At 49.1% G+C, this 142,047-nt stretch overlaps 4 protein-coding genes across 4 annotated transcripts in view; 3 read left to right on the plus strand and 1 right to left on the minus strand.

Moving 5' to 3' along the window:
• The window catches only part of LOC150041717 (extracellular matrix protein 2-like), an 8,751-nt gene extending 7,557 nt beyond the window's left edge, over positions 1-1,194 (plus strand). The window contains exons 8-9 of the mRNA XM_090327193.1: positions 234-560; positions 1,017-1,194. Coding sequence (XP_090183319.1) covers positions 234-560; positions 1,017-1,194 — 505 coding nt within the window. The remainder of the gene's footprint in view (positions 1-233; positions 561-1,016) is intronic.
• Positions 1,195-8,715: 7,521 nt separating this feature from the next.
• Positions 8,716-21,300, plus strand: Bgn (biglycan). Its single transcript, XM_090326021.1, has 8 exons — positions 8,716-8,852; positions 16,532-16,783; positions 17,240-17,352; positions 17,932-18,145; positions 18,737-18,847; positions 19,016-19,109; positions 19,221-19,359; positions 20,554-21,300. Exons 2-8 carry the CDS (start codon positions 16,543-16,545, stop codon positions 20,749-20,751), a joined length of 1,110 nt encoding a protein of 369 aa, XP_090182147.1. The 5' UTR covers positions 8,716-8,852; positions 16,532-16,542; the 3' UTR covers positions 20,752-21,300.
• Positions 21,301-28,851: 7,551 nt separating this feature from the next.
• Atp2b3 (ATPase plasma membrane Ca2+ transporting 3) lies at positions 28,852-103,456 on the plus strand. The gene is made up of 22 exons (XM_090326405.1): positions 28,852-29,054; positions 49,926-50,234; positions 55,755-55,952; positions 56,063-56,320; positions 56,705-56,830; positions 57,419-57,544; positions 60,836-60,877; positions 62,819-62,983; positions 64,199-64,413; positions 65,312-65,554; positions 66,054-66,295; positions 69,197-69,431; positions 73,387-73,566; positions 73,683-73,770; positions 74,303-74,409; positions 76,219-76,410; positions 78,284-78,497; positions 79,084-79,295; positions 80,680-80,787; positions 82,761-82,943; positions 88,439-88,525; positions 100,384-103,456. Exons 2-22 carry the CDS (start codon positions 50,027-50,029, stop codon positions 100,702-100,704), a joined length of 3,750 nt encoding a protein of 1,249 aa, XP_090182531.1. The 5' UTR covers positions 28,852-29,054; positions 49,926-50,026; the 3' UTR covers positions 100,705-103,456.
• A 2,527-nt stretch (positions 103,457-105,983) lies between these two features.
• On the minus strand, positions 105,984-118,735 carry Ccnq (cyclin Q). Its single transcript, XM_090326110.1, has 6 exons — positions 118,659-118,735; positions 118,513-118,598; positions 115,149-115,332; positions 113,678-113,810; positions 110,277-110,504; positions 105,984-106,426 (listed from the first exon to the last, which is right to left on the minus strand). The coding sequence occupies exons 1-6, from the start codon at positions 118,700-118,702 to the stop codon at positions 106,337-106,339; spliced, it is 765 nt and encodes a 254-aa protein (XP_090182236.1). The 5' UTR covers positions 118,703-118,735; the 3' UTR covers positions 105,984-106,336.
• Between the last annotated feature and the right edge of the window lie 23,312 nt (positions 118,736-142,047).

Here is a 142,047-nt window from a genome sequence, read left to right on the forward strand (position 1 = left end):
AAAGACAGCTAGGAAAGCTTCATCCAGTTCCCCAATTCCAGGCCAGAGGGGAACACAGAAGCCACCCAGGGTACAGCCTGACTCAGGAGTACTATGAGTCCCTGCTATCTGGGGTGAAGTGGAGATGGGCCCATCACCCCAATTCCGAGTTCTAGCCTCTGGAGTTCCATTCAAGTCAGGAGTGAGGTTCTCAGCCACCAGTTCCCTTCATACCTGTGTCCTCCACCCCACAGGAAGCTGAAGACCCTCGACCTATCTCATAACCAGCTGGTACATGTGCCTTCCTTCCTGCCACGAGGCCTGAGACACCTGATTCTGCATCACAACCTCATCGAACGCATCCCTGGCTATGTATTTGCACACATGAAGCCAGGTCTGGAGTTCTTACACCTGTCCCACAACAGGCTGCGCAGTGATGGCATCCACAGAGTGTCGTTCTTGGGCCTGCGTGCCTCCCTGGCAGAGCTGCTGCTGGATCACAACGAGCTGCAGGCAATCCCACGAGGCCTCCTGGAGCTTAAAAATCTGGAGGTGCTGCACCTGAGCCACAATAAGATCAGGTAAGGCCACTTATCTGCTCTTGTGTTCAACCCCAGCCATAACCCGGCCAGGGCAGAATTCTCACCCACAGGCCACAGAAGTCTGAGCCATGACAGAGGGGGACTGGGAAGATTGTTTCCCTTTCCCCCAACCCATGCGTGCATTTATCTTGCTTGTCATGATCAGAGGCTGTGCTGTGTAAATGGCTGGCAGGCCCACACAGCTGAGATAGGGGACTTTGGACAGATTGGTGCGTCCAGGGTATACACAAAGGGAAAGCAAGGCTCTGGTCCAGACCAGCAAGGCCTGGGGCTGGGGGCCTTGTGTTGAGTGCTCAACTGACAGTAGACCCGGATTCCACCGGCTCCTCCTCCCAACTTCTGATCTCTGGGACTCCATGTTTAGTCTCCCTCTCATCATGGGGTTCTATTTTTGTATGATGTTTGCCTCTGGGCCCTTCAATCTTCTTGTGACAGACAGGTGCCTCTGAATTCCATCTGTGACACACGTGTGACCCAGGACTCCAAACTTATTGCCACACACCTGGAGAACAACCTCATTGATCGGCGCAGCATCCCACCCACTGCCTTCTCATGCATCCGAGACTATCACAGTGTGGTTATTCAGCCCCAGCAGAGAGAAAAGGCCTCCTAGCTCGATCCCACCCCCCTTCCCAGACACTGTTCACTGGAGGGCAGCACCCTACACCAAGCTCCAGTTGATCTTGCACTGGATAAAGATTTAGAAGCTCTTATTGCTTTGTTTATACCCACTTTCTATGGCTGATGGAGACTCTTTCACTTAGCAGCAAATAACCCAACAGAGGGCATGGGGGTGAAGACGGCATTGGCTGAATTAAACGCATGTTCTTCAATTCTGTGTTGGGACTCTCTCCTTCCTTCCCTACTTAATTCAGCATGTGTACTGGATCTTCTTGTCCATGAATTTCTGGGGCCTAACCTGCTTCACCAAAGGCCTGATTCCCATAGCTCCTTGGAGCGCCTCCCCACATCCTGCCTTCCCCAGGATCCTTTGCTTCAGGAACCATCTGCAGCTGAGCTCTCACATGCAGGAAATGCCTGTGTCCTAGACCTGGACCCACAAATGTAGGTTTAGCTGTCTGGTGTAGGCTGGTTATGGAGGCAATATGTAACACCTACCTTTTGCCCTAAAACTACAGGAGCGAATGACTGCCACACAATAGCACCTCTGGGAGAGCATCTTTGCTTCTCACCTCAATCTATGTTCCAGCAGTCTCATCGTGGTACTTCCTAATCTACACCCACCCCTGGAAAGCTTTCTATGTCCCTAGGGCCTCACTCACAGCTCACAGGTGGAAGACTAAGGTGTAGGCAGGTAAATGAATTTGTCCAGACATAGCACTTACTATGGAATCAGGTTATGGCCCTATGCAACCTGGGGCTGCAGGAAGGGCAATAGCATCTCGTAGTCTGTGCAAAGCCAGGCCTGGCACTGGCAGATACCCTGCCTTTGAGGGGACACAGGGTAAAGGACAGAGTACCTGAGTCAGCCCCACAGCTCACAGTGCTATAGTACCAGATAACAGGGAGACAGCGTTGTAACTGGAGAGGGGCAGGCGTGCTGCTTTCATGGATGTGGAAGGAGGAAGGACCCAAAGATGACAACACAGACCTCGTACTACCACCAATTCCGGCTGGGCTCTGAGCCTGGGAACTCCATCTTGTCTTGGTCCCATTCTTCAGCGGAACCCTCCTCCCCCCTCCACCCACCCCCACATTCTCAGTAGAAAAAGGGCCAGAGTTGGAAGGGTGTGGGAAGAGGCCTGGGAAGCTAGGCTGGTGGAGTGTTTGCTTTGGATTCATCCCCGCATTCCTTCTCCTCCAGGGTCTGGGCCCACAGATATGGTACTTCCTGTTTGGGCTGGGTCAGAGGTCATCAGCCCTGAAGGCGCTGGCCCTACTTTTTCAGCTCTGAGAACCCCCCTCCCAAGCCTGGCCACCCCAGTTCCTGCTCTTCCGGCTCTGGCCTCTTAGTTGTCCAGCCCCCACCCGTTTTGCTGTGTGAATTCAAGCCTGGAAGTCTTGGCGGCTCCAACATTCTTTTCTCGTCATTCTTACCTCTGCAGAGCAAATGACCCAAGGAGGCCCATAGTCCCAGACTCTCCCTAGAGCTAGGGGAAGGAGAGGAGGGGTGGTCCTCATGAAGATGGAAGTGGGGAAAGGGCTGACACTCCGTAGGTGATTTCTAGGTTCACTTCACTTCTCAAGCAGGAAGCAGCTATGGCTGCCATAGAGCAGGAGTCTCTCTCTATGATCTTCCTTACTCTGAAGAAAGAAACTAGCTCTGGGAATTTGATCGGGTGTTTGAGTTCACCATCTGGACACGAGAGAAGCAGAAATTAGTCAGAAATCAGTGTGGTCCTTAGTTGGGCCAAAGGGACCAGGCCTTCATGTGTGGAGGCCATCCTGAACTAGAGCTGCAAGCATACTGGCACGGTTGAGGTGGGGACCCATACCCTCTGTAGCGCTGGCTCTTTTTCAATGCCACAAGAGAGCCAGAGCTGAGCACTGGGGGTGGGTGCAACATTTGGGATCCAGAAGTGTCAGTGATGTGGACGTGATGATGTGAAAGGGCTAGAGTTTGCCCAGCCTGGAGAGCAAATTCAAAACAGGGGAGCCACCAGGCACTCACGCCTGTCATCCTAGCTACTCAGGAGGCTGAGATCTGAGGATCAAGGTTCAAAGCCAGCCCAGGCACAAAATGACCCGAGACTCATCTCCAGTTAACCTCTAGAAAATGAGAAGTGGAGCTTGGCTCAAGGGTAGGGTGGTAGACTTGAGATGAAGAGCTTAGGCACAGTGCCCAAGCCAAGTTCAAGCCCCATGACCACCCCCCAACACACACACAAAACAAAACGGGAGCCTGGCAGCAGGACCAAATCACCTACTACCCACACTCACACTCCTAATGTCTATCACTTCCTTATACCCACGCATGGCATCCCCAGGGCAGGTGGCTAGTGCCGTCCTCGTTGGGCAGGTACTGGATCTGTGTGTAGCCCAATTAGTTGCTCTAGGGTATTAATCCTCTGAGGAGACATGGTAGTACTCAGAGGTCGTGGGACAAGAATGCTCAATACGCCCCAGATTGAGGTTGGAGCACAGAGATAAAGGCAGGGGCCTAATGGTAAGGACAGTGGAGACAGTGGGGATAAGGAGGGTGACATGTAAAGCCAATAAGGGTAAGTGGAAAATGGGGATGAGGAACCATGTACTTGTTGGGGCTAAGCCTGTGTTTCCTGCCAGAAACCTCATCAGTGGGAGCTTGCAAATCTGCTCCACTATTCAGCCCCAGTCCCGTCAGCCTCCGAATTCTTCTCCAATCTGCCAGCTTCCCTGCCTAGCTTGTCTACATCCTGTTCCAAGCCTCCCACCCCAGTGCTGGGCAAGGCTTTGTCAAGACTCCTCCTCCAAAAGCAGATTCTGGAAGGAGTATTTAAGGTGCTTTCCCAGCCTCCACTGCCACAGCCACTGTCATCAAACTGAGCACACAAGGACGACCTGAAGACGCTGACATCTACAGTCCTCAGGCCAGGTGCTGGGCTTTGCCAGGCACCTAAGCCAAAGATTGCTTCAGGTTGGAGTCTTACCACAAGGAAAGCCCCTGGCCAGGCCCTTCCTTGGCCCCATTTATAGCCTCCCAGTTCTACAGGCTACAGACAGAGCCAGGCAGCAGGCTTGAGTCCTAGGGGGCTTCGTAGCCTTGCTTTTAGCTCCTCTGCTTCCCAGCTCATCCACAGGGGTCACAGCACAGCCACATTCACTTTTCCTTCTCTGGCCACACCTCAGGCCATGTCTCTAAAGATAGCTAGACATAGGCTGAGCCTTCAAGGAGCCCCCTTTGGGCCCTGAAATTACAGCCCTGGTGGCCTAGAGGGGGGAGATGCTATGTGATTATATCCTCAGGGGAAGGTCAAAAAAAGCTCTTTGGCATGCACAGTGCCAACTTTCACCAGCCACGCCTCTGCCATCAGCACTGGGAAGCTTCCAGACAGTGGAGGCTTGGCTTAGTAGTACCATCTCAGATGCTACCTCTTGAGCAAGTTGGCCCAAAGCATGGCCCAAATTGTCCCAGTCCCTACACCCAAAGGGTTCCCAGGAGCATCCATTTTATGCCACTTTATACCACAAGGGCTGCTCTAGTGGCAGTGGTGGTGATGGGAAGCTTCCCTTTGAGTCTGTGGGTCTGGTGCTGATCTGCCCCTGCTCAGCTTCTGAGAGTAGGGGCATTAACAGGCTGGAGGGGCCAAGGAGGTGATAGCAAGGGTGGGCATTTGGGGAACAATTCTGAGCAGGCTTTCTTGCTCAACAAGTGCCCCTGATATATGTGTGATGTGTTCCTATCTAGGTATCCTCCTCTGCAAGTTCTCCCACCCACCCCACCTCCACTCCCTAGGTCACCTTCTCGCTTCTTCACGCGTGTCCTTCCTCATGGTCCAACAGCGTGGGCCCTCCCCAGGGACGGATGTCCTACCTGCTTCACTTCCTCCAAGTAGCTGTCCACTGCCTCCCAGGTCTCTCCTCTGCTTCTCTGGCAGGAAGACTGGCATTGGTCTTTCCTTTCACACTAGCAGGACAGCAGATGGATGGACTAGAGCTCCAGAGGGGCAGCTTTCTCAGCAGCTGCCACCCTGTGGAGGGTTTTCTACATACAGAGCATCTGCCAGTCCCTCAGCTCTGCTCTCCAGGCACTCACACTAAATGTCAATGTCTCATGCCCAAACGGGACCAGAGGCCTGCCCTCTGAGTGCCCCTACTTCTTTCCTGGGCCTCTCCTTCCTGCTGTGAAGCTAGCTAAGGCACAAACAGCTGCAAGCCAGCTGTGAGGGGGATGTGCTGCAGCTGATGCCAGCTTCTTCTGACACAGGCCTAGGGGGTAGAGGCTGGCTGAGAGTCTCTTGCTCAGAGGGAAGCAGCCTCCCCTCCCCTCTGCCCCCTTCCTCTTTGGCCCTGTCCCTCCTTCCCTCTTTCTTCCTTCTTCTCTCCCCTTGCTGTCCCCTTCCCTCAAGCATGGGCTCTTCTGCATGTCCTATACCCTGCACTCCATCGACATGTGCGAAGGGACTGTCTGATGAGGGCTGGGAGAGGGTACAGCTTGGGATGACCCATACAAGACCGCTTTCCCCAGCAGCATGGCTGGCTGCCCCCCCCTCCATGAGTCTGAGGAGCTAGACATCTCAAGTGAAGAGGCTGAAAGGCAGGTGAGGCAAGTAGTCTGATGGCAGCAGGATGGTCCTATCTCTCTCTAGCCCTCTGGGGAGATATACAAACTAGGGCTTTGGGCGCCTGTCCGGTGATGGTGTGGTCACACATGAGCTGTGCTTAGCACTCAGTCTGTCGCTGGTCCCTGGGGCACTAAGACAGCTGTGCATTTGAGTCCTCCTCAGGAATCCTTGGGGCCTCAGGAAATTCCTACTCTTCCTTCCTGCCTAACCCCCACGTGCCCGCTTCTGCACTCCCCACCTCCTTCCAGCTGCAGGCGGACAGAGGCCAGCAGGCTGCCTGCTCCCGCTCCGCTGTCTGGGAAGGATGGCTTGTGCCCAGGCATGCTTCTGCTATGATCCAAGTTATCCCTGTGCTCTAGAGATCTGGGACCTGGGAAAGCGAGAGAAAGGAGACAGGAAGAAGGGCAGGCCCAGTGACTGCGGTGCTGCCTGACTTCTCTGGGAGTGATCCCCAAATTAGAGAGCCAGGGTGAGTGACTCAGTGGGCCCTGGGCTGGACATGCAGTTCTAGCTTATTGCAGACTACAAACCACAGACACCAGAACCTTCCAGGCATAAAAACCATATTTATACAAAATACTGGCCCTGATGTATCCCCAACTTGAAAGAAGACCTACAAAATGCTCCATGGGCTCCCGCCACCCCCGTGCTGGATCTTGCTACACCAGGAACACACAAAACCAAGACCTGAGGGAGGATCTGTAGGAGAGAAGGCCTGGCTCCCACTTAGCTGCAGGATGTCTTCATGTCGCTCCTCCCCAGTGTGCTTCAGGGCAATCGCCCACTTGCCTATTGGTCTGTTCATGCCACCTCCAGGAAGTGTTCCCGAGCCTCTGGTGCTGTGTGTGTGGCCATAGGGAGGCCAGAAACAAGAGAACCATTGTCTTCCCATGGCATTCAGTCTCTAGCCCTGAGCAGATCATGAATGATAGTTCCTTCCTGGGACTCCACTCTACCCCTATCACTGTCCTCAGAGCGGTTTCTCCCTGCTAGGGGTCCTAGAGGCCTAGAATCTGTGCAACAGCTTGTGTGTGAGGGACTTGGGGGGCCCATACCTTCAGCTGTCACTCTTCCATTCTGTCCCATCTGCTTTCTGTCTCTAGAGTTGGGTCCATGCTAGGTGGCCTTTTGTTACTGGGTGCTGCCACTAAGCAGAATGTTCAAGTATGTGCTTTAGACCCTTTTCAGCTTTTGCTGCTTCTGCCCTACTCTCTGACAGGTTTACCATGAGTGAATAGATACTAGGGTCCAAATTCAATGGGGGACTGGGACAGACATTGGACAGGGGGGCAGAGTTCAGGTACTTTGAGGCTCCTTGAGGCTGTATAGCATTGTTATGTTATTCTTGCACCCACCATGTATGTTTGAGAATGTATACAGTGAAAAGTAAAAGCTATATCTCGGGGTGTAGCTCAGTGCTAGAACACTGGCCTAGAATACAGGATGCCCCACGTTCATCCTCGGCACTGTAAGGGAGGGAGGGAATGAGGGCGGAAGAAGAAAAGAAAAAAAAATGTGAAAGGAACGAGCTCTGTTCTGCATAGCCTACTATGTCGTCCAATCTCCTCATCCTGACTGTGAAAACAAGTGAACTCAGGGTTCCCACTCTGGACTCTCCTTTCATTTCTCTCTTCTCTGCAGCCAGGCTCTACAGCTGGGCCCTGAGCTGATGTTGGATCCAGGTAACATCTTCTTGGGAGCCTCTTTCCTGAGTTTAGAAGTTCCATTCCAGCCCCTGACTGAGTGACAGGATTCTCATCCCTCACTCCTCCAGTGACCTTCCCTCCAGCAGTACCCATGACAGCTTGTCCTTTCTCAAGCAATTGTCTTGTTTGTACTTCCCCACTCTTGCTCCCCAGGGTCACGTCTTGCATCTGGAGCTTCACCTCTGTGTGGTAGGGGCAGGGAAGTGGACATCACAGGACTGATAGGAGGTATCTTGCTAGAGATGTGGACTCAATCTGGCCCGCAGGAAGTGGCTGGCTGAGATTTGGAAAGCTGACCAACTTAGTCACTGAAAGTGACCAGAGGAAATGCTCCTCATGCAGAGAGTGGTTATCATGTCCTAGGGGGCCTGCTAGGATTGAGCAAGGAGAATGACTGTCTGGCTTCCTTTTCTCTGAATCAGCTCTCCAAGTATAGCTTCTCCTGCTTTTCAGCTTCTCCAAAGCCTCTGAGCAGGCAAGCCAGGGAGCCCCCCCCCCCCCCAGCCCAATCTGCTACTCCCTCCTGTCAGCCCCAAGCTGGTTCCCTTCCTGCTGTCACCCAGACAGGACCATTGCGTCTTGTTAAAGGACTAAAGACTGGAGTGGAAGGAGGGCTTTCGGGGAGCCTGGGAGCCTAGATCAAGCCCTTCCAGAACTTCTCTAATCCCAGAGAAACCACCTCCTTGTTTCAGCCAGGCAGAAGGAAAATTTCTGGGTGGAATTAAAACAGATTTCAGGAGCCACTCACTGGCCTAGTAATGTGAGGCAATATCCCCCTCATCTCCCATTTCTGCCCTCTCGCTTTCTTTTGCCTAGTGAGTGCCAGCAAGCGCCTCAGTGTCCCCATCTGGGCAGTGGAAAGTTTGACTATGAAGCAGTGCCTGTCCAAAGAAGCCAAGGGTCCGTGTGTGTGTGTGTGTGTGTGTGTGTGTGTGTGTGTGTGTGTGTGTGTCCTCTTGAAATCTGCCTGGGGGGGTGGGGTGAGGGGTGCAAGGAGGAGGGGTAAATCTAGCCCAGCCAGCTACAAGAAAATTGCTCCCTTTGAAGCTGCCAGGGGGGACGGAAAGCCTGCCCCCTCCTTCTTACCCGCCCTCCCTCCCCACTCTACCAGCCCCCTCCCTTTTGCCTCCCTCCCCGCCCCCTCCCTGGCGTCCCCTCCCTGTCGGCCCGCCCGCCCAGCCTTTAGCCTCCCTCCCACCGCCTCTGTCTCCCTCTCTCCACCAACTGCCCAGGAGTGAGCTGCTGCTCTCGGTCAACCCGGCCTGATACAGACACTTGGACAGCCTGACATCTTAGCCTACCAGCAAAGCAGCCTGCACCTGGCTGCTTCCACACCCCAGGTAGGCTCCCACCCCCACCAGCCTCACATGTGCCCACCATCCCTGCACTGGCCTCCGTCTGTCCTCACCGTCCCACTCCTGGATCTTCTGTCCTGTCCCCAACCCTGCTGCCTCTGCTGGCCTGACCTGTGGCTCTCTTCTACCCAGCGTCCATGGCTCTGTTGCCTCTTGCTACCTTCCCAGTCTCTGTGCACCCCCAGAGGCTACTGGTCTATGCCCCTTCACCGCCACCCTGTGGTCCCCTTGGTCCTTGTCCCATGTCTGTCTCTTCTCCCTGCCTTCTTCCAGGTACCTTGTTATGGTCCTTCCCTTCCCTCACTCCTCTGACCCTGCTCAAGTACCAGGCTCTATCTACCTCTTGCTCTCTGCCTCGGGATATGTGTGTGGTGGCAGGGCTGAGGTTTGGGGTTCCTCACTGCCCACTGTGTGCCTCTTGCTCTCTGCCTCAGTGTGCACACCCTGACACCTACCTAGCTGGGTGGCTGGCACCCTGGCTCTATCAACTGCTCTGTCCACTCATCACAAGCCCCAAACAGACCCTCCACTTGCAGCCAGCATCACTCTAGGGATTTTTGCCTGGCTGAGTCTCTGAGGCCCTGGGGCATCCACCCAGCTAAGCACCCAAACGGTACCCTGCTGCCTGAACTAGTCCCTGGCACCAGCTGAGAGCCTTGGTTTCCCAGGCACCCTGCCCAGATATTCCTTGCTTACCACAGGACAATGAACTTCCTCTGCTTTCTTCTGGGTGAGGTGTGGGTCCACAGTGCCCCAGCTACAGGGGTCCTAGGTGGGACTGCCTGGGTGGGTGCCTTAGTCCTGTTCCTCTGGAATTAAGACTCAGAATGGGCAGTGGACAAGTGGGAGGAGAGGAAATCAGGATACTGTGCCATGTTCTCGGAGACAGTCCTGGCTTGGGGCCCTAGAGGGGCCTGCCAAGAGACCCAGAAGAGGGAACAAGAGAGAACAGAACCATCTGGGTGTCCACCAAATGCCCAGGAAGTTTGCAAGAATGAGAGCACCCTCTTACTGCTCCATGGGTGGGGTCAGGTGCCCATTTACCCAGAGCAGGAGGATCTGGGTCTGCAGGACAGAGCCACAGGTGAGGCAAGCAGGGAAAATCTCATTGAGGACAGGGACATTATTCTCCAACAGTCTTCACAGGTAGCTTGCTCTCCTGACCACCCACCAGACAGTTCAAGTCCTGTCCTTGTGGCTCCTGCGTCTGTGCCTTGTCCCTCCCTGGCCTGCCAGCTCTCTGACCTGTAGTGACTAATTTAGATTGACACAAGCAAAGAAAGATCCTTAAGCACCAGGTAGAGTCCCAGGAACCTGCAACCAAAGGACACAAGTAAACATCTCTGGGTGACATATACTGAACTGTGTCACCAACAGCCTGGGGTGCCTTTGTGTAGAACATGCCTGTATATGGAAGCTGTGGGCCATTGGTAAGCCTTTGAGGAAGACATGGGAGCTGCCTTTAAGATACTACGACTGAGCAGCAAGGGCTGGCTCTGAGTCTGCAAGCAGAGAGGGCTCCGTGGCCAGTTGGCCAGCTGGGTGTGGCAACTGGCCTTTGTGGCCCATATGCACACTGGTACAGGGACCCAACTTGCAGGAGACATTAACTCTGCCATTGCTTCTGCACTATATGCAGAGCAGGGGCAAAGGCCTGTTTTGTGTCTAGGCTAGTCCTCGGGGTACTGAGGCGAGAAATGGCAGCCGTGAGCAGCCTGTCTATGTGGACTAACTTGCCAGCACTACTCTAAACCAGTCCCTCAAGCAGTGCTAGGCTGTGGAATCACTAATGGGGAAGGGCAGGGGGAGTGGGGATATTTCCTTTAGCTACATTTTTGAAGTCACTCACAAGGCCAATAAGTGTCTCTTCCAGTGACAGTACCAAGTCTCAAGAAGAGGGAATTGGAGTGAGGCCACACACTGCAATTTGCCCTTCTGGAGACTTCCCTAAGGACATCTGGTTTCTTGGAACCATGTGTGGGGGTGTGGTGGGGATGGGATTCCACTCATCTTCTGGCTTCCTGGTCCCACGCAGCCTATACAGGCAATGTACTGTAAGTCTGTCCCAGGAATCATGTGTTCTCTGTCTTGTGGGATTGTCAGTCTATCCTCTCCATACGGCACCTGAGGTACCTGCTGGAGACTCACGTCTTCTAACACCACCACTGATTATTTCAAGGCCTTCCCATGCCCACTACAACCCCCACTGCTTCTCCTCTTTAGTTATTCCCAGGCCAGAGAACTTGGTCCCTTCTCCACATTGCCCTGTCCACCTTCCAGTCTGGTCACTTCCCCCACAGCCCTGGCAGCGGGCTCTCCCTGACAGTCAAGGCTCACAGCATGGATGGGAGGGTGCAGCAGTGCAGGGACCTCACTCGCTACCAAGGGGTACAACGTGGCACAGCTGCCCCCCCAGCCATGGGCTAAAAAAGGGCGCAGGATGGGCTCAGCCCCGCTGTAGACACAACAACCTATAGTCCTGCAGGCTCTGGTTCTTCCCCTCCCTGGTCCGCTGGAGTCTGCTTTATCCCCCTACACAGGACCCTCCTCTCTCCTTGGCCTCAGACATTGTGCCAGGGAAGACCGGAGCTGTAGTTTAAGTTGCCACTTATAGAACTTCAGGGAGTAAGCAGAGGGGTAAGTGAGAACCACAGTGAGTAAGAGAGGAGTGTGGCTCAGACCTGCTCCATGTTTAGGCCCTTCTCTAGTCTTCCTGAAATTACTAGCTTCCTAAGATTCTCAGGGGAAGGCTATGACTTGCCGGGGTATTTCTTCTGGGAAGCAGGAATTTGGAGCTGACAATCTCCTTGTATATTTCTGTGACTACAAGGACAACATCAGTTTTCCACCATTTGCTTTCTTTCCCCATCCCTTCTTGCTCTGTGTCAGGACAGCCCCAGAAGTGGCCTTCCATGGACTTTAGGAGGGACTCTGACTACAAGGAGTCTCCACACTCCTTGGGAAGTCTAAAAATAGTCAGATCCCTAGCCTGCCTGGCTGGCTAAACAGGGCTAGATCCCACCTCAGCCAGAGGAGCAGGAGATGCTCCTGAGGAGATGCTGTGGGGACCCCCATACCTAGGAAGAAAGCGGGGGGGGGCTCTGGTCTTGGGACCCAGTTACCTGGCTGTTCTCCTTCTCTGGCAGTGAGACTTGACTCGGGGAGGTGAGTGGTTAGCTAGAATCCCTGCTGTACCATTTTCTCACTTTGTGGTCTTGGGTGAGAGTTTGGGGAAAACTCTCTAAGCTTTGTTTATCCTTCCAGCATGTGTTAAAAACATAACTTCCTTCTTATGGTCAACAAGGGGAGGGTGGCTAGGTAAAGAAATCTGTCTGGGACGGGGAGTTTGGTCTAGTGGTAGAGTGCTTGCCTAGCATACACAACGTTTTCGGTTCGATTCCTCACACCCACATACACTGATAAAAGCTAAAAGTGATGCTGAGGCTCAAGTGGTAGAGCTCTAGCCTTGAAAAAGCGCAAGAACAGTGCTCAGGCCCTGAGTTCAAGGCCAGGACAGACAAAAAAAAAGAAATCTGTCAAATCACCTGCCCTGCCATTGGGTATACTGCTTCTCTGAAGAGTCTAATACATGGTAAGTAGAAGCCTCGATTTGTTCCGTGACCAGGAAGAGGGGAGAGGGCTCTGGCTTAGCTGAATGGAGACCAGAAAGCCTAGGACCTCCAGCCAATGAGGATCATCTTCTTCCTTTGCAGAAGTTTTTGGTAGCTTAGGGCAGGGTATACAATGCTTTCCTTTGATGTACCTAGCTATCTTGACACCTCCCTTGTGCCACCCCTTGAAGCCTCCTAACACCTACTAGATTCATGTATAGCCCACTCCCAGGATTGACTGTCCAGCCACCGTAGCAGCACCAGGACCACACTTAGGGATCTGTCCCATAAGTGCCACGTGGGACAATGACCATGGGTTCTGTGTGCTGCCCAGATGCAGATGTGATGGGGCTCAGGGTCACTCCTCCAATCCCCACTACCACATGCACATTTATGTGGCCATGCATGCATGCACACACATACTTAGCCTTCAGCAGGCCCTTGGGGAATGCTTATTCCTTTGCTCAAGCAGAGGCTGGAGCCTAAGGTGGGATAGGAAGGTCCCAGAGACCACACCAGGTGTCAGTCTCTGGTTGAAGCTGTATTCAGACAGCTTCGGTGTTCAGAGAGGCAGGAAGAAGGACACCCAGGCTTTCTCCCTGTTACCCTTTCCCACTCATAAAGTTCCAGAGGCTCAACAGGGCTGTGCAGAGTGTGGCACATTTATCAGAGATGCCCCAGCTTTAGCTGCACAGTGTGAGCCCAGTGTCTACTCCTTGGCAGCTGCCAGCCACACATCTGCAGGCGAGCTCCTAAGGCCTGCCAGACCTCCAGTTTTGCTCCTGCCGCCCTTGGCCTTGCCTGAATGCCTGGCACAGCCCTTTCATGTTCTCAGAGGCTGCCAGCGTGTCTTGTTTAGCTGTGACTTGGAGCAATCCTGCATAGAGAACTGCGCTGGCTTTCAGAGGGGCAGACAAGGAGGGCCCTATTGAGATGGTGGCCAAGGCTCCAGGAAGCCCAGCCTCTTCCCTTGCTAACATCTGCGGTTGCCAAGCTGAGGCTCACCACGATGACCACTTCTTTCCTTTGCTCTGAGGAGGTGGCATCCAGCAGACTTAGCTGACTTTGATGGAGCTTAAGGAAACCTCCATGGACACCAATGAAGGGAAACTGAGGCCCAGAGGTGGCCCCATGGGTGGTGGGGAGAGGGGTCTGGGATGATCTGCAACAGCCTGACTTTTAGTATCACCAGACCTAGGAGGTTCTTGCTCTGGGCTGTCCGCATTACCCAGTTGTGACCCCAGATTCCCCCTCTAGTCAGCCCTACCTACAACCTTTAAGGTAGCTGAACGAGCCCAGTGACTTGGGGTGATTGGGGAGAAATCAGTTTTTCTCTCTAAGCCTCTATTTTCTCATCTATTAAGTGAGGCTTCTGATAGTGTCAGTGTCAGGAAAAATTCCTTCTGGGGTCCCAGCTATGTGAGATTCCCTTGCCACTTCCTGTAAGCTTTATGTCTCTGAGAGGATGAGAGGGCTGTGCAAAGAAGCTCACTTAGCCCCCAGCAGTGGAATCATGAATCCTGGAACATCTGCCAAAGCTTGTCCTACTTACGGCATGGGGCCCTGGTGCATGGGCCCCCCAGCCCCTCAGTCTCCCACCCCTCAGGATGAACCCAAGTTGCAATCAACAGGCAGAAGGCTAGACTCTTGTGTTTGTCCCTCTGTAAGCCCCTTGGTAACCCCTCCACTTCCTATGACAGGAGGCAAAGCTGTTCTGAGCTGGTGAACCTTCTGTAGGGACCCATTGTCCCAAGACTGTTCCATGAAGCCACCTGGGGACCAGAGCCTGTATGTCCCCTCAACTGGAGGAGAGAGTCCTTGCCCAAGCAGGATGCTCAGTTTTCTGGAAGTGCTTGTGCAGGAAGTTCGTCTCTCACATGTCTGGAAAGCCATGTGGGGCCTCTGAGGAGATTGCTTGCTGGGGACAAGTGTCTCATGGAAACCTTAGTCTCCAGATCTGGATGGAGGCTTCAGGTTGGCTACAGGTAGATGGTCCTCCGACCCTACCTTCCCCACTGCACTGGCCTCTGTTGCATCCCTACCCCATCCTCAGCTGTGCAGGTAGACTGTGGGTCCCAGGCCCCGCCTAGTAGGTGGGCAGTTAGACAGCTGTTTCAGTCCTGACTCATCCTCCCGCTTGAGCTTCCATTTCAGCAAGGGCTCCCATTCCATTTCCTCTGTTGCCTTCAGCGTCATCTTTCTGCTCTCCCACTGCTCCCGCTTCTCTTCTAAGTCCTAGTGTGCACACCTACACCTGGACAAGAACGCTACCTGCGGAAGCAGGCACAGGAGGCTCTTCCCAACCTGGCTCTGCCCTGAGGCTGTAAAGCAACGAGAAGGGGTAACACACCACTTAGGTAGGCAAGCTTGGGTCTTTTTATCCACTCTGGGGCCAAGATGTCAGGGGGTGGGTCACGTGGGCCCTGCTGGGTCACTGATGTCATCATATACAGCATCACAAGGGTCTTTTCCAAGCACTGAAGGACTGAGAGAAGAGGAACACACCTCAGTACGGGGCTTTGTCTGACCTCGGAGTCTGCAGAAGGCCCATATGTGCATGGGAGAGGGAAGATGAGCTAAGTCTGGGGCTCTGTCACTTTGCTTAGTGCTCAGGGAAGCTACTTCTTGGATGCAGCTGCCACTGTGATCTGCACACACACTCTTACAGCCAGGGCATTGGTGGGAGCCAGGTCAGGCCCTGTGAGCCACTTGGGGTGGGGCATACGTGTGTGAATACTTCCTGGAGTGCTCAGGCAACAGCACAGGCCAGTTTTCTCCCAGGATGGACAGCAACTGGTGGTACAGTGTTTGTGTCCAGATTCAACCAAGCCTGGAGGTGGCTTACTGGCTGCAGGTGTTAAGGATTCCAAAGCAGCAGCCCACTGGGCTGCCCAGCAAGGCCACTCCCTAGAACCTCCTGTACCTTTGGTTTCAAGACTAAGACTCCAGGAGGCTTACCTAGCTCACGTGGACCCCCAAACTCTGCCTACCAACATGGGGCACAAATAAAGGGTTCTTTGCACTGGGGCTACTTGGACTCTCTGAGGAGGTCCTTAGTGTCCAGTTGGTTCCATGTCCACAGATGTCCACAGGCTACCCCAGACATCCACGGCCGAGGGGCAAGCTGGACTGACATGGTTTTATCCATTTCACAGATGGGGAAAATGAGGCCAGAACAAAATGTGAACCTTTGCCAGGGGTTGAGGATGGAGTTCTGGCCCTGCCTGATATGTTGTAGGCTTCTGTGCAGACTAAGCCCTGGACAGGGGGCAGTGTCTGCTGGAGAAGAAAGAAGCAGGCAGATGTGGGTGCCAGGGGCAGGCTCAGGCAAAGCACCCCCCATCCCTCCCCAGATACCTCAGTCTGGGGGAGCTTCCAAACAAGCCTGACCCTGCCTTGCCACCCTGGCGGCAGCCTATTCTCCTGGGGAGCTTCTCCAGGATGCCAGGGTCATGGGCCCAAAGGAAGGTCCTAGAGCCAAGAGTTCTGTGAGCTGAGGACCTGGGGAACAAAGGGAGGGAGGGCAGAGTGCTGTCCCGTGGCTTGTGTTCGTCATCCTCATAGGATGCCTCTCTTTCCCCAGCAGTCCTTCTGTGCCTTGACCTCTAGACCTTCTCAAAGAAATGTGGATCTGGGGGAGGGGGCTCAGCCAAGGAAGGAAATGACTCATGGTCACCTAATTAAACTAATTGCATCACAATTACTCTGAGCCTGAAACTCTGGAGGGATAAACTGGGTGGCCTGAAGGGGCTAATGGCTGGATTTCCCCTCTCCTCCCTGCACTTGGCCCTGCTGACCCCACCACCCACCCTGAAACAGACGCTAGTTAACTCAGTGGCAGGGAGCACGTTTCACTGCCCAGTGAAATCAAGTCCTGCTTCTTGTCCATGCCTCTTTCCCCTGCTACCTTGCACCCTGGTGTGACTGACCCTGGTTAGGAATGGGGGACACAGTGCCAACATACATATATAAAAGTGTGCCACTGAGGATGGAGACTGGCAGAAAAGGAGTGCTCTTGCTGACGGATGACTCGTCTTCACCCTTGGCTTCCAGGTACAAGCACCATGCTGCCCCTGTGGCTCCTCGTGCCTCTGCTGGCCCTGAGCCAGGCTCTACCCTTTGAGCAGAAGGGGTTCTGGGACTTCACCCTGGATGATGCGCTGCCTGTGATGAATGATGAGGAGGCTTCAGGTGCCGACACGACCTCTGGTGTTCCTGACCTGGACTCTGTCACACCCACCTTCACCGCCATCTGTCCTTTCGGCTGCCACTGTCACCTGCGGGTTGTTCAGTGTTCTGACTTGGGTCAGTCCCTGGGCAGGTGGGGTGGGAATGTAGCAGGAGGCTCAGGCTCAGTCTGAGAGCTCCAAGTAAAGGAGACGGATGCTCATCCTGTGGGAAGGAGGGCAGGGACAAGATGGATGTGTGTGTGTGTGTGTGTGTGTGTGTGTGTGTGTGTGTGAGAGAGAGAGAGAGAGAGAGAGAGAGAGAGAGAGAGAGAGAGAGACAGACAGACAGACAGACAGACAGACAGACAGAAAGAGTCCATGTGTTTGGACACAAGCAGGGCTTGCAAGCTCTAGAGCTTGTTCCAATTAGCAGCATAGTCCCTATGTTTGTGCCAAAAACCTTCTGTGTGTGTGTGTGTGTGTGTGTGTGTGTGTGTGTGTGTGTGTGTGTGTGTCCATGTGCTCCTATGTCCCTGATGTCTCCACACCAGCCTGGGTGAACCCATGTTAATATTGTGGTACTGGCTATCAGGTCTGAAGACTGTCCCAAGGGAAATCTCACCTGACACCACGCTATTGGACCTGCAGAACAATGACATCTCAGAGCTCCGCAAAGATGATTTCAAAGGCCTCCAGCACCTCTATGTAAGCCTTCCTTCCCTCCTCACCCTAACTGAGGAGCTGGGAGCTGTGTAGTTTGGGGTTTGGGTCTGGACGGGTATGTGTGCACATGTGTGTGGACACATATGAGGGTTCCAGTGCCCCATGGAGTCCTCAGAGGAGTCCAGAGCTGACTGTAGGGGAAGCTGACAAGACTAGCTCCTGTGTATGCATATAAGTCAATATGGAGAACTTAGGACAATTCTTTGTTTGGCTGAAAACGTTTTTTTAATTTTTTTGAAAACTTTACTCTTATTGGTTCCTCCTAGCAACGGGTGAAGGGGAGATTTCATTGTGACTAACAAACATGTGGGGAAACTGAGTGCAATGAGTGATAGGCTGGGCCGCAGTGACATAGCTAGGGCTTGGAGCTTGGCCTGGTTTGTAGCTTCTTGTTCGGCACTCTACCTCCAAGCACACACTGATCTTGAGGTTGTACCATGCTCCAACATCTCTCCAGTGCCATCAACAAGGAGCTCAGGAGTGAGAGGAGGAAGGGAGAGAAGGGCGGGGGGGGGGGGACTAGGAAGATGAGACATTCACCTGTCACCTGCCTTGCCTCAGGCCCTTGTCCTGGTGAACAATAAGATCTCCAAGATCCACGAGAAGGCCTTCAGTCCCCTTCGGAAGCTGCAGAAACTCTACATTTCCAAGAACCACCTGGTGGAGATCCCTCCCAATCTGCCCAGCTCTCTGGTGGAGCTGCGCATACATGACAACCGCATCCGAAAAGTGCCCAAGGCTGTGTTCAGTGGGCTCCGGAACATGAACTGCATTGGTGAGTGCAGCCCCAGCAGTGACAGTCCTTATTCCAGCCAGGAAAGCAGGGGTATGCGCAGCCTCAGAGGAGCCCAGCGCACCTCACACAATGCTCCACATGTTTGTTTCAGCATAGCGTAAAGGGACTCCTTTAAAGGGCTTTAAAGGAGTGTGTCAAAAGCAGTCTCATAAAAAGTACAGTGTGATTGTGGACCTTTCCCCAACTGCAATGGAAGGGGAGTGTGGAGCAGAACGAAGGGAGAAGAGCCCACACAGTGGACAGTCAAGTCCAGCTAGAGGGACCTGGTGGCTTTAGGACAGCCTCACTTTCATTTGTGGTTCCTCTCACTTTCCTCATGCTTTTCTGTCCCCTGAGGCAGAAACCAGGACCAGGGCTCCTGGGGCTACCAGTCTTGAACAGCTGGGGTTGGTGATGTACTGAGTCATTTTGGGGAACTGCTTTCAGGAGGAGGCAGGGGGGGTGGGGGGAGGGAGCCGGCAAGGTGTAGCACCCTTCAGGGAAGCCGGGGCCCAAGGCCAGAAACTGACAGACGCTGGCAGACTGCAGGGTGGCTCTGGCTGGCTCCAATGTTAATGACCTCTCTCCTAGAAATGGGTGGGAATCCCCTGGAGAACAGTGGTTTTGAACCTGGAGCCTTTGATGGTCTCAAGCTCAACTACCTGCGCATTTCCGAGGCCAAGCTCACTGGCATCCCCAAAGGTAGGTGGCCCTGCTTTCCTCCCTGCCTCACCCTCAGGAACACAATGAGGGTACCTACCTCTTGTATTTGGGGAAATAGTCAACAGGACCCTCTCTCACCTGGGACAGAGAGAGGGCTCTGCTTCCCTCCCTGTCCCCAATACCTGTATTTACCTCTCTTCTGGGCAGATCTCCCGGAGACCCTGAATGAACTCCATCTGGACCACAACAAAATTCAGGCTATTGAGCTAGAAGACCTGCTCCGCTACTCAAAGCTGTACAGGTGGGAACAGCCCAAGGGAGCTCAGGGCCTCCATCACCCAGAGTCTGCCCAGTACCCATCCCACAGTCCTCTCCTGTAGCCTCTAAGTATCTCATATTCACCCATCTGCAGATTGGGTTTGGGCCACAACCAGATCCGGATGATAGAGAATGGGAGCCTCAGTTTCCTGCCCACCCTGAGGGAGCTGCACCTAGACAATAACAAGCTATCCAGGGTGCCTGCCGGGCTCCCAGACCTCAAGCTCCTCCAGGTGAGTGGAGACATAGAGCAGGACAGAGCCCAGCATGCAGCTGGCCAGTCACTTCTTATCTCTGGGCCTCATCTCATGTTGCAAGGAGCACTGCTCACTCTCCCTCCCTTTGTGGCAGTGCTCAGTCTACAAAGACATGCCATTCTCTATGGTATTCTTTTTTTTTCTTTTTCTGCCGGTCCTGGGGCTTGAACTCAGGGCCTAGGTAGAACAGTTAGACACTTTTTGTTCAAGTCTAATGCAATGCCACTTGAGCCACAGCACCACTTCGGGCTTTTTCTGTGTATGTGGTACTGAGGAATCTAACGCAGGGCTTTGTGCATGCTAGGCAAGCACTCTACCACTAGACTATGCTTCCCCGGCCCCTCTATGGTATTCTTACAAGGGCCTCCATCCCTGCCTTGGCTTCTAGATGTGTGGGTGAATTTGCTCTTGATCAACCTTGCTCTGGGCCTAAAATGTCTTTCTTAGTCCATTTCACAGTAGTAAGAACACTGCTATCCTCACTGCGATCAATGCTGGCCGGCTCAGATACTACAGCAGCAAGGCCCACGCCAGGTTGAGTACGCCCTCTAGTGGCCAGAGACCTCTTACTGCCAGTGAACTAATCCGAGGACACTCCTTGGCCTCCAGGAAGTAGGGGGAGGTGCTGCTAGAATATGAGTGTTCCTGAGGACTGGGTGAAAAATGAGAACACCTTGAATGAAAGCCCTTTCTCCTCTCATGACCTATGGGTTTCCATAACGAGAGCATGCTCGTATGGGAGCAGGCCTGGAGTTCAGGGAATGTAGAAAAGGGACCAGGCACCTTCTGGGAGCCAAGGCATTTGCTTTCTACATAGATGTCAGGTCATGATCAACAATTGCTTCCAATAATCTCACTCCACCAAACAGAGTCCTCGTGACATCCCCAGCACAGCCTTCACCTACACCATACCCGCCCCTCCTATCCTGCTCCCTGGTCATACAGCAGTGCACAAATTATGGCCAACGCCTACCTACATGCCAGCACCTCAGTTTTCCTCCTCCCCCAACCACGTAGAGAATCCTGAACTGGCCCTCACAGGGTGGTGCTGCATCTGCCCTCCATTTTGCCTGTGACCCACAATAGTAACCCAGGTTGAAACAGACTGGGGAGGTGATCAGGGACAACTACATCGCATAGCAAGCCTTGACTGCATGCCTCTATCCCTAGGTGGTCTATCTGCACTCCAACAATATCACCAAGGTGGGCGTCAACGACTTCTGCCCGATAGGCTTCGGAGTCAAGCGGGCCTACTACAATGGCATCAGCCTCTTCAACAACCCTGTGCCCTACTGGGAAGTGCAGCCAGCCACCTTCCGTTGTGTCACCGACCGCCTAGCCATCCAGTTTGGCAACTATAAGAAGTAAAGGCAGTGGTGGCCACTCTGGTGGCCCTAGGGGGGGGCGGTTACTGTGGAACACAGTCACATGTTCCAGAGAGGAAGGCAAAGCTATTAAGAACAGCCCCCTCCTTTGGTCCCTGACCCCCAACGTTTGCCCCATCATAGCCTCTTCCTGGCACCCAAGCACGCAGGTGGACACAAGACCTGGCCCCCATCACCTGCTCCCCTCAGCTTCAGAGATGCATCACTCACCCACTGGGGCCACTCAGAGAGACACCCCATGAAGCTTTCTTCTTATTCATCCTGAGGCTTCAGCCTTAGGAAAAGATGGTCCATGGGTCTGCAGGGCAGAAGGGGTTAGTACCGCTAGACACAGTGGATTCCACCATGGCCATCATTTCCTGCTCCTTCTCTGATTCTCCTGGGCCCTGCTTGCTGCCTTGGGCTGGGCTGCTGAGGCTTCTACTTCAACAAATTCACCACCTGTCCATCTTAGCCATGTTGATCTACAACCAGCCTACCAGCCCCTGCACGGGGCGCTCTCTCTCTCTCTCTCTCTCTCTCTCTCTCTCTCCCTCTCCTCCCTCCCTCCCTCCCTTCCTCCCTCTACACACTCTCTCTCTCTCTCTTTCTCTCTCTCTCTCTCTCTCTCTCTCTCTCTCTCTCTCTCTCTTCACACACACACACACACACACACACACACACACACACACACACACACACTATCTGCCCTGGGCCTGGCTCTGTTTTACATCTCAGCCCAAATCAGCCTGGGGACAACTGTGTCCCTGGCCACTCTTCTGGGATCTTGTCTGCAATCCTGGAAGGGGCTGAAAATTGAAGACCCAGATCCTTCCATAGATTACCCAGGGAGTTGTCAAGAGGGAATGGTAAGCTTTGAACCTACCTGGAGGGTCCAGCATGTCACCAGTTTCCTGAGCACCGGTTTTCCTTGCCCCCCGACCCTCTCCCTAAGATGGCCAGGTCTTGCTTCCTCTTCCTGATCCCTGCCACACCCAACTTGAAGGGCTGCTTCTGAGGTTGGCTGATTTTTCAATTAAAGAAAAACTGTGCAATATGGCTCTGTGCCACTGGTTCTGGGCTGTTACTGAGGACTGAAAAGAAAGCAGAAGCACAGGAGCCCACCTCTTCTACCACCTAGGCTTTGCTTCTCTGTGCCTTCTCCACGTGCCTGTGCTTCATCTTTGTTGCTGTGTCTGCCCTTAGAAGAGAGTTCTCCTTACCCTCAGGTCCACGGCTAGAAAAGGTTCCAAGTGACCAGGCCCAAGGCCCAGGATCTGACCACATCCCCATCCTTTCTAGTCATTAAGCTGGTCTTCAGAAACAGACCAGGCCTGAGGAGGCATCTATCTCCCAGTTACAGTACAGTGTTTGTGTGGCACCTGGCAGCTACGGGGCACCAGGCTGGACCCCCTCCCATCAGGAAAAGAGCTGCAATGTAGTACAACCCGGTATGCTCGCCTCATGGAACTGGAGGACTCAGAATAATACTAGACTACAGTCATGGCTGTGGGCAGTCCCCATGGTAACGCTTGAGAAAGGGCACAGGGAATGAACCTATAGAATAAGAGCACCGTACTGAGGTACTCACCTATGCCAGCCTGGCTTCGCTTCCTCTGCCCCCTAAGTACCTCCACAGTGCCCCACTGGGTGCTAGGTTACATACTGGCCCTGCATTCAATACAAACCATCCATTCACATCCAGGGAAACCTCGTCACTTAGGCTTGCTTAGAAAGGGACAGTCCCTAGAGCAATGCCCTTTTGGAGGCAAGCCCAGTGGGCTAGGGTGGCCCCTGGTTAGACCTGTAGTTCTCTCTGTCTTATATGAGGGGCCTCCTGGTCAGCTGGGAGCTGGGGCTCCCCTGAGCGGCTGTGAGCAAGCAGCAAAAATAGAGCAGACAGGGCCTGAATGGGCAGCAGCCCAGAGGGGGTGGAGCCCAGGGGTGGCTCCTCACACACAGCCCTTATGTCTGGCCTAACACCCAGGGCACCCATCGTCCCTAGGTTTTCCCTTTTGGGGATGGCAGGCGTCGCTCCATGTGGTGGCCCAGCGATAGAATGTCACTCGGCAGCATCATAGCACTATTCTGGGGCATGTGTTCCACAGCCTGGCAATCTCTGCTGAGCTGGGCAGGCGCAGGGCAAGGGCACTGGCCAGGGGCCAGGATTCAGGGCCCCAGTCAAGTCCCCTTACTGCTGTGAGGGAGGAGTGGCCAGAAGCTTCAGTGTGTTTTTCTGTGGGTGCTTCTGGGATGCTGGCTCATATTCTGCAGCTCCAGTACAAGCCCACTGGATGTCTGTCTTCTCCTCATACCTCCGTCCTAGTCTGCCTGCCCTTCCCTTCCTCTGTTTCCCTCTCACTTCATGAAGCTCCCTGAAGCTCTAAGCTCATGCTGTGCATATACCAACTTAGGGACACAGTGGGTAGTGGTAGTATGACAAACTCAGGGGACAGGTTCTATGGACTATACAGGCAGAGGAAGACTCCATACGCAGTGTCCACATGGCCCAAACTAGAGGTCATGAGCCACCCAGGCAGAAGCCCACAGGCTTGTGGGTAATGGTAAAGGGTGGGCTCTGTTCTCAGAGCACTTGGTCTTCAATGGGGTAAAGATGAACTCCTTAGCCTTATTCTTCTCAAATTTGCTGAGCATTATTATTAACAGTTCATAATAATAATGACTTGTAAATCTCCACTGTGGCATCCACGTGACCCCTGTGGGTCCTGTGTTCACTTTCAGGTGGGCTGAAAAAGGACGTTTACTCAGAGACCTGGCCTCCGTCAGGCTGCAGGACATAGAGATTCTGTGCTCTGAGCCATGGAGATGTGAAAGATGGAGCCCAGGGAACAAAAGTTTCAGCCCAATATTTCCTTAGGTCAGCACCCCTAGGCTTTGGGACAGAGTGGATATGGAATGAAGGAAAGAGTAGGCAGGACGTGTGTGTAGGATTATGGCATCCTGGTGGCCTGATGTGCCAAGTAGGCACAAGGTAAGAAGGGGAAGAGGGCTGTGAGAAACTCCCTAAGGCAGCGAGCACCTAATTTTTTGAAGACAGGGGGCAGATAGAGGCTCAGCCAAAGCTGGGGCAGCTGTCAGAGCACAAGTTGACAATCACAAGTGCACAACACATGGTAAGGAGTGTCACAGGAAAGCCCCCCCCCCAGCTAGAGCTGTTCCATGAATGTGCTAGCTGCCAGGGAATGACCTTTGACAGCATGGAGGTGGGATAAGAAATATTTCTGAGCACTTACTGCCGATCAGGTGCCTTCTGGATATGGTGGGTCCCAGCTGGAGCCTAAGCCAAATCCATTGCTTGGGTTTAGACAAGTCAGGGCTTGTAGGTAGGGCAGCCAGCCAGGAATCTCTGGGGAGATAATCTCTCTCCTTGAAGGATCGAAGGAGGAGGAGGGTGGGGGAACCTGGAAGCCAAGGGAGTGGGGCTCTGATGACGTGAGGGTGGTGTTCCTCTGTTGCAGAATCCCTTCCCCTTGCTTTGGTCTCCCGGCTCTACCCCAGTGAACAAGGCCACTCATCTCAGAAAGACAAGGGCCAGAGGAAGAGGCAAAGATCCTGGTGTTCTGGATGTCAGGGTCAGGACACAATCACCGAGGCAGAGTTCTTTCTTCCTCTTCTAAGAAGAGTACAGAGATCTCGGGGCCCTAAAAAACCTAGGACATTTTGGGTACTAAAGGGCTGTGATGCCTGCTGCACAGGGGGTTAGCCAGACAAGGAAAGAGAGCTCTAGAAACTGAGCTGTTTTCTAATGCTGGTGCAAGGAGAAGTGACATTAAAAAACGAAACAACAACAACGAAACAACCATGGTGCACCAGGTGGTGGTGGCTCTCACCTATATGGAGGCTAAAATCTGAGGGTCCTGGTTGAAAGCTAGCCCAGACTTATGAAGTTTATGAGACTCAAAAAAAAAGCTGCAAGTGTAGCTGTGTCTCAAGTGACAGAGTGTTAGCCTTGAGCAAGAAAAAGTCAGGAACAGTGCCCAGGCCTTGAGTTCAAGCCTCAGGACAACACACACACAAAGTCATTGCATATGCATGCACACGTGTACACACACACACACACACACACACACACACACATCATACATGACCTGAGTTTTCCAGAAATGCCAGGTATACAGTCTATTGAGGCTAAGTAGGCTGAGAGACCTAAGGTGTGCAGTGGACAAGACTTTTTCCAAGGTGAAGCATCTCAACAACCCCACTTGAGGCTGGTGTGAAAGTTGTGGCGGCATTGTGACAAATGGCCACTGATGTGGTAGTATAAAAGAACAGATATATATATATATATACATATATATTCTCATATATATTCTTTTGTGGGACTTTTTGGAGGGGGAGGAAAGGCAAAATCCCCAAGTCAAGGTGTTATGCGTACTGTGCTCCCCCCATCTTCAGAGGGAAGGATGTGCTTTGTGTTTTTCAGCTTCTGGTAACTACAGGTTCCTTGGCTTATGGCTGCATCACTGAACCTTTGTTGTCATGTGATTTCTTTCTGTGTGTGAGTGCAAAATATGTGTGTGCCTCTCTCTCATAAGGAATTTGTCAATATAATATATACAAGGCTTACCTGGCTAATCCTGGATAATCTCCCCATCTCTAGATCCTTAATTTAATTACAAATGCAAAGACCCTACTTTCAAATAAGGCCACATTCCGATCTGAGAATGGGTGTCATTGTGGACATTTTCAGCCTAGTACAAAGATGCAAGGGTCCATTGATCTTGTGGCACCAAAAACTTGGGGATAGGGCTGTGATATCATCCAGAGGTAGTGATGGGGAGGAGAGGGAGCTGGGGCCAGCCAGAGGGGCCTCAACTTCTGGGCCAGGTCAAAGAATTGCTGTCCCAGAGGAGGCTGTGATAGCCACACCAAAAATGAAAGGAGGAAAATTTGGCAAGGAGAACATACATAGTAGAGGCCCATGGCGAAGAGGTTCTGATGGCGGATTGATGGGTGAGGTGTGAGTAGTGAGCATTGAAGATGTCCAGGGAAAATGCTTGCCAAATGAGTGGAGTGAGTGCAAGAAAGCGATAGGGAAATCTGGGTGTGGGGCTAGGCTGGAGGGCAGGGCAAAAATAGGGTTCTCCTTGCTTTAGTTTCTTAGGTGAGACAGACGTGGACGTTGGCCTTTCCAAGGAGGAACAATGGAGGCACAGAAGGCTACCATGATGGTCCCTGAAGACAAGATACATTGTCCTGAGCTCCAGGGCACAGTGGGACTAAGGGACAATCAAGAGGAAAGGAACACAGTATGGAGGGCGTAAAGGAATCAAGGAGATCTTGGTCCATTGGCCAGTCCTGAACCTCTCCATGATGAGCTCCCTAAGTATTTCCATGAACATAGTTCTGTGTAAGAAAGAACTTTCTAGAAAAGCTCTCCCCACCCTTCTTTACAGATAAAGAAACCAAGAGAGCGAACAAGGGCCTGAAAACCAATCTACTGGAACCCTTAATGCAAGTAGGCCATCCCTTTTCCTCATCATTAGCTATTTGGGGACCACAATTTGGTAAGAACTGGCATTTGGATGACACTGTTATTCCTGGCTACCTGATCTTAGCCTTGAGACTCATCATGAATTTGTGTGGCGTAGCAGCTCTTGTCATGATTATTTGCACTACCTGGGCCAGTCATAGATAGGTAGTGCAAATAATCCTTGCTTGCATGTCCAGCTCCCTTCCCACAGCTTTCTTCCCTGGTAAGAGACTGGGCTTATGGTACAAAACCATGAATGACTTCACCTAAGTAGAAGCTCATGGTGATGTCAATTTCTGACATGGGACAGCAGCCATCAGATAAATGAACAGTCCTCCAGGGATGTTCAATATGTTCCTCTGTCTCTGAGAGAAGGCAGTGACACAGTCCCCTAGGGGAGTCTTTTTACTCTTACAGCTATTTCCCCAGTTAATGCCCCTTTCTCTTCACCGGGTCCCTTTCTGGGTGTCTTCACCCATTTTTCTCTTCCTAAATCTGCCAACACATTTGCTAAGACGCTTGTCAGTAACGGAGGTGTTTACCTACAGGATGCTCCCACAAGCCTGATTGAGGGCTCACTTGAGTAACATGTACCTCCCAAGGATGGAACCACAATGAACCAGGCAGCCTGGGCTACTAGGAGATGCCACGGACCACTGGGAGATGTCCCTGAGTTCATAGTTCTCATGTGGGGAATGAGGCTAAGCTAGCACCGATTTCATAAGCAGGGGGGAAAATCCAATGTCAGTATGGCTTCTAACTACTGCACTTGTACCGTAATGCCCAGCTGGGAGCATGGCTGCAGCCATGCTGGCTAGATAGCCAGCTCACTGGGTCCCAAAAGAGCCAATGCCCAAGAAAAGCTGCTTCTGTGTTAGAAGTTGATGTTGAAGCAGGGGATGGGCAAATGGCTGTGCGGAGAGGGGGGCATAACTAGGTATGTAAATGTATAATTCCAAATGGATGGGCATGTGTGAGTGAGGCCGACTGTGGGTGGAGAGTGGGCAGGTGAGTATACATACGAAACTGTGTGTGTTTCCATGTGTGAATAACTGGGCATGTAAAGAACTTTCATATGGTGGGTACTGCTTCCTTGAGATCCTAGCTAATCAGGAGGCGGATATCTGAGGATACAGGTTCAAAGCCAGCCTAGGCAGGTAAGTCTGTGAGACTCTCATCTCCAATGAATTACCAAGTAACCTAGAAGGGGATCTGTGGCTCAAGTGATAAAATGCTAGCCTTAAGCAAAAAAGCTGAAGGCCAGTATCTAGGCCCTGAGTTCAAGCCTCAGGACTGGAGTGTGTGTGTGTGTGTGTGTGTGTGTGTGTGTGTATATGTGTGTGTTTGTGTGTGTGTGTGTGTGTGTGTGTGTGTGTGTAGGCATGCACAAACACACAAACACAGAAACTCTCAATATGCGTGGGAATGTGAGAACATGAGACTGATTCACCAAATGCATATAAGTGAGTATATGTGTGCCAGGTAGAGTATGGGAATGTGTGTACATTGATCTGTGAGTACATTAGTGAGCATGTAAATGTGTGTGGTCAATGAGTGTATGCAACTGAGTGGAGAGAGGAGTGTCCTGCTCCAGTGGGCTATGCACACTCAGGGAGTTTCTCTTTCTTATTCGCATAGGCTTAGGTCCTGGGGTCTCCACCAGTGGCTCAAAGATAGTAGCGAAGGACTGATTTGAGCTCTGGAGTAAGGAAGCTTAGGGGCTCTGAAGACTAATGGCAGGGCCCAAGGGCACACATTTGGGTATGTTGTCCAGATTGGTGAATTGATGGGTGTCTGTATCAGGAGTTCTCTGTGTATCTGTCTTCACTTGTGTTGTCAGATGTGTGGCTCTTCCGCCGTGTAGTTGTGTGAGACTGTCCACCAGTGTGTGATTTTCCCATGTTCTGCATAACTGTTTGCTTGATAACCTTTAGGGGTCACCGACTTTGAAAATCTGTTTTAAGTTCCAGCTTCCCTCCAGGAAAATATGTTTAGATGTCAAATTCCCAACAGTTAGAGACAGTTTTCAGATAACGGACAACGCCCCAGAAGTCCACCAGGCGTCTCAGGACCACCATGCTCTGAATTAGCCACCCAGTTCCACACCCCACAAGGCAAGGGATCTCCTGTGTCCTAGTCTCATGCTCGGGTGCTTTCTGTGCACTAGCAGGTGTCAAAGGCCCCCAGTTTCCAATCATGCCCACCTCTCCTCTGCCAGTGACCTTGGGGGACAATGCCAGGGTAGGAAGAGCTGGCATTCCCGGGAGTCCTGGGGACAGAAGGGCATGTACCAAGAGCAGCACTCCAGAGCATGCTGTCCTCTGTGTGGTGTGCCGATGCACCGCCCCCCACCCCGTTCCTCCTCCTCCTCCTCTTCCTTGCTCTCCTCCTCCTCCTTTCCACCCCTCCCCTCCCCTCTCCTCCCCTCCCCTTCTCCTCCCCCTCCCCCTCCTTGTCCTCCCCCTCCCCCTCCTCCCCCTCCTCCTCCTCCTCCTCCTCCTCCTCCTCCTCCTCCTCCTCCTCTTCCACCAGCAGCAGCTCTCTCCTTCCCCCTCCCTCCCTCCCTCCGCGCTCAGAGCTGCGGCTGGAGTGGAGCGCACCGCGTCGCTGCTGCCGCCGCGGGTGCGGAGTGTGGGGAGCCCTCGGCCACAGCCCTCGCCCGCCGCGGAGGGTCCTGCTCCGCGCCGCTGGCCAGGCCGCCCCGTGCCCGGGCCTTTCCGTCCTTGGAGCAGATCTTTGCCCGCCGGGTGCCTTCCCGCAGCGACGGCGACAGCCGGAGCTGAGGTCGCTGTGGTGGCTGTGTCTGTGCCCGGGTAAGTGGTGCCCGGGGCGCAGGGGGGCAGGAGAGGGTGGGCGCAGGAGCGGGTGGGCGGGGGCGGGAGGGCGAGCAGCCCAGCAGGTGGCGCGGCGGCAGGTGGAGGGATCTCTGGTCCCCGCCCAAGGCACCTGCGCCCCACCGCCAGGCCTTCGTGTCCTTGTGGCAACACAGCCGGCCGCGCGTCAACCTCGGGGGCCCGGAGGGCCCATGAGCAGCGCCCCTCACCCCGCACCCTGCGCCCCGCATTCCGCGCGCACGCGCATCTGTGTCTGGGGAACAAGGCCGCTGGGGGCTGCGGGCCAGGGCGCGGAGCTGGCACGGCCAGGGGCGCGGGGCCTGGACTGGGGAGTCCGGCTGGTGCGCACGCAACATCTAGGAGCCTCAAGGCACCCCTTTCCCTCCCTTCCCCCTATGCCCTCACACTGTGTCATCTTCCTTCTCCTCACACATTCCCACACTGTTCCCTGCATGCCCACATAGCTGCCCAGCTGACCCTGCCCCTGGCATGGTCAATGCCACCAGCAAGCGGGCCCAGCCATGCTGGGCCACTCCTTCTCCATCTCTCTGTAAGCAGCTATCTTCCCCTCCTCACCTGTGTGACCTTGGCCAGAGGGCCTCTGCTATTGGAAAAGCTCCGTGTTCTCACGGCTGATAGCTCCACTTATCCCATTCCGGGATTTAAAGCCACTCGTGTGGCATCTCTGTCTGCGAGCTGAGAAGACCTCCTCTCTCTAGGACTGTGTCAGCTCCCTTCTATGGGCCATTGCAGGGCTCACTGGCTGGGCCAGCTTTGGAGAAATAGAACACAGCGTCAAAGTATAGCTTCTGGACAGGACCACCAGGGAGGGGTGGCTCCATGTGGGTTGGGAGGGGATAGAGTGTAAATGGCCCCCTCCCAGTTGTCATCTCAGTGTCTTTGCTGCCTTGCTCACCCACTCCAAGGACAGGGCAGGGATCAGAATTATCTCCATAAAATACTTGAGTATTCCAGAGCTAGAGCAGTGAGTGAAGCTGCTCTCTTTCCCAAATGAGGGTTGAAAGTGGGTCTCTTCCCACTTTCAACTCTGGCCTGTCTGGCTGGGACCCCATACCATCATCTCTCCCTCCACTGTGAGCTTCTTAAAGCAAGGAGTGGCTCTCACACAGCACAGCCGGGCAGAATGGGCACTTGGTGTCTATGTGGCATGTGGATGAATCTGCAGACTTCCTGAGGAGGCTCAAGACCTTTCATACAAGCTTATCCCCATTTTTCAGATGGAATGATTGAAACGTCAAGAGGAGTAGGGGCTTGGGAGTGCCTTTCATGCATGACTGGATGGAGGCCCCTTTGTCTTGAGCAGGAACCAGTCCTGTGGACTTCGGGGCACTTATCCTAACAATCACATGCCAGTCCGTCTTCCTGAGCTCCTCCCACAGCCACATACTTTCAAGCATAACTGTGGACCCCCAAATGAGTTTCACATCAACCACATGTGTGGGCTGCTGTTTCCATCACACTCCCCCTTCATAGACAAGGAAACTAGGGCCACATAGCTCATGAGAGGGCATCTGGGACACAAAGTAGGGCCCAGAGTGCTTCTGAGGCCTAACCCAGGATCCTAGGTTGAAGAGAGTCTGCATCTGAAGATCCAGCCATTTGGAAGGAGCCAGGCACTTGTGGTCCCCTGGTATTGATCGTCGGCTGCTGGCCTGAAAGCGGGGGAGGGCCAAGGGCACAGGCAGTCTTCATTGTATCCACCTGATCCACACCCAGTCCAGCCAGGTGATTTGGGTGGAGGGGCAGGCAGGCTCTGGCACAGAAGGGGGTAAAGGCAGGCAGATGGGAGTGGGGTGGGGTGGGAGGGGCTTGCACAGAACCAAAAGGAGAGGCAGACCTTGGGAAAGGGAGCCCCCAAGTCTGCGAGTGTATGGGGACAGGAGGTCCTACAGTAGGCCTCAGGGGGCAAAGGAAGCTTGTGGGAAGTGTCCTGGGCTCTATTGCTACAAACTCCAGAATGTAGTGCCAGCTCTGTGCCTGATGATTTGTATGACCTTGGCTAAGTCCTTTCCTTCATCCAGGAGTGGGGGTGGGGGTGCACCTCAGCCAACTCGGCACTGACATTTCAGGATTCTGAGCTAGAGCTTCAGAAGTTGAATCATTCCTGACAGCCAGAGCAAGCAGAAGAGGCCAGGCCTGACTCAGGGAGCATTCTTAAGCCCAAGCCAGAGATATAGGCAAGTGTGTGTGGGGGGTGGGGTAGAATCAGCTCCACAGGCCCCTCTGAGCATGGCTTGTACACAAGGGCCCCTTGCTTCCCAAGAGAGAGGAGAAAAGTGCCTGTAGGGCTTTTGAGAGCTGAGCCTGGTTGGAACTCTTGTAGCCAGCTTCTTCTGGCCATTTGTGCCCCACCCCCTCATTGAGCAAGTTGTCAGCATACTTGAACTCCCTTCTGACTTAAAACTGATTCGTCATATATTTCACTGATGGTTGCTGTCTCCATCAGAAGTTGCTAGCATATCAAGGAATGTCAATAATGATCATAATGATAAGGACAGTCACCTTGTTCTTCACAGACAACCCCAGTCACACTTAATTGAAACACTAACTAAATGAAGCAAGTTTACTTATCGTGGCCATTTTGCAGCTTACCAGACTGAGACCTCGCTCAAGGTCACACAGCCAGTGGGTGGGAAAACAAGATGTAGAGCTCAGGCCCCTCGGCTTCTGAGTGTGGCGTGCATGAACCCACCACCTGTTATATCATCTCTACAAGTGTTTGCTGAACTTGGCAGAAAGTATGGTGCACTTGTGTCGACCATCCAATGAACACTGCTGGAGTGACGCTGGGGTTCTTGGGATGAGCCTGTAAGTCAGAAGTTGAGAAACTGCCATTTCTCCCCTCTGAGAGAAAGGTGATCTCTACCCACTACCCACCCAAAACAAAGTGGAAACTGATTTGTTCTTCACTGACCTGTCCATGTGCCCTTTTTAGGGAACCCCTCCAAGGAGCAGTTGATGGATAGAGGACTGGAACAGGACACATAAGTACTATCCTGACCCCCCTGATGCCATCTCTGTGAGAGCGGTTACTACCCTAGAACTTTGCAAGGCTGAACATGACAGGCAGAGACCTAGAGTGCACAGATGCGTCCTCCTTGTCTCCTGTCATTCCCCACTTCTCACTGTGCCTCTCTTCCCCATCCTGGCTGGGCTGGCAGAAGCCAGGCCAATAGTGCCCAGCTGGGAAGTCCTCTCCTGCCTGGGCACCTTCTGTTGGGTGGGCAGTGTTGGAAACGGGCCTAGGAGCCGCCTGGGGAGAAGAGTCTGAGCCACACAGCACCAGGACAAAGACAAAGTTCTTACATGTAAAAGAATTGGGGACTATGCTGAGGAGATCAAGTGGGGGTGGGGGGAAACAAGTCCAAGGTCACATGACTGCATGCGTACAAGAAATGCTCAGAGCCACAGGGCATGGCAGAAACACCTATGCTTAAAGAGTCTTAGGGCTAGCACAAGGAGGTTTCCTAAGATTTGGGTCCAAATGAAAGTTGTGTGGATGGGGTGTCTTTCAATGTCCTTGTAGAGCCTCATGTGAAGGGGTCTTAGGCCTGCTGCTGCTCCTCTGTCCCCAGTGTCCCCCATAAATTGGCAACCACTCTAGTCAAATGAGAAGACTTTCATTAAGACATTGTTTCTAGAGCTACATAGTCTGATTTGGTAGCTACTGGCCACACATGGTGATTGAATTAAAATGAAATTACAAATTCCCTACTTCAGTTGCACTGGCTGCATTTCAAGTGTTCAGTAGCCACCTGTGGCTAGTGGCTACTATACTGGACAGGGTAAGTAGAGAATTTTACACTGCTCTAGAAGGTAGCAAGTTATGGCAGTAATTTGGGCCAACATGGACTCAAGGCCCAACACGAGTTCAAATCCATCCTCAAGCCTACTATTTGTCTGTGGCATACAGCTATACTGGCTAACTGTGACCATGTCCCAGGCCCAGGCTCCTCATAGAGAACCACGTGGGAGAGGGTCCCTCAGAAAGTTATGGGCACTCACAGACATTTGAGGAAGCCTCCTCTGATTAGCTAGGCTCTGATCTGAGCACTTGATTGCTGGGGATGCAAGGTACCAGGCAGGGCTTGCTGCATGGCATTTCAAAATGGATGTGCCTCGTGTCGGCTTCCATCCACAGTCACCACAAAGAGAAAAAGGCAAGTGCACTTCCTTCCCTCCCTGTCCTTTACCAAGTGTTCATTGATGAATGTGTGGCAACCAGACACAAGTACATGGCTAGTTGACGCCAGGAACATGGGTTTCCAGTCACCATTGAGGCCAGACAGCATGTCCCATAGCCAAGGCTCCTAGACTACACACTCTCCTGCTCCGACTGGCCCTGCCTTCCTGGCGGAGCGAGCCAGGCTTAGACTCATAGTCCTAATACCAGCCTTCTTAGTAGCCACAGTCTGCTGCTTCCCACAAAAGATCATGACAAAAGAAACACTCACATCACCACCAAAGAGTCTGTCACATACAACCGCTTGAGAACAACTGTAGACCTGAGTCTTTACACAGACCCTAAAGCCATCCCCTAAGCCTGAATCCCTAAAAGGGAGTGAACAAAGCATGTATGGATACCCAGAGCAGCCTGCCCTCCCCTGGAGGTTCTGGGAGGATTTGCCAACAGGGATAGAGCAGAAACTCTAGGCAAAGAACTGGGCTCCCGAAAAGCTTCCCCACGTGCCCAGACAGTCAGAGTCCAGGGCAGCTATAAGGATTCCATGCCTGACCTCAAGCTCGCCCCTGTGGCCCTCACACACCCAGCTTGGAGTGCAACCCACATCCTGTAATTCCTTGGTCCTGGTTGTCCTGTTAGCCCTGCCAGGTATCCAGTGCACTGTCCGGGCTCAGGGGAGGGCACATAGAGTCAGGCTTGAGAATGGCAGAGGGAGGAGGTCCCAGAAGCTTTCCACATATGGACAAGGCATTGGGATTTTAAGAATGACAGATTTCTTTCTATTTATAAATAATGCTTTGGCTAGGTGCATGATCCAAGTGGTAGAGCACCTGAGCAGCAAGCATGAGCCTATGACTTTAAACCTCAGTACCACCAATGAATAAATAAATGCATTTTTTTAAATCATAAGGCTGAAGCTGGGTGTGGTGGCTCACGCCTGTAATCCTAGATACTCAGGAGGCTGAGATCTGAGGATCAAGGTTCAAAGCCAGCCCGGGCACAAAAGGACCTGAGACTCTTATCTCCAATTAACCTCTTGAAAACGGGAAGTGGGGCTTGGCTCAAGGGTAGGGTGGTAGCCTCGAGTTGAAGAGCTCAGGGACAGCACCCAGGCTGAGTTCAAGCCCCATGACCCACAAAAAATTTATAAGGCTGAGAGTGTGGCCAGAGAGCTGATAGAATGCTTGCCTAGCATGCATGAAACCCTGGGTTGAATTCCTTGTTATCACATATGTAGAAAAAGCTGGAAGTTGAGCTGTGGCTTAAGTGGCAGAGAAAGCGTCAATGACAGTTTCTAGGCCCAGAGTCCAAGCCTCAGGACCGGGAAAAAGAAAAAACTTACAAGTAAAAACAAAGCCAGATGCTAGTGGCTCATACCTATAATCCTAGCTACTGAGAAGCTGGGAGGCTGAAATATGAAGATCATAGTTTATCTGCTATTAACAAACAAAAAGCAGGAAGTGGAGCTGGTAGAGCCTTGGGCAAAAAGAAATGCCAACTATGAGACCTTGAGTTCAAGTTGCAGTACTGAAACAAAGAGAGAGGGATAGAGGGGGGTAGAGAGGGAGAGAGAGAAACGTAAAACAGAGAAGTAAGTCTAGGACTCAGAACCTGCTGTCCTATTACCCAAATGCAAGTCAGTGTTTCCATTTTATTGGACTTACTTCTGTTCTCTTTTCTTTGCATAACTTATTTATTTTCACATTACTGTAATTATACCATGGGCTCAATTGTGTAATCTATTTTTTACTTCGCATAAGCATTTTCTTTATTAATCTAATCCCTTCCTAAATGAACTTTTTTTCAAAATGTCTATGGTTTAATTTGTTAAAGATTATGAAAGCAGTAAGTACTTATGGAAAAAAATAATGAACTTGAGCCATGCAACGAAGAAAACTCCAAATGATCATTCACTCCTTTGACAGGGCAGTCCGTAGTAATTACAATTTTTAATGGCTGAATAGTATTCTCTCAAGAGATTGTAATTCGCTTAATTATTTGGCTATTTTTGGAAATCTCGCCAGCCAGATTTGTTTGCCCCTTATGCATGGGGCTCTGCTGAGTATGTGGGTGCAAGATCCTCCTCTTGTCCTGAGGAGAGGGCCCAGACAGAGGTGTAGTCTGCCAAATTGCTCTCCAAAAGGACTTTCTTAATGAACGGGAGGATTGGCTGCTTTGCAAACTTGCCAGAAGTAGATATTATAATCAAACAACCTACATAAGTATCTAGGTCAGAAAATAGCTACTTTGTTTCTTTAATTCTATTGAGGATGCATATTTTTCCACCTTTGTATCTTTATTTTCTTTTTTAGCTACTTGTTCCTAATATTTATTTACTAAGCTGTTAGTGGCTTGCTTGTGGGTTTGAAGTTTTATACACAAAAATAACAATTTATGATATTTGTGGAAAACAATTTTAGTCTCTGTTGTTTGGGATTTTTATTATTATCTTTCTTGCAAAAGGTAAACAGTTTTTGTCACAATTTTTAAAATTTCTTCTCTTGCTTCTAGACTTATAAAATCTGTTATAGAAACATGAACACTGCGCTCTCTCCCTCCCCTCCCTTCCTCCTGTCCTTACTTCCTTGCTCCCTTCCTCCCTTCTCCATTTTAACATGTTTTTATCTTAGGGGAGGAACAAAAACGCACAATGCCTCTGTGCCTCAAATCATATAAAATAATATTTATCAAAAAAAGATAAATTTTTTTTGTGTGGTACTGAGGATTGATTCCAGGGTGTCCAGCATGCTAAGCAGTATTCTACTGATGAAATATGTCCACAATACTTTTTTTAAATGGAAACATTAACCCTCCTGTGTCAGCCTCCTTTGCAGTTAGGATTGCAGATGTGTACCACCAGATTCTAGGGTCCAGCAAACTCTTCCAATGGCCAGATAGTACATCTATTTTGCTTTGCAGGCCACATGGCTTTTATCTCATGACTCAGCTCTGTGTGAAATTGTGACAGTAGCCTTAAATGATTTGTAAATCGGGCTGGGAGTTTGGCCTAGTGGTAGAGTGCTTGCCTAGCATGCACGAAGACTCGGGTTCGATTCCTCAGTACCAAATACATAGAAAAAACCAGAAGGGGTGCTGTGACTCAAGTGGTAGAGCTCTAGCCTTGAGAAAACTCAAGGACAGTGCTCAGGCCCTGAGTTCAAGACCCATGACTGGAAAAAAATGATTTGTCAATCAACTGATAAGTCTGTGTGACAATAAAGTTTTATTCATAAGTATATGTAACTATTGGATCTGACCCTTGCTGAACCCTGTTTAGTCTAAAAGAAATTTCTTTTCAAGAAATGTGAGGTGTGAAGGAAATGTGTGTTCTTTGTCCATTTCCTTTATCAAACCACTTATTCCATGGCTAATTTATATCAGGCCTACGTTCCTCCATCAAAACAAACAAAACAAACAGTAATTCATTGTCTGGGCATATGTCCATTTGGAGTTAGAAGTTGGTTTCTGTGAAGATGTTATAGGTCCCCTTTCATAGGTTGTGCAGGAAGAGGCATGATTAAGGTCAAAGGCCAATTACTGGGGCTAACTAGGCAGCCCAGGAACAACAGACCCTCCTTATTAGGAAACAGAAAAGCAAAATTGAGGATTGGAGACATGGATTGGGTGGTAGAACACCATCCAATAAGTGAAAACATCAGATATTGAGTTTGAGTTCCGGTCTTGGGCGGGGGGGAGGCGGGACAAAAGCAAAAGTGGCATTGAGGAAGACGTGAGATGATGAAGTTCCTGTTGGGTATTGTCATTGTAGCTGCCATTAAAAGGTGGCAGGATGTTAGTGTCTTTGCTTCTGTGAATGAAGGTGTTTGAAAAAGATACACCACATTTGCTCTTTCTTAAGAATGGAACTTGATCAGTTCCTGGACTGCCCCAACATTCAGCATTCCTTGTAGTCTGGTATTTTCACACAATCCTAAAAAAGCTACGTGGAGAGTGAGGCTCATTGCTGAAGCAGTGTTTGCACAGATGGCTGGCCAGGGGCATGTTGGTGGCATGGAACATGACTGACAGGGGAGGAGCTCCTCCTCCAACTTAGAGCAGGCCTTCGGAAACCACTCATATCCAGAGTACAGTGTGTGGGCTATACCCAGCCCCAGTTCCAGCTCTGGATCACACCTTGGGCCTCACCAGGCACAGGGGACCTTCACTCCTCGTATGGTGTCAACTCCATTTCTCCTGGAAGAATCCAGAAGCAATCACATCATATACTGGCGTGGAGTCACTGGCCTGGGAGGGATGGCTGTGGCTCAGAGGCAGATAGTGTAGGCTCTTAGGTTCCTGGGGTCTCAGCACTCTGTAAACAGGAAGTGAGCTCCTCAAAGGGAGGCTGCACATGTGCAAGAGAGGCCAGAAAGGGATATGGCTAGTGGGTGGGCTGTCTTCAGTGAGCCTTCTACTGCCTCTAGTCTCCATCATAGCTAGCAGCTCCTCTGCCCACAGTGCCATGACCTTTGAAAGCCCAGTTTGGCAACCCCCACAGAAGCCCATCTGGCTATCTGTAGGTGGGACAGGGTGACAGTTAGCTGGGTCCAGGAAGAACCAGGGATCATGGGCCGCCAGCTGTCCCATGGCCCCTGGACCGTGAGGCAGTACCTCGGCATCAAAGGTGGGGCCAGGATGGCACGGTCAGGGTGTGTCTCCAAGAAGAGGAGTAGCAGAACTTTCTCCAGTGGGATTGTCTTCATTTTCCACTGCCCTCCCTGCAACCTTCGCACTCCAAGAGCTCCTCTCCCAGCTGTCAGCCTCCATGGGCCTCAATGAGCTTGTGAGGGCAGGCAGGGGTAACCCAAGGGAGGGGCCGGGCCAGGCTCCTGAAGGGCTGTGGGAATACGTGGAGCTTCACGTTAGTGTGACTGATGTGCCTGATGTGAAGAGGCCTTCCTGCCTCAGTAGGACCCTCACTATCTCCAGGCACACCCTGGCACTGCTGGATTTTCAAATACAAAGCTCTATCCATGTGATTTGGATAGCAGCCAGACTCTTGGTGAACTTCAGGGCCTGACGTCATAGCTGCTTGGGGTTGTCGAGGATGCTGAGCCTTTCAGGTGACCCTCCATGGGCAGTAGCTTCCAAGGTGCCATTTCTTTGGGTCATTGTTGGCGATTGGCTCTTCCTCCGTCACTGCCCTTGGCAGCAGTGAGCATCCGGCCTGGCAGCCTGGAGGAGTGGCACCAATGCTTGCTGTGCTGGGTCACAGAAGGGCACTGAGGCTGATTCCCATCTTTAGTCTGAACTGATCCTTCCTGTCCCCTAAGCATCCTTTCCTTCGGTCTCCCAAGAATACCGCAGACAAAAACTTTTCTAAGCTCATTGTCACCTGGAACTGGGAAAGGATGCTTCGTAGTCCCCTCTCCCTTGTGCTCCCAATCCCCATATGTAACAGTCTTAGTCTCCACATTGGGTTGATTCTCTGGTTGAAAACCATGTGACAAAAGGGTCCCAAAGAAGCCATTTTGCCAGAACCTGGAGACCCTTGACTTGCTCATGATCCTAACCACAATGTGTTCCTGTAAGACTTGAGCGTGTTTCCAGAAACAACCCCTACCCATAGTGCCTGTTCCCCAGGGGCACACATGCCTCATAGTCTCCTTATCTGCTCACCGCTTGTCCTGGCTGGAAGGACTCAGCCTGGGCTTGTGGCCCTCACGGCCTCCAGCTGTCTGTAATTTCCTTAATTACCTGTTTAGGCCTTGGCTATTTCCAGTCCTTGGAGCTGGCTCTGGGATTGGAGGCTGGCAAGGACAGGCACAGCATTAGCCCGGACAGAGCTGGGAGATAGAGTGTCCCTCGTTCTAGCCATGCATTGTCTGTCTACGAAGGGCTGGAAGCCTAGAACTTCAGCTCCCCCCAACCCTGGACCTCTGATAGGAGACCCAGACACTTTTTATACTAGCGACTTAGAGGTTATCCAGGGATGGTCTTAGAGGTTAGCAGGGATGGAGTGCTCCTGTATCTCCTAAGACCTCAGGCCTGTCCAGCCACCTCTATGGCATTGGGTCAGGAGGGGCACAGGGCAGCATATACAGATGGTGTGTGGAGGCGGGGCTCAGGGCTGGCTCAGCTCCCGCTGCAGTGCAGGCTCTGCCCGCACAGCTCGCTCTAATTGGATAATTAGTGTCATTACACTTCCTGCCCATCGGCTTCTCCAGCTCCTGCTCCCTCAATCTCTTCTTTTGCAGCTTTTGCCTTCTGTAACAGAAAACAAATGACTGTCCCCCTCTTTTCATATACAGTCAGGACCCTAGCAACAATACTTCAAGGCCCGAGCGTAGAGAAAGGTCTTCCAACTTGCTTGTAGGGTGAAGCCAGGCAGCCCGTTGAGGTGTACGTGCGTGAGACTACTGACTTGTCCCAAGACATTTTCCTAGGGACTGCAGAGTGATATGGGACCCATGAAGGCTTAAGATGCCCTGTAAAATGGGAGAACATCCTGACAGACACTTGAGTCCTACCCTGATCAAGCAGAATTTGCTAGTCTCACCAGTAGAGCCTATTGTGACCTATGACTTCTGGGGTCTGACAAGTGTCACATGGTGTGACCATGGAGGACAAATGGGGCACCATCAACGGACTCAACACACAGCACTCTTAAGGCTCCCTTCCTAGTCTGCTGGTCAGGTGGCCAGCCTCGTAGGCCTGCCCAGTGCTCCACCCACCTCATGAGGAAGGAAAGGAGAGATTGCACACAGTAAAAAGTGAAGCCCCACAGAGGATTGGGTGACTGATTCTAGTACCAGCAACTGGTACTAGATCTCCTGTGCAGTCACTTGCTTAACCCTTTCTATTGCTTCTATTTGGGCATACATTTTCTTTCTTTCTTTCTTTTCTTTCTTTCTTTTCTTTCTTTCTTTCTTTCTTTCTTTATTTATTTATTTATTGTTCCTTCCTTCTTTGATTCTTTCTTTCTTTGCCATTTTTGGGGCGTGAAGTTAGGATATGAGCACTGTCTCTGAGATTTCTCAAGGCTAGAGCTCTACCACTTGAGCCACAGCACTACTTTTGGCTTTTTCTGTGTATGTGGTACTCAGGAATCAAACCCAGATCTTCATGCATGCAAGGCAAGCACACTACCACCAGGCCACATTCCCGACCCCTTGAGTGTTAATTTTTTGCTGGGGCTTCCTGGGGTGGTCGCTTGGTATGGTAACCATGTAGCATCTTCTAGAGATAAACTACTTGAATTCACATTAACCTCTGTTCCTTGCTGAGTGTGAAGCCTTGAGTAAGCTCCTTAGCCTCTCTGTACCTCAAGTGTTTCTGTTCTGTTGTGGGCATAATTATCCCTTGTCATAGAAGCTTATAGCATAGAACAAATGTGGCAGTTTTTACAAAGCCCTACAGAGGTGTCCAGCCTGATTGCGTTGTTGCTATGATCGCTCTGTCATTTGCTTTTGTTATGGTTCTACTTTCACAGAACGTTTAGGACAATGTCAAATGATTCAAGTGAGAAAGTGAAAGGGAGCCTGGCTTCATGGGGTCCTGGACCAGGGCTGCATTGAGCATGGAGTGCCAAATCCCATTCCCATCTGACTTCCTCAGCCTGTGGGGTGGTCTCTTTAATGGAGATTCAGCACAATAGTGCCTTCAACAAGAATGAAGTGCATTTCTTTCTCACATGAAAGTTGACGTCAGCGCCTAAAGCCAGGATGATAGTTGCTTGGTCCTGAAGGACATTCCCTGCTTTCATGGTGCTCCACATGGACTCCCTGTGCAAGATGGCACAAGGGAGCACTTGTGTCTCCAGTCTTCACATCCCTGTTTTAGGCAGCAGGTAGAAAGAGAGCATGGGAGACCATATTCCTTCCCTCTACAGCCATAACCCTGAAGTTGCACTGATCATAAAATTGACCAGAACATAATTGGAAGAACAACTAGGTGACTATATATTTCAACTGAAATATGATCTAGTCTACCAGAACCTCCTGGAGACTCACTAGCACCTCCCAAAGTCATATTTTGTTAAAAAAGAATTCACCTGTCATGAGGTCAAGCCCAAGTAAGCTGACCATCCCTTGTAAGAATGAGATGGGGTGGCTGCCTGGAAGGACCACACTCTTGCTTCTTGCAGTTTCCAAGTAGGAGAGGATGTAACTCAATGTAGGCACCCTCCTAATATGTTTGATGCACAAGTAAAAGAGAGAATGAGAACGAAATTGGTCCAAGTAGGAGGGATTGAATGGTGGCACTAGTAGTCATTCAACTGATCTGTTCCTCTGTCATCTGTGGGTGCCCACTATATCAAGGCAGGATGACAGTGTTACAGGTCTCAAGGTTGTTGGTATAGGTAGAGCATCCCCAGAAGTATGTGCTTAGGTTTAAATTTCCAATAGGGGGTTTTCCTGAAAGTCCAAATTGCCATGACAGTATGGACACCTGATTTGTCCTGATTTGAGACCATCTAAACCCAGTTCCCTCCATCAGGAGGACAAGGGCTCATGGAGCTCATTAATGTGTATGCTTGGGGGAGGGGTGTGTGTGTGTGTGTGTGTGTGTGTGTGTGTGTGTGTGTTGTAGTAAAAGCCACGTAATTTCAGTGTCGAACCTTTACCGTTTAAGCAGACAAAACAGAGGCATTGAGCAGATTCTCACTGTTATGCAAACCATCAGTGCCATCAATGTCTGTAAGCTCCCGAATGAAACTCTGTCCCCACTAAAAACTATGTCCTGATTCTCCCCAGTACCTGGCATCCACCATCTTCTTTGTGTGGACCTGGCCACTCTAGGGTCCTCCTAGAAGTTGAATCATGAAGCATTTGTCCTTTTGCGCGTGGTTTATTTCACTGAGCATTGTGACCTAACAGGCCATGTTGGAATTCTCTTCCTTTTCATGGCTAATACTTGTGTGGATGGGCACAGGCTACTTTTCCATTCATCCATTTGTAGACATCGGACTGAGTCCTCCTTTTGTGAATGATACTATGGTAAATATGGCTGTACAAACACCAACTTGAATAACAACTTTTAGTTCTTTAAGGGACATAGAAGTACTGAATCTTATGGTAATTCCATGTTTCATTTTCCAGGATCCACTACAGTGTTTTGCATGGTGGCTGTACCATGTAACACTGTATAGTGGGGCTTGTTTTAACTAGAGACTTCCGAACCCTCCCAGACCCTCTGAAATCAATATCAAATTTGTCTAGGCCTGGGGACTGGGGAGCTTGATCAAGGTTCTTTTCGTACCCTTTCTGTGTGGGCAGCTCTGGGTGCAGGACTGCACATTTTTCTACCCACACAGGGTTGTCTTGGGCTGTTCTCATCTTAAGTGCTTGACTATCCATTAGTTTGTTCACCTAGAAGCAGGGGTGGAATTTGGTGTTGTCACCCTGCCACTCCCAGGATTCTAAAGTTGGGATTCCCTGGGTTCTCTAGAGAACCTCCTTGGCTGAATCTTTATTTAGCAGAGACTTCCAGTACCTGGAATCTGTGTATATGTGTCTTTTTCCTTGATGGACATGGCCTCCTGTGGCCACCTGAGCAGTGCCAGGTGCTACCAGAGTGGGGGCAGAGCTTCTGGTAGGTGGGCACATATGTGAGTGCGGTGAGGGTGCCATGACGGTAGTTGACCCTTTGCTGTTATTGTTGTTGTTGTTGTTTTTCCCCAAAGCTGGTCCTAGCTTGAGAGCCACTTAGAGTGTGCACAGATTTTTCCAGGAATGGGGGTGTGGGGGGAAGCCTATCCCTTTAAATCTGTTTTCTCGGTTTTATTTCCTTCTCTTTTCCCATCCTCCTCCCTTCACCAGCACAAGTGGTGGGGCTGTGAGGGACCAAGAGCTGCAGTGACAGCGGCTCTGAAATATTAATGAGGCTGTTCTCTGCCTGGCTCCTTCTCTCCCCCCTCCCTCATTGCATGCAAGGCCTTGTCCTTGGAACCCTTCTTTCACCTCGCAGGTGGTCACTAAGGTGTGTCAAGCAGAGGACAGAGGCCAGGGCACACTTGAAAGAAAGGGGAAATGTGGGAATTGCAGGGCTCAAGAGGACATCCAGGAGGAGGAGGTCCAGCTTTCTATGGGCTCCATCACATGAGACCTAGAAGAAGGCAGAGAAGCTGCCAGTCATAGTCCTCTCCTCCATGTCCTCTTCCCCCATACTCCCCAAATGGGCCCAAGCCCCACCCAGTCCACAGGTCTAGAGCTGAGACACCTACAAAGGAGAGCTGGAATAATGTCCAACTCGGTGGCCTATGTGGGCCTCTACTCTCTCCTCCACTTGCTTGTCCTCTCGCCATTGCATTTGGCTAACCTAATCCCAGGTGCCTGAAAGTGGAGACACATGGGAACTGTGAGTTCGAGGAATCCTCACACTGAATCACACTAATGAGCAATGGACAGCCTGAAAGGAGAGCCCCTACTTGGTGGGTCTGTACACCAAGCCTCCATTTCTTGCCCTCTAGGCTAGACATTCCTTGCCCCAGGCTCTGGCATCAGGACATAGAAAGTAGCCGGCCCAGACACTATCCATTGGACTTGTGTAAAAGGAGTGTTCTGGTCAAGCAGGACCCATGACTCCAGCTCGAGGTTAGCTCAGCAGCACTTGCTTGCTAATATCCCATCATCAGTATGGAGACACGTGCTCACATGCACGTGGCTGTTTCCAGACAATCTGAGGATGACAATATGGTGAATACGAATGTGTTTTTGAGTTCTGACTGAAGGGATGATCGTGTGCTTTTTTCTGCTTTCATTGTCTCCTCTGAAGGTGAGATTGAGCTGGTACTCATCGATCAGGTGGCTTGGGGCATAGAGCCTGGGCCTGCAGGGAGGTTGTTTGAAGTGTTGTCAGAATGTTCCAGTGTGGGCAGCTGTGTGACTCACCTCAGGCAACATGGAATACAGGGCTAGCCAGGTGCAAACACAAGCTTAGTATCTAATGTCTCTGATCTTTCCTGAGACTCAGTTTCCCCTGTGTGATGGTGCGTCTCTGTAAGAGTGCAATGAGGGCTTGTACACAGGCGTTGGTGGACATTGTGACTGTTGGCATCCCACAGGTGTCAATAGATCACAGCTTGTATTGAGAGCAGGGTGACACGAAGGGAACCTGGGAACTGAGGTCCCCTCACCTAGGGAGTTTGCAGCAGCTTCATGGAGGTCAGTCAATGGGCTACTCAGGTCCTCGGGAGATTGTGAGGACATTAAGTTGGAGATGCTGGGTAAGATCTTAATAGATGTGGCCAAAGACAGACCACACAGGGAAGAACGACTCCCGGGAGTTTGGCTAAGGAGACAGAGTCGCTGGAGGCGTCCACACTGGAGGGTGTGAGAGTCTGAGCCCCAATGGGAGAAAAGAGTGCAGAAAACATTTCGGTGTAGAGTATGGACTAAGCTATCTACTTCAACATTACCACAATCACGTGAGATACAACTTGTTGATGAGCACATAGTGGGGGTAAGGTGTGCCAGGGACTCTTTCTCCTGCATAGTGCTGGCCAATTTGTTTCCGGATGGAGAAAATACTGGAAGAAGGTCTGAGTGCCCCTGTGTGCAGGTTCTCAATTCAATTAAGCCAATTAAGGTCTGAAAGATGAAAGAGCATGGAAATGGTACATTCCCTGCCCTTGCAGTGCCTACAGGCCGTCCTCGGCAACCAGCCCAGGCCGGAAACTGTCAGACCTGCAGAACTGATAGAGCCAGTCACTTCTGTTTTTGGTGATTTCAGTGATGGCTGCTGTCCTTATCCAAACTGAGGGAGGCCGCTTGCCAGGCTTACAGGGAACATAGGGGGTAAATATCTGCTCTCTCCAGCAGCCACAGTCACTCCAAGTGGGCCCTGACTTAACTCATGGCTCCTAGCTATGCTGTAGCTGGCTGACTTCACGAAATAGAAAGTTAGAACTCACACCTAGGCCCTGCCCACCTCATCTTCATGCTGTCCAGGACAGTGACTGCCTCCCAAAGCTCTGGGCTCCTCCTTGGTGGGCAGGCCCCCATTTCCTCATTCGTCCAAGTCTCTATCCCCATGCAGTGCTGACCTTCCACTGGTTCAATGGACAAAAGCATAGCTCAGACAACTAATGATCTAGCAAGTGGCAAAGTTGCTCACTACATATTATGTTGCCAGGCAGAGAAATAGGAATGGGCTGAGGGAACATAGATTCTGCAGCAATTACTTTGGGTTGGAAAACTAATTGGTAGGAACTTTCTGGGAAATGGTTCATTGCAATGATGACTAAAAGAATGTGTTACAGAGGGCCGGGAGTGTGGCCTAGTGGTAGAATGCTTGCCTAGCCATTCATGAAGCCCTGGGTTCTATTCCTCAATACCACATGAGCCGACAGAGCCAAACGTGGCGCTGTGGCTCAAGTGGTAGAGCTTTACCCTTGAGAAAGCTGTAAGAAAGTGTCCATGCTCTGAGTTCAGGGTCTAGGACTGATACACAATGAAACAGAATGTGTTAAACGTCAGCAAGTGGAGATGGGAGAAAAGCCACTGTGGTCTGTTAGGGCTCAGAGTTGTGTGGTGGTGGCAGAGTGATTGAGGACTATGAGTAGGGCAGTGTAGGATGTAGTAGACAGGCCAGAGGAAGGAGAAGACCTGGAAGGGGCTTTGGAAGAACTTTGAAGGTGTCTCGCTTTATGGGACTGGGGTATGGAAACAGAAGGCCTGGCAGGAGCTATTGTGGATTGGAGAAAGAGGATGGTGGTGACTCAGAGAAGTGGAGCAGCCAATTACTTGACTCCAGGGAGACCTAGATGGCAGTAGACATGATGGGATTTGCTTGGTGTGGGTGGAAAAGGGGGACACTGTAGTGGGGGGAACCAGCTATGGGGTGAGAAGGCTTGGCCCTAGGGCAGTGGCAGAGGGACAGGAGAACTCCATCTCCAGCAGTCCCTCTGGCTATGGGGAGGGAACACAGCTTGACCTCATCAGAAGTTCTGCCTAGTATCCTCGCTGTGACTCACCACTCATCCAATTGGCCAAAGCAAGACCAGCAGCCCAGTGAGGAGCAGCTCAAGGACCCAGTGTGTCTCTGTCTGGCACATCAACTGTTGCTTAAGTGAGTGTAAGGCCACACGGAGAGTCAGGGGCAAAGTAAGTGGGAAAGGACAGAACTGGCCTACTCAGGTAAGCTGAGGCCACAACCTCCACCAAGTTACCCAGGCTTGAGAAACAATGCCAGAAGCCTTAAGTGTCTGCTCTGAAGGCTAAGAAATTCACTTGGGCCCGTACATCATGCAACAGACCCTTCAGTCCCCCCACAAGCCCACAGCCAGCCAACGCCTCCTCTACTCCTAGAGGATGAAGAGGCTGAAGAGATGAAGGGCTCTAAAGGAACCAAATCCTCCATCTGGCTTCCTTTTCAGAAAGGGCCCCTGTGGAGTCCTTAGGCAGCTCAGCTGGGGACATACAGGTCCCCAGCTAGGGCCCTGGGGGCTGCATACGCAAACTCAGAAGCCTCGCCTACTGAGGGCATCTGAGCCTGGGGCAAGTGCCAGCCACTAGTCTATGAGGGCTGGCGGGGTTTGAGGACCAGTGGCACATTTTCACTGTCTGGTGTCCTTGCACACAGGGTGCCATTGTTAGCAGCCCTGTCTGTCTGGGGCCTAAGAAGCCAATTCCCTGGGGGTGGGTATGTGGGTGTACTGACCTAAGCTAGTGCCTACACACACTAGAGGTGGCAGAGGTGGAGGGGCAGAGCTCAAACCTGACAGCTTCAGTTGCTGTCCGCTGAAAGTACCAGAAGATGGATAGAGCTCAGGTCCGAGAAATGAGGGGAAAAGGTACACCCAGCAGGCAGGTGCACAATCTGAAGCAAAGGTCTTGGGGAAGATGTGAGGCTGGAGAGGAAAAGGACTGCAGATGTCAGTCAAAAGCTACCATCACCGCCTTGAGCTGTCATTTGTCTTGGTCAGCCTCGGTTTTCTGCACTGGCAAAATAAAAAATGACTCACGCCACCACCTCCCAGGTGATGGAGTGCACTATCAGGCACTCGTGGAAGGAGCTGCTTGCCCTGTGAGGCTTCCCATGTGCCCTCTGCTTGCAGCAGGCGATCGAAGTTGACTGTTTGCCTCATATTCAGTTATAAGCACAAGGGCCGCAGCTCTTCTTCCATTACCAGCATGTATTCACTCCTTCTCTCCCTTTCAGTTTCCCCCCCACATGCCCCAGTGTTTCTTAGCTTTCGAGCCTGATCTTATCTCTGTAACTTAGCTACACAGAAAGGGAAGAAGCTTGGTCTTGTTGATGCCCTATCCTCAGCACATAAGGCCAGTGCTAGGTACTTAGTTGGTGCTCAGTAAATATGTGTCAGCTGACCAACTGAAAAGAATGAATGGGAGAGGCTGGAGATCTCAGGAGGCTGAGATCTGAGGATTGCGGTTCAAAGCCAGCCTGGGCACTAAAGTCCATCAAACTCTTATCTCCAGTTAACCATCAGAAAACTGGAAGTGGTGTTGTGGCTCAAGGGGTAGGGTGATAGCCTTGAGCTGAAGAACTCAGGGACAGCGCCCAGGCCCAGAGTTCAAGTCCCACAACCAACAAAAACAAACAAAAAAGAATGAATGAGCTGGGTCTTCTGTGTACATTCTATGTATCTATTTTTCTGCTTCAGACTTCCTTCTGTTTCTCCTGTCTCACTTTATTAGAACCTCCAGCCTGTGTCTTTATATAACTAAATAGACAAATGGAATTTACTGAAAAGCCAGAATTAGCCTCATACTACTCGACTTAGAAAGAACACAGTATTGCATTAAATTTTACTCAAATAAAAACAACTTACCTAAATAATAATAATAATAATAATAAAAGAATGAATGACCCGGGCATGGAGTCTCACGCCTGTAATCCTAGCTACTCAGGAGGCTGAGATCTGAGGATCAAGGTTCAAAGCCAGCCCGGGCACAAAAGGACCTGAGACTCTTATCTCCAATTAACCCTCTACAAAATGGAAAATGGGGCTTGGCTCAAGGGTAGGGTGATAGCCTTGAGCTGAAGAGCTCAGGTACAGAGCCCACTTAGGCCGAGTGACCCCCCCCCCCACACAAAAAGAATGAATGAGAGGTGTGTGAGAATAGTAGAGGATAGAAGGTCTTGTGTCTGCTATTTTGTTCCCATGTCTTCCAGAAATGACGGCTGATCCAAGTAGAAAGTGTCTAGAAAGTTAAGTGTTGAGCTTTTAAAATGGGATGGCTGGGACAGATATTTTCTGAACCACCTCTTGTGCCCACAGACCTCATGGACAGGGTTGTATACATTTTCTCAAAACCAGAGGCTGGGGGAATACAAGGAGATTGATGTTTTGTTTCCCCCAACAGCTGTGGTCATCTCAGACGTCAACATCCAGTGGAGAGAGGGGCTCATAAGATCTAGTCTATTGGGCTCAGAGTGAAAAGTGAGATTCTTCTGAAAACAAAGGCCACTAACTTGGCCACCTCTATTTTGGCTTTGAAAGGAACCCTTTGCTTTCTTCTGGGCTACAAGTTCTGGGTTTCCATGAGTAGTTCTAGAAAGCTAGGTGATGATGGCTAAGTTCTGATTCCAAGAGGATCATTCTGAGCTTGCAGCTTCCCCAAAGGTGAGAGGGTGGACTTAACTGAGCATGTTGCAGGAGAGATGTTTGCAGACAGGAAGGCCAAAGCTGTGTGCAGTGAAGCTTACTCGCTCAGTTCCAGAAAGACATGGCATGTTTAACTCATGACCTTGGGGGATGTTTCTGCTTACAAATAGGCAAGAAGGAGATGGGAGCGCGAAGCTGGAGAGGGCTGTGGTCCAGCTGAAGAAGGGGACAGGAGACTTCTATGTTCCCAAGCATCAGACCCTGTGCAGGCCACAAAGGACAGTCTAGGTGACAATTTCTTGGGTGATGTGAGGGGACAGAGAGAGAAATGACTTCTTTCCTGCAAATAGGACTGGGTTCGATGCTAGCCGTGTGGGAGTAACTAACTACACAGCCCCGTAACCCTATGCTCCGGACTTGGGACCTCACAGCGTTAGCGGTAACTGTGGTTGTCCTTCCTGATCCTGCCCTCATTCTCTTCTCCTTCTTTCCATCAAAACATCCTTCCTCCCTCTCCTTCCATCCTTCCTTCTATTTTCCTCCTCTCCATCTCTCTCCCTATGGAGCTCCTTTCTCCACCTCCAGGTACCCTCAGGGCCACAGAAACACGCTGCACACTAAGCTTTGACCTGGAGCCCAGCTGGCCCTGGTGCTGGCTCAGCCGATTCCCTGGCTCCCTGCACAGCCCTGGGCCTGAAACTGGGGCCACAGAGGTTGTGCCTGAAGCCCATGGGAGACTTAGAGTATGCCAACAGAATTAGGCGAATCTTAACCAGGCAAGAACAAGGAGTGAGGTGGGGGATCGGAAAAAGCTGGCAACAGAGCACCCATGATCCACCCATATGCACTTCAGAGGCTTTCCACATGGATTTGAAGGGCAGGACGGTAGCCGGCAGAAGCACCAACACTTCCTTCTTCCCCACCCAGCCAAGTCCTCCCAGCTCAGGTGCCCACAGTGGAAGGGACAGGGGGACCCGGGGAGGGGCTGGTAGATGGGCCAAGCTAGGAAGGGATTGTGCACCTGATGAGACACAGTGTATACTGAATAAAGATTTATAGAGGACATTCTGGAAGATTGGACCTTAACTTTTGGCTCAATGACACCCCCAGCCTCTTCTTCCCTCCTTTTCCCCAGGTACCCATTTTTGGCCCCTTCCCTACCACCACATCACCTCGTTCAGCACAGTATCTAAGTGTCCATAGCTGTGGCTGAGCTGAGGCTGCACCTAGGAGAAGATGGGAGACATGGCCAATAGTTCCATTGAATTCCACCCCAAGCCTCAGCAGCAACAGGAGGCCCCCCATGCTGGTGGCTTTGGGTGCACGCTGTCGGAGCTGCGTGCTCTCATGGAGCTCCGAGGGGCGGAAGCACTGCAGAAGATTCAGGAAGCCTACAGTGATGTCAGCGGGCTCTGTAGGAGACTGAAGACTTCGCCCACTGAGGGTAAGTCCACCTGCTCAGGCGGCTCTGCAGCAGTGCCTGCTGATACCGGGCCTGCTTATTTCAGAGGCCATGGTCATGGTCATGGGCTCTGCGGGGCACCTACAGCAACTTCCTACGAGGCGGCGGGGCTGGGAGTGGAGAGAGACCCAGGTGACGCTTGGAGCATTTAAACACTGCCATCTTCACTATGTCCTCTCAGCCACCTCCCTTGAGAGGAAACCGTTCTCGGTGGGGAGAGGCTGTTTTCCTCTGTGTCCTGGGGATAGCTTGACTCTTTACCCATATCTCCTTAAAAATGCATTCGTAGAGTGAAAGGGGGTAGGGGGACAGGAACACAAGAGGTGGAAGAATCTACAGGGAAACCCTGGGATCCCAGGGCCCAGCATCTTCCATAGATAGAGGAGGAAGAAGTGTGTGTGTGTGTGTGTGTGTGTGTGTCTAGTGCCTTCTTGTGTTCCCCGTTCTCATTGCTACGTTCAGTTAAGAGAGCTGAGGAGAGGATGAAGGGGTACAGGGTAGGAGCCCACCTGGGCCACAGGGGACCTTCTTTGCGGGAAGGAAGGGGTAGCCTGGAAATGGCAGGGACATTTGAATCGGATGGGAAAAGTGACTGAAGCTAGTCCACAGTAGTCTCAGGGAGGTGGCAGTCTGAGGCAGGGGAGGGCTAACTGCAGGAACGTTAGCTCTCCTGTGCAGTGAGCCTCTAGGCAACTTGGCGCACATCCTCTAGAAGGTTTTTGGTGGAAGCCTGACTGCTGTCTTTGATCATCCTCTGCTGGAAGCCAAGTGGACCTTTCCATCTGCCAGTCTGCCCCAGCCCTGATGTTGGGGTCTGCTATGAAGCCAGGACCACCAAGGAGCCACAGCCAACCCCAGATTTGAGGAACTGGAGCACTCTCTGGCCCAGCTGGCACAGACTGGGCAGGATTGCTGGCATATCCCAGCCTAATGCCAGGCCTGCTTCCCAGCCAGCGCTGATTGATTTCGTCAGCTGCCCATCTCAGTGGTATCACCTTGGCCCACCCAGTGCTTCTAGTCCTGGCCATCATCGGGTTCCTTCTGATCCCTGGCACCCTTGTCCAATCCATCATCAGGCGCTGCCCACTGGGGTTTCTAAATTGATCCTTTAGTTCCAACACTCCTGTCCGTTTCCTCTGTTCTAGTCCGGATTCATCCCATTACTTCCAGCCTGCTTGTTTGGCTCTTACCACCCCCCCACTTGGAAACTAGAGGTCACAAACAGGATCCTATTATTCTGGCCTTGCCCCAGTTGGGTTTCAGAAAGAACCACCTGACTGTGGTTAGTGGAACATGAGCCCAAAGGAGGAGTAGACGTGGGAAGAAGCAGGCCTGGGGACCAGGTGAGGAACTCTGAGGTGGTGTGGCCCCCTGGGCCACTTGGGCCTCCCTATGTGGAAGTGTCCTTCGTGCTGCATGCACCACCCTGAAGCAGTGTTCTGTCAGGGCAGATGGCTCGGCTCTGCGCCAAAGCATCTCTTTTCCTTCCCTCCTCCTTGCCCACCCCCCTGAGGATTCAGAGGAGGCTCGGGTGGAGGGCCATTTAGCCACAAGGGTCCTGGCCTCTCCCAGATCAAAGGAAGCAGATGGGCTTCAGCTGGCAGCTCTTCCCTCTGCCTGTCAGGCCTTGTTAAATATTTAAAATGTCAAGGCCCCTGGGAACCTGACTGATTTTGCCACAGAGCTCGGGAGCTCTCCTGGTGCCTTGGAGGGCGTGGGCATGGAGAAGGGCAGGTGCTCAGTCAGACGGGAGGCCCAGCCCCTGACTGGCTCCTGAGCACCTGGGTTTCTGGGTCCCTCTCCCTCCTCCACGCCAGAGAGAGCCAGCCAGAGCCAGCCACGATTGGACCTGCTGCCTGCAGAAAGAACAGCCCAAACACTGACCCTTTCTCTGAAGTGCCTCAGCCTCAGCTGTCCGGGGCCAGGCGTGGGGGACTCTCGTTCCGTATCTCCTCAGTCAGGCCAGGTGCCTTAGGCAAGCATTGCATCACAGGCAGGCCTGCTGCCCTGCCTGGAGTTCGCATGCACGCCTACCAGTTGCCCAGTCCTACTCATATACAGTGGCCTAACTGTGGGAGGGACTGGCTTAGCTGCACTTCACGCTCCATAGCAACCCCGGGACAAGGTGCATAGACATGAGGGTTCCCAGGAGGGCTTTCATAGAGAGCAGGGAGGCCAAATAGGTGAAAGACAGAAGTGGGGGAGAACACACTTTGTCTTCTGGCAATAAGCACATCAGTCCACAGCACTCTCAGCTTTGGAGAGGCCCAGAAGAATTCCAGAACCATTGCAAAGAAAGGTATGCCTGTTTGGCCGAGCTGGAGACTGAGTGGCAGGCTTGCTAGGGTAATTTGGGCCCAGCATCCTCCCCTGACTGCTCTCCACAGGCGTGCATGGGAAGGAGGGGACAGATTAGCTGAGAGCCGACACGATGTGGTCCTAATCCAATTCTGATGGCATCTGGCCTCTGCTCTGGGCAAACGGCCCATCTGTGTCCATGCCAACCAACTAGCCCCTGCCCCCCTGTCCTGGACCTGGGCCATGCTAGACCTGCTGAGTGGGCAAGTACTCACTACCAGAGGGGCCACAGCCGCTTCCCCCTTCCCCCACCCCCATGGGTACCATGGCAGTGGTGGCAGCTGTCAGACCCCAGGCCCATAGTGGGCCAAGGCCTCAGGGTCAGGCTGAAGGCAGCTGCCAGTCTTGGACAAAGGGTGGTGTGGGAGGAGAGAAGAGCTACAGTAGCAAGGACAAATCAAGGCCAATGACAAGGCAGGGGGAGGGGATAAGGTGACAGTTCCTAGGGAAGGGACCCCAGGGCTCCATTGCCCTTGAGGGCAATCTGAGCATGTGCAGTAGGGCAGGCAGAAAGCAGAGTCTCCTGTGTTTTCTAGAAGCTACAGTGAACTTCTGGCTGTCATTGGGGGCTGGGGACAGTGGAGAAGTGGAGAACCTGAGGATGTGAGAAAGTCAAGGTTCGGGTTTCTCCCTTGTGCTGACTCTGTCTCATGCCTTGTGTAGTTGCAGGAGATAAGGCTTGGCCCAGACTGAGGGACTTGTCTGTCAACTGGGTCCCTGCCCCTCAGCTGCCACCATAGGATCTGTCTCCCAGACATCCAACTCGGAAAGCTGAAAGCTCTCGGAAAGAGGCCTTAGGCCCCAGCGGAAATCTGAGCTGCCAGCTCAGGAGCAGTGAATCTAGGGGGAAAAGGGCAGGGACAGCTGTGGCCCTTTGGTTGTCGAAGACTCCCTGTGGCTGTCACCTTGCTAGGATGACAAGGCAGTGCCAGCTGGGGCTTTTGCTCTTCCACTTTGTATGAGCCCCATCCTGGCCCTCCAGAAAGTCCCAATGTCAGCACTTGTTTGTTGGCACATTGGCCGGGGCCTAGTGGGCCCTTCTGTGCTCCTCCAGTTCATGCAGCAGGTGGCAGGAGTAATGCCAGCAACTCTGATGTGGGAGCTAAAAACTGCCATCTGTCTGCTGGGCGTCACTGTAACACCGGCACTTTGGGGGCTCAGCACTGGGAGTGGGGGTGGCCATGTGGAAAGAGCCTGACCCAGCTATGGTGAGAATTCTGAGGTTCGGAGGTAAATCTGGGGGTGGCAATATCTCACCTGCTTGCCCCTGAGAAAGTTGCTGGGTGGGTGTGCAAAGTTAGAGGTGAAGGCCTACATGTTGGACCTAAATGGGTCTTAAGAGACATGCCTGTCAGCTTGCAGGAGCTATCTGCAAGTGTGAAGGGAGCCTCCAGGTCGGTAGGCCATGAATGGAAGACTCCTTTGCCCCTGGGTCCTGCATCCCCTGAAGTGCCTCGTCTGCTTAAGCTTCAGGGGTTCACCCACCACAAGTGTCTTCCCCTTCCTTTCCTTCAGGTTGGTGGACTAGAGACAAAGTGTCATTAGTGTGAATCCTGCCTGCTTGTCATCTTCATGAATGACATAGGGGACAGAGTTAGATGAAGGCTAGATGTCATTGTGAGGCCAAGGAAATTGTAGAGCCCCGTGGAAGCCAGCCACTGAATTGGGCAGAGTACCTCTGAATTACATTCAAATCACCACACAGATATCAGCCCAGGACTTCAGGCTGGTGCTGGAGCCAGGCTCTGGGGAAGGCCTAATAGAGGAGGCAGCTGCCTGTCTGAATATCTCCTGGCCAACTGTGGGTATCAGGCCTTTATTCAACCACTCACTGATTCTACATCGTGGTAACTGAGCATTTGAGATGCTGCATTGACTTAACTTGGGCTGTGACTCATAGAAATAGTCCTTTCTGATCTCTAGTCTCAGGGCAAAGCTCAGGGGCTCATTTCCCTGGGGGTGAGTAGAAGTGAGGTGCTGTCAAGACTCTTCTGGCTTTGCTTGTTCCCAGTCCACTCAATTTTCTGAGAGCCTTGTTCTCTTTACATGGCACTGTAAGTTCCCTGGGAACTTGCATCTCCCACTAGCTCTCATGCTCCCTCTCTTCTTCCCCAAGAAACTTCTGGAAAGTCAGCCTCTACTCCCATCTCCAGCACCTCCTATGTCACTCTTAGCCGCTGTGCTTCCAGAGGGTCCCATATTTCTAGGCCCTGTCACACATGTGCTTCTGGTACCTCTGTGCCTTGCCCCTTTTATAGGTTAGGCTGTGTGCCTTTGCATGTCCTTATGACCAGCAGGCCATGGGAGAGGACAAGGCTTGATGGCTGACCAGCTGTGAAGATGTCCCTGTGGCAAATGTGCATTCCTATCTCATAGATCAACGCATTGTGAGAAAGACAAGTCAATCCTGGGAAGTAGAGCTGTTTCTGGATGGAAGGAAAGCCTCACTTCAGAGGGGGCCTAGCCACATTTTTGACATCTGGGAGAAAGTAGAATAATGTTAAGCCCCACGCCTGATAGGTGACATCTCCATGAACCCACTGAAGCCAGCCAGAAGTTTGTGTTTTCCTCCACCCTTGGGAGCTGCTGGCTGCTCTCTTCTATTGTTGTTTCTGGGTGACCCTTGACCATATACAACTAGGTCCCCTCTGCACTTCCCCTTTACTGGGGATTATCACTTCCATGCAAATCCCCCTCCATGGTGGATTGGGAGAATGAGATGACACAGGGCTTGACTGACAGAGCAGACAAGAGCCTACATTTGGGTCCCAGCAACTTGGACTGCCATAGTTCAGAGGCTTCTCAGGGCTGTTTCTCATGTGTGCATCATTAAGAGTTTGACAGCCCCCTCCTGGACCAGTATCATTCCCCACTCTGGGGGCTCCTCGTGATATCTGTGGATGTCTGTGTACTCACTGCCCCAAACTTAGTCTCTGTACATCTGCAGGAAGGTTTGTGGTGCCATGTTGTGCAGCTACTGTCTCAACTAAGAATACAGGGTGGATGGAGAGAAGCCAGCTCTTAAGAACAGAGCCCCAAGAGCAGCTCTTGCAAGCAGCTCGCCCATAAGGTGCCAAGGGCTTAAGTCAACCTGTCCCATTCTCTCCTTCTATGTTTCTATTGCCCTCCTGCAATGCCACGCAGGCCTGGCAGACAACACCAATGACTTGGAGAAGCGCAGACAGATCTACGGACAGAACTTTATCCCTCCCAAGCAGCCTAAGACCTTCCTGCAGCTGGTATGGGAGGCCCTGCAGGACGTAACTCTCATTATCCTGGAGGTGGCTGCCATTGTGTCTCTGGGCCTTTCCTTCTATGCACCGCCTGGAGAGGAGAGCGAAGGTGAGGGGCAGGGCTCTGGGCTGGAAAGAAATGAAGGAGGATGCCAGGATGTCCCAGTCCCTGACTCTCATGATGTCACCACTTCCTTTCCCTTCTGTCCTTGGACACAGCCTGTGGGAATGTGTCAGCCGGGGCAGAAGATGAGGGTGAGGCTGAGGCTGGATGGATCGAGGGGGCTGCCATCCTGCTCTCTGTCATCTGCGTGGTGCTGGTCACGGCCTTCAATGACTGGAGCAAGGAGAAGCAGTTCCGGGGCCTGCAGAGCCGCATCGAGCAGGAGCAGAAGTTTACAGTCATCCGCAATGGGCAGCTCCTCCAGGTCCCTGTGGCTGCCCTGGTGGTCGGGGACATCGCCCAGGTTAAGTATGGTGAGTGTGCCAATCGGGACACACCCTGCCAAGAAAGCTCCACTCCAATTCCTGAGAAAGGTGGGCCACAGGAGACCCCACTCCTAGCACAGGCTGTATTCTTAGAGGCAAGAGCACCCCCAGGAAGCACACTGTGCCCTAGCCCTGTGAGGAGGTCAACCCCAATCCCCAGTTATTAAAACATATGAATGCTCTCCCAGTTCCTGAGAAATGGACCATGTGCGTGCGTGCGTGCGTGCGTGCGTGCGTGCGTGCGTGCATGTGGCTTACCCAAACAGGGCTCCCAGATGACAAGCCCTCTTTCAGGAGAAGCGGGAGGAGGCGGTGGGGAGAAGGGTTCCTGTGAACCTATGGCTTCTGCTTGGGGCTCTGGCCCACCTTTAGGAGATCTGCTGCCTGCGGACGGAGTGCTCATCCAGGGCAATGACCTCAAGATTGATGAGAGCTCCCTAACTGGCGAGTCGGACCACGTGCGCAAGTCAGCGGACAAAGACCCCATGTTACTGTCTGGTGAGGACCTAGCTTCCCAACCAGCCCAGTAGCAAGTCGTTTGACCCAGCATGTCCATGCAATTAGGGTATTTTTAAATAGCCTTTCTAGTTAGGGAGTCTGAAGAGTGCCCCTCCCCACCCTGCAAGTTGTAAGGCCACAGTGGGCCACTGAAGACCTGATGACAGCAGCCACAGGACAAGAAAATGGACTTTCCCAGATCAGGACCTTGTGCTGGTATATGTGCTCCTGCTAAATTCAGACCCTCAAAAGCATCAAGTAGAGGCAATGTTTCCTTTCCAGAAGGTTCTGAGTTAGTCCAGTATTTAGCACAGTGAAAATAAACTGCATAACTAGACAGAAAGGCTAAAGGCCCCTGTACTATGATTCTAGCAAGTACCTTCCCTCTGTGGGCCCCTGAATGCCCTCCAGGCTAGGGAATGAGCTATAGTGTGGGCCTGTAGTCTTCTAGCCTGTTAGGTCTCAGGGCCTTTTGATATTTGAGTGTCTGTCTCTGGAAATATCTCACAGCAAGCATTAGGGGCACTAAGCATGTGTCCCATCAGGCAGTGCAAATCTTTGTCTCAGGCTCTCTGTGTTCTGTGCCAGGCACCCATGTCATGGAAGGCTCTGGAAGAATGGTGGTGACAGCTGTTGGTGTGAACTCCCAGACAGGCATCATTTTTACATTGCTTGGAGCTGGTGGAGACGAGGAAGAGAAGAAGGATAAGAAAGGTAAAGTAACACTGACTCCATCTCCAGAGCTGATGAGATGGTCTTCTTCTGTGTTGCTATTTTTGCATTTTTGTCTGCCAACTGACAGTCCTCTACTGGCCTATCCTAGACCCTCAGGGGATAGGAGACTATGCCTATTTGTCAGATTCTTCTTGGGGATCTTTGTTCTAAGAGGTGTATTCTTCTGCAAGTCCTGGGGCTTGAACTCAAAGCCTGAGCAGTGTCCTTGAGCTTTCTCAAGACTAGAGCTCTTCCACTTGAGCTGCAGTGCCACTTCCAGGCTTTCCTATGTATGTGGTACCAAGGAATCGAACCCAGGGCTTCATGCTTGCTACGCAAGAACTCTATCACTAGGCTACACTCCCAGCTTGAGAGATGTGGCCCAGTGTGGCTGGGGTCGAGAGCCAGGGCAGCTTCCCTTAGATGGCCTTGGGGTGCCAATGCACCCTTCTGAATAGTGTCAGAAGGACAGGGGCCATGGCTGGCAGATACTATTAGGACCCTCAGGTCCATCCTTAGAGCCAGCATGCGTGGTCAGTGCTCCCTCTGGTGCTCAGAGCTCAGGAAGCTACAAATCTCCCCTTACTGCTCCCCATCCCCAAGCTAAATGTGGAGCAGAGATTTCCTGATGTGTGCTTACCTACTTGGGCATGTTTACAAGTACAGACGCACTACACAGGTGGAGTAAACTCTGTTTCCAGCTATGAGGCCCTGGAGCCAGTGAACTGGGGAGGGGATAGTTGATCTTAGGCTGCTGGAGCTGAGACAGCAGATGGGGTTGGTCCACTCACCCTCAGCCACACATAGACAGGTCAACAGAAAGAAGGACACATTAGCAGCCCCTGCCCCAGGTACCTCTTGAAGGTACTTGCTTCAGGAGACAGGGAGAGAGGAGCTAAGTGAGCTGCTGTTGCCCGCATGTTTTAATGAGTCCATTCTCCCTGCGTGTTTCCTTACATGAGGATCTCTTTACCTCTGATAGGCCAGGCCCTCCATTATGTCTTCTTTGCTACACCGAGACCTCTGTCCCTGTAGGACTCAGCTTATGTCTCCCCTGCAAGCACTATGGGGGTACATAGGCAAATGGATGGGATCGGAGCCTCATCTGGGCTGGACTGGGCTGAAATCCCAGTTCTTCTACGGAGGGCCCTCCAAGGACCCTCCCCCCCACACACACATACCACTAGCCAAGGTTTACTGAAAGGCAAACTTTCCTGGTATCTCCTATGCTTCCTTTCCAGGAGCCTGGCCTCCTGCTCTGTCCTTTAAACATTGTTGAATGTTACCAGTTAAGTGTTGGCATCTTTCACAGCTTGGTCCTAGGCCCCCTCCTCTTTCAAACTTGACCAGACCCTTTCAGCTCCTCCCGGGAGCCCCTTGTACTCCTCTCTAGTACCCTTGGGCTATGCAACTTGTAGGTCAGAGTAAGTTTCCTGAAGAAGAAATAATGGGTGCCATGTCCCAGCTCTCCTCATTCCCGTCAGTGAGTCTAGCCTGTTGGGCACATTCTGAAGGTGTTCCCTGTTCGCCTGCTGCCTATATCCACTAGGCATATGTTTGTTTGTTTGTTTGTTTGTTTCCAGTACTGGGGTGTAAATCCAGCTCCTTGCTCTTGCAAGGCAGGTGCTCTACTGAACCATACTTCCACTCCCCCCTTTGTGCTAGTTATTTTGGAGATACAATCTTGCATCTTGCTAATTCAGTTGTCTGGACCTTTAAAGGCTTTCCATTATAGCTGAGAAAACAGGCATGTGTCACCACACTCAGCTACTTTCTATTAAGATGAAGTTTCATGCAGTTTTCTTTGCAGGCTGGCCTCAAACTATGATCCTCTTATTCTCAGGCTCCCAAGCTGGGATTACAGATGTGAGCCACCAGCACCTAGCTTCCTGGCTTTTAACCATGACTCCTATGCAAGATGTTTTCTCAAAACATTTTCATTAAACACTTACCCTAAACTTATCTTCCTCCCTTCCTCCCTTCTTGGAGGCCTCCCCTGACCCTGAGATTGGGTTTACACAGCTCCAGGGCTTCAGTCATATATTGTTATTGCATGTTGTCTTGTACCTATTGATGTCTCCTTCTCTACATTAGAAATATCCTTCACCTCTGAACCATTCCCAACCCCAAGAGGCCCTGGGTGGAGAAGTTCCAAATCTCTATCCTGCTGCAGACATGAATGACACGTCTCTCTGCTTGTAGACTGTAGGGCCTCCCCACATTCCATGGGAGCTACTGGTTGCCCTGGCGTACCCTGTTTATATCTCTGCATCCCCAGGGATATGAGCTGTTAGATGGTGACTGGCAGCTCATCTCACAAACCCTTCCTGCCCTGCCCAAGCTCATCTTTGGATATAGACCAGTACAAATATGGTGCCCAGGCTAGCTCTTCTTCATTTTGTTTGCCAGTCCTGGCTTAAGCTCAAGGCCTGAGCACTGTTCTTGGTTTTTCTCAAGGCTAGAGCTCTACTACTTGAGCCACAGCACCACTTCTGGCTTTTTCTGTATATGTGATACTGAGAAATTGAATCCAGGGCTTCCTGTATGCTAGGCAAGCACCCACTGGGCCATGGGACCGGCTCCCCAGGCTAGCTCGTCTAACTTCCACCGCATATGTGCACTGTCTTGAGGAAGTGGCTAACACATAGTAGGCTGTACCCACCCGCTGAGGTCCCCACACATGTCTCCCTGTCCAGTCTCCCCCAGTGCTGCGGGGCACCCCGTGTTCAGGCTCTCCTTTCCACAAAATGGCCTGTGCATACAATGAAGGCTTGGACAATCTCAGCAGGAGACAAGAGGCCTGAGAGTCCCAGTGTGTGATGACTGTCCTTGGTAGAATGGCTGGGCAGAGGCCACCCAAGTAAACCCCCTTTTATTAGGTCTTGGACAGCAGCCATGATGACAGGGGGATGACTCTATTCGAGGTTCTCCTCCATAGCCTACTTCTGTCCTGCCTAATCCACAGCTCATTTTCCGGCTTTAGGGGGCCAGGCTAATAGGAGGCACTGACTCACGGCTTTGCTCAGGAAACTCAGAGAATGTGGGCTGACCACATACAAGGAGTGGTGACAGCATGAGCCTGGAAAATGTAGGGTTCCAAGAGTGCACCTCCATTGGAAATGTCAAGGCCACTAGCCATTGATACCTCTCCTTCCCCGTCTCTTCGTCCCACGTGCTCCTGGGCTGCACAGTGTGTGTTCCAGCTCTGCTCACTGTCTTGTGCATGTGCGTGTGTCATGGACACATGGATGTTCTCAAGTCTTTGTGTCTGTCGTTCCTCTTCCATTGTAGGCAAGCAGCAGGATGGGGCGATGGACAGTAGCCAGACCAGAGGTAATGAGTGGGCCGTGCTGCCAAGGGCAGCCAAGGAGTCTGGGTGGGACAGGATAGTGCTGGGGTGGGTGGATGCTGGGAGGGACCGTTTGCTAGAGTGGAAGAAGCACTACCCATAAACAGGTGAGCGTACTCCCTGGTCCTATGTTGGCCAGAGGGTAGAGGGGGCCTCCACCCACAGATAGTGTGAGAAGCCCTGAGCAGCCATCTGGAGGATAGCTGGTGGATGCCAAGGCCATTGGCATAGCTTGAGTGTGTCCATGCATAAAGACTACCTGTGGGTGTACAACCTGGTCCTACTTTGGCCACATGACAAAGTTAAGGCACAGAGAAGCTGGCTTGCCTAATGCTCTAAGTCCCAGTCAGTCCCGTGTGTTTCCCAGGTCATCTTTCTTCTATCTGAGCACATGGGCCAAAGTGATAGGGTAATCATACAAGAGACACATGCCTGGTTGTACTGGTATGTCATGGCACTCATGTAAGGCATGTACTGGTTACGAGTATCTGGATAGCAGAAAGTGACCTGTAAGTTCTTTTTTTTGCATTTTTTTATTGTAATTAGTAAAAGGGTTACATGATATTTGCCAGATAGAAGGTGCATTAATGCACATACATTGATACCCTTTCACATGTCTTGGTATCCATTTCCCTCCCCCCCACACTCCCCACCCATCTTGGTTTTCCCCCCTTCCCTATCAAATTTCAAATAACCAAATACAAATAAATTCAATATATCAGATAACAAAGTGAGATACTATACCAATATGAGATAACCAAGGGAGAGCAAAGGAGATGAGAGACAACATAGTACATTAAGGACAACAATCATTCATTATATGGCTTTTGTTTCAATATCCTGGAGTGACCTGTAAGTTCTAAGTGCTAGAAATTTAAAGATGAGCGAAGCATATCCTGGCTCAGACAGGTCACAGGGTAGAGGGATAGTCCTTAAGTATAGAATGGCATGTGCTGGCCTGTGGACTCGGAGACTGAGGGTCAGTCCAGTCAATTGGAGCTCAGAAGATAACTGAGGTTGGAAGCACAAGGCTAGAGTGACCCACCTTGGTAGGGCCTCACGTGTCCCTAAGGCTGCCAGGAGGAAGGAGCTGCCAATCCTGTGCAGCCCAGGTGGGACGAAAAGATGCAGAAATGATGGCCTTTGTGCCAAGAGCACCGTGCACGGTGGGTAAGCGTGATGGGTAAGGAAGGATGGCGAGGGCACCCAAAGACTAGGTCAGAATAACCCCTCCGCAGGATGAATGGAGGAAGCAGATGGAGTGGTCATGATTATTTGGGGCAATTCACAAGGCCTCCTAGCTCAGAGTGTGAAGTCAGAGCTTGGGGAGGCAGATGAGAGATCAAGAGCTGGCAGGGGACATGTCACCACTGTATCAGGACAGCCAAGATGAGGGACCAGAAACCCACCAGGGGAAGAGTACGGAGAATCATACGCTCCAGCAGAGACAGGGAAGTGACAGTGAAAAGCTGGTCCACAAAAAGTTAGGGAGCATGAGGAGGGTATACTGAGTCTTTATACCTGCCTGAAGAGAACAGGGAGGCAGCTTAGACACCAGTAGGTAGATGGGTCAGATTTGCTTCCAGAACATTCCTTGGACCACGGATATTGAGATTTAGAGTGTTCTAGGACTGGCCGCCTTGTCTGTGTGCCCAAGTCCTTGTGCTTATGTCTGTCCTTTCCTGTAAGAGAACCATTAACATCCGCCTAGGACAGTGTTGGAGCTTTCCTATTTCTAGAGGGCCTGGGTTTAGGAGCTAAGAGAAAGGAGACTGACAGACTTCCTTTCTCATGTTACGCTTGAAAATCAAAGAAATCCCATTTCCTCTCATATGGTATAATGTGTCTTTCCCTGTGTTAGCCATTTGTAGCACCTTCACCTTGGCAGGGCCTTAACTTTGTCTATGGGGTTCCTTTATGTGCAGCCAAGAAGCAGGATGGGGCAGTTGCCATGGAAATGCAGCCCCTGAAGAGTGCAGAGGGTGGCGAGATGGAGGAGCGGGAGAAGAAGAAAGCCAACGTGCCCAAGAAGGAGAAATCAGTCCTGCAAGGGAAGCTCACAAAACTGGCCGTGCAAATTGGAAAAGCAGGTAGGGGTAACTTGAGGCAGCAAGCTAACTTCCACTGACAGGTTCTCAGCTCACTGGACCTCTGTAGATGGAGCCAGGAAAATGAACTATGGCAAGTAGTGTGGGCCCGGAAACTAGGCTGGGTCAGGCTAGGGTAGCACCTGACCCAGTCTCTCTACATGAACATGGAGTATTCCAAACTCTCTCCTAAGACCCTGATCACACACTCACCTTTATCCAGCACCTTTCTCCAAAACTGCATGTAGGATATGGTCAAAGGCAGCAAGCACCGTTTAAGGACTGCTGGCTCGAGTCCTGACTTCTGAGGGTGGGCGAAAGGTGGTTTGCCTGGACATGATCCCCACACAATTAGGTTCTCTGCTTTCACACTACCCTGAGAAACTCAAGAAATGACCATCTAAGCCTGGCATGGTGGCTTACGCCTGTAATCTTGGCTACTCAGGAGGCTGAGATCTTAGGATGAAGGTTCAAAGCCAGCCCAGGCACAAAAGGACCTGAGACTCTTATCTCCAATTAACCTCTAGAAAATGGGATGTAATACTGTGGTTCAAGGGTAGGGTGGTAGCCTTGAGCAGAAGAGCTCAGGGACAGTGCCCAAGCAGAGTTCAAGCCCCATGAACCACAAAAAAAAAAATGAACATCTAAGCCCCCCTTATCTTCCAAGCCATCCCCCAAACTGTTTATTCCAGAACATAAATCAAAGCAATCTGCCCTTTGAAAACATTCTGGTTAGAGCCAGGCATAGTGACTCATACCTGTAATCGTAGCCACATAGGAGGTAGAGCTGCGGATTGTGTGTGGGCTGGGAGGCTCATTGTTCAAGGCCATGCTGGACAAAATCTGAAAGACTCCCCCATGGCAACCAATAAAAAGCTGGGATGGCAATATCTATCACTTGTCTTGGACCAGGGCTAGAACCTTGTGGGCCCTATTGGAACACTAAAGCAAAATGGGTCAGGGATGTGGCTTAAGTGGAAGTAGCACCCACTTAGCAAATAAAAGACCCTGAGTTCAAATCCCAGTAGTAGCAAGATAGATAAAAAGGGAGGGAGGGTGGCTAAATGGGCAATCATGATCAGGTGCCAGCTGGCCACAGCTACAGTGCCCCTTACCTCTCTTTCTCTCTTCCCTTCCTCCCTCCACCTCTCTCTTGCCCTCCATCTGTGATGGCCTTTCTCCGGCACCACCTTTGTCACCTCCGTCATGTGTGGGCAGGTCTAGTGATGTCTGCTATCACTGTCATCATCCTGGTTCTCTACTTTGTGATTGAGACCTTTGTCGTGGAGGGCCGCGTGTGGTTGGCCGAGTGCACGCCAGTCTATGTACAGTATTTTGTGAAGTTCTTCATCATCGGCGTCACTGTGCTGGTTGTGGCTGTCCCTGAGGGGCTTCCTCTGGCTGTCACCATCTCTCTGGCTTACTCTGTCAAGGTAATCGTTAATACATTTAAAAACAAATTAACTAGTTGGGCTGGGAGTGTGGCCTAGTGGTAGAGTGCTTGCCTAGCATACACGAAGACTGGAGTTCGATTCCTAGGTATCACATACATAGCAAAAAGCTGGAAGTGGTGCTGTGGTTCAAGTAGTAGAGCTCTAGCTTGAGAAAACTCAAGGACAGTGCCCAGGCCCGAGTTCAAGCCCCAGGATTGGGGCTTGAAATTTTTTAACTAGTTGCATAAAGGGATTTTAATTCAACAAGTCAGATTATGAGTACAATGCATCTTGCTAATAGTTAACAACTGATGCCATTATACAACCCAGAAATGGCAATGAGATGTCAGCAAGCACGTTGGGGCAGGCTCTGTGTCTCTCAGAGGAGGCACTGAGTGCTATCTAGGGATAGCTTTGCTGGTTCACAGTATCTGCCACATTCCCCACCCAGCTTCCTGGACACAGTGAGATAAGCTGGAAGCAGGTGCATGGGGAGGTAATCCTGAGGATTGGCATTTGTGACACAGGCAGAATGAGGCTGGAGGGCCTAGGAAGTAGGGAAGTGCAGTTGCTCACAGAAGTGGGGACAGTGCCTGTGGGAACACTGGGAGGGAGTTACTAGAACATGAGAGAGGCAGGATAGCATGAGGGGCAGAGAACCAGCACATGACTTAATTGGGGCATGTGGGCAGGGAGGCATTCGGCAACATCTGAGAATAGGGCATTCCTAGAGCCTGATGGCTCTCCATTTGCCGAGTCCTTCTGTTTTAAGGCACTCTTTTTTGGTTTGGCCACCACCTACTCCAGTGCTGACAAAGGCACCGTGTTTGTGACCAGGGTTTGTTCCTCTTACTGTAATGAGAAAACAACCCAAGTGCCCCTCACGTCATCTTTACAGAAAATGATGAAGGACAACAACCTGGTACGCCATCTGGATGCCTGTGAGACCATGGGCAATGCCACAGCCATTTGTTCCGATAAGACGGGCACACTCACCACCAACCGGATGACCGTGGTCCAGTCCTACCTAGGAGACACCCATTACAAAGAGATTCCAGCTCCCAGCGCCCTGACCCCCAAGATCCTTGACCTCCTGGTCCATGCCATCTCCATCAACAGTGCCTACACCACCAAAATACTAGTGAGCTGGGCCCAGAGGGCACACGACAGAGCCACAGTGGGATGTGGGACGGGGCCTGCGTGGGGGCGTGGCTTCAGCTGTGCTGAGGGGCTTCTTAGGCTTTCCTAAGAACCTTTAGGGGCTTGAGAGTAGGGCTAAGTGTTGTGGTAGAGTGCTTGCCTAGCATGCATGAGGCTCTGGGTTTGATTGCCAGCGCCCCCAGAAAACCAAAACCAAGAACTTTTGAGCTAAGTACCTGGGGTGCTGGCAGCCCTCCTGGTGGTCTCTGGCGTCACAAGGTGCTCTGGCTGCTGGGTGGGGACTGACAAGTTCTAGAAGTTCCTTTCAAGACTCGTGAAGGAAGGAACCTGCTTGCATGGGGGGTCACTTGGTCTGTCTGACCCACATGGGCACTTTCGTGTGCCCCACCACACTTTCACAGCGTGGTGATCACAGCCGGGCAGGAGCCCTGGCCTTGGCTCTCCACCCCAGCGCCATGCTGGCTCTCCTCGTCCCACAGCCTCCAGAGAAGGAAGGCGCTCTCCCACGCCAAGTGGGTAATAAGACGGAGTGCGCTCTGCTGGGCTTCATCCTAGACCTGAAGCGGGACTTCCAGCCTGTGAGGGAGCAGATTCCGGAAGACAAGCTTTACAAAGTGTACACCTTCAACTCCGTCCGAAAATCCATGAGCACCGTCATCCGAATGCCTGATGGCGGCTTCCGCCTCTTCAGCAAGGGAGCGTCAGAAATCCTGCTCAAAAAGTGAGTGCGGGTGGGCTGGGAGTGTGGCCTAGTAGTAGAGTGCTCACCTAGCATGCATGAAGCCCTGGGTTCAAGTCTTCAGTAGCACATACATAGAAAAAGCCAGAAGTGGTGCTGTGGCTCAAGTGGTAGAGCTCTAGCCTTGAGGAAAAGCAGCCCAGGGACAGTGCCCGTGAGTGGGTGACATCAGGAATCAGGGGCTGGGTGTGTGGGGGATGGTTGAACGGTATTATAAAATCTTTCATTTTATTTTTCTGGGAAAAAGTTGTCCACTTGGAGCACTTTAAGTGTGCAATTTAGTGCAGTAAAATTCAGAGTATCTACAAGGCCATGCAGTTGTCACCCAAACACTTGCCTTTCCCCCCAAAGAAACTCTAGGATTATGAAGGAAATAGTCCCCCTCTGGGTCCCCTCAGCCTTGGCAAACACAGTGTGATTTCTAGTTCTACAGATTTGCCTGTTTTGGACATTTCACACAAATGGAAGTGCTTACTTTGTGTCTGGTTTCTTTCACTGAACAGAATGCCCTTCATATTCCGCTGTATATCAAAACTTCCTTTGTTTTTGATAAATAATGTTTCATTGGATGGGATATTGACTATCTATTGACAGACCCTCTGGTTTGATTCCATATTTAACTATTATGAATAACGCTGCTAATAGCATTTGTGTGCGAGTGCAAGTTTGTGTTTGCATGCATGTTTTCAGCTTTCTTTTTCATGGATGCTGCGTTAGACAGCTTTGTGTTACTATCATACATCCACGTGAGCTGGGCACTGTGCTGCATACTTGCCGTCCCAATTTCTCAGGAGACTGTGGTGAGAGGATCCCTTAAAAGTGCAGAAGTTCAAGGCTAACTTTGGCAATAAAATGAAACTATCTCAGAAAAATATTTGAGATGCATCAACTTTTATGAAGAAAAAAAATGTTTTGGTTATACTTTTGGGATATTTCAGTCCAGAATCAATTTGGCTCCATTCTCTCTGGGTCTTCCATATTGCCAGAGAGTATGTAATAGAGCAAAAAGCTATTCATGTCATGGTTGCAATGAAGAGAAAGAAAAGATTACAGTCTCATAAGCCTCAAGGGCATACCCCCAGGAATATAAACCATCTCATTAGGCTCCATCTCTTAAAGTGTCGAACACCATACAATAGCATCAAGCTAGGGACCAAGCCTTTTAATAGTTGGTCCTTGTTGGAACAGTCCAGACCTAAACTATAGTGTTTTGTCTCTGGCCCTTATGTCCATCTCGCAATATCAAGATGCGTTTTTCCATTCATGTGTAAGAGTCTCCAAAGTCTTAACAGTTCCAGTATCACTTTAAGCCCTGATTGAAAGCCTCCTGTGAGATTCAAGGTGAACATTGCCATTCTCAAAGAGGGAATACCCTGGAAAGCCTGTAACACAAAATGTAATTTCTCCATCTCTGAGCCTATGACGGTTGTGACCTTGTAATTTCTTAAGATTCCTTATAAGCCTCGTATTGTCTCCATGTCTGAACTTAGGACCTGGGTACTGTCCCTTCACTTTTTACTCAAAGGCTAACACTGTATCACTTGACTAGAGGTAAGGGTCTCACAGACTTTGCTGCCAGATTAACTTTGAACTGTGATCCTCAGATCTCAGCCTCTTAACTAGGATTATAGACGTGCAGCACTGGCTCCCAGACTGTTGTTGTTGTTTGTAAGGTGATTAAAATTTTCTAAAGTTGAGTGTAGTGATGGTCACACATAACTAAGAATATGCTAAAACATTGAATTAAACACTTTACATGGGTGAATTATATGGTATGAGGGCTGAATCTCAATCGTTATTTTAAAAATTGGAGTGGGAAGCATGTGGCCTTTGTTTCTGAGCAACCCTGTTCCCTACCATGTTCCTGCCTGCACACTTCCGTTGGGCCTGTGTTCTGTCCTCTACTCTCCCACGAAGCTCCTCCCATCTGTTCCCCGTGATCCTTGGGAACACATCTGCAGGGTTTCCTGTGCCCCTAGGCTCACCTTGCTTTTGGCACATCTTATCATTGAGTCTACGAGGCCTACTTTCCTGCTGCACTATCCTGTGGTGCCTGCTATATGAGACCCCCCCCCTTTATTTCTTTCACCTCACCTGTTTCTCTGGCTGAATTCCCGCAGTCTTGTTCCTTCTGGGAACCTCCTAAGGTTATCAGGCTTGAACTCTGATGCTTGCTGTTGCCTTGTCTTTCCCTTACCCCATAACAGTGAGTCTTTGCTTATGTTCCACACCCTTGACCTCCTGGAGTCCATGGAAAAGCTGCTCTAAGTCCTACGCTCCCACTTGGGTTTCTCAGCTGACAAAGTGGTACTAGTGTCCAGAGCCTGCTGTAACAAATGACCCAAAGCCTAGTGACTTAAAAGAACAGAAATTGAACTGGGTGCCAGTGGCTCATGCTTGTAATCCTAACTATTCATGAGGCTGAGATCTGAGGATAATGGTTCAAAGCCAGCCTGGGCAGAAAAGTCTCTGTGAGACACATAGGTCCAATAAACTACTCAAAAGACCTAAGTGACAGTGCCTAGGCCCTGAGTTCAAGCCCCATGACCAGCAAAAGAAAATAAAACAATATCAGAAATTTGTCATGTCACAGTTTTGATAGAAGTCCAGCGTGAAGGTGTGGGCAGGGCTATGCTAACTCTGAAAGCTGGAGAACACGATCCTTCTTGCCTTTCCCAGAGTCTCCTGGTGGCCAAGAAACCTTGGCATGTAGCTGTATCATTCCGATCTCTGTGTCTGTCATGGTTTTGTCCCCTGACTGTGTGTGTCTTTACAAAGAACATATCACTGGCTAAGGCATTACTCTTACGCAGTGTGACTGGTACTATTTCCTCTTGTGTTCTCCCTGTTTCACTTTGCCCTGTTGTTCCTCCTCTGACCCAGGTGCACCAACATCTTGAACAGCAATGGTGAACTCCGAGGCTTTCGTCCTCGGGACCGAGATGACATGGTAAAGAAGATCATTGAGCCCATGGCTTGTGATGGCCTTCGCACCATCTGCATTGCCTACCGAGACTTCTCCTCAAGCCAGGAGCCTGACTGGGACAATGAGAATGAGGTGGTGGGCGACCTCACCTGCATAGCTGTTGTGGGCATCGAGGACCCTGTGCGGCCTGAGGTAGCCATTGTTTTTCTGACAGCTGCCCTAATATCTGTGCCCTGGGCCTAAGATTGTTCAGTGAGTGGCAAGGTGACCTTTCCCCCCCATCCAGCCTGCACAGTGTAAGGCTTTGGCCCCAAACATGCATAGAGCAGACCTCTTTCTCCTCCTCCTCCTGCTCGAGTTACATGTAGAGCGAGCCATCCAGCCTCTGGACTTTACAGGCTCGGTAAGGTGGTTCTTAGCACAGGATGTGTGGACATCACACTCCAGGGTATTCTTTCACCTCTTTCCTTGCTGGACTCTCTTGCCCTTGAGCCACATAGAGATTCTGTGCTGCTCACCAAAGGCCTGCTGGGCCCTTAAAGGGGGCTCAGGCTCCATCTTCTACTAGCTGACAGAGGAAGGCAAAAAGACCTCCAATACCCACAATGGATTGAAGAGGCTGGTGAGGTCTAGACAGGAGCCAGGCATGACTGCCCTGAAAAGCTTGAACAGGGAAAGCAGTCAACCATCTGGATAGATCCAAGTGAGGTTTAGGGCATCACATGGTCATGGCAGGCAGGTACATGACACTGGAAGGTCAGTATCCATATAAAGATGCCGAAACAGGCCGGGCAGTGGCAAACATCTCAAGATCCATATGGGTGAAGCAAACAGAGTAAAGGAAGGTGAGTTAGAGCTGACATGACCTTGACTGTAGAAGGTCATTGGTAACTGATGTGACCAGATTCTCTGTAATGTTCATGTTTGTTGGCTTTTAAAGATGGGAGAGCCTAAAGAGAGGACCCTTGACTCCCAGTCCCTGTCTATTGGTATGCACCTCATGTTACAAACATGGATGCCTGGAAAGCACATATTAGCCTGAAAGCACATATTTGTAGGGGCTTCCCTTGGGGTGCATGCATAACAGGGCAGGAAACATTTTCCACATTTTCCAAAGATATTCAGTTCAGAAGACAATGCTGTCCATAGTTACACTGTGGCCATGGGTCATTCAAAACAGCAGCCCTGGGTTCCACAGAGAACACTTTGTCCATGCGTAGGGAGGGAATTGGCCTGAGAGAAACTACCTGAGAAACTAGCTGGGAGAAGATGGATGGATGGATGGATGGATGGATGGATGGATGGATGGATGGAGAAAGAACTACAGCAAGCAGAATAGGCCTGGGGCAGGTGAGAAGTGGTATGAGACTTTGGGCTAGCTGGACAATGTTTCTTTTGTTGTTGGTGCTGGTGGTCATGAAGCTTGAACTCTGGGCCTGGGTGTTGTCCCTGAGCTCTTCAGCTCAAGGCTACCAACCTACCCCTGAGGCCACAGTCCTACTTCCCATTTTCTCGAGATTAATTTGAGGTAAGAGTCTCAGGTCTTGCTAGTAGCTCACACCTGTCATCCCATTCATGTTTAGCGTATGTCAACACTCAAGAGACCTCAGTGCTGGCTGCGGTGGCTCACGTCTGTCATCCTAGCTAGTTAGGAGGCTGAGATCTGAGGATGAAGGTTCAAAGCCAGCCCAGGCACAAAAGGACCTCAGACTCTTTTTTTAATGTGTTTTTATTTATGGGAACATAGTAATTTGTCCAAATGTATGGCTTTCTCCGTGTATATGTGCTACCAAGGAATTGAACTCAGGCCTTCATGCATGCTAGGCAAGCACTGTCCCACTAAGCCACATTCCCAGCCTCGGACCTCAGATTCTTATCTCCAATTAACCTCTAGAAAATGAGAAGTGGGGCTTGACTCAAGGGATAGGGTGGTAGCTTTGAGCTGAAGAGCTCAGGGACAGTGCACAGGCTGAGTTCAAACCCCATGACTCACAGAGAGAGAGAGAGAGAGAGAGGGGGGGGGGCGGGGGGGAGAGGGAGAGAGGGAGAGAGGGAGAGAGGGAGGGAGGGAGGGAGGGAGGGAGGGAGGGAGGGAGGGAGGGAGAGACAGAGAGAGACAGAGAGAGAGAGTGTCTCAAGGTCGTTTGTGCCTGGGCTGCCTTTGAACCTTGATCCTCTGATGTCAGCCTCGTGAGTAGCTAAGATTACAGCCTTGAGCCACCACATCTGACTGCAATGTTCTTTTTTTTTAAAAAAAAATAAGTTTTGTCTCAGGAAAACAGACAGTGGTAAGGCTTGAGAAGGGTATAGCAGAGACCCACTTTTCGTGTGAACTATGTTAGGGCAACTAAGGGGGAGGAAAGCACAGCCGGACTAAGTGATGGCAGAAGGGCGAGGGAGGGACAGCTCCTTTCAGCTTGAGAATGCTTGAGCGAGAGTTCAGGTGGCAGATCACAGTGGTAAAGCCAGGTGGGGAGGCCAGAGAGAATAGCCAGCTGGGTAGGGGCCAGAGAGAGAACACAGAGTGCCCAGCAAATGCTTTTAATCTGAAAACAAGTAGGCGGGCACATGGGCCTTTATTAACTTGCTGGGTGCTTGGAGATGCGGGGGTGGCTGTAGTAGCCAGAAGAGGGTCGAGGGGTTATGTTGACCAGAAACTTGAGGTTGGGTGATATTAATTCTGGCAACTTCTGCACATAACTAGCTCACTCTGTACTGTGAAGCCTTAAGAACAAAGCAGAGAATGGGACTGAGCAGATGACAAATGATATTTTGTCACACAGTGGCTTCTTTTTTCTGCATTTTTAAATTGTTATTCTTGTTCATATGATTTTACTGTTATTATTAAGGTGTTGTACAGAGGGGTTACAATTCCATAAGTCAGTTAGTGAGAACAATTCTTTTTGGACAGTGTTATCTCTTCCTTGCCTTTCCTCCAGTTTCCCCCTCAGGGAAATTGCGCCGCAAGTTGCTTGATTTATTTTTACATAGTGTCTACTGAACACCTGTGCCTGGGGAGGGACCTTCTTGCCACCTGACTTGGAAGCTAAGAGCCTAGCTGGTGTATACCCCTTGAAACCCTTGATTCTCAAGCTCATCATGGCCAGTAGGTGGCAGCAAAGGAAACATTTTCCCAGGCTCTTCAGGGAAAGGAGCTGCCAAACTACCTCTACCTCATGTCCTTAGCCAGCTCCCCAAGATCCCCAAAGAACACAAAGTGCTCCTTTGACTGGGAGCAGAGAGGCACATCATGGGAACATGTAGAATGCTCAGTCCCTCTTGTACTGGACTCCGCCCAGGCCCTCCCTGTCCCTGCCACTTGGCAGTATTTGCTCCACCCTCATAGCTGGTCTTCGGGTTCTCATTCTGTACCTGGTTGGCCTGAGTTGCACTCAGCACTGGAGCTTCTTGTTCTTATTCCCATGTTCCAGGATCTAATTTCCAAGTGAAATGCATGCATAGCCAATAATGCTTCATTTCTCCTAGCAAATAGATCATGTAAAAGTTAGAGTTGGGGGGAGGAGGGGGAGAGAGATTCATTCCTGAGGCAAATGTCTTTGATTTTATATTGTAAACCAGACAAGTGATAGAGATGCTTAGACCTTGGCCACAAGCCAGGTGATAGCCACGATGGCTAAGCTAAGTCCAGGACTGGGGTGTACCTAATTGTGACCAGGGGCCAGCAGGGTGGCCAGGGTTAGGAGCCCTCTTCCTTGTTCTTCACAGCCAGTGTAGCCACCCTGACAGCCAGCTTACCTGGTAACTTTTGTGGGTCCTGTTCACCATCTGTGGAGTTGAGGTTTTCAAGTAGAAAATGAGGTTGATGGAGTTGGGTATGAACACATGGATGACCTATGCAAGCACAAAATCTTCCAGGAGCTTCTCTGGACCCCACCCTTGCTTTGTGGGCCTGGGTATAAACCACGTGTGTCCTGAGGGAGCAAGGAGAGCAGCTGCCCACTGCAGGCTGTGCTGCACACCTCCTCTGGCTCTCCTCCCCCCACATTCTCTACCCCCATCACGGGGCCCACAGGCTCAGCCTTGCTGGATATTGGGGTCTAACAGCTCTGATGTTGGGAAAGGGACAGCCTGGGGGGAAACTATGTTTTTCATTGCCTGCCCCGCCCTATTCTCTTGCATCTTCCAGGTCCCTGAAGCTATTCGCAAGTGCCAGCGTGCTGGCATCACAGTCCGCATGGTAACTGGGGACAACATCAACACAGCCCGAGCCATCGCAGCCAAGTGCGGCATCATCCAGCCAGGGGAGGACTTTCTGTGCTTGGAGGGGAAGGAGTTCAATCGGAGAATCCGCAACGAGAAAGGCGAGGTAGCCCTGCCACCTCATGCCTGGTGCTGGCTGCTCCCCCACTCTGCCCACCCCTCCCACCCCACCCCTGCCTGTCTACCCACTTTGGCTCTGCAGCATCTATATGCTTCCTCCAGATAGAACAGGAGCGGCTGGACAAAGTGTGGCCCAAGCTGAGGGTGCTCGCCCGGTCATCTCCTACTGACAAGCACACTCTGGTCAAAGGTAACTGAGCCCACTGTCTCTCTTCCCTTGCTGGCTAGCAGAAGCAACCTTGCCTGCTGTGTCATCTCCTCCTGGAAACCCTAGGAATGAATCTCCAGGGACTGACTAAGAAGCCAGAGTCCTTGGTTCTAGATCTATGCTTCTTCAGATTAGATGATAGAAGATTCCCTAAGAAGCCGGGCTCAGTGGCTCATGCCTGTAATCTTAGCTACTCTGGAGGCTGATATCTGAGGATCGAGGTTCAAAGTCAGCCTGGACAGGAAAGCACTTATGTCCACTTAACCACCAAAATCATGGTAGTGAAGCCATTGCTCAAACTGGTAGAATACTAGCCTTGAGCTGAAGAGCTCAGGATAAAGAAAAAAGGAAAAGAAAGAAAATTCCTAAGAAAGAAGGACTCTGGTGAAGGGAGGGGGAAAGGCTGTTCTGTGAAGGCCTGGGGACTTGATCGTGAGGATGATGTGGCATATAAAAACAGCCCACTCCCACAATTCCTTCACCAAGCCCTGCCCTGTCCCATTTTCTGTTCCAGGAATTATCGACAGCACCACCGGTGAGCAGCGGCAAGTGGTGGCCGTGACTGGGGATGGCACCAATGATGGGCCAGCCCTCAAGAAAGCAGATGTGGGCTTTGCCATGGTAAGCTACCAGTGCCAGGCCAGTTCAGCAGGCAGAGGAGAAATTATGTCTCTGGCTTGTACGAGAAACTAGGAGTCAGTGTCAAAGCAGATTATAGAGCACTAGAAGGTTCTTTCTCTTCCATCTTGGCCACTAGGGCCCATATAGTCTTGGAATATTAAGGGACACATGTGTGATTTGTTTAAAGACATTTGATGCAATGACACCTGAGGTGACAGTGGGGCCCCAACTGCACCATTGCTAAGGGCACGAGAAGCTGGTTGCCAGTGGCTCACGCCTGTCATGCTAGCTCCTTAGGAGGCTGAGATCTGAGGATCATCCTTCAAAGCCAGTCCAGGCAGGGAAGTCCATGAGAGTTTTATCTCCAATTAACTATCAAAAAGCTAGAAATGGCAGTATAGCAAAAGTAGTAGAGTACCAGCTTTGAGTGGAAAAAGCTAAAGGATAGTGTCCAGGCCATGAGTTCAAGCCATAGTACCAACACAAACAAAAAGGCAGCTAAGACTTGTCAATGATAGCACTCAAAGTAGACATCAGGTCTCAGATTATCAGCCAAGTCCCCAGAGTGTTGTTCTTCTTCTATGCTTTTTTCCTATTGCTCTTTTAGAGCTAGGTTTTCCCTTAAAAGCTTGATCCTGATGAGTGCAGTGGCCTGGCCCTGCAGGGAACTGGGCTTGGCAGATGAGAGCAGCATCCTGCTCAGGCCTGTCCCCATCTTAGCAGGAACGCACGCCTTTATTCAGCCCATGTTTTATGTACCCCACTAGGGGCCTGGTCCATTCTTCTAAGCAAAACCAAGCAGAGCTTGCCAGATGGGGGCCAGAGGTGGGGTGGGGTAGGGTGGGGCTAAGCATCTTTGGTAGAATTGTAGCTGCATCTGTATTTGTGTATTAGAGCAGCACGGATATGCCTGTGGACCAAAACAGAGAAAGTCCTTACATGGAAGTCCTGTGCCTGTGATTGGCATTCTATAGAAGCTGCCTACGTGAGGTCCTGGGAACCTGGAAGGGACACCAGGAAGGAACCCATTCTTTCTGTTTGGGGCCCAAGGTTGGGTTGCTTTCATATAAGTACTGTGAAGGGAAGGGGTAATATGTTCCAAAAAGACATGTACTCATGACCTGATTTATGTAAGTATACATCACCTCTACAATAATAGAAATAAATATTTAAAACAAACAAAACACAAATACTGTTACCAGTTACTGGTGGCTCACACCTGTAATCCTACTTAGTTGCTCAGGAGGCTGAGATTTGAGGATGATCATTTCAACGCAACCTAGGCATGAAAGTCCATGAGAAGGGGCTGGGAGTGTTGCCTAATGGTAGAGTGCTTGCCTAGCATGCAGAAAGACCTGGGTTCGATTCTTTGGTACCACATACACAGAAAAAGCCAGAAATGGTGCTGTGGCTCAACTGGTAGAGCCCTAGCCTTGAGAAAACCCAAAGGACAGTGCTCAGGCCCTGAGCTGAAGCCCAGAACTGGCAATAAAATAAAATAAAATAAAAATAAAAATTTAAATAAACAAAAAATTTAAAAACAAAGACCATGAGATTCTTATCTCCAAAAAAGCTGAAAGTGCAGCTGTGGCTAAGTGGTAGAACACTACTATTGCAGAAAAGGCTCAGGGAAAGCACCAAGGCCTTGAGTTCAAGCTCCAGGACTGGCATAACAGAAAGACTACTGTCTTCCACTGGGGACCTTATTTGGTAAGGAAAAGAAGTCAGCCAGCCTGGGTGGACTGGTGGCCAAGTGGGGGGCTGAAAAAGGGGCTCCATGGGCATTCTGTGTTTCTGTGTTATTCCCAGGGCATCGCAGGAACTGATGTGGCCAAGGAGGCCTCTGACATCATTCTGACAGATGATAACTTCACCAGCATTGTGAAGGCAGTCATGTGGGGCCGCAACGTCTACGATAGCATCTCCAAGTTCCTACAGTTTCAGCTGACGGTCAATGTGGTAGCTGTGATCGTGGCCTTTACGGGCGCCTGCATTACTCAGGTGAGCACCAATGGCTGTCCCTCCCACAATCCATTGAGGAGCTGCTTTCTGAGTGTAATGACCACAACTGAAGACATAAGGCTAGAGGACCTAGTTAAGAGCAAGTTTTGTCTTTGATTCAGATTCCTTTCATTCAAATCATATTCACACACTAAATTAGACACCATCTTAGGGTGCACAATTCAGTAATTTTTTTTAGTATACCTGTAGTATTGTGCAAGTTCTAGAACTAGTTGTAGAACATTCTCATCAATCCCAAAGGAAACCCAACACCCATTAACAATCACTTCCTAGCCCCCTGCCCAAAATGGACTGACCTTGGCAAACCCCAATCTGTTTTCTGTAGCTATGTTGCACTTTTCATATGTAGGAAATCAAGTAATAGATAACATTTGGTATGTAGCATCCATGTTGCAGTAAGTATACATTCTTTTCTTTTTTTTTCTGTATGTGTGCCAGTCGGGGGCTTGAACCTCAGGTCCTGAGCACTGTCACTACACTTTTTTGCCTAAGGCTACCACTTGAGTTTCCAATTTTTTGCTGATTAATTGGAGATAAGAGTCTCACACACTTCTTGGCCAGGCTGTCTTTGAACCACAATCATCAGATTTCAGTTTCCTGAGTAGCTAGGATTATTTATAGGCATGAATCACTAGTGCCTGGCTCAATTACCTTTTTTTGCAGGGGGGAGGCAGGTGGCAGCCATGGAGCATGCCTGGGCACTGTCCTAAGCTCTGTTGCTCAAGACTAGTACTCTACCACTTTGAGCCATGGCACCACTTCCAGTTTTTTCTAGTGAATAATTGGAGATAGAATCTCATGGACTTTCCCTCCCAGGCTGGCTATGAACTGTGATTATTCAGTCTCCTGAATAGTTAGGATTACAAGCTTGAGCCTTAGCATTAGACTTTCTTTTGAAGATTTTTTAATTGAGATCTAATTCATGTGATATTAGTATTACAATACACATTTTCAATATTTTACTATGTACACTGTTACTTATATGTGCATAGTGCTATATAACCATCACAACGATATACTTCTAGAATATTTTCATCACCCCAGTAAGAAATCTTGTATGTATTAGCACTCACTCCCATCCCATGGTGCCTGTCATATGCTCATGAAATCATAGGATGTCATTTATATGACACATGGATTTGTGCGTGTGTGTGTGTGTGTGTGTGTGTGTGTACACCAGTACTGCTGGGGTTTAAACTCAGGGATTCATGCTCTATGTTGGCTTTTATTGGTGAAAGCTGATGCTGTACCAGTTGAGTGAGACTTCTGCTACTGGGTTTTTGCTGTTTAGTTGCAGATGAATCTCTAGGAACTGTCTGCCCAGGCTGGCTTTGAACTACAATCCTCAGATCTCAGCCTCCTGGGTAAATAAGATTATAGGTGTGAGCCACCAGTGCCAGACTTAGGAGGCTTATTTTTGAACAACAACTCAGATGGTTTGACAGGAAGGCAATAAGACTTGAAGTTTGGTCTTTCCTTACTCGGTGAGGTGGGAGGTAAGAAAATTAACCAGCACTTTGTTCCTGAACGGCAGCCCCTATCCCTGGGCTATTTCATCGGCTAGGGCAACTGGCTGGGCCTTTAGGCCCCATTAAGAATTTAAATCACACCTTCCATGTCACTCCCAGTAGGCAAGAGAAGGGAGATGGGCAGGAATTGGAAAGGCCAGCAGAAAACCATTGCTAACCTAAAAGAAAGTAGGCATGAAGAAGTTCCCTATTTATGGGACTGAAATTCTGCTCCATCCGCTGCAAGCTGAGTTTTCGCAGGCACTGCAGGCTTTCTATCTGCAGCCTTTGTGGTATGAGCCTGGTGGCTGGTCCATGGAAGAGTGACTGGGTATTCTGTGCAGGACTCTCCTCTCAAAGCCGTGCAGATGTTGTGGGTGAACTTGATCATGGACACCTTTGCCTCTCTGGCCCTGGCAACGGAGCCTCCCACTGAGTCACTGCTGCTGCGGAAGCCGTATGGCCGGGACAAGCCCCTTATCTCACGCACCATGATGAAGAACATCCTAGGCCATGCTGTCTACCAGCTCACCATCATCTTCACCCTGCTTTTTGTTGGTAGGTTGGCCCATAGGGCACATGTGTGCACATGCACATGTGCCTGCACACATGTGCGTACACAGACACACACATAAATGCATGCACGCACACACTTCAGCTGTGTGTACAAGGCCTTCAGCACACTCTTGGTGTCCTATGTACTTGGGCATGACTGCATTATGCTATGTTTATCCCCGGTCAATCACAGAGTGACACACAGCAGTTTTTGGATGTTTTCTTTTGACACTTCTGATCCCTGAACTCAGGACTTCACGTTCTTGCTCAGCTTGTTATTTACAGCTTGCACTTTGTCATTTGAGACATGTCTCTAGCCTGATATTTTGCTACTTTTCTGCCTGAGGTTGGCTTCAAAGTGTAATCCTCTAGGTCTTGGCTTCTGGAGTAGCTTCGATTACAGGCAGGAGCTACTGATGCCTCCCTACATAGTTTTGGACAGAATGGTAAATGCAAAAAGAGGAGGCGTGCTTGGTCCTCATGGCTCTCACATTACTCTCTGTTGCCTTTCATTTTGGCATCCCAGTAGGGACCCCAGGGCATGATGTGGTAAAGGCCCTCCTCAGATTCCCTTCTATCCTTCTTCCAGGGGAGCTTTTGTTTGACATCGACAGTGGGCGGAACGCGCCTCTGCACTCGCCGCCATCTGAGCACTACACCATCATCTTCAACACCTTCGTCATGATGCAGCTCTTTAACGAGATCAATGCCCGCAAGATCCATGGTGAGAGGAATGTCTTCGATGGCATCTTCAGCAACCCCATCTTCTGCACCATTGTTCTGGGCACCTTTGGCATTCAGGTAAGTGGGGAGACTCCACACTTGACCTTTGCTACCTACAAGAGGTTGAGGCCCCAGGCTTCAGTCTCAGATCTCCCATGATACTAGCCACAATTGTGTCATTCATGACTTTTCTCCAACTCACACCCTTGCTACATTCCAACGCACATGTTCTTCACCTTCCAAATACTCTGGAAGCTGCTGGCTTCCAGAAGGATGGAGTTGCCTTTATTACAACTGTATTCTCTTTACATGTGTCACAAGTAGCCCTTCCTGGTTCCCCCTGTGTCAGAGTCTGCCAGTCCCATTTCTAGCCTCTAGTTTCTTGGTGTGTGGCTGCTATGACTCTAAAACAGTGTTTTAGAGATATCAGCTATGGTCAGTGGTGGTATGCTATCCTCAGCCTGCCGCTATGGCATGGCTAGGCTCAGCTCCCCAGAAAAGGCTGGCTGTGCTTAATGTATAGTGTTTTCCAATTAAACCTGGACAAGTAAGGGCCAATAGATTGAGCCATAATTAGCACTGAGTGCCAGTGCTCGAGCCTCTAATCCTAGCCACTTAGGAGGCAGAGATCTGCTGACTGTGGACACAGAAGTCCATAAGACTCTTATCTCCAATTGAATATGAAAAAAGCTGGAACTGCAGTATTGATTTACATGGTAGAGCCCTAGCCTTGCACACCAAAGCTCAGAGACAGCACCCAGGCCAATTTCAAGCCTTAATAGCTACACACAAAAAATAAACATAAAAAGAGATCATTGCCACTGAAAGATAGTTTATGACTCACAAATCCCAAAGGGGGGTGCCATATCATGCAGGCCAGAAGGCAGATGCATGGACGGAAGCTTTGTTGTGGTTCCTCCAGAACAGCTCTGAGTGGGGCCAGACTAGTAATCTTAGGATTGGCTGCTGTGCTTCCTTTGAAGCCCGTTCTGGAGCTTTGTTTATCTGGTATGTGACTGTGGGAAAAAATAATCTATGTGCTGGTCAGTCAGTTTGAAAAACTTGCCTGACTGGAACTATGTGTCCTTCTAAAGTTGAGAATAACAAGGAGGCAGGAGGCCGGAGGTCATAAGCACAGGGTGTCTGGTATGTGCAGGCAGGGTGGCCATGTAAGCCATCAGATTTGCAGAGCTGGAATATGGTCCATACAGCAAAGCAAGTCCCACCTAGGCACTAGAGTGACTGGGTGCCCAGTACCTTAAGGGGAGGTAGAGGCTGATACATGGGGCTTTTTGCTCCAAGAAAGGAAAGTGAAGCCCTCTATCAGAAAACACCTAGTTCATCTGCCTAGGGATCCAGTAATCTGATTAGGAGGCTAGGCTGGTCTGGAATCAGTGCTGGGCAGCCAGGAGCTGCACTAGTGATCTGCTGCCACAAGACCTCCATTTCTATCCTCCTGCAGATCGTCATTGTCCAGTTTGGCGGGAAGCCCTTCAGCTGTTCCCCGTTATCCACAGAACAGTGGCTCTGGTGCCTGTTTGTTGGTGTTGGGGAGCTTGTGTGGGGACAGGTAAGTGTGCTTGATCAGCTTCCTCACCTTGCCCCTTCCACTTTGCTCTGCTGATGGAACTTATAATGGATAAGATGTCTGGGTCCTGACTAAGACCCCTCTGTGCCAGCTGCTTGTTCCAGAGCCAGCACTTTGGGAAAGTGCATGGCATCGCCAGATGGGCAGCTGTGCACAGCTGCACTCAGGCCTGAAGCACCTGGAAGCACCATCATGGTAATGGCCCCAACAAAGACAACACAAGAGATAATGGCTGACATTTCATGAGGCCCACAAAGATCACTCACTGCTCCCGTTTTCATGATAGCAACCAAAACTTGCCCCTTAAATCTGAGTGGCTCGGGAACTGGGCTGCAGCTTGGTTGGTAGAGCAATCACCTTAGTATAAATGAGACTTAGATTCCACCCTAAACACCACACATAGAAGAAAAATAAAAATAATCTGGATGGCTTGGCAAATCCACACATATTTGCAATGAAAGAAAAGCATACTAGATAAACTGTGGGGCAAAGACGAGCTCTTGAGAGAAATTAGGGTGTATAGTTATTTCCACCTGATAGAAAGTGAGACACGCACACTTCTAGACCTATGGGCTGCAGCTGAAGCTACTCAAAAGGGCAGTTTATAACAGCACAACTGCATCAGAAAGCAACAACCTGGGTGGCTAGAACCCAGGTAGCACTACCTGCCTTGGGTTTGCAAGAGGTCTCAGAAGGCATTCCTCCACAATTGTGGAACAGTAGCATAAGAAATGGAATCCAAGATCCACTTCTCTTGGTGCCTTAGCTGAGGCCACCAACAGAATAACTGTGTCCATTGACTCATGCCTACAATCTCTGCTGTTTGAAAAGTGGAGATTATCAGTTCAGATCAACTTCAGGCAAAAGTTAGCAAGATTCTACTTCAAAAACAAGCCAGGCATAGTGACCCATATCGGTCATCTCAACTATGAGGGAGGCAGGGGTACGAAGATGTCAGTCCAAGGCCCTGAGTTCAAGACCCAAGACTAGCAAAAAAAAGTTTCATGGACTTTCATGCCCCAGCTGTCATCAAACTTAGATCCTCAGATCGCAGCCCCTGAGTACCTAGTATTACAGTGTGAGCCACTGTGCCCAGCATTGTTCACCTTTTTCAATGACTAAAATAAGATGTGCTTGTGTGGGGGGAAAAATTCAGTAGAAAATCTCCATGAAAAAAACAAAAACAAAACCAAAAACGCCCTCAAGTCTCCCCTCGGCCATTTTGAGATTCCCACTTGCTCAGACACTCTAGCTGACAGAATCCATATATTCTTTCACACAATGACATGGAAAACTCAGGCCTTCTCTTCACTCTTTCCTCTCCTGCCCTTCCCAGCTGTCACCGTCCTTGTCACCTGTCCTCCCTGTCAGCCATTGATCCCAGGCCTTTTTCTAGATCCTCATACTTAACAGGTGTCACAGTGAATCATATACACACACTTGCTTTTCCCAGTTAATCGTGAAAGACAGCATGGGTGGACACTGGTTAGCTAGGAAACAACAAACTGTGGTGGTCAGGGTTTTTCATTGTCTGGCACATTGGCATGCAGTACCGGATGGCTTGCCCCATTCTCCAATCTCTTTGTGGCCCAAGCTCTCCAGTACAAATGATGATATTTGCATAGACTAGCAGGTGGTCCAATGCAGGGAATGAACCACACTCCTCCAATCCATTCCAGGAGTGGGGCAAGGGCCAGACCTGACTTTACTGCATAGTGCTCTAGGATGGACTTCCCCAGCTCTCTTCTCAGCTCTTTGGGTGGAGGAGACTCATTGGAGGAGGAATCTGCTCTAGGCAGAAGCCAGTTTAGGAAACCAAGGGAATGGTTGGCTCAAGGGAATGGCAGGCTCCAGCTTGTGTGGGTAAGAGACATGACCTCTGGTCTCTTCCTGCCTCCCAGTAGAGCTTGTTCTTATGGCACCTGTCTGCTGTCACTCCACTGTGACTCCCCTAGGTCATCGCAACCATCCCCACTAGCCAGCTGAAGTGCCTGAAGGAAGCAGGGCATGGGCCTGGGAAAGATGAGATGACGGATGAGGAGCTGGCAGAGGGGGAAGAGGAGATTGACCATGCTGAGAGGGAGCTCCGCAGGGGCCAGATCCTCTGGTTCCGAGGCCTCAATCGGATCCAGACACAGGTAAGCCATTGTTTCTCTTGGCTGTCCTGGTGCTTCTGCCTGGAGAGGGTAGAAAATAGGCAAAAAGCACAGAATGGGCAAGCAGAACCTGAGGCTAACAGGGAAGCCTGTGGGTCCTACTGCCAAGCACAGTCAGTTTCTAGTGTCCCCTCTACCATCTTGGTGTGCTCACTGCTCACTGGGCAGACATGGCCTCTGCCTGATATCACCCTCAGTGCCCAGGAAACTCCTGCTAGAGTACACTAAAAGTAGATGCCAGTGAGTAATGGCCATCTCTCAGGGGCTCAAACCAGCACTGTACCTGTCACTTGGTGAGGACCAACCCCAGGAAATGGGCAAGTTTTGTTCTTGAAAAGAGATGCCCACTTTAAAAAGCAAGCTCCCAGTCACTGGAGCTTACTGCTGTTACTGTTCAAAGGATTCATTTAAGACAGACTGGTCATGGGAGCATGGCCTAGTGGTAGTGCTTGCCTAGCATGCACGGAGCCCTGGGTTCAGTTCCTGAGTACCACATATACAGAAAAAGCTGGAAGTGGTGCTGTGGCTCAGGGATAGAGTGCTGGCCTTGACAAAGCACAAGGACAGTGCCCAGGCCCTGAGTTTAAGCCCCATAACTGGCAAAAAAAAGGAAAGAAAAGAAATAGCCTGAGCCTGGTGCCACTGTCTCACGCCTGTAATCGTAGCTACTCAGGAGGCTGAGGTCTGAGGATCAGGGTTCAATGCCAGCCTGAGCACAAAAGTACGTTAGACTCTTACCTCCAATTAACCTCTAGAAAATGGGAAGTGATTCTGTGGCTCAAGTGGTAGAGAGCTAGGGACAGTGCCCAGGCCCAGAGCTTAAGCGTCACAACCGAAAAAAGGAAGAAAGAAAAGGCAGGCAGGCAGGCAGGCAGGCAGCAGGCAGGCAGGCAGGCAGGCAGGCAGGCAGGCAGGCAGGCAGGAAGCAAGGAAGGAAGGAAGGAAGGAAGGAAGGAAGGAAGGAAGGAAGGAAGGAAGGAAGGAAGGAAGGAAGGAAGGAAGGCAGGCAGGCAGGCAGGGAGGGAGGGAGGGAGGGAGGGAAGGAGGAAGGAAGGAAGGAAGGAAGGAAGGAAGGAAGGAAGGAAGGAAGGAAGGAAGGAAGGAAGGAAGGAAGGAAAGGAAGAACGGAGAGAGGGAGGGAGGGAGGGTCTGACATCAACTTGGGGCTTTCTCTTGATCCAAAGGCCAAAGCCATCTGCTTTGAAGTCAGATGCCAACTGTATACCACCCATTAGTAGGCATTTTTGAAGACATTACAGGAGCTGGTGTGCTACAGCTGTCCTTATTTCTGCCTCTAGCTCTTCCTTGCCAACATTCCTACCAACAGGTTCCCTGGTACCCTCTCATGATTATACTGTGCAGAAACAACTCTCAGCCTGGCTTTTAAGTTCTCCTTCCTGCTCCATCATGGCTTCTTACCAGGCACTCTGGCAGCTTGCTGTCTCTTCTGAGTCTTTCTGCTCTTGCTAACCCTACGTCCCTACTTAGCCTGTGCTTTGTCATGCTGTAAATCCCTCCGGTGTCGTAGGGAAAGAAGAGATCTATTGGAAGCTCTGCTTACCATCTTCCTCCATCACACCAGGTCACCTAGCCCAGTCACACTGCAGCCTCCTGGCCTGGTCTACCGTACCTTTCCCTGACATCCTCCAGACAGCTTTGGCACTCTCAAGTCACCACCTTCCTAAAGGGCCTGATCACCTTCTCTTCAGTGACAGTCCCTAAGTCTTGACATACAGCCAATCACTTCTCTCTGGGGTCCTACCACCTTAAGGCAGAACCACCTGGCTGGATCTCCCTTGAGAGTCGGTCTGAACACCTTTCTGGGGCAAGACCTGAGACCACACACCCCTCTAGTTCTACCTTTATCCTGCCTGCCATACATAGGGACAGCTTGTCCCTAAGTTGTCCTCGGTGCCCTATTTCTTCTTCATGTACACAGTGCTCCCTCTTCTCCTATTTGGGCCCCAGCTTCAAATGAGACCATGTGCTTGCAGTCTCCCACTACTCTACTCATGTTGCTTAGCTTAGCCCCTCTGGTGCCACCTCCATTCCAAGACTTACAGTGCCCCTCTCCAATGCCCTGTGGATAAAGTCCAGGCACCTGATTGTGGTCCTTGAACCTGCAGCCTCTTGATATCACCCCATTCCTCTCCATACCCTGTGACCGTGACTGCCTTTCCAGATGTATACTGTGCTGATCCAAGCCTCTGTGGCTCCCTCCTTGCTGCTGCATCCTGCCCCAGCCCCATCTCTTCACGCTACAAAAGCCTGCTCAGCGGTCACCGAGCCTGTGACTCCTCATCCTCTATTCCCTCCTGCCACCAGCTCATAGCACTGAGTCCGAGCATGTCACTATGATCTGAGGAACTTCTGAGAACTGCACCTACCTCTAGAGAGTGAGATCCTGAAAGACTGAATGAGGGAGCATCAAAGAAGCCAATGTGGAACGAGCTTCTGGGCCTGGAGACAGTTTTCTTGCTGAGCATCAGGAGGCTGGGCAAGGAAGGATCTCCTAGGTCCACATGTTAGTTCTGGCCTGCCCAGAAGCCCAGGAGCAAATGAGAACAGCTGATGGAGCCATGGGAAGAGTCTTCTCTCCCAAGTTCCAGTGCTAACTGCTCACACCATGCCCAGGCCAGGTCAGGAATGCAGCACATATAGTGTTTTCTTGTTCCGTGCAATAAATATTTCTGTGCTAAATTTAAAGCATATCAAACATTTTTAAAAACAAAACAAAACACAATCCTCACATCTTCCCCAGTGCTTGTATGGGAGACTATAGCTGTCATACCCCAAGTGTACTGTGGAGCCTAGGAATATGGGGGGGGGTGGCGCACGGGGAGCAGATATAGACAGAAGCTCTGCACCTGCATCTGAAGTGTCAGCGGTAGCTTGAGCATCTGTGAGTGTGTTATCTTTATATGCCTGTGGACTCCTGGGCCTGCTACCACTGCCTGACTAGCAGAAGTGAGTCCCATCAGTTGGAGTTGTGATTTTCTATGTTATTCTGACTGTTGCCAGCCTTGGAGATGCTTTACAAGCAAAGAAATGATGGGAAGGAACTGGCCCAAAGTCACCAAGTGAGAGCCAGGACTGGCCAGGGCCCAGTTCTCTTTCCATAGTTCTCAAGCATGCTCCTTTGTCCTTCAAGAATGCTACTCTGATTCCTCCATGGGATCTTGATGCCAGGAGCTTTTCAGTTTGGCTTTATCATATCAAATTTACCATGCCTTTAAACAATGCTGAACCAATCAATTATTTTAGTTCAGGTTTATAGACTTTCTGCTTCTTTGATTCAAAATGCCTGCCTGAAAAGCAAAAAATAAAGCCTGCAAGAGGCCTCTTGGGTTCCATACATTTTTCTAGGCAGCTGGTTCCATATTTCTGGATTTTTGTGAACCACAAAATTGCTCCCCAGATTTCTGAGGCCTGCATACTTTCTGTTGCTAAGTAACCCATTACCCTCTCTCAGCACTGTTCCCTACTAATGTATCAATGCACCAGATGCCAGGGTGTCATTCTAGAATAAAAGAGATCCCTTTAAACCCAGAACATGTACCTTTTTAAATGCTCATAATGTGTTCTGTCTTTTGTGCATTCCATTATAAACCAGTAAGAAGCTTCACCAACAACTGGGCTTTGTTCCTGGCCCAGTGCTTGGGCTCTTGGTGGGGAGGGGTGGTCCTCTTGTCCCATGGGGAGACTCCATGTGAAGCAGGAGAGGCCAATGCAAATCGGGTATGGCAAAGGCATGTTTCCCTTTCCGTTTTATTCCTCCCCTAATAACCGCTCTTTCTTGAGACCATACTCTATAGGCCAGAAATAGTTACCCTAGAAAGGAAAAGCCCACAAGAGGCTGTGACATCATCACCTCATCATCTTCCTTCCATATGCTAACACACAGCCCCACGCTGCCTTACCATCAGTGCTGCAGGCACAATCAAGTAAGGGAGTGGGTTGTGTTGGGTGAAAGGAGTGCTGAGCAGGCCAAGTAGGAAGATGATGAGTCTTTTCCACAGTGCATCCAAGGTCAAAATGACGTCCATCTGTATTTTGATTGGGGTAGAATGTGAACAGTCGAGCTGCCTTCTTCCGCTCTGTCCAACACGTGGCTGAAACTGGGGTCTGCTGTGGAGCCTCTGGGGTGGGACAGGTAGTAAGGGTGCTCGAGCTCAAGAAATCCATGCTAGCTTTGCTGTTCATGTCATCCAGTGAACTAGATGGTGCTTTCTAGAAACTAGCTTCACTGTGTAAGATCAGAGATTCTTCGTACTGAGGTCGTTCCCTAAGAGGAGGCTGTAAATGTGCCACACTGCACACTAGCATATCTAGGGACCAGGTCTCCTGATGAGAATGATGTCATATGTGGTCACTAGACTCAAGCTCCTTGGGATCCCACTGCCTGTGTGTAGCTCAGTCACAAGTGGAGTCAGGAAATGTCAAGTTGGGGGCAGGGTGTCAAGCAGGATGCATACACAAAGCTCTCCCATGAGTCTTGCTTGCCAAGCACCCACCTGGTTATCAACTTCCAGAAATGTAGGAATGGAGTTGTAAGCCAGGTACCAGTGATCATGCTATTAATCGTAGCTCAGAAGGATGAGATCTGAGGATCAAGGTTCAGAGCCAGCACAGGCAGGAAAGTCTGTGAGACTCTTATCTATAATGAACCACCCCCAAAAGCCAGAAGTGGCTATGTTCCATTGATAGAGTGCTAGCCTTGAGCAGGAGAAGCTTAGGGATGGTGCTCAGGCCCTGAGTTCAAGTGCCAGAACTGGACCCCCACCCCCCCGAAAAAAAGTGAGGATATAACAGAAGCCATCGTCACACCCCACTCCATGTCTCCATGCCTGTGGCTCTGAAAAGACAAAACAAAGACTCTGTCGAAACCTGTCTTTTGTTGAGGTCCCTATAAGCTAGGAGGTCTGCAGAAGCCCCTGCTTAGAGAAAGATGAAAGATGAAAGAAAATGACTCGCTGACAGAATTCCCAACTCGTGTGCCACTGAGGTGCACTGGTGTACCTCTCATCTAATGGGAGAATGGCCTCTTTCTAATGGGAGTGTGTCATATCCCTCAGGTGTGTTGGGGCGGAAATAAAGGTTGAGAGCTACCGAAGTAGGATAACAAAGTATTGCCAGACACAGGTACTGACTGACTTGTACTGAGTGGCTTGCGATGAGCATATTGTGAATGCAAATGACTACTTCTGAAATGTTTGCGGTGTGTCCCGCCTCCCCTCACCCCTCGTCTGTAACCCTTCCCTGGCAATCTCACCACCACTAATCATTTGCCCAGCAAATCCTCTCTAGGTCACAGCCTGGTCAAAAGCATCATCAGCTCTCCATGAGCAGGGCTGACCTAGTTGAGGCTTTGCTGTCACTATGTTCCCAGTGTGGTCCCCATCCTTGCCCAGCCCTACCCCGTGCAATAGCGTGGACCATAGTGAAAGCCAACCTTTATCTCATTTTCTCTCCCACAGATGGAGGTAGTGAGTACCTTCAAGAGAAGCGGGTCATTTCAGGGTGCTGTGCGCCGGCGGTCTTCAGTCCTCAGCCAGCTCCATGACGTAACCAATCTTTCTACCCCTACTCACGTAACTCTCTCTGCCGCCAAGCCCACCAGCGCTGCTGGCAGTGAGTCTTGACTTCCCTTTTCTCTCATAAATGGCATCTCAGGGGAAGATAAAGCCTCCCCAATTTTGCCTTCTCTTTTTTCCAGTCTTGCATTTCCGCTCACCGTGGCTTTTCCGTTCCTTCTTTACCGCCCTGTCCAGTCCTACCCGCCAGACGATGTGTCTCTCCAAAGCCATATTCTCTTATGAACTGTACCAAACCCATAGCACTGCCAGGCCTTCTGTCCTTTGCTTTGTTTGCTTTTTCTTTCCCTTTTTTTTGTTTGCATTTAGTGCTCCTGCTGCCATTGGTTTTCTTTTCTTGAGCTTGTTCTCATGTGCCGATGGTTCTTCATGAACTCAGGTCTCTTCTGGTGCTGTCTGGTATGAGGCTCGGTTTTCTGTGGTGAGTGTGAGGAAAGCATGTGGTTTGGGGACAGGAGCAGGAGGTACTACCCACTGTGCAGCATCCTTGGCAGCAGAAGGGACCCAAGTGGCAGTTTCCAGCATTCTCCTTGAGGTAGCTCTCAAAGCATGTAACGGTCACATGTCCCCAAGCAGATTTGATGGTGCCAAAGCATTCCTGCTCAATTGGTGCCCATCTTGCATGCCTTGCCCTGACCTATGAGCTCTTAGACATGTCCCAAGACCTGGCTCTGGCAGGCAGTCCAGCCATCATGGATTGCAGCTGCCCCCTTGCTGCTGGTAGGACCAGACTTCAGGATCCTATCTTGTCCTTGAATGATAAAGCTGGGAAATTCTGGCCTCCAGTCTCCTTCCTTAGAGAAGCTGGGAGAAATCAATACCCTTTAGTGGTACCTGGCAATGAAAAATCCCCAGGGGGGTTGATCACATTTGAGAGAGTCCAGTATAAATACTTCTATAATGGCTTACATCTTTTTACAAAGACAAAGGAAAAGCCATTCGATTGCTGAACCCAACTGCAGAGAACCATGCGGGCTTCCCTATTCCCAACCAGGCAGCTTGCTTTTTGTAACAAACTCAGGAGATTTCAAAAACCAAACAGTAAACCTTCAAGTATGAGCCCAGAGCCCCTGCCGGGACAGTTCAATGCTACCTCTTTCCTTTCCTTCCAGCGACAAGCCATCCCCACGCAGATGCCAGTCTTTAACTATGCCTTTTTCCATCACAGACTCTTCGGGTTTCTTTTTGCTTGATTTCTTTCTGTTCTGTTCTTGTTTTTTTTTAGGAACTGGTGAGAGGTCCCCGGTGGGGGGCCCCCTCCTCTTGCATAGGCTGTCCATATGGGCTACTCTGCCCTTTAAGGAAAGGACAAGGGCCACCCCAGGAACAGCACACCTCTTCTCCAAACCACAGGGGTGCAAACACCTCAAGCTTGCTCTCACATCCACTGGACTACCGACCTGGCCAACAAATACTAGCCGATACCCATCATCATTGGTCTGGCCAGAGTTCTTGGCATACCCAGATGGGGGCCTCACTGCCACTCTACCCAGAGAGGCCAGTGGAGGGTTGTCAAGCCAATTCATGATGCAGATGGGCCTCCCAACACACTTGGTCAGGGCGAGGTGGGCAGCACAACCTTTCCTCCTCAGAACTGAGGGGCAGGAGAAGGTATGAGTGTCCCTAAGGGATACACATAGACTTGTCCCGCCTCTTCCTCCTCACTGACTTCCTCCACATTTTCCTTTGCCATCTCTCTTTGCCTCCTGTTTATGTGTCTGTCCATCTGCCTACCTGTTGACTTTGGGGGTGGGGCAATGCTCCATTTTCTCTGCCCCTCAAGTCTTCTCCACAGCTGCTGCCTTGTCCTACCCTGAGGCCAAGCGGTCTTCTCCAGCTCCTCTCACCTGCTTCCACTCCTGGATGCTTCCCACTTCCTCCCTGGGGGCCATCCCTCTGTCTTCTCCTTTTTGCTCCTAGCACCTGCTTCCTCCCTCCTTTCTTCCTTTCTCTCCCTTCTTCTCACTTCTTCCCACTTCTTCCTCTCCCTCCTCCTTCTCATCCTTCCTTCTTTCCTTCCTTACTTCCTCTCTTATGCTACCACTTCTCTTCTTCTCTCCTTACTTCCTTCGCTTCTTCATCTCTCCTCTCCCTTCTCATTTCCTCCCTTCTTCCTCTCCAACCTTCCTTTCTTCCCACCCTTCCTCTCCGTCCCTCCTTCCCATTGGTGTCCATTTCCCTCCTTCCCATTTATCTCCGGAGCCCAGCAGCCTGGTAAGTACAGTGGAAGGGCTGCCACCCTCCTGCTGTTCACAGGTATTCCAGAGGACCCTAAGCAGCAGAAGTGAGGGTAGAGAGCACAGCTTTCTGAGAAGGGTGCTGGTATAAAGGCCCAGGGGGCCTGATGTCCCAACCTACAAACATGAGACTAAAAAAGCTCATCCCTATTGAGCAGGTGCACCTCTGAAAGGACTCAGTGTGGAGGAAGATGCTGCTTGCGGCACCTAGAAACCCTCAGGGGGATGTGCTTTGGTGCTGGAAGCTGTTCACCATCACCATATCACAGATTGGTTTTCAATTTAGAACCCAAGGCTCACTCTGAGTTTAAAAAACAAAAACAAGAATCCAGAACCCAGCACAGGCTTAGGCCACGACCTGCCCAGGGCCCCGTAGGCAGCCTGGACTCTCAGAATGAGGACTCATCCCAATCTCCTCATATCCATGGAACTTTTGGGGGAAGCACAGTGTCTCAGCAGGAATGAGAACCATAATGGAACCTCCCTGAACAACAAGCCACCTGCTGCTTCCCCAAAGGTTTCATACATCAATCACAGGTGTCCTAAGTAAAAGTCACAGTTCCTTATATGACAAACTTTTTATCCTCTGAGGGCCTGTATTCCAGACTGGTCTTCCCTTCAGCTCCCTAAGAATCAGAGGACTGTGTCTGTAGCAGTGAGGGCAGGGAGGGCTCTTCCTCTTCAAAGTCATTCCCAATAAGGACCTAATTTTTCTAAAATTGGCTCTCTTCGGAGAAGGGCCATTCAGTGGCCTCAGAGCTAACAGTAGAGGGTGACTAGAGGACATGATCTAACCCAGAGGGTGGGATAACTAAGAATCCTTGGGGCTCAGTGTGCCCTCTTCAGCCCTTTGAGCCTCCAATACCACACACACACACACACACACACATTTCTGCTGCCTCCGGATTCAGGTCCTATTCTAACACATCCTACTCTCTCTCTTCTGCTCATTATCGCACTACCAGACTGTACCAACCATGACCTGCCAACTCCTAGCTCCAAGAACAACCTCTAAGCTTTCCCTCCTCTGTCAGCCATTTCTTCCCTCCTGCCAAGCCCCGTGGCTACTACCATCACAGCCATTTCCTTCCCATTCTCCTAAACCAGTGTAATGTCTTTCCTTCCACAGCTGCCCCCTCATTTCATGTGAAGCCAGGCCACTTGGGTGGCTCCGGAAAAAAGGACAGTGTGAAATCCTAGTCCCTGTTTGGTGACACACTGACATTCACATACACACACACACACACACACACGCACACACACACACACACCACCACCACCACCACCACCACCACCACCATTGCACACTTCATTTGCAGTTGGTGTCAGTATCCCCAAACTGTGGTCACTTGGCTTTGCTAACAAGCACTCTGCCTCCCCATGCAAACCAAACCGAGATACTGGCACCATCAAAACTTCTCTGTAGTGTCTAGTGCCCAACAATCCTTTCATGGCTGTTTTCCATGTGGAGACAGGCAAACCCCAGGCCTTCTTCAGAGCTTCCCCTGAAGTTTGTTTTCCACTCCAACTGACAGACCAGCCTAACATTCCTGCAGCCACACTGGGCCTTGATACTCGAATGTTTACTGTTGCAGTAGTTCATAAGTCCTAATCTAGCCCAGAAAAGGGATAGGGATGGCTGTTTGGTTTGGTCCCATGCAGTCAAAGGAGCTCTTTCCAGATGTTTAGTTCTATATTAACCACACTGAGATGGATCACAGAAGTTGGTTTGCATTGTCTTTTGTAATAGGAACATTTTTTTGTGCATGGGGACCAAAGCTAGCCCCAAGTGAGCCACCAGGGCCTTGCTTGTTCTTCCCACACTCTCAGGTGGAAGGATCTGGCAAAGTGAAAACAGTCCTGTTTTAGGAAGTTTGTTCCATTGTCCAGATGTTGGGCTAAATCTCTTCCCTTGGATTTCAGAGAACAGTGAATGTATTGGCATTTTTCTCAGCTATTTGTAGATGTACACTGCCTCTATGTGGAAAAGCATTTGGTCCCTTCCGGAGGGCATGCCCTGTCCCAAGCCTTCCTAGAGCCACAGGCTATGGTGCAGATGGAACAACTTCCAGGGAATTCCCAAAGCTCATAATACAATGCAGCCTAGGGAAGACCCCAAAACCCCTTCCTGTGAGTACTATGAATGCTGACTTGCATGCCAGCAGCCAGGAGCTGAGATTTCATGAGATTTGTTTGAGACAGTACAGTGTGACTTGACTAGTGTGAGAAGTAAGGGTTCCGGTGGGGCTCCTCCAGCATCCTGTGTTGTCTGCCTACCTGAAGAGCCTGATGATGTCAGGAGAACAAGTCTGGCCTCTCTTGGTCCTGGGCACAGTGGGTGTCAGTGTGTTAAGATGAGAGGCAATTTTCCTAAAATTCACCAGACACTTTGTGTATGTAGGCTTGCCACATACCTAAAGCCGCGTCTTTCATTTCTGCCATGATCCCTTGATGACAGGGCTGCACTTTGTGTTTTAACTTTCCCAACAGAAGCACATGACATCTCCATAGGGGAGGAAAGAGTCCAAACCGTTTCCTAACATAGAGAAGTAAGGCCAAAGTTAGCTTCTCTTCAGTTTCCAGCATTTCTGATCTTGGATTCTCATTGGTTCCACGGTAGCTAATAGGCAAGGTTCTAGATTAGTGGTTGATACAGAACAGTAGAAAATCAAGGGAGGAGTCAGGTAAAAACCCCCCAAAATCTGAGGTCCATACATGCTGGGCACAGATACTAAGCAGATCACATGGAGAAGCCTTCCTGGGGCGTAGTGAACCCCAGAAGCATCAGTAGATGGAATTATTTCTGTGTGAGGAATTAGCAGAATGCAGTAAAAAGGTATTAGGCAATGTCCTGCAGTTCAGGAGCTTTTGCTTTTATTTTTCTTTCCTTGTGTTTCCTTTTTCCATTCTTTACTGGAATAAGCCTTCCTTCAGTTCCTCGCTTGTCTCCCAGCTTCTGCACTCCTGTGTCCCAGCCTCCATCCTTTCTGTGCATTGGAGGCCTAAGCAAGAGCACAAGCAGCTTTTCAACAGGGCTTAGGGCCCCCGTCAGTGACATGGTATGCTTGCCTTCTGCTGCAGCTCGAGGGTGGAAGTGAGCCTTGTTCTGCAGCATCACTGCCTGGGTAAGGCTCCCAGCATTCACATAGCACTTCAGTAGCACAGCACCCTGAGCGCCCAGCTGTTTGAGGCACACAAAAGCACTGGGAAGCCAGGCACCAGTGGCTCATGCCTGTAATTCTAGCTACTCAGGAGGCTGAGATCTGAGGATTGCAGTTCGAAGCCAGCCCGGGCAGGAAAGTCTCTGACACTCTTATGTTCAATTAACTGCCAGAAGACCACAAGTGGCGCTGTGGCTCAAAGTGGTAGAGTGCTAGCGTTGAGCAAAAAGGAGCTCAGGGACAGTGCCCAGGCCCAGAGTTCAAGCCCCATGACCACCACCAACAACCGAAAGAAAAGCACATGACAAAGAAAGGCACTGATGGTTCCAAGTACTAGAAAGTAAAAGAGCAGATGAACAGGATGTCCAGGCCAGCCTCTCTGAGAATGAACATTTAAGCTGAGATGAGTGTGAAAAGGAAGGACAGCATGACTTGATTCTCGGGATGAAAGTTTCTAGGCATGGGGCTGGCCCAGCAAGGTGTGAGGAGGCTTCTGACTAGAGTGGTCTGAAATAGCTTCAGCTAGCTAATTGAAGCACACTGCATGGAGAGCCTGGAAGAAGGATGAAGCTATTGTGAAAGACAGGAATCAGGCTCACAGTAGACACTTCTCAGCTACTCACTGAGCCCCTGTTGGATGTGGATAGTTTTCCTGGATGCTGGAGCCATCAGGGAACCCTACAGGCAAATCACTGCCTCTAGGAGTTTTACTTCAGTGAAGGAGATGGAAGAGAGAAAGAGAGAGAGAGAGAGAGAGAGAGGGGGGGGGAGGGGGGATGAATTGAGGTGGAAGGTACCCTTGAAACGGAGCACTAGAAACCATGGCAGATGCAGGAGTGGTGGTGGGGCAGAAAATGGCTCGCTGAGGAAATGGGGAAGAGGTGGGGGAAAGAACTCTGAGATTCAATGAAGGAAAGGCCCGAAAGAGGGACCAGCCAGTGCCTGGTGCTGAGGTAGGAATGTGACAGAAGCTGGAAGAAGTAAAGGAGGATAAAGTAAGAGGCTGCAGGACTTCTGGTCTTGCTCTAGGAAACACAGCTATTGGATGTTTTGCATTGGTGGAGACTATGAAATGTTCTGGCTTATAAAAGGACTGCTTGGGCTGCCATTTTGATTGGGGAGGAGGACTACAGCAAGGAGAGAAACAGGAAGACAAAGGAGGCGGCCCCACATCAGCCTGCCGAGGCCAGTATGGTGGGAGTGGTAGTAGCAGTGTGGTGGCAGGATGTGAACTGGCAGATTGTGAGATCATAAGAAAGCAGCAATGTAGTTGTTGGGGCTTGGGGCTGGAGATTTGAGGCCAATTGAGACATAACTTACACATCCCAGTCTTCAGTTGAAGATGGAGAACCATTGGAAGACAAATGAAATGGAAGTCAGGGGAAAGGAAAGGGACCACAACCTGACTAGAAAGGAAATGAGGAGACATATGGAGACCAAGTACCCTTTAGTTTGTGGGAGGAGACAAATATCCAACAAGCCTCTCAGAGCCACTAACCATGGCAGAACACAGAAAACAGGGCAGCGACTAGAGGGAATTTGCTGAATCAAACAAGTAAATGACCCAGGCAAGGGGGAAGATTGCAGAAGCAACATCCTTGACTGCCTGCAGGGGGCAGTAAGGCATACCATCTCACGCAGGTGATTAGAAGCTATTGGAGATCCCATCTCCACCCCTACCACAGAGCCTGACATCATTGGTTTTCTCAGAAGCCTCAGTCATAATTGTAGGACTCGTGTTTCCTGCTTGCATTTTTTTCTTTAAAATTATTCGACAGACCCAGGCATAGTGGCAATAGGCTTGCAATCACAGCACCCAGAAAGCTATAAAAGGACTTTTATAAATGTCAGGCCAGCCTAGGCTGCTTAGCAATATCCCATCTCAAAAAAAAAATTCGACAGGCAAATTGGCTGTAGATGATGGAATTCAATGGATTTCCACCAGAGTTAGGAACCAAGCCAATTCCATCCTCCTAGAATGTTTAGACTCAAGGAAATGGCAGTACCTGATTTAGCCAGAGAGCTGAGAAATGTCATGTGGAGCCAGGCACCAGTGCTGCACACCTGTAATTGTAGCTACTCAGGAAGCTGAGTTCTGAGGATTGTGGTTTGAAACCACTGTGAACAGCAAAGTCTGTGAAACTCTTATCTCCAATTAACCAGCAAAAAGCCAGAAGTAGAGCTGTGATTCAAATGGTAGACTGCCAGCTGTAAGCAAATACACAAAACAAGAACATGAAGCTCTGTGTTTAAGCCCCAGTATTGGCATAAATATTAATCCCAGCTGGAGAATGGACAGTACAGGCAACCACCACAGGAATGACAGACTTAGTCAGAAGCTGTGTGTCAGTCATACTGGGATGGGAAGGGGGCAATAGGCATTCTGGAACAAGGGTGTGATAGGTCCAGGGGACCTTTAAGAGGACATGACCAAAAGAAGCTTGGAGTTCAGGAAAAGGGTCCTGGCTTTAGGTAAGAAATTAGATGTGTTGCAGATATGATCAGATCCCTTGGGAAGTATGGTGGGGGGGACTGTGAGAAAGCCAGTCAGGAGCCTAAGAAGAGGCAGATGTAAGCTGTGGCATTGGGACAGGGCATGGGTTTCACTCAGCTTGTGCTGTGACTTAGCTTAGAACACTGAACTCTGGGTCTGACAGAAGGAAGCTGGGACCATGAAGATGCCTACCAACAGCTGGCTATAATCCAGTCCTCCATGATGAGCCTTTCTTACCATTTGCTGGTTTTCACAGAACCAGTTGCCCAGGAATTGCCTGTGCCCTTCACCTTTAGAGTGAGCTAAAAACCCCATCATAACACCAGTGTATAGCCATTGTAATAGTTTTAGACCTGAATGCAGAGACAAAAACTCACAACTTACACCAGCAGTGTGGAGCAGTACAGACCACTCAGGTATGGGTTGCTCATTCGTGTGTATTCCCCATGTGCTGACTGATCCATAGCTCTATGCCTGGCTTTAGTAGTAGGCATTAAATGAAGCAAATTACATCCAGGAGGAGTGCCAGAGATAAGCCAGTGGAGCCAAAGCAGTGGTAGCCACAGAAACAAGCTGCCCTGTGGCCGTGGCAATTCTTTGTAGGAAGGATTTTGGGGTTTATCCAGGTACAGTGAGACCCAGGGCATGAATAGGTTTGAGCCGGGTGGGATGAGTTGGTTTGTCCTGATCACATGACCCAAGTCCAAAGGAGACCACCAACTCAGCAATGTGGCCAAGGTCAGGGATGCATTTACTGAATGTAGAGTCCTGGACAGCCTTTTCTCTTCGGAATAGGTAATGTCCATCCCTGACATAGATGCTTCAGTTTTGCACCAGAAACCCTAACCAATAAGGCAACATGGGAACTGGCTACAAAAAAATATGAACTCTGTTGTTTTAATTTCAAATGCAAAATAAAGTTGGGTGCTAGGGTTCACACCAGTAATCTTAGTTACTCAGGAGGCTGAGATCTGAAGATTATGTTGCAAAAAGTCCAAGAGACTCTTATCTCCAATAGAAATTACCAAAAATGTTGCAAATGGATCTGTGGCTCAAGCAGTAGAGCGCCAGCCTTGAGCAAAACAAGGCTCAGGGACAGCACCTAGGCCCTGAGTTCAAAGCCTCAGGACTGGCACCAAAAACAAGGTGATATGATTCCCAATTTCTGTATTAATTCTATTTTAAAAAGCAGTCTGAGATGAAGGACTCAGGAAGAATAGCTGTCCATCTGCAATCTGGCAGATGTGGCTTCACCCAGTCCAGAGAAAAGTCTAACTGCATGTCACACACAAGCCTGGAATATTCTACCTTTTTGGACCACCTCAGATGTCTTTTCTTTTTTGCACTCCAAAGATTATAAAGTTTGCCTCATTTACAGTGATTTAAGAACATTTAGCTTGCCCTGGCTGAATTGTCAGCTTCAAGGTCCAGACTCTAGGAGCTAAAAGGAACTCTTTGTAGTCAGGATGATTCATTGTGTAAACTGGGGACTAACCAACTGTTCCCATAAAGGGCCAGCAAGTAAACATATTTAGCTTTTGGGGCCAGGTTTCTGTCGCAACTAAACAACCCTGTCCTTGTAGCTTGAAAACACCCATGGATAGTACATAGATAAATGGGCATGGCAGTGCACCAATAAAACTTTATTTACCAAACCAGTAGCAAACACAGCCTTTTAGCCATAGACTTCAGAATCTTTGTCTAAACCAAGAAAATGAAATCATAGCATTTTGGATTTGGAAGTGAGACTAGAATCCTTAACATGCCCTGCACTTCACAGAGGAGGGGTTAACTGGGAGCTCCCCACATCCTGCCTAATGGGCCAGGGAAGGCAGCAGTGCTGGCTTTGCATTTACAGTAGAGCCAGATGACATTGGGACTGGTCTGCTGCTTGCAGGAGGCCTAGGATTGGCATAGTTGTTCCTGGCTTCCAGAAGCAGGGGAAAGCCCAGGCCAGAAAACCAGAAAGGGAGCAGCAAGATAGCAGCTCTGTAGCTTGTAAGCCTTGAGACTTGTGTCCATGTGCCAGTAAAGGTGGAAAAGCTGGGGGATGGGGTGGGGACACAGGGAGAGAGAGAGAGAGAGAAAAAGGGGGGAGGGAGGGAGGGAGGGAGGGAGGGAGGGAGGTAAGGAGGGAGGGAGGGAGCGAGAGAGTCAGAGAGAGACAGAGACACACAGAGAGAGAAACAGAGAGAAAAAAACAGAGAGAGAGACAGAGAGAGAAACAGAGAGAGAAAAAAAACAGAGAGAAAAACAGAGAAACAGAGAGAGAAACAGAGAGAGAGACAGAGATGGACAGACAGAGACAGAGAAAGACAGAGATCAAGACAGAGACAGACAGACAGAGACAGAGAGATAGAGACAGAGAGAGAATGCTTCAAAGGAGCTCAGATTGGGGAAAGGGCCACAGAGGTACAAGGTCTTTGCTGCAGGAAGTCAAGCTGATCTGAAGACTGGAAAGCAAAGTGGGGATTGCCAAGGAATGTACAAACTATGGCAAAGTCCATGGATGTCTGAGTATAAGAGTGAGGAGGAGAAGCAGCATACAGAACCAAATCAGAAGCAACCAGCTATGGCATAGGGCTTATGAGAGACCATAAGGACCACCATAGTAGAGCAAGGCAGCTAAGTCAGGTCAAGTTTGGTGTGTACAGTGTGGCCATTTTCAGTCTTTTCCTCCGGGTGGAGATCAGCAGGCTCTTAGGCCCAGAGCTTAGAGCCAGACAGGTTCAAGGGCTGTAGCCACGATGGGAAGAGAGGAGCTCTGGGAACACCCCAGGACAAAAGAGGGAGTAGTAGAGTAATAGAGGACATGGGACCAGAGCAGCTGGCCAGGTAGGAATAATATGAAGGAGCCTTGCTAAGTTTCCAGATATTGGAGGTCATTCTATGCGAGTACCCCTAATGGATATAGTAAGTTGAACACACAGAAGTAGCCACAAGGTTGAATGCCAGTGCCTCACACTTATAATTCTAGATACTCAAAAGGTTGAGATCTAAGGATCACAGTTTGAAGACAGACTGGGCAAGAATAATAAACTACAAAAAGAAATCTGGAAGTGGAGCTGTGGATCCACTAGCCTTGAGCAAAAGAAGCTCAGGAACAACACCCAGGCCCTGAGTTCAAGTCCCACAACAGGCATATAAATAAATAAGGCTGGGCAGTGGTAGCTCAGTCCTGTAATGCCAGTTACTCAGGAGGCTAAGATCTGGGAATTAAAGATGAAAGCCAATCCCTGTCCTTGAGACTCTCATCTCCAATTAACGACCAGAAAACCAAAAGTGGAGCTATGGCTCAGAGTGGTAGAGTAGTATCCTTGAGCAAAAAAAGCTCAGGGACAGCACCCAGGCCCTGAATTCAAGCCCCATAATGCACCAAAAAAATATCCACTGAATCCAGACAGGTCTGAGCATGGAAGGTCCTGGCTGCAGCGACAAAGCTGAGGGGATAGAGCTGAGGTCCTTAAAGGGGTTCAGCATATTTCTACTACATTAGAATTCAAACTGAGTAGAGATTCTCAGGGCCACCTAGACCAGTCTTGCTCCCCGGTCAAGGAAGCAGACAAATGCCTAGTATTCCAGATCATTCAGAACAGCCATGTTTCCTGAATGTAGATCACTTGACAAAACTAAAGCCCAGACCTGAAAACCCTTACCACAGCCCTGCACAGCCACCACATCATTTATTCAAATACCTCATCCCGAGTGCTGTGATAACCCCTAGCCACTGATGTGGGTAGAACTCATTGGCACCAGCTGCACATTGACTATCTCTTTTCTCCTTTCCTTTCTTTTCCTTTATTTCCTTTCCCTTTTTATCTCTTTCCTTTCCTTTCCCTTCTTCTCTCTTTCCTTCTTGTTCCTGCCCTTCCTTTCTCACACCTTCCTGTTGTCCCTGCTCCACCCTGGGTCCTGTCCCTACACCTTCTGCTCCAGATCCGAGTGGTGAAAGCATTCCGTAGCTCACTCTATGAAGGTCTGGAAAAACCGGAATCAAAGAGCTCCATCCATAACTTCATGGCAACGCCCGAGTTTCTGATCAATGACTACACCCACAATATCCCGCTGATAGATGACACGGACGTGGATGAGAATGAGGAGCGCCTCCGGGCCCCACCACCGCCATCCCCCAACCAGAACAACAATGCCATAGACAGCGGCATCTACCTGACCACGCATGTCACCAAGTCAGCTACCTCTTCGGCATTCTCTTCCAGACCCGGGAGCCCACTCCACAGCATGGAGACGTCCCTCTAACTAGAACTTCTCTCTGTACATGCACACATACACACTTGGACTCACGCATAACCACACACCAACACGCACGCACGCACGCACACATGCACATGCACATGCACAGAGGGGAACCTGCACACCTGCCAAAGAGGCAAACAACTGAGACAACTAAGGACTTTTCTTGTGTCGTATTTGCAGGAAGCCAAATCCATTTGATAAAGGTGCATCCCTCTGGGCTTCTCATCTGGGACCCAGGAGCAGACGGAGGAGGAAAAGGAAGAAGACAAGAGGGAAGAGGGGAAAGAAAAAGAGAGGAAGAAGAATGGCACTCCACCTTTGTTTTCTATCGATGCTTGGTTCTTAACAAACAATTCCACCATATGTTCACCACCTCGGGTGTGCATTGGGGTCAGGGCTTTTTGGGGTTTATTGAAAGCTTTGCTGTAGCCACTAGAGAGTCATCAGACAACAAACATACCAAAAACGGAATTGCTTTCTGGAGCAAGGGAGGATGCCATTGCCCAGACAGCCACCAGAGGGAGCCACCTTCAAATGTACCTGCAACCATCAAGCAACTTGCCCTGACCACAGTAGCAGTGTGCATGTGTGTGCAGGTCTACATGAATGTGCATCTATGTGCATATACATATATGTGACAAGATGCTTACTTAAAGATTAAGGAGCTAGCTATTGGCATGATATTTCCATTTCTCTTATCAGGCGTTTTCATTTTGAATTTCCATTGAATGTAGCAAGGAGTTGGTTTTGGTTTTTATTCCCCCCCAGGTACCTAGACTGTAAGAACTTCCTCTCAGTTAATGCCTTTTCCTCCCTAAGTTCCTGCCTCAGTGCTCTCTTGTGTGGCTCTACTGAGATTCCAGAGGAGGGGGGCTGGGGAAGGATGCTGGAGGCCTGGAGACCTTACTTGCACTTTGAGACCCCTGCCTATAGAAGGGGAGGAGAGCCATTCAATGGAGTCTTGTATTACAAAGGAAAATACCAAAGTATTGAGAGAATTGTTCCCTCCAGTCAGTGACAAGGAAGCTTGGGGTTTGGCTTCCTCACTTTCCAATTCCAATTGTAACTCCTTCCTTGTAGCTGGTGGCTTTCTTTGTCTATACCCCCAACTTTGAGAGCATGAAGCATGTGTGCAAGGTGTGGATACTGCTGTAGCCCCTGCCCCACCTGACGCCAATCCTGGAAGCAGCCCCCAGTAGAGACAGATGGCCCCCAATGCAGGCCTGAGTCTCATAGTGACTGACTGAATGGGAGGGGTGACCAAACTCAAGAGGCTGATGGGGATTGTTGTCTAACTTCATCACCCTCAGCATCTCTGGATCCCACTTTGTGTTTTGGCAAATGCCAGAAAGTGCTCGCTGGACCAACTCAGCCATAACATAGGCAGTGCCACCCACCAAAGCATGCTTCCAGCCCCAGACGTTTTGTCCACAGGACACACATAACCCAAAAAGGCCATGCTGGGGCAGCAAAGTCTCTTATATTTTACCATCACTGTCACCATTGCTCTCATCACACCAGTAGCTCTTTTGCTGTGGCTGAGAACAGGGCTCGTAGGCCTTGGATCCTCCCAGACACTCAGTGGCTTAAGCCTCAGTTTCCCCTGAATCAGTGTTAACCTGAGAGGGGAATGCAGAAAAGGTACAAAATTTGGTGCCCTATCAGGAAAGCCAGACAGATGGGCCTCTTCCTAATGGACTGCCAACCCTCCTGAGTCTCCTGAGTATGGATATCCCTATGGCGACATCAGCGAAATGGGCAGCGCTTTGCCCATGAGGTTCCTTTACCTTCTGAACCTCTGGGTGTCTTTTACATAGAGGTGACCAGGGCCTCCCTACAGCTCCCACACTTGCCTGTTGCTGGGGCCAGAGCTCAGCTACCAGGAGACAAGTGGAGCTAATGGACATAACACGAGGATGCAGCAGATGCAGACGGCCACCTTGCAGAGGGCCAACCTGTCCTGGGTGATTCTGCATATCCCCGTGGCAACCTTATCTCACCTCCCTGAACCCCCATGAAGCCACTGTTACCATCAATGCCATGTCACCCCAAAGCAGGAGTAGTCAAATCTCGGGCAAAAGAATTTTTGGTCAGAAGAGGAAATCCATTTGAAAATGCCAGCTACAGATAACTTAAAGCCATCCCTTTTTCTAAAGGGCACATTGAGAATGTTACCCATTTGTAAATTGTTCCCTGATGTCCTTGTTTCAACCACAATAACAAAAGGGCAACTCACTATGTTGAGGGTCTTTGTGTTCTTCCACAAGAAGTAAAATTCAAAGTGTTTCAGCTGCGGATGATACGGCTGCGCTACTGAGCTTCTCGTCATCCTGTTGTAGACACATCAATAGAGCCAATGAGCACTTGATATTCAAAAGCAAACCCTCACTGCTGCTGTGTAAAGTTGTCTGATGTCCTTGTTGAGTGTGTAGTCCAGAGGCTGCCTTTGCGCTATGGGGTTCAGAGAGGGGCACCGTGAACTCGCATCTTCCGCTCCGGTTCTTGTATACTTTTCAGGCCGAGAGAGGCCTGTGTCATTGGGAAGCTGCTCTTTATACAGCATTATATTATACGGAATGGCTTGGTCAACTGTGTTCATAAATATGTATTACATTTTTATCTGCCTGTTATAAAGATGAACAAAAAAATATCTAATGAGAAAGACTGCAGATGCATAATAATTTAAAGTCTATAGTTGAATTTCTTAATTGAAAGAATAGACCAAAACTTCTGTGTATTAAAAAAATGAAAGGCTCTTACAATCCTGGTCTGGATTATCTGTGTGATTTATTTAATAAGTTTCCATTAACGACCAAACATGTGACTTTATGGCACTAGGCCTTTCACTCCACATGCCACTGCCCTACTGGGCTCTTATGCCAAGAAAAAGCAGCGCCCCCCCCGCCCCCCGTAAGGCAAGGAGAGCATTGCTTCTGGGGGATTCTGACCAATTTGACCTGAAATCACCTATACTGAATGTCTTGGCCCGTATATCCTCAGATGAGGGGAAAGTTGTAACAATTCAGAACTCAACATATTTGTAGAGCCCTCCTTGTTGTCTATGTGTACTGTGGTTTGAACTAAGGGCCTGGGCACTATCCCTTAGCTTTTTCACTTAAAGCTGGTTCTCTACCACTTAAGCCACAGAGCCACTTCCAGGTTTTTGCTGGTTAATTGGAGATAAGGGTCTCATGGACTTCCCTGCCTCATTTGTCTTGAAACCTTAATCCTCAGATCTCAACCTTCTAAATTGTTAAGATTATGGGCACAAGCCCCCAGTCCTGGCTGTGTTTAACTTTTTGACAACCTAGAATATTCTACCTTTTTGGAGCACCTCAGATGTCTTTTATTTTTGCACTCCAAAGATTATAAATTTTGCCTCATTTACAGTGATTTAAGAACATTTAGCTTGGCCTGGCTGAGATTGCTTTTCGTCATCAGCTGCACCAGTGCAGCATACAAGGTTCTAATCCCACACTTTCCTCTTTACCTACAAGCCCCAGGAAGAAAGTCCATTATTTCGTTAACTCCTTCACTCCAAGTCTTTTCATTGTAGTCCCAGATGCCTGCATGTGGATATCTGTACTTCACAGCATCCCCTTTAGGTCAGGAAGCGCCAAGTAGGTAGTTCTATGAGCCAGACTTATAAGAGTTCCCTCACCTCATTTCAAGGTATTTCTATTTCTTTGCTCAATTCATTCCCCTTCTAGACATGCCAGAACCATAGGACACATTTTCCATAGCAGTAGCCAAGAGTGGAGAGAAATGGCTTCAAAGCACCTTCCAGAGACATGTTCATGCTTCTACAACAGGCCAAAAGACAAAGAACAGAGAAACTTGCTTTCTTACTCTAAGAGTATATATTGAAACATAAGGTTAAGTAAGTCTTGACTGGCCAACTTCCATACTAAGACAGCTGGTGCCATGTGGAAAGATGTTATTTTCTCTACAAAACATCATGAATTTGTGTCTGTGACACTTCCCCACACTCCCCCCGACAAACTTCTGGTATCAAATACAACAAAGTTCCCATAGAGAAAGTCTTTCCTAGCCAAATGTTTTGGAGCAAGGAAGTACCACAGCAGTGGAACCCTGAGACAAGCTGTAACAAACTTACCCAAACTGGGCAGCATAAAACAAAAGACATTGATCCTATCACAAGACCTAGTGGCGTGGAGTCCAAAATCAAGGCGATGGCAAATCTAAGCTTCTGAGGGCCTTAAAGAAGAATCACTTAGCTAGCCACTGTTGTCTCATACTTGTAATCCTAGCTACTCAAGAGGCTGAGATCTGAGGATTGCAGTTCAATGCCAGCCTGGACAATAAAGTCCGTGAAACACTTATCTCCAATTAACCATCAAAAAACCAGAAGTGGTACGGTGGCTCAAGTGGTAAAGGGCTAGCCTTGAGCTGAAGAGCTCAGGCACAGAGCCCTGGCCTACAACTGAAAAAAGAAAAAAAAATTACCCCCAGATCTTTTCCTTAGCTCCTGACCAACTTCTACTTCCTCCTTTATGTTTCCTTGTCCTTAATGTGTATCTATCTGCCTGTGTCTCTTCTAAGCACATCAGTTTTTGTACTAGACTCCACCCTACTGAACTCTTCATAACTCGATTACATATACAAACACCCTATTTCCAAATTTTATATATGTGTAGGTTCCAGGGAATAGGACATGGGCAGCTCCAGGGAGGGATGACACACAAGTCAAAGCACCACAGCCAAAAAATGAAGAGACAAAAAAGAGACTAATTCCAGTTCATCTCTGAATTTAGTCGCCCTATAAAACAAAGAAGACTTAGCCATTTCCCACTTCACAGTAATTAATATATGTTCTACACTGAAAGTTAGAAACTTCATTCAGGTTCTAGAATATCATGTCAAGATCTCATTGCTGACCTTCTGATTCCTAAAACAAAGAAGATAGAATGCTGTATTACTTTAATCTCCATTATTTTAACAAAATCTTTAATAAGAAGCAAAGAAAAGTAAAAACAAGAAAACCTCACTCTATAACAATTTAACTCCTAACAATAATAACAATAATTAATAAAAATAATTTTATGACATAAAGCAAGCGAGCACCCCTGCCCTGTGGTTCCAGGACCCCACCTAGCACTGAAAGTTGGAGGTGAGCAATATCCCAGAGCACAAGTGGTATCCTCCAAGGACAGCACAGACTGCAAAGCAAAGATATGGGGCATCTGTAAAAATGATCTGCATCATTTTTATTATACAAAATAAAATTTCATCTATGTTGCAAATTCATACTTCCTGAAAATCTGGCTTAAAAAACCCAATGAGTACAGACCCTTCTGTCTTTGACTTTCCTGCCAGTGAATCCCCACCTCTGCTGCAGTCGGAGTCATCTCAAAGGGAAAAGACAGATGTGGTCACATCAGGATAGCCACCTGATGTGACCACCCAGCCTGCCTGTTGGAGGCGCAGTCCTGCCATCATCTGGACCAAGGCTGCTGGGGACAGTCAAGGCCACAACATGTCATCACCTTTACCAGCCCGTCTCCAGCAGTAAGTATAACCAGTCCACCCAGGACTGGCTGTAACAGCAACATAGTGCACCATTCCCAGGCAGCTGAACATCCTGGGCTTCTCTTTAGGCAGGCCTGGGCCAGGGCTAGGGGATCCCTGTGTCCATGGAATAAATTTGAATAAGATCAGACACAATATTATCAATGATTGGCTTGGTAAGGTCTTCACTAAGCACCTAGAAAGGAGAAGGAAAAGAAAGCTTCAATTAGACTCTCTCTGTGTTACATGAGGTAGCCACTACAAGCATAGGGTAGCACTTCCTGGGTGGGGTAGGAGGCTCAGGGACTTGTCTATCCAGAGGGTGGTGGCTCTCCTACCGAATCAGTTCTGACTATGGAGCCTGATCAAACACTTTCAAAGCAGAGAAAATTCTAGATGGAAGAGACCTTATTAATTACTCGGATTAGACAGGACAGGGGACTTGGCCAAAGTCACATAGGGAGCTGGTAACAGATCTCTACCCAAAGTACAGATCCTTAACTGCAATGTGACGTTCTCACAAGCTCAGGCTCTAGGGATGCTGCTTAGAAGAGAGGGTAGGAGACTGGCTATGTTGTTTCCCAGAAACTGTCCAGCTACATAACGTGGACTGTACTTCCATACTACCCTGGCCAGAGGAAAACCTAGAGCAGAGCCAATGTACAGATACATTCAAGGCTGAGGCCTATCCCTGAGGGTCCAAACCAAGAGTAATATGCAGTATAGGGCCAACTCACAGGCCTGGGGGGGTCCCATCCTCCACTCCCCAAAGCCAAGTGCAAAAGGACAAATGCTGCATGATACCACTTCTAGGATTAGCCTAGAGTAGCCAGATCCACACACAGAAGAAAATGGGTGCCAGGTACTGGGAAAAATCAGAACACAATATTTAGTGGGGACATAGTTTCAGTTTTCTGGAGAAGATGATGGACAAAAATGTCCATGTGCTTTATGCCACTAACTTATATAGCAAAAAATGATGATGATGGTACATTTTTATTAAATCTATCACAGCGTGAGAAAAATACTTCAGGGTAGGTTATGACGGTGGGCCATGTGTCAAAAAGACACATCCTCATGTCCTGAGATAATAGTACTGGCCTCTTGGACCAAAAGGGACCTAGTGGCTTGACTCCACTAGGTTGAGAATTTCAACTTCCAAATCAGATGGTATGTCTGTCCATACAGCAAACAGTAAAAGTAGCAGGAAATAAGCAAGTCTCCCTGTTTTTAGGAAAAGGGCACAGGTAACCCCAAATATGGATTAGATATAGAAGTTTCAACAAGACCTGCCCCATTTCCATCACTGCTATCCCTCAGTATCTTCCAACAGAGTTATGTCATGCACACACATGGTGGCACATCCTCTGCATGTGTGTACTCTGGTGGGCAGGCTGCTTGTAGAGCAGAATGTTGGGCTCTGGTGCTAAGCCCATACGTGACAAATGACACCTAAGGTAGTTATAGCAAGAAGTAGCAGTGGAGAGTACATGAAGAGGAAATGCTTCAAATATAAAACCTGAGGGGGGCAGGAGTGTGGCCTAGTGGTAGAGGGCTTACCTAGCATGCACAAAGACCCTGGTTCGATTCCTCGGTACCACATACATAAAAAAGACTGGAAGTGGTGCTGTAGCTCAAGCGGCAGAGTGCTAACCTTGAGGAAAAAGCCCAAGGACAGTGCTCAGGCCCTGAGTTCAAACCCCAGAACTGGCAAAAAAAAACCCTGAGCTTTCCTTTGTCCATGTATAAACAGCTCACTTCAAGGCAACTGGCTCCTTTGCCTCACCAGCCCAAAGGGACATCAGCATTCTGGACTCTCCCAGTTCATGCACCCTGAGCCATCCAGAAAGGTGAAGTCAAGTTTAGCAGGCCTTTAAAAAAGCTGTATGAGCTAATCACGGGACCAATATCTAACAACTGTAGTTCAAAGCCAGCCCAGGAAGGAAAGGCTATGAGCCTCTAATCTGCAATTAACTACCAGAAGTGGAGCTGTGACTCAAGTGATAGAGCACTAGTCTTGAGCAAATGAGCTCAGAGACAGTGCCTAGGTACGAAGTTCAAGCCCTAGGACCAGCACACACAAAAAAAGCTGGGTAACCATACATCTGCCACCAAAAATGGTAATTTCTTCTTAACCTGAGTAAAAACTGGGCAAATTTCTGTGGCCCAGAAAGCAGTTTCATAGCAGGACCATTCCCCAGCTGTGCTGGGCCAGGACAGATACAACTCCTCTTGGGAGGGCTGAATATGGGGCACAGAGACAGTGCTGGTGCTTCACATGAAGTTCTAGATGGTAAAAGTAAAGCAGAGAGGCAGCCCAAGGATAAACAAGTGACATTCCAGCTGAGTGATGAAGCCACTGTGACCACCAGATGTCCTCAGAGAGCAGAGCCAGCAAGTGACAACTTCTCTGGCATCACTTCATTCCAGCTACACAAGGCCACTGAGTCCTGTTATCAGTCAGTCCCTGAAAACAGCCAGCACGGAATACACACAGATGGTCTCTTAACCCTCACAGTATCTTACAGGTGCTCCTGGCCTGAGACTGTGACCCAAGCACCAACTATGAGATAGACGGACACAGGAACAGATAGATAAGAAACCAGAGGTCAGGGAAGTGTGTGTTAGGAAGACAGGCCTTTCTGCAGTGGCACCTGTGTCACCTGAAAAGCTCTTCCAATGGATAGATTTGAATACACTGTCTACCAACAACATGACTCAATAGGTCAGGGAAGTAGAGAACTCAATCATCCATCAATCAATGTTACCTACCTGCTACCTACCTTGTCCATCCATCCATCCCCCTACCTAAACAGCCTCTACTGCATGAACGCAGGCACCCATCATCTATCTATCTAATCAGTATCTGCATATCCATCTATGTAATCAGTTTCCTCCCTCCCTATTGTCTACCCATCTATCTTTGCCAAGAAACACCCCTGCTTCTGAGAGTAAGCCAGATTTATTAACCTTTTGATCTATGTCAAGTTCCTCTCAACTCAGTAAGGATTTGGCAGTGTTGACTTAGCTCAGAGCTTCTTAACTGGGCCAATGTCCACTTCAGATCATTTGAGTGGCTGGGTGGAAGCCAAGGCTGTTGATCAATACCTAAGAGCTTTTACTGCAAACAATAACCTGGCTTCAAATGGCAAAGTGCAACGGGATGAGCCCCGAATGTAGATGATTATCACAAATTTGCCTTTTATTCCAGTTCTGGGGTTTGAATTCAGTGCCTTGCACTTGCTAGGCAGGTACCCTACCACTTGAGCCATACCTCCAGCCCTTTTTCACTTCAGTTACTTTACAAGTAGGGTCTTACATTTTTGCTGGAAACTGGCCTCTGAGTGCTATCTTCCTGCCTACTGACCTAGGGTCTCTCTTCTGCTGAGTTCACACAGCTTGTTTGTTGAAAAGGGATCTCGTGGACTTTTTGCCCAGACTGGCCTCAAACCATAATTCTCTCAATCTCTACTTCCTGATAGCTGGGATTACAGGGGATGACTTACCACACGTAGTACAACAGATATTTTCTAGTGACCAACATCTTTCCTCATGGGCAATTAATAAACAGAAACTAAGCCAGGTGCAGGTGGCTCATGCCTATAATCCTAGCTACTCAGGATCTGAGATCTGAGGATCAAAGCCAGAAAACTAGAAGTGGTGCTGTGACTTAAAGTGGTAGAACACTAGCCTTGAACAAAACTGCTCAGGGATACCACCTAAGCCCTGAGTTCAAGCCCCATGAACAAAAAAATGAAAAGAGTGCCGGGAGTTTGGCCTAGTGGTTAAAGTGCTTGCCTAGCATGCATGAAGACCCGGGTTCGATTCCTCGGCACCACATGGATAGAAAAAAGCCAGAAATGGTGCTGAGGCTCAAGTGGTAGAGCTCTAGCCTTGAGAAAGTCCAAGGACAGTGCTCAGGCCCTGAGCTCAAGCCCAGGACTGGAAAAAAAATGAAAAGAAAAGAAAAGAGAAAATGGTGAGCAGTGAGTTGGAAGGATCTGTAAAGGGAAAGGACAGTTTAGTGTACTGAGAAGCCACCTTACCTGCCACCACGGCTTATCACTCTCGGACTCAGCAGGCACCTCAACTCCATAGACATGTAGAGCCAGGTAGAGCACTGCCACAGCTAAATGCTGAGCCTGGAATCGAAGGCACAGCCCTCCATGGTAGCTATCCCGCAGCAGAGCCCAGGCTGTGATGGAGATGGGAGTCCGCTGCCACGTGTAACGATTCAGCCAGTTTTTTAGGGAAATCAGGTAGTGGAGCAGGTACTGCAAAGACATGCACATCAGTGGCTCTGCCTGAAGCTGCAGTCCCTCTAGCCACTCTCCTCAAACCATCACCATCATGCCACTTCCCTGCTCAAGCCCTCCATGTCATTGAGGGAAATGCCCTGAAGTCATTGCCAGCTGACAAGAACCACCACCCTCTCTCCCCTTATCTCCCAGTGCCTTTGACACATCTTCCTATCATGTCAATGTACCCAACACACTCTGCTTCTGGGCCTTTGCATTTCCCATTCTCTTCTCATTCTGCAGAAATCAGTCCCTACACACGTGCCTACTGATGGCCTCCAAACTCAGTACCAGAGAACCTGCTCAGGCCATTCTTCATGGCCTGCATATCACAAGCCTCCTCAATCTCAAGGCTGTATTCAGGCCAACACATAAAACCACTTGAGGCCCAGAGCTGCAGCCAACAGTGTGCTATCTGTAGAACACAGAGCACCAAACAGGTGCACCTGGCCTGCTTGGGAACACTGCTTTCAGGAGGGCCAAACACCAGTGACTTTGTTGAGTTTGAGGCAAGGATCTAAAGCAGTACTGGCCTCCTGGACATCTCCACAATCTCTGAGCTGGAGGTACTGACCTCTTAGAAGACAGACACTTGGGCCAGGAGTTGTGGTTGACATCTGTAGTCCCAGCTACTCATGAAGCAGAGATCAGAGAGGAATGCAGTTTGAGGTCAGCTCAGACAAAAAGTTAGGGAACCCCCATCTCAATCAATAAGCCATGCACGGTGACACACACACACACACACACACACACACACACACACTCACACACTATCAACTTTATAGGAGGCATAACTAGGAGGATCACAGTCTATCCTGGCCCTGAGTAAAAACATGAGGCCTTTTATGAAAAATAACAAAATAAAAAAAGGACTGGAGGTATAGCTCAAGTCATAAAGTATCAACTGTGAGCAAAAAAAACTGAGTAGGAAAGCTGCATAAAGCTGGGTACTGGTGGCTCGCCCTTATAAGTCTAGCTGCTTAGGAGGCTGAGATCTAAGGATCCTAGTTCAAAGCCAACATGGGCAGAAAAATCCATGAGACTCTCATCTCCAATTAAGCATGAAAGAAGCTACAAGTGGAACTGTGGCTCAAGTGGTAAGAGTGCTAACCTTGAGCAAAAGAGCTCAGGGACAGTGCCCAGGCACTGAGTTTAAGCCCCAGGACTAGCAAACACACACACACACACACACACACACACACACACACACACACACACACACACACACGAAAGCAAGCTGCACGAAAGGGCCATGAGTTAAAAGTCCTAGTAGTGACACAAAAATAAGAAATCTTTGGGGGGACTAGGAATGTGGCTTAGTGGTCGACTGCTTGCCTAGCATGCATGAAGCCATGAGTTCAATTCTGCAGCACCACATATACAGAAAAAGTCAGAAGTGGTGCTGTGACTCAAGTGGTAGAGCACTAACCTTGAGCAAAAGAAGCTCGGGGACTGTGCCCAGGCCCTGAGTTCAAGCCCCAGGACTGGCAAAAATAAGAAAATCTTTAAGAGGGAAGGGGAACAGTGACAGAAGGAGTAAGATTCATTAGGATACATTATAAACATGTACAGAAATGTAGTAATGAAATCTACCCTGTATAACTAATGTAAACATGTACAGAAATGTAGTAATGAAATCTATCCTGTATAACTAATGTAGTAAGCTAATAAAAAGTAGAGTATTTTTAAAAGGAGAGGAAGACAGGACTCTTGGCCTGAACTTTACACCATGTACACTTGGACAGTCTCCAACAGGTCAAAAAGCCACAGTGGCAGGTGATATGGCAGCATGTGATCCAGCCACACCTTGAAAAGACAACTCATGTCATCTAGACTCTCGCCCTCTAGCAAGAGGGACAGAGGGAGAAGGCTGCAGACTCACTACCCACTCTGATCCAGGACCATATCAAAGAGCCTCCAAGGCCAGAATGCTGTTCCTTTCTAAGCCTTGTCGCCTTGACAACCCCACTCTCCAGCTGCCAGCACAGCTCCCACTTCCTCCTGGGATGCTGATCAGGCATTCTGCTGACTAAAAATTACTGTGTGAGAATCCAAGAACAGAGATTTCTGGGCTAGGGAGGGATGTAGAAGGGTCATGGTGAGATGTTTGTGCAGATGGAATTGTTTTGCACCTGGACTATGGTAGTGGATACATGAACGTAAGAATTGATAAAACTATATGAAATTAAATACCCAGGCAACCAGTGGATTATATGTGTATCAATATTGTGGCCATGACACTGTATTATAGTCCAGCAAAGTGTTCCTGCTGGCAGTGGCTAGGCAAAAGACATATGGACTCACTCTGGACTATTCCTCACACTGCATGTGAATCTCCAACTGCCTCAATAAAATTCCATTTAGCTGAACTTGGTGGTTCGTGTCTATACTTCCACCACCTGTGAGAATAAGGCAGGGTAATTATGAGTTCAAGGCTAGCTTGAATAATAAGGAAGTTCCAGGTCAGTCTAGGCTACATAGAAAGTGATCCTGTCTCAAAAAAAAAAAAATTCCACTGAAAAGGAACACACAATCCTAGCCCACAGCCCAAAACCAGCTCCCTACTCTCTACAGGCCAAACTTCCAGATACCTGAACGTGAACCTGACTCCCTGCAAAGGCACACTCACAAGTTTCTGAGTGGGCCTGCTCCTGGGCAGCTAATTGAAATAACCTGCCCCAAGAAAAGGAGGCAATAACAAGAGCCAAGCCCTTAAAGCATATTATGCCTATGTGCAAACAAGTAGGTTAATGTATCCTTTTATAAAATGATGAATTATAAAGTAATTCATCTACATAATAAAAACTAGGTAGTGTTAGAAGAAAAAGCAGGGGCCAGGAGTTTGGCCTAGTGGTAGAGTGCTTGCCTAGCATGCACAAAGACCCTGGTTCAATTCCTCAGTACCACATATATAGAAAAAAAAGCCAGAAGTGGTGCAGTGGCTCAAGTGGTAGAGATATAGCCTTGAGAAAACTCAAGTACAGTGCTCAGGCCCTGAGTTCAAGTACCAGGACTGGCCAAAAAAAGAGCAGCTTGACTCTTCTCATGAGTTTCTAAGCATAGCTAGGCAGGGTTCACTTTAGGTTATGGAACAAAAAATATGGCTCCAGCCTCTGGAAACAGCTGTTGGCTCCGTAGCACACATGTACCTTGTGTGGATGCTGGAAGGAAACCTGGAAGCGCAGAACTCTCAACACAAGGAGTTCACATTGCACAATGCTGTCTCGGAGCTCCCAGAATCGTGAGTTCAGTTCCAAGGGCTTGCTGTCTCGGTTAAAATACCTAGAGACATAATGGAAAGGATGTCAGAAGAAAGAAGTTGGCTTCTAGTTGTAAGCTGATGGGCCATTCAGTGTTATTCAGCAAGATCCCAAGCACAAAGACTGGCTCTGTGCAATGGCTAGAGAGGTCCTGGAAGCATGAGCACACCAAGCTAGCTGACAAATAATCAATACTTAAGTCTTTACCACTTGCTATACAACACCTAAGGCTCATCCTGGGCCCAGGAAAGTATATCAATATAGCTTGGGAACATATATTGTGAAAGGCACATCGCTTTTAGTTTTGTATTTATTTGTCTGTCCTTCCTTACATTCTACTCATCCACAGCACTCCCAATAAAAGATCCTATAAAAGACCCCCAATGTGAGTGTGAACAGGGTTCATACTCAAGTGCTCAGAATTCTCTGCCATGACTCATCCTGGCTGCTCACTCCGTTTCCCAAATTCACCACAGAACCCCCCAGCTTATGCCCACATCTAATTAGGGCTCCACACAATTTCCCCTTCTGCTGCTCCTCCCTGCTGGGGGCCAGGCAATTACAGGTGGACTCCAGCTGTACTCCCTTAGCTCTGTGCCTGTTTTTATCTTACTCTCTCCCTGTATACTGTGAACTTGTCAGGCTTAAGGGTTAGAGAGTGTTTTTTCCGTTACCTGTTTATTAAAAAAGAAGAACAAAGTATTCTTCCTAATGATTAGAGTTCCTGGAAAGGCCCATGACGCACAGCTAGTTAGTAACTTTCCATAAATCTCATGACTGTCTCCTGGGTCCCAAGTTCTCAGCCCAGCCTCCCCAAGTGGCTAGGCCCTGCCTCTTTCCTCAGTAGGAACGTGTTTGCTCAGCCTAGCTGTACTGTCCACCACACACAGTCTCCTAGGCAATGGAGGCTGACTCAGTTTCTTGTATCACTTGAATACAACTGTTGCCTGGCTAGTGTCCCATTCTCCCTCTGGAAGCCACCCAGGCCTGCAGGGCCTTACAGCCTAACCAAGACAGGTTCTCTCCCATGCCCTTCAGCCTCCAGCCAGTCCCAGTTCCTTGTGCTGTTCAGGGCTGCGTATGATTCTTCTCTGACATCATACCTCTCTAAGGGCCCTCTGCTCAAGCCTCACTTCTCCCATGGGCGGCCTTCAGGGCTTCCTGTACTGTGGTCAAGTTTCCTCCCACACAAGCCCATGGGTACTTGATCTCAGGCTTCCTCTTCCCTCTGCAGTTGTGCTCTGGGACCTGAATCAGGCCATCCAATTGCTTCTGTCCAAGCTTGCCTGCGGGTGTGTGCAAGGCAGAACCCAAGGAAGTCTTCTCTGCAGCATACTCCTACATGCTAGAACCCTGGTACCTGTTGGACACGTTGATGATGTCCCGAGTACGCAGGTGCTGCTCCTCCACTTTGCCGGCCAAGTAAATGGAAGACATGGCAACCAGGTAAGGGTCATAAGCATCCAAGCTGACCACGCAGAAGAACTTATGGTAAATGGTGCATGCAGTGGCTATGGGAATGGACCGCATTCCTAGCTTGATACCTACAGAGAGAAGGTGAGCTAGAGTCCTCAAATGCTTCCTCTACCACTGCTCCAGATAGGGAAGCCACTGGATTGTGCCCTAAAGGTACACACACTCCATAAAGACCAAGGTCTTTTAGCTCAGCACTGCCTGCTGGTAGATCTCTGGCTGGAACTACAGACTTTTCAAAGTCAAATAGGCTAGCTAAGTCCTTGCGGATGGTGTTCAAAACAAATGTTTCATTCAGGAGACGTTTTTGAAAAGCCTCCAGGACATGTCCTTACTAGGACATGCAAAATACCTCCAGGACCCAGGCTTCAAACTATTGCTCACTTCCACATCTGTGCAGCCCGTTGGAGCATACCAGACTCTGTTGTGTGTGTTTTTACAGCCAAGTAAGCAGTTAACTAGCAGTAAGCACCCCATTGCTCACAATTAACATTCTAATGTGACCACAGGTGGTAAGAGGCCTCTGAGTGACCCAACAGATTCCATAAGTCCCAGTGTTGCAGTAAAAGATTACACTTAGCCAGGTCTCAGTGGCTCTCATCTGTAATTCCAGCTACTCAAGAGGCTGAGATCTGTGGATCAAGGTTCAAAGCCAGCCTGAGCACAGAAATCCAACAGACTTCTGTGTTACAATACTGGGGCTTTAACCCAAGGCTTGACCTCTGATCCATAGCTTTCCACTGAAGATTGGTGTTCCACCACTTGAACCACAGCTCCACTTCCAGCTTTTTGGTGGTTAACTGGAAATACATGACTCACAGATTTCCTGCCCAGGCTAGCTTCAAATCACAATCCTCAGATCTCCGCCTCCTTGAGTAACTAGGACTAAAGGCATGAGCCACTGGGGGCCAACTTGAGACTCTTTATGTGCAATTAACCCAAAAATCCTGGAAGTGGAGACATGGCTGAAGTAGTAAAACATTAGACTTGTGCAAAAAAGCAAAGTGAGGGAACAAGACCCTGAACTCAAGCCCCAGTACTGGCACACACAAAAAAAGTTTATACTGAACAATAGTTTCTTAGTGCACAGATTAAGAGGAGACAGGTTACTGAAACTACAGAATCAAGGAAAAGCAATATTTAAGGCCACAGCCAGGCAGCACGGAAGGAGGTCAACATGTGGACAAGTGAGTAGAACACAAAAGTAAAAGCATGATGGAGAGGATTTATTTAGTGAATAGAGTTCAGTCCCATCCCTCCCACCCATCCTTGGAAGTAGCCAAGGAAATCACTGTGCTGAACCCAAACCAATTCACAATGAGTAGAGTTAGCATGAGAAACTTATATGGTATATTCTAGTCTGTCAGAATGACGTGAATTGAAACCAGTAAGGAGGCTCAGTCCGCTAGGGCTCTCTTGGAGGTCAGAAAACTAAATGGATCATAGGGGGTTAACTTAATGTGTCACCAGGGCTTGTTTCTTCTGGGGATTTTAGGAGAAATTCTGTTTCTTTGCTTTTTTAAGCTTTCTCCATCCTTCTGCTCCTGACCTCTTAGTGCATCTTCAAAAGTAGTATCATAGCATCCTGTAATATATTTCTTCCTTCGGAGTTGGGGCACACCCATAATCCTAACTACTGAGGGGGCTTATGTCTGAGAATCACAATTCAATCTGGACAGGAAAGTCTGTGAGAATTTGATCTCCAATTAACCACCAAAAACCTGGAAGTAGTGCTATGCCTCAAGTGGTAGCGTGCTGGCCTTGAGCAAAAAAGCTCAGGAACAATGCCCAGTCCTGAGTTCAAGTCCCATGACCTACAAAAAAAGAAAAGAAAACTGGTGATCATCATCACCACAACCTAAAGTAACACTCCCATCATAAAGTCCTTAATCATGTGTGCAAAATTCCGCATAATATATAAAATGATATTCACAGGTGCCAGGAATTAGTAGAAAGATAACCTCAAGGGACTACTAAGTAGCTTCTATAAAGGGTGAGTAAATCACTTTTATAAAAAAAAGTCATTGGAACTGGGCACAGTGGTTCAAGACGGTGGTCATGGCTATTGAAGAAGCAGAGATTAGGACTGCAATTCAAAGTCAGCCAAAGAAAAAATGTTCAGGATTCCCTATGTCAATAAAGCTGGGTTTATGGGTGCATGCTTCTTATCGTAGCTATTTTGGAACAGTAAACAGGAGGATTATGGTCCTGGTTGTTAGGTCATAAAGTGGAAATGTTACTGCGAAAATAAGTAACATAGGGCTAGGAATGTGGCTTAGTGGTAAAGTGCTTGCCTGGCATGCATGAATTCCTGAGTTTGATTCCTCAATAACGTATACACAAAAAAATGCGAACGTGGTGTTGTGGCTCAAGTGGTAGAGTGCTAGCTTTGAGCAAAAGAAAGTCTGAGACAATGCCCAGGGCCTGAGGTTAAACCCCAGGACTGGGAAAAAATAATTTTAAGTAAAGTAAAACATGATGGGGACATCTCAAGGTCTAAGCATCAAGCTGTTCAGACAATTTGTTCCAGAAGATGCTACATAATCTGGTGTTGCTAACATGACCTACTAAGCAGATATGTAGTAGATGGAGAACACTTCTGTTTTCAATAGAATTTGAAACTACTGTGCATTAAATTTATGAATAGTTGGGTGCTGCACCTTATCATAGACCTTCTTACCTAACATGAATGCACAATTGCTCAAGCCAGTGTCTCTCAAAGTGTACACACGCAGTAAGGAAATAAGTGCCACACTGAAAGGGATGTTCATGAAACATGTTGCCGCATGAGGAAGAAGGGGCCTAATAACGTCATGGTCACTCTGGCAAAGTTCAGAAATTTAGCTGCATCCTGGGGGGTGCTCGATTTGGTGGGACCTCCCCAACAGCCTGCTGTAAAAAGCTGTGGGTGACTGGCTCTCAGTAGGGCCGAAGGCGTGGTGGACCCACATACTTGCGGGCACCCTGAGTGGGACTCCACCTATGTATAAGCCTGGATTTGCCTACATCTGCTCATTTGCCCTGAGTGTCTTCCTGTGCAAAGGGAGTAGCAGCATATGCCCTCGTGTCGGAGCCCGGAAGAGGGTGGGGAGTGGAAATGCCACGCTCACAGGAGAAAGCCTGTTCCCTCAGCCTGTTTCCGGTAGCAGCTGCTCCACAACGCACTGGCTCCGCTTGGATTGTGTGGAATGAGACCCTCGGCCTCCACGTCCCACCCGTGTGGGTTCTGCCATTTCTCTAACAGCAGTTACCTGCCTCCATGATGAACTTCGTAACTTCGAAGTGTACCCTCTCCTTGGGCACCGGCAGCCCCTCAGCCCCTGGAAGTCCCTCAGCCCTCGGCAGCCCCTCAGCCCCCGGAAGCCCCTCAGCTCCCGGCAGCCCCTCAGCCCCCAACACCTCGGCCCCTTTTTCGCAGGTGTCCGAGTGAGCAGCCTCCATGAATCCTTGCCCTATGACCCCACGAGCTCCTATCTGAAGGAATAGCAAGCCGGTTGCGCTAAGGCCCAAACCCGGACTCCGGTGGCCTATACAAGCGTCCCGCTCCAGCCAGGCTGGCCCGCCCACCCAGGTAAGCGCGGCTGCGCATCAAGACTGTATGACTACTGCGCAAGCGCCGGCGCAGGCGTAGAAAGAACGCTCCCTAGAGGCTTTGCGCGCCCCTGATCTCCTCCTAAAGCCACACACCACACCGTAGGAGATATACGCCCCGCCTCCGAAAGACACACCCCACCCCCAGACTCCACCTTCTCACAAGCTCCCAGGAGCCGACGCCCCGCCCCTGGGAACCACAAGCCTTGCTGCCTCCAGGATGCGAGGGCGTCTCAGGCTTGAGGACTAAAGGGTGAGAGCACCTTCGGATACCTAAACCGCAAATCCTCGCGGTCTTGCTAAATTCTCACCCTGAGACCGTGGCTCACCGTAACTTGGGAAGAGGAGACTTGACAGCCTCTGTTAAACCCTGGGCGAGGGCCATTTCAGTGGTGTCAATATCTGAGCTGTCACTAATAGTAGATGTTTACAAACACGAATGTAGATTTGTAAGTGTTCAGACATGCACATGAAACGCAAAGGAACAGCTATGCAAAATATAAAGAGGGCCTTTCCTAATGGTAGCATTAAATATTTCTACATCTGTATTTAAGGGTTACCCAGTATCTACTGGTAATGTTGTTCTTGTTTCTCCCTCCTTCCTTCCTTTTTTTTTCCAGTCCTGAGTCTTGAACTCAGGGCCTGTGCACTGTCCTTAGACTTTCTCAAGGCTAGAGCTCTACCAATTGAGCACCACTTCTGGCCTTCTGGCCTTTTCTGTGTATGTGATATGGAGCAATTGAACACGGATCTTCATACATGCTAAGCAAGCACTCTACCACTAGCCCATGCTCCTGGCCCCTATCCTTTCCCTTTCAAGCCTGACATACAGTAGGAGTTTAATAAATAACTGTTAAGTGAATATGGAATAATAGACTGACACCATCCCATATTTCATTTGTGTCCTCCACAAGCAGGAAATTGTGTATTGAGTGTTTGGGACACAGAACAGTGAAGGATCTCCCAAGCTAGGTACACTCACTCAGGTCATTCTAACACATTCAAATTCTTACTGATTGCAGACTGCTAGAAATGTGGACAGGCAAAATTCACTTCCTCCAAGGCCCTTCTGCTAGCTGCCTGCATTTCATGATGATGCCAAACTGTCCCCCTCCTAAGCCTTCAACCTGTCTAGCTTTACTCTCCTTTCTCAGTATCGTTAATTCCAGGGAGGGCTCTAAGTTCCCTCTCTCCTTACCAACTTGGCTACTACCCTGCAGCTGTTGTAATAAATAACCACAAACCAATGGCAAAACAGGAGAAATATATCCACTTATAATTCTGCTGGCCAGAGATACAAAGTCAAGGTCAGTAAAGTTGTGCCTCCTACAACAACATGCCTATAGGATTCCTTTTTTCTTTTCCAGTTCCTTCTAACCTGAGTTATTCCTGTGTTTCTGACACCATCATTCCATCTCCATCCATATCTTTACCTAACCACCTTATGTGTGGCAAAGTGGAATGTAGCACCATGACACCCATGTTGACTGCAGAGGGCCTGGGCACAGGAGGAACACTTCTCTTGCTTTGGCCTAGTCACTTATTTCACCTCCCTACCTGCTCAGAGCTCACAGCAGCCTGAGCCTTCAATCACTATCTGCTCTTTCAAGCTATCACCAGCCCCCAATGCCTACATTCTGCCCCTCTGTCTTGAAAAGCTCCTTTGCAAATCTATGCCCATGCCTGCACATGCCCTCCCAGCATCCAGGAAGTAGATGAGGGTGGGGCACAGTAGTAACATGCGGAAATGACGCAACAGGGGCAGGAAGAGTCATGAAAGAAAAAGGCATGAATGAAAATCATGTGATGTCCAGAGCTGTTTGTATTAGCATAGCCTCAGACCACAAAAGACGATTCTTGCCAATTTTAGAGGACAGAAATCTATATTGTCAGTGTTGGGGCTACGTGTTCCATCTGAAGGCTCTACATCACAGCTCCACACCTCTTAGCACAGGTGATGGTCTTCCAGTATAGTGTCGGGTCTGTGCAGGGGATTCTGGCTCCACACCCTTCTGCTCAGGTTACTTTTTTCTGTCTATGTGCGTGCATGTGTCTTTGCAGAGGGGTTCAGGGCCACTGGACCCCTGTGGTGTCTCTACCCAAGCTGGGAGCAGCTGCATTCTCTACCCTTCATGATACTGGAAACTGGGCAGGAGTCAGAACTCCTGTCTCCCTTCATTGCAGCTGGTCAAACCCATTGTCTTGTGCTCTACCAAAGAGCTCCTTGTGCAATGGTCATTGAATCTGGCAGATTAAAGTCCTCATTCTCTCAATGGGTTGCAGACTTTGGGGAATCACACTACTGCCCCCCCAGATTTTCATTCCTCCAGCGTAATGTACCCATACACATAATCCACCTCCAGCACACACATACAACTAACATTCCCCCCACATATGTGTATGATCTGTGTGTGTTTCCCCACACATATGCGTGTTCCAGGTCATATAGCACATCTCCTTGGCCACTAGCTTGCCAGCCTGCCCCTCTCCTCCGGACTAGCCTGCCTGTTAAATGGTGCTATGAGAACTCCATCTCCCCTGAGTGATTGTGGTGTGAAGAGTCTGGACTCAGCAAGTCAAGGTGCTTGTGAATGTGAGTCAAGGGAATGACTCGATGAGCACATTAATTTTTAAAGCCCTGGTACACAAGGCACTCCTATGGCAGGCAGCCTTGGCACACTATCCACCAACTGCAGCCAGGAAACCTCTAAGCAGGCTCTTTCCTCCTACTGGCATTCATCCCCATTATAGGGTCCCCCACTTTCCTGCCACCTGTCACCGCTGTCATCCCTACTCCCACCCTACTGGTCCTTTTACCCCTTGCTTACACAGTGAACTCTTGGTGGGCATTAAAACCTAGAACTTATCCCCAGGCTGAGCACAAAGAAGGTGCTCAGTAAATGTGGGGTAGCCAATCCTAACAAGAAACCTGCTTGTACCCTACCATTTTCTTACAAACCCTTACGAAAACACTCTGATGATTAAGCCACAGCCAGCCACCTCCTCCCAATGCTATTATCACATGAGTGAGTGACTCATTTCAAGAAATTGGACTTTGAAGCTAAAGCAGAAAGGATGAGACAGAGGGGGAGAGGCATTTGGGATACAGAGGAAAGGCTGGGCATTGACACCACCCCATCCTGTGTGCTTCACAATCACCCTGTCCTTCCTAGTAGCCTTTCCTTGACACAGTCCGGCCCTACATCTCAGCATTCATCGTAGGAGCCGTCTTCCTACGTAACAACCTCCTTCCCTCCACTTACGTCCATGACACATCACATGTCACACACCTTTCTTGTTCCTCCTTCCCCTTCTTCACCCATACCTTCTCTGTAGATGCTGTGTCCCTAGGCTTCTTTATGCCTTTTTATCTATCCCCTGCCAGCCTTGCATGACATCATTTCCTGTGACCCCAACTGTCCATCCTGCCATCCCTGACACCTGGTTCCATCGTAGACCTGTGAATGTGCATCGCACTCTCCTTCTTTGTCCTCTTAGTACTACCACTTGAGCCACGTCCCCAGTTCTCCCTTCCTTGCCTTCTCAAGCCATGTGCAAACCACCTTGGGAAGTTGGCCTACACATCCAGAACATCTCATTTTGCAAGGGACGAAAACTCCCCTATCTTGTTTTTCAAGGCCAAGTTCAGACAGGTTCCACACTCTTCCTGCAGAGTGACCATAACCCACTTGCACCTATGCTCAACATTTTCCCTCATATATCTGGGGCACTACTCCTCTAGCCCCGCTTCTTGTCCACTAGCCACAACTTCTCAGGCTGGGCCTCCTCCTACCCAGTTCCTGCCCACTGGAGAGAACCAGTCTCACCTGGTGCAGGTCAGGCCTAGCACCTGTACCCCCAATCTCCACTCCCATTCATCCTGGCTGCCTGCCTGCCTGCCTGCCTGCCTGAGTGAGTGCCTGCTGCTACGAACAGAGCCATGACCACAAGCACACAGCGTCTCCCTTCAGCAGCTTTGCCCTCCTCCCTCACCCCACACTCTTGCACAGAGCAACCTTTGTCAAACCACAGTTTAATCACAGCCCTGCGTGCTCCAAGCCCACAGCAACCATACCAGCTGCCAGGAAGCAGCTCTGTTTACCTGGTAGTTGGGGTTTGGTTTATTGGACAAGGTGGAAGTTTACTTACACGTGGGGGCTTTTAGGGGATTGTCACGTCTCTGGGAATGTGCTGCCTGGATTATTTTTTACATATGTAAATTCGAGGGCTCATAGAAACCATACTAGCACAAGCTTTGAACACATACAACATCATGTATGTGAGCAAGTGGGACTTAGGAAGTATTGCAAACTAGGCCCAAAGGTCAGTGACTAATGGGCAAGGAGAGTCACTGCCACCACAAAGATAGGACGGAGATGTCAACCGAGCTTGAACAGGGGGACAGGAAAGTGACCACTAATGGGGACTGCTAACTGGGGTGATGAGATTGTCCTGCCACTAGATTGTGGTGACAGATGCACAACTCTAAATAGATCTAAAAAAAACATTGAGTTGGATAGTTTAAATGGGTAATTTTGTGATATGCAAATTATACCTAAATAAAGCTGTTAATTAAAACAAAGCAACAAACTAAAAACCCCTCTCCTGTTCAATTGTACCAGTAAGGACAAAATCTTCCCATTGATAAAAGCTGAAGGCTGAACAACCAAAGAAGGCACAAGGAGAAGCAGGCAGATAGGCACAGGGCCCAGTGGAAGGTTTCAGAAGCCTAGGGCTCTACACAGACATATGGTGTAAGGCCGGATACGCCATGTAGCATGAGGAAGAGAGTTACAACTATGTCACAGAGAAGCCCAGAGGCCAAGCACCAGTAGCCCTAATACTGGCAAAGACACACACACACACACACACACACACACACACACACACACACACACGAATACACTTGCATTCTTTTCTGTGTGGATTCCCTATGCTGCCACAGGAAAGAACATATTCGGAAACTTCAAGCAACACAACTGTGATTCTTCTAGTTTGAGTTTGAACACAAGGTGTGCACTAGGACTCTGTTGTGACTCCACCAATTCAGTGTTCACATGCATCTCCACGTGGCTTCTCCTTTGTCTGTATGTTCTCTTCTGGTATCTTACTTAAGACTATCCTCACCCAGAATGTCATTGTCTCAAGATAATTAATTATATCTGCAAAGACTTTTTCCAAAGGATGGGCTGTATGGAGACTCAGAGAACTAAGTAGGACCTGCTTATCTTTCAATGAACAATTCAGATCCGAAGTGAGATCATTTCATGCAGTCACCCAGCATGTCTGTGCCACGGTAAATATAAAAGGTTTGAGTCCTGCATTGATGTCCTGTTGTCTTAAATCCCACCCCCACCCCCAACTGAGGTAAAAAGGCCTCACCAGTTTCATCATCCTTACCCTGTATTCTGCACCGTCCATACTTGCTGACCTCCAGCCATCTCACTTGCTTCCACCTCTCTGAGTTCCAGTTTGCATGGAGAAGCACAAGGCTCGAACCACTGCCGCTGCCTTTCTGCCCTTCTTCCTGGCTTTTCTGTTCGTGTATCTCCGGCCATGGGACCAGTGTAGCCTGGACATTCTTTTAAATGCCCACCATCATTTGACTGACTGTTGCCAAGTTTCTAAGATTAAACACTGAATCTGATTGCACAAGCGTAGTTGATGAGCAGGGCCTCTGAGCCACAAATCCACCTTTGACAAAAATCAGCCGGACAAGTAGATAAGTGAGCCTGTAATCTTCGTCATACTGTCTTCCACAAGGTTGGCCTGTGAAGAGGGGAATGGACACGAAGACAATGACCCATGATTTTAGTTCAGGAACCTTAGGGACAGTCACATGTGAGGGCCACTCAAAGAGGTCAACCACTGCTTTACATGTCACACTGTTCACCTAGAAAGGGACTCAGGGGAAAAAGATGGTAGGGTCCCCCGGAAATCCTGTATTTGTTATTAGAAAATCAACCTTGGAATTCTCTTGGAAAGAAGCAGCTTAAAGGACGAACATTATTCTGGCTCAGAATTTCTGGAGAAAGGTGTCCATGGAAGAGGCTCAGGCAAAAGGTTCACCCTCCAATGGCCTAGAGACCTACTTCCTTCAGTTAAGTCCCCATCTTGTAAAGGTCCCACCACCTCCTAATAATACTACCAACTGAGGACCCAGCCTTCAACATATGAGCTTTGAAAGGACGTTTAAAAGGTCAAAACTTGAACTCAATCAACAGTAAAGATCTAACTTGATAGCTAGACAAATAGCAGTGCAAACCAGTTGTCCAGCAATATGGAAGCAAAAGCCATCAAATGAAATAATAACAAACTGTATCGAAATAGAGAAGGAAAAGTATTTTTGAGCAAGTGACACAGTCTTGTATACAGAAAATGCTAAGGAGTCGTGAGTTTGGCCTAGTGGTGGAGTGCTTGAGTAGCATGCATGAAGACCTGGGTTCAGTTCCTTGGTACCACATACATAGGGGGGGAAAAAAGCTGGAAGTGGTGCTGTGGCTCAAGTGGTAGAGCTCTAGCCTTGAGAAAGACCAAGAACAGTACTCAGTTCCTGAGCGCAAGCCCAGAACTGACAAAAAAGAAAATCCTAAGGAATATACACACATTAGAAAAGAACTATTGATCAAGATGTGCTGGAATTGTAACCTCTTTGTACAGCTCCCTAATGATAATTTTTTAAAAAGGACTATTGAAGACTGTACTTGGAGTCAGTAAAGTTGCAAGTTAAAAGATCAACATATAGGAATTAACAGTAGCTGTGTGCTGGTGACTCATGCCTGTAATCCTAGCTATTCAGGAAGCTGAGATTGTCCAGACCAGTCTAAGCAGAAAAGTCTCTGAAACTCTTATCTACGATTAACCAGAAAGAAGCTGTAAGTGGAGATGTTGCTCAACTGGTAGACCACTGGCCAAGCAAGAAAGATGAGCAAGCACAAAACCCTGAGTTCAACCCACAGTATCAGCAAACAAGCAGAAATCTATTGTTTTTCTACATACTTCCAATGAACAATCCAAATAAAATCAAGAAATTCGTAGAATTCAGCCAGACGCGGTGGCTCACACCTGAAATCCTAGTTACTCGGGAGGCTGAGATCTGAGGATTGTGGTTTGAAGCTAGTCCTGGCAGGAAATGCGTTAGTCTTATCTCCAATTACTTATAGAAAAAGCTAGAAGTGGCAGTATTGCTCAAGGGGTAGAGCTCTAGCCCTACTCTTTGAGCAACAGTGCCACTTCCCAATTTCTGGTGGTTATTTGGACTTAAGACTCTCATGGTTTTTATTGCCAGGGCTGCCTTTGAACCTTGATCCTCAGATCTCAGCTTCTTGAGTAGCTAGAAATACAGGCGTGAGCCACCACACCTGGCTAGTCTTCCATTTTTAAAATAAAATTTAAAAATATTGAAATATAGGGATAAACTTCTAAAATATGGTGCTATAAGTGAAAGAAGAGCAACACAAAAGGCCACATAATGTGATTCCATTTATAGGAACCAGAAATAAGCAAATTTGTAGAAACTGAAAGTAAATGAATGAACACCAGGGCTTAAAGGAGAGAGGAAGGAGAGATGACTACTTAGTGGGTACAGGGTTTTGGGGGGAATGATGAAAATATCTGGTGATGGATTCACAACACTAAATATTCAAAAAGTTATTGAATTACGTTCTGTGAGTGAATTGCATGGCATATGAATTACATATCAATAAATCTTTGTGAAAGGAAAGTGTGATGAGAGCCCCTAATTTGTTACTGCTCAGTAGCATCTTTTGCCTAGTGGAAGCCACACACAAATGTCAGTAGCACTGCGTGAAGAGAGAAGAGGATGGTCTCAGGAGCCTGGTTTTGATATTGCAGGACAGTTCTATAAGATGTCACTACTCTGAGGCTCATGTGTGATCCTCATTACTCAAGAGGCTAAAATAAGGAGGAAGAGGATAGTTCAAGGCCAGTCAACGTAAAAAGTTTAGAAGACATGAACTCAACCAACTAAAAATCTGGAGGCCAGTAGTTTGGCCCGGTGGTAGAGTGCTTGCTTAGTATGCACAAAGACCTGGGTTCGATTCCTCAGTACCATGTACATAGAAAAAAGCCAGAAATGGTGCTGAGGCTCAAGTGGTAGAGCTCTAGCCTTGAGAAAGTCCAAGGACAGTGTGCAGGCGCTGAACTCAAGCCCAGGACTGGTAAAAAAAAAAAAAGCTGGGTACAATGGCACGTGCCTGTCATTTCAACTACAGCACAAAGTGTTAATAGGAGGACTTCAGACCAGGCAGCCCAGGCATAGACTGTAAATAAGCAGAGCATATAAAGGACTAGAGGTGTGGGTCAAGTGGTAAGAGTGTCTGGCTTAGCCAGGTGTGGGTGGCTGATGCCTGTAATCCTAGCTACTCAAGAGGCTGAAAACTGAGGATTGCGGTTCAAAGCCAGCCCAGGCAGGGAAGTCTGTGAGACTCATCTCCAATGAACCACCAGAAAACCACAAGTGGAGATGTGGCACAAGTGGGTAGAGCACTAGCCTTGAGATGAAGAGCTCAGGGACACAGCTCAGTTCCTCAGTTCAAGCCCCACAACTGGCAAAAAGGAAAGAAAAGGAGGTATCCGTACTGGGAGAAACTGAGTGAAGAGCACACTACACTATCTTTAGAACTTCCCGTGATCGATAAAAATTTCAAATGAAAACACCAAAAAGAGATGTCAGATGAGCTAGGCTGAGTTTGGGAGACCTAAACATCTTAAGCAGGTATTGGCAGAATTCTTCTTCTTGAAACCATAGAATTGAGATTTCCCATTGTGTTCGTGTATGGGTCTCCTTTCTTTGACAGTCCTGGGCCTTGAACTCAGGGCCTGGATACTATCCTGGGGCTTTCTCAAGGGTAGAGCTCTACCACTTGAGCCATAGCACCACTTCCACCTTTTTCTATATACGTGGTACCAAGGAATTGAACCAGGTGTGGATGCTGAGAATGCATGCTAGGCAAGCACTCTACCAGTAGGCCATTCTTCCAGCCCCTGGGCCTCCTTTTTTATTGTCTCCAATCGTCAGGCAGCAGTTTGTATTATCAGTGCAATTGGGTGGGGGTGAAGGCACCAGTGTCCTAGATAAGGAGCAGCTTTGGGAAGGAAGAGATGAATTTCACGTTGATACATGAAGAAGCCAATATATTTTCAGAGAGCTCATGGCACCTGGAAGCCATATCAGAAGCTGAGGTCACCAAGCAGAGGATGGCCAGTGAAAAGAAGAGAGAGGGCAGCCCCTCCTGGGGAATCATTCATCCTGAGTTTGGCGTGTAGCTCTCTTCTTCCACCCACCATGAAGAGGACCCTAATCTCCATCTGCATCTCCAAACACCCCCTGGAAGGAATCCCAGGGAGTGAGTAGGACGGCCTACACGCTGCAGTCTACCGCTAGGGGGCAGAGTTGTCTATACCAAGAGTCATGCAGCTAATTCTGTGTGTGTGTGTGTGTGTCTGTGTGTGTGTGCGCAAGTGGGTGTGCATGCACTGGTGTGGCGGATTCCGTACTAGATTGGAGAAGTGTGCTGACTCATGAGAACGTGACTCCCTACACACACACAATACGCTCACACACACCCACTGCAAAGTCCTGATCAGCCCCCTCAAGGGCAGCTCCAAAGAGTAACAGGAAAGCAGGGTCCTTAGAAAGGGAAGGAGGCAAGAAATGGGTGTCCCCTAGCGGGTCCTGATTCCAGCAGCCCAAGTCACGCCACAGCACCCATCCTGCCGTTTTGGCCAAAGCAGGGACCGTACTTTCCTCTGGTTTGCATGATCATACAAATGGCCTTGGAGGTTGGGGAGTTGAAGGAGGGAAAGCAGGCCCCTCAATTCCCCCCCACACCCCCCTCAGGCCCAGCACTCTCAATGCCATTTCTCTAAAATTGAAATTCACAGCAAAAATACGCAACTAGTGAATAACTGGGCTAGATCCCAGAAATAGGCTGCCCTTTCTAAGGGGTGACGGGAATATCCTCCCTGCTTCCTGTTGCTATGGTTTCCACTCAGCTACCAGGCAGCCTGTTGCATGGAAGCCATTTTCCATGATGGGATGCTGGTGCTGGCTGGGTATGTAACTGTTAGCTGCCAAAAGAGAGGGTGACAAACACTGTGGTCACAGAGATCCCGGGCCAGGGCGGAAATGCGGGGCATCATGTACTCATGAGCTCATAAATCAAAAGAGAGAAAACTGACAAATGCCAAAATTGACATACGCTTGCACAACAACCTGCTGTTGGTTTGGGGAGCAGGCTTGGGTTTTTGGAACTGGACAGCTCATCTTCTCTTGTGACCAAGAAAACCTAGCAGAGGGATGTCTTCTTGCAAGGTCCCAGGCCAGCTGAGCACAATGGAACCTACAAGTCACCAATAAGCTGAGGTTGACCTGCTGCCCACGCTAGCACCTCTGGTGACCTGCTGCCCTAGGAAGACTGGGGAAAGGATCTGAGTTCCTTTGGCCTCCAAACCCAAAGGCTACCTTCCTGCCAACTGGAGTCCCTCCAGCCTAGTGATTTCTGCCTTCCCATCTGTGCACACCCTGCCTCTGAGCCTGAGTAGTAGAAGTGTATCCTGGGGTCATAGGGCCACATTCAACCTGCCTTGCTTTTGAGCGGAGCTATCCTTGCTCTGTGCCTCTCACATTGAGGAGACCACCCTCCCTAGCAGTGGAATTACACCTGCACCCGCAGCACTTCCAGCACTTCCTGGGGGTTTCCCGGCCATTCCAGACCTTTCCTGTTGGTGGAACTCATGACAGAATCTGTTCAGGCCGGTCACTGTGTATTCCGGCCCCTGCCCCCACCCCCTGCTTATTAACTTTTTTGGTCCTTTTCAGTGATTAAAATTCAGCCCAGACTCACATCCCATTGGAAGCTTCCCCTCCCCGTCCTCCAGGCTGGAATGGACTGGAATGGAGAGGGAAGTGCCCTGACCTTCCACCCCTCCTCTCCTCCCCACCCCCTTCCTGGCTGGGGCACGCAGGGCTCTTCTTGAGCCAAGGTGGGAGGTGAAGGGTAAAGGGTGAAGGATGCCTATCTTTGCCTGGGTTTCATGATGCCTACAGGTGGGGGTCACATGTTTTCCGATGTGGGCTTACCCCCTTCTTCAATCAGGACCTTTGAGAATGGCCAGCGCTTTGTTCTTTGGCCACTACCATGTTGACATGTCAGTTCCCTTCCAAGTATGGTCTTTCCCTGGCTCTGTACTTTGTGCTGACGAGATGGAAGGGAACTAAAGCGAAAACGCCCATGTTCCTTTCCAACATCCAGTAGTTAGTTTGCCCCCCAGAAACTTCAGCCATCAGACATGGGAAGTCTGGTGTGCATGCACTTCCCAAGGGAATAGTCCCGCCTCTCCATGTGCACCCCAGACCACACTCCATCAAGCAGACCCTGCCCAGACAGAACTTGGGTGGAGGTGGAGGTTCCGCTAAAGTGACACTGAAACACCCCGTCATTGGGCTGAGTGTTCAACCAACAACAGAACTTTACTATGGGAAACAGGCAGGGAGGGTAGCATAAAGGGCATAGATTAGACCTTGCTCTCCACAGGGGACATAGCCTGCTTCCACCTGTGTTCTGGAACAGTAACTAGTGCAGCCTCCAGGCCAGCACCCCGGCAGACACAAAGGGCCCTCGGAAATACTGCTTCCGCCCCTGGCCAGTGACACTGAAAGCAGAGTCCAGAGGCCAAGACAAGTTGGAGCTGCATTCCGGCGGTTGTAACATCTTATCCTGTGTTTTCTAGGTTTTCTCTTTTGAAATATTCAAGGACTCTTTCCTAAAGAGTAAAGACTTTTTCCTAAGGTTGTTTCATCCTAGGATTAAGTACATTGTATTAAGATAAATTGCACTTCATTTTGTGTGTACTGACAGTCTTCTGATGGGACTCGGAAACAATGCATAATTTGCAGCCTTCATCCCCACAGAATGTGGGAAGGCTGTTCCTGGTGGTCTCAGCTATAGGGGCCACTGCCAAAGCCAGGGACAGATGGGTAAGTGTGTACCACACACTATCATGGGGAGATGTACTTACGGCTACACACATCTACTTGCAAAGGAAGGAAAGGTAGAGGCGGCCTGAGCAGGAAAGAGGCCAGAAGGCAGCCAGCTGATGGTGTGATCCTTGCAGTAGGATTGGGTTTCAAACATGTTTCATTTTTTAAAATCAGACAAATTGATCGTTACAGTACTGATTAAGCAAGAACTACTGTTAGAATGAAAGGTGAAAATAAATTCTTTCATTTGAATTCCAAATGCACACTTGGAGGTGACCTGGTAATGGGGTGAACTGGTCGTTCAGCAAACTGGCTGCGGTCAGCCAGAGCAGCGCATGGAGCCCGTGGGCAGGCGTAACCTTGAGTCTTCTCTCCTCTAGAGTGGGAGTGTTGGGCCTTTTCGCCCAGCAGGGACCCCAAGCAGGCACTGCTAGGGTGGCACAAGCACAAAGCAATCCAAGTGGCAGTCCTCTGCCTGGCAGGAATTCAGAGTTCAGGATGAGGAGGAGCTGGGCAGGGAGCGCAGATCAGCAGGTGTGGAATATTGTCAAGTTTAGGGGTGGCCACCGTTTGATTATGTTTTTCTTGTGGTAGTAGAACTTGAAATCAGTGCCTGACAATGTCCCATTGCTTTTCTGCTTAAAGCTGGCACTGTACTACTAAACCAAACCTCCAGATCTGGTGTTTTTTGGTGATTAATTGGAGATAAGAGTCTCACAGACTTTCCTGCTCCAGCTGGTTTCGAGCTGAAATCCTCAGATATTACCTTCCAGAGCAGCTTAGAATTCCAAGCGTGAACCACTGGTACATGGCTGTGGCTGCAGTTTTGCAATAGGTGTTGAAGTACATTGATATTTAACTGACAGGCCCCATCCTGCAGGCAGTTGTGTATCCAAAGACTACACAGAGAAGTCAGAAATCTTGGCACTCCATATTCTTCCTCGAGGAGTCAGCAAGGCCTAATGAGAATTCTTAAGGATCCCACCCACAAAATTGGGGTATGTCTTCATATGTAATTCCACAGAACACCCAATTTTAAAAATTTCTTTTTTGGGGCTAGGAGTTTGACCTAGTGGTAGAGTGCTTGCCTAGCATGCACAAAGACCAGGGTTCGATTCCTTGGTAGCACATACATAGAAAAAAGCTGGAAGTGGCACTGAGACTCAAATGGTAGAGCTCTAGCCTTGAGAAAGTCCAAAGACAGGGCTCAGGCCCTGAGTTCAAGCCCCAAGACTGGCAAAAAAAGTTTTCTCTTTCTTTCTTTGTTTCTTTCTTTCTTTCCTTCTTTCTTTCTTTCTTTGTTTCTCTCCTTCTTTCTTTCTTTCTTTCTTTCTTTCTTTCTTTCTTCCTTTCTTTCCTTCCTTCTTTCTTTCTCTGTCTGTCTGTCTGTCTGTATTCAGTCATGAGGCTTGAACTCTGGGCCTGGGTGCTGGCCCTGAGATCTTCAGCTCAAGGCTAACACTCTACCACTTTGAGCTATAGTGCCACTTCCTGTTTTGTGGTGGTTAATTGGAGATTAGTCTCATGGACTTCCATGCCTGGGCTGGATCTGAACCAAGGTCCTCAGATTTCAGTGTCCTGAGTAGCTAGAATTACAGGCATGAGCCACCCAGTGCCTGGTAAAAGTTCTCTTTATCATATTTTGAATAGATGCAAAAAGATCATCTGGAAAATTCTTTCAAGTCTAAGTATAAAGCACCAGTGAATGCATGTGTCATCTTATGGTTGCAACACATTTGCATGCATTCAGAAACAATGCATGCTCACTTTTGCCTACTTTGAAATTAATGTAAACGTTAATACATGTCTGCATTCTTTTATAGCCTGCATTTTTTTTGCTGAATATGGTACTCCAGAGCCGTATCACAGCTGCAATGCATTTATCCTCCGAGTGCTCAGTTCTGTTTAGTGGGACAATAGCTTGTTCCTCCTTTTTTTCCCTATTAGAATCATCTGAGGGCCCTGTCTGAGTTTCCATTGTGCTCCTGGGTCCTAGAAATGTGCACTGTCCACTTTGCTAACGAATGACAATTTGCTTTCCCAAATGGCTTTTTTTGCCAGTCCTGGGCCTTGAACTCAGCGCCTGAGCACTGTCCTTGGACTTTCTCAAGGCTACAGCTCTACCACTTGAGCCTCAACACCACATCCAGCATTTTCTATGTATGTGGTACTGAGAAATCGAACCCAGGCCTTCATGCATGCTAGGCAAGCACGGTACCACTAGGCCACACTCCCAGCCCTCTTTTCTTTCTTGTAGACTCCAATTACATATACATAAAATGTCATGTGTCCTCTCTCTTCCTTTCCGTCTCTTCATTTTCCCTCCCTTTGTCTCCCTGTTTTATTCTAGATAGTTCCTTCTGACTTGTTTTTCACTTCCCTGAAACTGTCTCAGCTACATTTATTGTATAGTACACTTATCGGTTGTGTTTTTTTTTCATTGATATCATTCTCATTTGTAGTTCTAGAATTTTCAAGTAATTTTTTCATGGTTTAATTCCATATCAAAGTTATTACTATTTCCCTTGATGTCTTTGCATGTGGTATGCTGAGCTATTTCAATGTGTCAGGAAGCACTAGTGTTTTCTCCCTATGGCTTATTAGGTGTACCACTGTTTTCCATTCCTATCTCCTTCTATCTTCATATGTCTAATTGTTTTTATTGTTTATAGAACACTGTAATTGAAAAAAATTACAGTGATGCCTTGAAGGCAAGGATATTATCATTCTGAGGACATAATCCCAATTGGCATTTCCGGCATCTGAGGACACTAGCCACATACGGATGGAAAGCAAACTGAAACAGCGGATCTCACTCCTAGAGATAACTACAGGGACCTAGGAAAAATGAAAGATTAACAGAGGTGTTCCCTTCACAGAGCCCTGAGTCCCAGAGCCTGTCTTTCTAGACTCTATAGCTGTCCAAAGGCCACGTATTTGTCCTAGACTCTACAAACAGCCTCATAGGATAAGAAGCTCTGGACATCAGCCTGACCTCCCTAGGTTCCTCTGCCTCTGTCTCTGTCCCTGTCTCTCAGTCTCTGTCTCTCTGTCTCTCTGTCTCTCTCTCCCTCTGTCTCTTTCTCGGTTTTGGGATTGAATTCAGGGCCTCATACTCTCAAACTGCTTTTTGCTGATGAATTAGACATAAGAGTGTCACAAACTTTCCTGTCTAGGGTGACTTTTTTCCCAGTCTTGGGGCTTCAACTCAGGGCCTGAGCACTGTCCTTGGACTTTCTCAAGGCTAGAGCTCTACCACTTGAGCCTCAGCACCACTTCCAGCTTTTTCTATGTATGTGGTGCTGAGGAATTGAACCCAGGTCTTTGTACATTCCAGGCAAGCACACTACCACTAAGCCACACTCCTAGCGCTCTAGGTGACTTTGAACCTTGATCCTCAATCCTCAGATATCAACCTCTTGAGTAAACGGGATTATAGGTGTGATCCACCAGCATCCAGAAAGGTTCCTGTGTTTTCCAGACCCTGGAATGAAAATTCTCCTTCCTCTTCCTTTTTGGATGCTGTCAAGCAGAGGATTTTTTATTTCTCAGCTTCTCTAATTGCCCTCATTAGGAGGTAAGCATGAATTGACTAATTTATCATTACCACAAGTGGAAGTCCTTCATTGAATTTTTTAAATCAATTATCTTATTTTTTCACTCTTAGAAGTATTTTTTGGCTCATTTTCACACACAGTTGCTTGATTTTATACAATTCCATCTGCAATCCTCCCTTTGATTTCCCTTACCATATTAAACATGCTGATTTTATGCTCTGGATGTGATCAGCCGACATTTGTAGTTTGTGGGAGTCTGAGTCTGCTGGCACTCACTGGTGAGGCTGTTTCCTTTTTTACTTGTATGTTTGGATTTTTTTTGACTGGATCTTTTTCCTTCTCCGCATTTCATAGTGGGAATCCCTGAGACCTGGAAGCAGGTAGCTCCCTCCAGAGAGGATTTACACTGTCTGCTGACAGTTTTCAGGGAGCTCTTCATCAGTTCACATGAATCGTTCAATCTCAGGAGTTCATGGGCTATACAGAGGTTGTAAATCTCAGCCGAAAACCTCACGAAGATAGCTGGGTTTGAGTCCTGCCCCCTTATTCAAGACCTGGAAATTAGCAATTCTCCTTGAGACCTGAGATTGCATTTCCAGGTCATCATGACAATGCTGACATCATCTCTCATGGTCCCATCTTCAGTTGATCACAGGAAGAGGATGTTCCTAATAGACTTCTAATTTTGCAAGCCTGGGGCCTTGTCATCTGTTTGCACAGTCTGATCCGTGAAGCCATGACCACTGAAGCTCAGTCAACAGGGGCACAAATGTCCTCAGGGTAAAGGTCAGGCTTCCCTGTTCCCTACTTTCCTGGATTCTTGCTTTGATTTAAGTTTTGGAGTTGGAGTTCCTTTCATTTTGCTATCTCATTGCTACATTTAAAAGGTGATTTTAAAATGCATTATTTAGCATTTTACATGTGTGTACACTAACATAAAAAACCAGCTTCATTCTTGGATTTCTGATTATAAAAATGTGGATATATTCTCCGAAGATCAATCTATCTCTCTTCCTTACCCTTGGTTTTTATAATTTTCAGAAGCTGGCCTTTCATTTCTCTTTCATCTATGTTCCTGTAAAAGCAATTATACATGTGATTATTAAATGTGTCCTTATTTTGTGCATTTTGTTTTCTCCTCTATCAGTTAGGGTTAAGTTCAGCCACATAGATGACAACCAACTCATATGAATGGTAGGCTAGCCAAAGTAGTCATTTGTCTCATGCATTAAATGACATCCAGAGGTAAAGCCTTTTGGGATATACACATTTCACAAAATCCTTACGATCAAATCTCTATACCATAGTCCCTGGACAGTGGCCTTTATTCTCCTAGCCCAAAATGGTAGCCAGATTTACAGCCATCACATCAAAAAAAAAGGAGTTTAAGAAACAGATAGGAAAAGGGGAACAAAAGAAGGAGAAAGCCTTCATTTTTTGGTGTGTATGATGGTGCTGGAGCTTGAACTCACGCCTTCACATTCTTACTTGCCTTTATTGCTCAAGGTTGGCAGTCTTGAGACATGACTTCACTTTTAGCTTTTTGATGGTTGATTGAAGACAAGACTCGGGGACTGAGGAACTCCAGTGGGTCATGCCTGTAAATCATGAGGCTGAAACCTGACAATTGGGCTTCAAAGCCAGCCTGGGTAGGAAAGTATATGAGACTCTTATGTCTACCTGATGTATAATAATAAACTTGAGCTGAGTGCTGGTAGCTCACACCTGTAATCCAAGCTATTCAGGAGACTGAGATCTGAGGATCACAGTTCAAACCCAGTCTGCACAGGAAATCCCTTGAGACTTTTATCTGCAATTACCACCAAAAAGCCAGAAATGGAGCTGTGGCTCAAGTGGTAGAGAACTAGCTTTGAGCATAAATGCTCAAAGACACTGTCTACACTCTGAGTTCAAGCTGGCACACATACAAATAAAAGGTCACACTATACTATATAAAATATTTTAAGTATCTTGACAGTGCAGTACCTTGATCATGTGAATGTAATGGAATAAACCACATGACCCAAAGAACTGCCAAAGACCACTGAAACTGTATTTGGCAGTACTTAGATGAGGTCTTTTGAAGGAATCTCCCACTAGACAAACCAGGGCTCTGTGGAGCAATGTAGAAATGGAGACCTTGACAGGGAGTGGCAAGGTTCATGCATCCTAAAGACTGCCCATTTCTGGAGGTGGCTTAGGAACCAGTTCATTCCTTTGCATGATGGGAAACAGAAACAAGATGTGAAGGCCAGGCACAGTGGCTCTCACCTGTAATCCTAGCTATTCAGGAGGCTGAGATGTGAGGATCAAGGTTCAAAGCCAGCCTGAGCACGAAAGGACCTGAGACTCTTATATCCAATTACCCTCTAGAAAATGGGAAATGGGGCTTGGCTCAAGGGTAGGGTTGGGGCTGGGAATTTGGCCTAGTGGTAGGGTGCTAGCCTATCATGCACAAAGACCTGGGTTCAATTCCTTGGTACCACATACATAAAAAATGTCAGAAGTGGTTCTGTGGCTCAAGTGGTAGAGCTCTAGTCTTGAGAAAAAGCAAGGACAGCGCTCAGTCCTTGAGCTCAAGTCCAGGACTGGAAAAAAAAATAAAAATAAAAACTTTTTTAAAAGGGGGGGAGGGTGGGCAGTAGCCTTGAGCTGAAGAGCTCAGGGACAGTGCCCAGGCCAAGTTCAAGCCCCATGACACAAAAAAAGGATGTGTGTGTGTGTGTGTGTGTGTGTGTGTGTGTGTGTGTGTGTGTGTAGCTTTTCCAGCCAAACAGTGGCCAAACACTGGCTAAAGGAATGGTCTTCTGGTATAAAATTCTAACCACAAAATGAGAGAATTGAAGAAGACTAGGAAACCCAAATTTTGTATTTCTACATAATAGATCTAAGTACTCCAATGACTGGGCCACATGAATCTCAATCGGTGTTGGTATCATAGATGCGTGTACACACACACACACACACACACACACACACACACACACACACACATGCAATCTACTCAGCCCTTTCCAAGCATGTTCTTACCCAGGTAGAAAACTCAACCTGAATTTGACAACGTCTCTCACTCTTAAGGACAAATTTGTAGACAATTCAGAATACAGCAGATATAATATGTAGTTTCACAAGATGTCATTATCCATGCTCTTACTATTGGAAGTGACAAAGTGGAAATGGCTTGGCTTTTTCAAAACAGAAAAGGGGGAGGGCCTGTTCTGGAATTGTATTTTTTTTCTGATGGTACAGAGGGAGCCAGTGCCTCATGCCAATCACACGTTCAACTACTGAACTATGTCCCTGGCCTAATCCTGATTTTAAATGAAATGAGATACATAGCAAAAAGGAAAAAAGCAAAAAAGAAGAGACATATACAAATCAATACTGTATGTGCGCCACATCCATGTCTGAACAGACAAGTTATAAAAAGGCATCTTTGAGGAAGTAGAGCTGTGGTTCAAGTGGTAGAATATCAGCCTAGACTGAAAAAGCAAAGAGAAAGCTTGAAGCCCTGAGTTCAAGTCCCAGTACCAGCACACGCAAGTGTACGTACACACACACACACACACACACACACACACACACACACACACACACAAGCTTCTTTGAGATAATCAGGAAAATTGTGCCTTAGGCAACATTAAGTGTTTTGAATATTGTTAGGTGTGATAGTTTTTTACAAGTCCTTGGCTGTTTGTTAGAAATTCATACTTAACCTGAGAGGGATAGCTTTATAAACCCAGCTACTGGGGAAGTGGAGATTAGGGGAAGAGTGGTTCAAGGCCATTCCAGGCACAAAAAGAAAAAGTTATTGAGACTCCATGTCAATCAGTGTGTGAGAATGATGCTGTTAGGTATTGTCTGAGATCACCCAGATCTGCAGAATGATTAAATAGGAGGATCATAGTTCAGGGCCGCCTGGTAAGAATGCACGACCCCATTTGAGAAATAACTAAAGCGAAAAGGGTTGGTAGCATGGTTCAACTGAGAAAGTGCTTGTCTAAGTGAAAGGCTCTAAATTCAGCTACAGCACCACCAAAAGAAGGAAAAGGAAATCCATTCTTACGTATTCATGGTGGGAAAAGATAGTGTGTACCATTTGGTTTAAAAACTTCCAAATGAAGGTACTGTTAAGTCCTGAAACACAAAAAGGACACAAGTAAAAAACGTTGAGAAATGGGAATTAAGTTACCAATTGTGATAGTCAGCTTTTCATTGCAGTGACTAATATGTGTGAAATAAACTTTAGCCAGGCGCAGTGGCTCACGCCTGTAATCCTAGCTACTCAAGAGGCCGAGATCTGAGGATTAAGGTTCAAAGCCAGCCAGGGCACTAAAGTCCATAAGACTCTTTTTTTTGCCAGTCCTGGGCTTGAGCTCAGGGCCTGAGCATTGTCCTTGGACTTTCTCAAGGCTAGAGCTCTACCACTTGAGCCTCAGCACCACTTCTGGCTTTTTTTTTCTATGTATGTGGTACCAAGGAATTGAACCCGGGTCTTCATGCATGCTAGGCAACCACTCTACCACTAGGCCAAACTCCCAGCCCTCCATAAGACTCTTATCTCCAATTAATCACCAGAAAATCAGAAGTGGCGCTGTGGCTCATGGGGTAGAGTGTTAGCTTTGAGCTGAAGAGCTCAGGGACAGCACCCAGGCAGAGTTGAAGCCCCCATGACCCGCCAAAAAAAACCAAAAGAACAAAAAATAACACACTTTAAATGAGGAAAGATTTTATTTGGCAATTACAGTCCATGGTCAGCCAGATCCATTGCTATGGGCCTGTGGTGAGGCAGAACATCAAGGAAGCAGGGGCATGTGTCCGAAGAATCTGTTCACCTCATGGCAGCCAGGATGGAGAGAGAAAGGCAAGAAGGGACTTGAGACATGGTAGTCTTCAAAACACACACACGGAAGGGTTGACTTCCTCCAGGCAGGCCCTATCTGCCATTTTCCAAGAGGTTATACTGTTAGGACTCCAAGAATGGATTAACTCACTGATGAAATCAAAGCACTCCCGATCCAATCAGCTCTTTTTCTTTTTTTTCTGTCATGGGGATTGAACTCAGAGCTTGGCACTGTCCCTGAGCCTTTGTGCTCAGGGCTAGTGCTCTACCACTTTTAGCCACAGCTCTACTTCTGATTTTCTGGTGGTTAATTGGAGACAAAAATCTCACAGACTTTCCTGCCCAGGCTGTTTTTGAACCACAATTCTCAGATCTCAGTCTCTTGAGTAGCTAGGATTTCAGGTATCAGCCACCAGCATCCAGTTCTAACCACCTCTTAGTAATCAGATCCACCAAACCTTCCACACCTAAGCTTTTGGGAAGCTTTTCATAGTACAGATATTAGTGACAGGGACCAATGGCCATTTCTCACTTGTGACAGCTGAGCACTGGTAATGTCACAGTAACATGGTAATGTCACAAGTTAACAATTAGAAACTGGTTAGGGCTCGTGGCAACTCTTTATGCTATTTTTGCAGCTTTTCTTTTAAACTAAAATTATTTCACAATCCGAAGCTTGCTTTATAAGTACGCCAGTAACAAAGAGAGTACAAATAAAAAGCACTAGCACAATTTCACCATTACAAAAGGAAGCAATACACTTTGACAAAGGGATAAGGGCTCCAGGCATGGCTCAAGTAGTTGAGTGACTGCCTAGAACTCAGGAGACACCAAGTCCAAACCTAGTATTCCAAGAAAATGGACAAAAGCCATTTCACCAACGAGGCTTTTTAGATGGCAAATACATGTACGGAAAGACACTCAAATTCATTAGCTGTTGGAGAAATAAAAACATCAAAACCACAATGCAGAAGCATTGCAAACTTTGGGGGATGGGTAAATGATAATCATGCCAGTAGCAAGTGGTAGAGAGGATGGGGAGAAAACAGATCCTCGATGTATTGCTAGGGAACATGGGAAAGAAGCAGCCATGCTGTAAACAGCTTAGCAAGCAGTTTCTTATTAAAAAAAAAAAACACTTGTGGTCAAATGAAAGTGTCTCATGCCTCTGGTGCTAGCTACTTGGGAGGCTGGAATGTGAGGATCATGGTTCCTTGCCAGCCTTGGCAGGAAAAAACCCACAAGACTCATCTACAATTAACCATTAAAACCCCAGAAGTGGAGCTGTGACTGAAGTGGTAGAGTGCCAACATTGAGCAAAAATATTATATATACATGGCAGTGCTCAGGACCTGAATTCAAGCCCTAGTACCGGCACAAACAAAATATACTTGTGCAGGCTTGACGGTATAGCACAGTGGTAGAGTGCTTAAATAGTACAAGCAAGTCCCTGAGTTCAATCCTCAGCACCACACATCAACAAAAGAAAATAGACATCTACATGAGTCCCTACAGAATGTGATACTCAGTGGCACTCAGAACCTTTTTTTAGTGTGAGAAGCCTGAGGATGAAACCCACAGCTTTCAGCATGCACCCACGTGCTCTGCGCAACAGCCCAGCCCTTGTGGGAGTGTGGTTCTGAGATCTCTCTGCCATCTGGAGAACTGAAAGGATGGCTCACGCTTGCTGGCCATTTGTCTAATGAACTCAAAAGCACAAGTTTAAAAAATATCTATATGTGGGGGGGGGGAGAAGGGTATAAATGAAAAATGCGAGCAAATTGTTGAGGATTGTTGACTTTAGCTGATTGATCCATGGACCCTTCATTAACTATTCTTTACTTTTGTTTATGTTTGACCTTTTCCGTGATAAACTATTTTCTTAAGAGTCACTGCGAAACAAATGTCTGTTGAATGGCTAAGTGAAGGATTAATGAATAACCCCAGTCCTTGCAGAGATAATGGTGGTGGGATCTGGAGGGGAAGCAGTGTTCAAGGTTACCCTGAATACTCCAGGCTCCTCTAAGCCAGCCTAGCACTTGGAAATTAGATGTTTGAAACTTTGCACATGGGGGAGGAGGGGCATTTTTTTAACAAAAGAAAAATCGACCATTAACTGAGCGCCTGCAACACAGGAGAGAGCAGAAGGAGGCCCAGGATGAAGGCTGCACCCTGGGGCGGGGGAAGCAGACCACCTGGGGCAGGTCAGAGGCGGTATTGAGATATTTACTCCAGGATGAAATCACTTCGGAGGCCTGGTGTGTTTGAACGTCTTAAAAGAACATTTACACACCCGGAGGAGAGTGTAGGGTTGAATTAGTGATAAGTGCGTGGGAAGCTAAGCAAACAGCAACCCAAAGGACAATTATTAACTCCTGGGAAAACAAAATGCAGCTCACAGAAGAGAAGTGGCTTGCCTGGCTCACCTGTGAATGGCATTTAGGTGGCTGCATAATTTTCAAGGATGGGAGACAGGAAGGGGGAGGAAAACAACCATTTTCTTGCCAAGGTTGGGGGAGCTATGAGGGGCACCTACCCTCCTGGATGTGATGAAAGAATTGACAAGAGACCATGAGGAGACCCCTGGGACACAGCAGAGGGTTGTCCTTCCCTCCTGCTCCACCTCTCTGGGGTACAGAACCACCACTCGGCTGTGCCCACTCCTGCTTCTTCCCACCCTACTGTATGGCCTGTCCTTGCTTCCCTCTGAAGTCAGTTCCTCAGAAAAGTCACAAGCACTTAGCACTTATTTGGTCCTGTAGCCCACTCAAGTTGAACATTTTGCTCACTT

Source organism: Megascapheus bottae, chromosome X (genome assembly GCF_031878675.1).
Source record: "Megascapheus bottae isolate mThoBot1 chromosome X, mThoBot2.hap1, whole genome shotgun sequence".
NCBI classification, from domain to species: Eukaryota; Metazoa; Chordata; class Mammalia; order Rodentia; family Geomyidae; genus Megascapheus; species Megascapheus bottae.

Coding starts and splice junctions, on each gene's coding strand:
- Bgn (XM_090326021.1), top strand. CDS start 16,543: ATGCTGCCCCTGTGGCTCCTCGTGCCTCTGCTGGCCCTGAGCCAGGCT. Junction 16,784..17,239: donor TGTTCAGTGTTCTGACTTGG/GTCAGTCCCTGG, acceptor ACTGGCTATCAG/GTCTGAAGACTGTCCCAAGG. Junction 18,146..18,736: donor CCGGAACATGAACTGCATTG/GTGAGTGCAGCC, acceptor CCTCTCTCCTAG/AAATGGGTGGGAATCCCCTG.
- Atp2b3 (XM_090326405.1), top strand. CDS start 50,027: ATGGGAGACATGGCCAATAGTTCCATTGAATTCCACCCCAAGCCTCAG. Junction 55,953..56,062: donor GCCTGGAGAGGAGAGCGAAG/GTGAGGGGCAGG, acceptor CCTTGGACACAG/CCTGTGGGAATGTGTCAGCC. Junction 74,410..76,218: donor CAGATGTGGGCTTTGCCATG/GTAAGCTACCAG, acceptor TGTTATTCCCAG/GGCATCGCAGGAACTGATGT.
- Ccnq (XM_090326110.1), bottom strand. CDS start 118,702: ATGGAGGCTGCTCACTCGGACACCTGCGAAAAAGGGGCCGAGGT. Junction 113,811..115,148: donor ATCATCAACGTGTCCAACAG/GTACCAGGGTTC, acceptor TTATGTCTCTAG/GTATTTTAACCGAGACAGCA. Junction 106,427..110,276: donor GTGATAAGCCGTGGTGGCAG/GTAAGGTGGCTT, acceptor TCTCCTTTCTAG/GTGCTTAGTGAAGACCTTAC.